Here is a 121896-nt window from a genome sequence, read left to right on the forward strand (position 1 = left end):
TCTTATTACAGAAACTACACTGTCTGGTTCGATTACAGACGCCCCTTTTCAGATGCTGCTGCATTTCGAAGGGGTTGTGGAATTCCTTATTACAGTCCTTACAAAGCCCACAAATGCGTTTATCCTGATGTTGTTGCATCTTTTGAACGGTGCTGAATTCCTTACCGCAATCCTTACAAGCGCGGCTAAGGGGTTTCTTTGTACAAACGCCGCGACGAACGTGGTATTGAAGTCTTTGTTTGGTGCTGAACACCTTCTTACACAACAAGCAGTCCATATATACTTAACAATATCTTAGCCTTCATTTAACATCCTTAACAAAGATTTAACCTAAACGTCAACATTCTGAGACACTCTTTGAAATAGTTTCAAGGCATCCTTAACAAAGATTTAACCTTATTGTCAACATTCTACAGGGGATATCGCATGAAGTCCTTAACGGACTCCTTAGCCCACGTTGCCATCGTTATCAGCGCGCCAAACCGTTCTGCACGCTTCAGACCGCACATTTCATCGTACAACTCCTGCACGCGCTCTTTTAACCGGTCTATCTCCTCCCTTTGCATTTCTATGGTGTCTCTTTTATCTTTTGCGTCGGCGACAATTCTTTGCACTGCTTCCACTGGCTCCATATATATCAGGGAACAAGTTCCCTTCGAAAGAAGGGATATAAATGAACCCAGACCTCATGCCTTGTAACGCTTTGATAGTAGGACCTACCGGCTGCGGAAAGACCCAGTTCGTGGTAGAGCAGCTATTAGGACCCTTTAGATACCGTTTCGACTACATCGTGCTGCTTTGCCCCACCTACGTGAATAACCGCACCTGGACGGGTGTAGGCGCAAAAGATGACGACTTCTTTGTGGATATTTTGGACCCCAATGAGTTATCCAGCCATCTTAAGTTCTGGCACAAGCAATTCCCCAAGAATACTCAGACTTTACTCATACTGGATGACATTGCCTGCGGGGACGACGTAAAAAGGCGCACCTCCGAGTTGGTGAAGCTTGCCTTTAGCGGCAGACACGACAATATCAGCGTTTGGTTGCTCTCGCAGCAGCTTACCAGCGTCTCTAAGCCCTTCAGGGAAAACATAGGTTCACTTGTCGTATTTTATACTCCAAGTAAGTCTGACCTGGAAACCATCTTAAGCGACTACGGCGGTGAGATATCCAAGGAACAGTTACACGAATACATGCGGCATCTAAAGACGCACCAACATTCCAAGATGATCTTCTCTTTGAGGTTTCCGTATTCCATAAAGATCTGCGATCTTTAAAGTCTTTGATTCCTAATGTATATGGATATTGAGCAGCTCTTAGATGAAGTCCCCACGCAGCTAGATGAAAGTAATCTCAAGGAACAACTTAACATCCTTGTGTCATCTGGGAAGTGCAAAGAAATGATAGGCAAGGAACTTACCCATGAGCAGGTTAATAAGTTGTCAGAAGAGGAGGTTAAGAAGTTCCATAAGAGGTACGAGGCCGCCCTTGCAAGTAAGACCACGGACGCCGTAGCAGACTCCGCTATCCGACTTGCGACTAAATTGCTTGGACTTGCGCTGCCCATAGACGACGTGGAGCAACTGCGGAAGGACATAAGCGAGGACTATGTCATCGCCCAAGAACTTAAGATAACCTGCGGGTGGTTGTCTTCGAAGTGCGGTAAGTTAATGGCAGTCGCCTCTGCGGCACTTCACGTAGCTCAGCATGTCGACTTGAAGGAACTTACGACGTCTTGGAAGGACTTTAAGAAGGACAGAGAAGTCGAAAAGGTCTTCCAGGCGGCACTTGCTGAGGTACCTGATCAAGTCGCCTCAAGTCCTTCTTAAGTACTTACTTAAGTTATCCTCAAGTACCTAGTTAAGTCATCCCTAAGTAGCAGCAGTAAGGGGGACTCGCGGTCAATGTCAAAGATTTACGGGTTTTACAGGCGGTTTAAGGAAGGCGCCGGCAGCGGGAATAAGCCGCGCGATAAGTCCTTACTGCTGCTGTGTTGGGAATCAAAGATAAGTGTTTATAAAAATGTACGATATATATACGATGCATGAATGTAAAAAGTTCACCAATGACTTCTGTATAATTTGCCTAAGATCCAAAGTTAACATACCTAAGCCCAAGGGTTTCTGGTGTTGTGGTAAGAAAATGCAAATAGAAGACGACACGTCAGCGCAGTGTTACGAATGTGGTAAGAATATTCGTAATGCCGTACCAAATGCTACCAGAGAGCAGTATTACGCCAATGGAGGTCGTAAGAAAACGCCATATAAGAGAATAAAATACTTCAGGGACTGGATGAGTCATATCCAAGGTTTACATCCGGTATATTTAAGCGACGAAGTAAAGAAGAAAATCATAGACCATTTAGAAGAGCCAACCCCACAAAGCCTACGGAAAGCGTTGAAAAAATTAAAGCTAGGGAAATATTACAAAGCTATTCCCTATCTTTTGTCTGAAATTACCGGTAAGTCTATTCCTGAGGTTTCTGATATGACAAAAGCCGAGTGGATGTTTTGTCGGCTGGATAAGGATATTCCTTATTATCCTGACGTAATTTACGAAATATTTTACAAAATAGACCCCAACCACCCCCTGTTAGGATGGATTCCGAGAAAATAAAAATGCAAAACTGGCGTTTATTTTGCCAGAAACCCCACTGGGGAATGCATCGCGCAGAACACCAAGCTATCCCCAGTGGGGTTTTTTGCATTTTGGGCTTACGGGGCTTATTTCATCCCGCGCCAGAGGCCCTCTAGTACATACACATATATCTTTCTTTCCACCAGAGGGTGAACTCCGGACAGCGTCCCGAGACACCCCCTGACTTTTCCAACTTTTCCTCGCGAAACCCCCCATCGCGGGGTTGAATCGCACTTTCTACCCCTCCCCCCACGGTTGCTGTGAGTGGGGGAGGCTTTTTTTTTCACTCACAGCAACCGGTCCAAATGCGTCTACAGCGAGACTTGAACTCGGGACTTTAGGCCTCCCCAGCTCCAAAGTCCACGATCACAAGCGAACGCCAGACACATCTGGACGCTTATGTATGTGAAACTTATTATATTTAATTTGCATATGAACCAGACAGCCGGCGTTCGATATGTAAATAGAATCCTGTCACGATATTTACTGAGCAAGCCTTCTTTGAAGCTCTTCTTTTGCCTCCTGGTAGATCTTTTTGCGAGATTCCTCGGAAAGATCTTTTACGACTGTTTTTTTATTCCTTATGTCCGACTTTAATTTCTCGTACTTTTCCTCTTCGGTCAGAATAAGCGAGTATTCTACGTCGTCTATCTTTCTGTCACGCAAAGCCTTTGAGACAAGGTCGGTAATAGTATTTACTTTAGCCCTAGACAGAGCTATTGTCGTGTCATGCTTGGATATTTTCGTGGATAGCTTTTTCATAATACCCGTAGCAACAGCCGAAATAATACCACAAGCTGCCCCAACGCCGGCCAAAGGAACTCCAACGATTATTCCCGGCCCAGTAAGCGAAGTAGCAACGCCAGAGCCCGTTAACACAAAAGATATGGATCCTGAAGTTATCGCAATCTTATGTAGCGTACTCCGGGCTCTAACGTACTTTTTTCTAACTTTTTCATAGTGTTTTGCCTGCCCTTCCAAGTAAGCCAGGATTAAGTTCGCTTTATTCAGGCGAAAGTTTTCGGCGTTTAGTTCGTTAGGTGTAGTATAGGGAACATCTGGGTACAACTGAGGTGCTGATGGTATAACATCCATTATATATACTAATGTACGACGCTTTTGGGAATAACGTAGAGGAGCAGCCACATCACGACAACCGGGATTACTGGAACTGGAGGGCCTTTAGGAAGATGTTTCCGCATGCAGACCCTAGTAAGTTCGAAAGTAGACCCGATGGGATTTACTATAACGGCTCTAGGATGTACAGCAACGAGGATTTGAAACCTACGCTGGTCGATCAGATAGACAATCAACTGAAGAATTCTGGTTATATCGAACATAAGCCCGTGCAAGGTTGGTCAAAGGAATTATTGCTTGGTACCGGTACTTATCCGATACCCGCGGTTTCATTTGATGAACATCCAAGTTTGGATTTGACATTGAACATGCGGATCTCTAACAACCATTCCTTTCCGTTAAAGGTGCGAGATATCTTCAAAAACGTGCCCATTAATCATACCACCGCTAAGGAATCTCATTAATGGTTAAGTGGTCCTAACATGCGTTATTGGCCGCAGCAACTAAACTTTGCGGTTTGGTGTGCCACTAGCGGCTGCGGTGTAAGTGCAAACTTGATGAAGAATTCAATATTCATGTTTCACTTCCACTTCACGGTTAGAAGAATACTACATGAAATGGGTGTTATTGCGCTGCCGGGAGATGCTGCGTTTTATCCTAGAGATAACAAATACGACGTTCCAGCCTATGACAGGCTTTGTAAGGAGTTTGGAGTTGTGGGAAAAGACTTTAGATGCACTACCGATGCTAACAATGGCTTGGGGCATATTTGGGCTTATTGGGGGATTGGTGGACATGTGCTAAGCGATAAAGAAGTTCATGCGTTGAATCTACGATGGAACACTGGGTATCACAAAGAAACTCACGACAGTAGCACCTTCTTTGAACCAAATGCTAAGACCACTAAGGAAGTTAGAGACGGACCTCTGTTCAAAGACGAGGGTGGTAAGTATGCAGGGGCCAATCCACTGATTATTAAGATTACCAACGACGAGCAAACGAAGCAATATCTTAATTTCATACCCCCAGAAGGTAAAGGACTAACCAAAGCCGGCCTTGCCCGTTTGAACCGCAGCATAGAAGCTTACGTGTATTCTATCCTTGGAGCCCAAGTAAATACCCGATCAAATATAATTGGAAATACCGGCGCCGCAGAAGAGACGCGAGCCGAAGCCTTGGTCTTATTCGAAAGTTCGATCTTGGAGGACGACATTAGCAAGGGCGTACAGCGTTACCAACTAGCTATACAAAATTCTAAGGCGAGGTTGGACTATGCAGTAGCCCCGGGTTGTTGGTTAATGCCTAGTAATTTATCTATAAATACTGGCTCTGTAGTAGGATACAACAATAAACTGCAGCGAGCTACTACGGACATGAAGTTTGGGGTGAACGACGTGAACTCTGACACTATTAGAAGGCACTTTGTTGAACAGCCTAAAAAAGTGCACCATACGCAACCACCTAAGAAAGTGCAGCTAACAAAAGAAGTATACCGAGCGCCTAAAAAAGAAGAGGAATATGACCATAACTTACTAAAAGCCGGCTTAACAGTCGCAAGCATTGGTCTGAGCTATTATATATGGCGATGAACAACCCCTACGTAGCTGGAGTAGATTGTGTCTATACGACTTACACAGGCGAGAAAAAATACACCCAGGCATCTTGGGTTGATGTCACGGGTATGTCCGTGAATTTGAACTACTCGGGAAAGAAGTTAATCCTTTGTAGTATTTGCATGGGCGCGAGTAGTCACGCCAACGTCGGCTTTAGGTTCCTGGATGAGAATGGCGTACTGCAGCCTATGCGCGCGAAGACAAACAACAGGGAGCCTGTGCATTTCTCCGTAGAGCCGAACACCGACAGCGCTGAGAATTTATCGGTTTGGACTTTTCATATGGTCGCCGATTGCCATGGGAAGGTAAAGCTGCAAATGCGCGTAGATGACACCGGGAGCGTTTGCATAAATAGCATAGAAAATCAGAGAGATGAAAAATATAACCACGCAACCATTTGCACTCTTACGGTAATGAGTCTCTAGAAGCAAATTTATTTGCTGGTATATATGAACCCACATACTAAGGAGGATTCATTCCTTTATTTTCTGGAGGAAGATAGATACTTGCGTAATGCTAATTGGGTTGACACGGAATTGTGGGTGAAGGTTGGTGGGTTGGGATTGATTATGTGCACAATTTGTATTAGCGTAAGGGAGGAATATGGTATTGGATTTAGAGTAGTAGATGAGAATAACGATCCATTGTTACCATACAGAACACTGAAAAATACTAGACGGTCAGCTCATTTTTCATATGAACCGCCAAATAGTCTAGACGATATAGTACCAATAACCTTTCACATGGTAGCTAATTGTCAATACGCAAAGCTTCAGATCAATACTGACGCAACATCTAACGTTAATGTCGAAGTTAAGATAAACGCTGTTATTTCACAATCAGCTGCGCCAAGCGATTCTACTTTTAATCATAAGACCATTTCTACTATGACTGCCATACCGCTAGTTCCGCATTATCAAGGCGGTGCGAATACTATCTTTACTTATCCCCAGTCGAGAACACCCCGTGCACCCGACGACGATTATAAGCCGCCAGTAATACACAAGGATAAGATCAACCCCGCATCTTCTTCAAAAGGACCACGCCGATAGCGACGACCAAGATCCAAATGTTATTCCCCACAAACTTTAGCAGTTCTCCGCCGGCCCTAAGTGCCAGGCCAAGAACGCTACCCAGCAGCCCAGGAAGACCGGCTGCCATCTTTTTTCCCAAGTCCGTTAGTCCATTGCCTAATTTCTTTACGCCCGCGCCCGTAGCCTTAAGCGTGGATAGGATGACTCCTACTACGGTACTAATAGCGACCGCAAATGCCAGTGGAATACCATACTTCACCAGAGCTCTTTTTACCTTTTCCTTGGTGGTAAGCCCCAGCTCTTTTTCCAGGTTTTCCTTTTGAGCCCGCAATTCCGCAAGGCGTATTTCGAGCGTATCTACTTCCTTTTGAGCTGCTTCCCTTTCTTCCTCGGTACGAGTTTGGTCCTCGATTACTTCTTGCTGCCGCTCTATTTGCCCCTCCAGGTCCTCAATGGCCTGATCTCTTTGCCGGATTTGTTCCTCCTTGGTGTTAATTTCAGCCATTAACCGTCGCCGTTCCACTAAAGAGCCGGCTATGGTGGTTTGCAGGTTATTGGTATCGTCTTTAATTAAGTCTAACTCTTGCAGGGCGAGGTTAAGAGCCCTTTGAGTTTGATTTCTTTCGCGTCGAATTTGGGTTCTTTGGTCTACCAGCTCCCTTATTTCTTGATTTTTAAATTCGACTTCCCTCCTATGCGCGTCGGCAAGCCGCTGGTTTTGCTTCATGTATTCCTCCTCCCTTTCTTCCAACGTTTCCCGCAGTGCTTCCACTGAGGCGCCAGAGCTTTGGGCTTCTCCTAAGTCCTCCCGTGCTTTGTCTAATTCGCGCAGGGCCTGATCCACCTGATTTCCTATTTCTTTTATTCTTTCATCTTGATGGGCGGACTTCTTTTCAGCATCGGCAAGTAGCTGACCTTGCTTTGCATATTCTACGTCTTTTTCTCTTAACTCCCTTTGCAGATCCGCGGCACGTTTTTCCGCGTTGGTCCTTTCGGTTAAGTTGTGCAGCCTTTCTAACAGGCTTCTAGTAGCACGCTGAAAGCCTCTTAATCTCAAGACGTCACCCCTAACGTTGCCCTCCTCATCAAAGAGGTTTTGCGGTTTTGTCCAGCGGTCTTTGTCGGGAAATCTTAAGTCTTGGACGCTTATGAGGACTTTGTTTCCCTTTTCCGTGAGCTTTACGTCGTCAGCATCAAAGTTGTCGTAGCGCAGCTCTAGCTCCCGCGCTGCCCACTCTACGGTTTCCCGCGCGGCTGCTTCCGGCTCGCCCATGTTTTGAAGCTCTATGTGCTCACGCGGAAACGTGTACTCGCGTGCTTTGGGATGTCTTAGGGCCTTTGCAATCCTATCCCTTAGGGAATCGTCGACTTGTTGGGTGGGAAGCAGCGGTTCTTCATCACCGTCGTTAATGTCAGCCTGACCTTCCTCAGTGGTGGGATCGAAGTCGGGGTCTGTTCCTTCTACTTCCATTATATATGATAAGCTCAAAGTTAAATCCCAACGTATTACCTAAGCAGGTTGGCGGACTGAAAGCAGAACGCACCTTTCACCGGGTCACCTTTACCCCCAGCAGCGCTAAGCCAGGGGAAACCCTGTACGTAGGCGTGCCCCGCCTAACGGATAACCTAGTCTTAGTTCCTGGCACCTTGGCTTTGAGGTTTGACCTAGCGGTGCAGTCAAGCCCCACAGATGAAAGGATTATCGTTAACAACGTGGGTCGCAACATCGTTTCTAAGATGAGAATCAAGTTTGCTGGGGAATCCTTGCTGGACTTAAATAGGTACGATCTGTATACCACCTATAAGGATCTATGGTTAACGGCATTTGACCGCGCGCAAAGGATAGAACAAGGAATTGGTAGTGTCATTCTACGTAAGGTCCGCACACCTACGAAAACGCAACCTACTGACGGCAGCGGAGAAACCGCAGTGGCAGACGCAAAGCGAATAAAGACCGCCTATGGTAGCAAGTATGTCATACCACTGGACTTTGAAGTAATCACGAATCACGGTGTGTATTACCCAAGACAGTTATCCGAGCTACAGTTTGAAGTAACTTTAGCAGATGCTAATAACATCATTGGTGGGCTAAGCACTGCACTTACCACAACAACCCCATACTCTATTACCAACTTAGAGCTACAGTACGAAACGGTGTACAGCGAAGAGCTGGCCCGTAGCGCTGGCATGGAATACAGCTCCGGGAAGGCATTCTTATACGACCACGTAGTAATGTATAAGACGTTTAGCTTCTTGGATAAGACGGATGAGGTTATCAACCAAAGCATTAACCTCCCCCGAAGAAGTCTCACGGGGCTAATGCTGGTGTTTGCCAAACCCTACGAGGCTGGTAAGCGCGACTCCGAAGCCTTTCACAACCCCAACATTACCAACGTTGGCGTGAATATCAACGGCGTTCCAAACAAGGTCTACTCCCAGGGAATAAAGCCCGCAGACGTGTACAGGGAAGCAAAGCGCAAGTTTGGTGATCAGATATCCCCCGCAGAATTCTTTAATGATAAGTATGCGCTGTGGATCGATATGCGCACCATTAACGACGAAGACCTACATGGCCAGGGTTTGCGGTTGGTAAATACGCAGGACGGCATAACATTGGAGATCAAGCGCACCAAGAACGCCGGTGCGAGTGACGGCGACAAAATAAACTGCTACGTCTTCGTCGTGTCTGACGCGCAACTGAGCGTAGAAATGAACCAACTTAAAAGTGTTGCGTATTAGTGTTAAAATATTTCTTAGATATACGATGCTTCGCGTATTTGAAAACAACGACACCAAACTGCAATGCATAATGCAAGGCGAAACTTTGTACTTCAAAGCAAAGGAGGTGGCCTTGGCGTTGGGTTATGAGCGCCCTAGAGATGCAATTAGAGCACACGTATCTGAGAAATACCAGAAAAAATGGGTTGATCTACAAGGGGCTGCGAATCACCGCTCCTTTACTACGCAACCAAATGCCGTGTTTATATCCGAACCTGGTTTGTACGAACTGATATTTAGCTCCAAACTACCCAAAGCTGTGGAGTTTCGTGATTGGGTCTTTGAGGAAGTCCTACCCGCGCTAAGGAAAACGGGTAAATATGCAATAGAAAGGCGGTTTGGCGGCCCAAACAAGTTAGTATTCAAGATCGAAAATGAAGCCGACCTACATGCGAAGGTCGTCGACTACACACGTAGGTTTTACCCCGATTTCATCATAGCGCCGGGTCTTGGCGAACTTCAAGATTCAGACAGCAAGCGAATAACCTGCTGGCGAAAAGGCTACCAAGCCGGTCAACCCGACCTTTTGATCCTAAATGCGCATAAGAAATACCGCGGGTTGTGTATTGAGTTGAAAACCCCAAAAGGAAACGGCGTCTTATCCGCGAAGCAATCTAAGAAAATCTCACAGCTTGACGTAAATGGTTACCTAACGATGGTTAGCAACGATTACGACATTATCTGCCGTGCCCTGATGGATTACGCGGATGGCATTCGTATTCCCTGTAAGGGCTGTGTAAAGCGGTTTAAGTCCTACGCCACTTTGAAAACGCACCTAAAGATATTCCATAGGTATAATGAAGCTCAGCTTGACTCACTGGCGTGATCTTGTCCACGGTAAAGCATACGAAATAAAAAATTACGTCGTCTTCGAAGACATCGACCGTTTACGGTTAGTCCTCAAAGACTTAGAAGGCAAGGAATATTCCCTTTGGGCGCCGGATTGCGTGCGGTACGTAATTCAGGGTGAGGAATTCACCCACTTACGCAGCCATGGTAAGGTAAATGGCCGATGGAAGTTTGACATTGAAAGAAGAGTCACTCCATCTCCTCTTTGTAGTTAAGCGCGTCTGCTAAAGTCCGCTGCGCTTTAGGATCCGCGGAGCACCAATGCCCCACAAAGGATCCTTCGGAGAATACCCTGTCGCAATGAAGGCAGGTGTATTTTTTACGCGGTTTGGGTATCGGTGGCGTAATGCAGTCGGCAGGTAGTTCGCAAGTAATACAGTCCATATATTGAAAGGGCGATTAGGAATCCTCCTAAGAAGGCGGCTGCGTAGGCTAGCATATACCTTTAAAAGGGGTCCTTATATTTATTAATGTTTCTTCTTTTCTTATTGAGTTCTGCATACCTTCTACAAAAGGGGTCCTTATATTTATTAATGTTTCTTCTTTTCTTCTTAATAAACAATCAAAGAATATTAATAAATATAAGAGTGTGTTTTGAGACTCTTTGGGCAAACTAAGGACGCCTTTTCCTTACCTCCATGTTTTGAGCATGCCAATCATCAAAGCGATCCAAGTACTCCTTAAAACCGCGGGGATGATGCTGTGGGCACAAGCACTGCCAGATATGATCATCTCCTTTCCTTAAGCCGCCACACGCGTCACAGGGCGCACTCCAATACTCTGCGTTCTCCCAGCGCGTACCTTCGGCGCGGTCGAACTCCGTAAAGCGTTGGTCTATTTCTTTCTTACGAAGAGTTAACTTCCTTATGGTTTCCGCTGGGCAACATCTTGCAGCGATATCACCATGCTCCTCGCATACGACGTCCAAATCATAATTACCACGACATCTATGTTGATGCCATGCGTCGGTTAAGAGCTCCCCGCAGCGCGCACACACATCCTTTAAACACACCCTATTTTCTTGGTGGTATTGCAACATTTGGGGCGTGCTAAAGAGCCGATTGCAATCAGCACAGCGTCTTTCCTTAGACTTCAAACACACCCTTCCTTCCACGTGATATCGCAGCGCCTGTTTACTGCTAAACTGCCGGCTGCAAGTGCCACAGGTGGTGACGTTATCCACCTCTTTAAAACATACCTTCTTTTTTTGGTGATATTGCAAAGCCTGTTTGCTACTGAACTCCCTGTCGCAATCCTTACACTTCATTATATAATAAGAATTTATTAACCCTTATAAGGGATACTTAATAAAGTCCTGCACGCTTTCTTTTGCCCAACCGGCCATCGTCAAAAGCGCACCAAACGTTTCCGCACGCTTCAGACCGCACATTTCATCGTACAATTCCTGCACGCGCTCTTTTAACCGATCGATCTCCTCCCTTTGCATTTCTATGGTGTCTCTTTTATCCTTTGCGTCGCCGGCAATCCTTCTTACTGCGTCCACTGGGTCCATCGTATATATAATGGATCCGAACCATATTCCCTGCAATGCTCTGATAGTAGGACCCACCGGCTGCGGAAAGACCCAATTCGTAGTGGAGCAGCTATTAGGACCCTTTAGATACCGTTTCGACTACGTCGTGCTATTATGCCCCACCTACGTGAATAACCGCACCTGGACGGGCATAGGAGTGAAAGATGACGACTTCTTTGTAGATATCTTAGATCCTAACGAGTTATCCGGCCATCTTAAGTTTTGGCACAAACAATTCCCCAAGAATATGCAAACCCTCCTTATACTGGATGACATTGCCTGTGGGGACGACGTAAAAAGACGCACTTCCGAGCTCGTTAAACTCGCCTTCAGCGGTAGACACGACAATATCAGCGTTTGGTTGCTCTCGCAGCAGCTTACCAGCGTCTCTAAGCCCTTCAGGGAAAACATAGGTTCACTTGTCGTATTTTATACTCCGAGCAAGTCTGACCTGGAAACCATCTTAAGCGACTACGGCGGTGAGATATCCAAGGAACAGTTACACGAATACATGCGGCACCTAAAAACGCACCAACATTCCAAGATGATCTTCTCTTTGAGGTTTCCGTATTCCATTAACATATATGGACATTGAGCAGCTCTTAGATGAAGTCCCCACGCAGCTAGATGAAAGCAACCTCAAGGAACAACTTAACATCCTTGTGTCATCTGGGAAGTGCAAAGAAATGATAGGCAAGGAACTTACCCATGAGCAGGTTAATAAGTTGTCAGAAGAGGAGGTTAAGAAGTTCCATAAGAGGTACGAGGCCGCCCTTGCAAGTAAGACCACGGACGCCGTAGCAGACTCAGCCATTAAGCTGGCCACCAAGCTTCTCGGACTTGCGCTGCCCATAGACGACGTGGAGCAACTACGGAAGGACATTAGTGATGACTATGTCATCGCCCAAGAACTTAAGATAACCTGCGGGTGGTTGTCTTTGAAGTGCGGTAAGTTAATGGCAGTCGCCTCTGCGGCACTTCACGTAGCTCAGCACGTTGACTTGAAAGAACTTACGACGTCTTGGAAGGACTTCAAAAAGGACAGAGAAGTCGAAAAGGTCTTCCAGGCAGCACTTGCTGAGGTACCTGATCAAGTCGCCTCAAGTACTTAGTCAAGTCGTCCTTAAGTACTTACTTAAGTCATTCTCAAGTACTTATCAAGTCCTTCAAGTCCTTAGATATAAATGAGTGAACCAGAGTCGAAGGTAGAGCAGCCCCAAGAGGAGCAAAAGATTACCAAGGCTAAATCTCCAGGCAGAGTTGCCGCGGGGAAGAAGCTCGCGGAGATGAATAAAAAGAACAAAGCCAAAAAAGAAGAAAAGGTGGAGGAAAAAGAAGAGGAATCCTTCATTAATCCTGGGTACGTCATTGGCGCGTTAGGAGTTGCTATAGCAGCAGGCAGCCTTTACTTACAATGGCGGGCTACGAAAAAGGTAGAACCACCAACATATCACGCGCCCGTGCACGCACCTGTGGAGCCGGCTGTTAGAAAAAGTAAGATCCCTGAAATGGAGTAATAACCTTCTCGCTCTGTAATATAATGTCAACCGCGTTATTGAAAACTGTTGAAGAAGCAGCTATCATTACTTCCATCGTTGCGGGTATTGGTTGGGTAGGTAAGAAAGTGCTCAAAGAAGACTTTACTGAAGATCCAAGCAAGAGCTTCGCTAATTTTGCTAAAATGACCGCTGCCGTAGGCGGGGCTATCATGGCAAAGAATTACCTACAGAAGGAAAAGTACATTCCTAATGTATAAATGGCTAGCGTGGTCGCAGGTGGAGTTATTGCAGCTTTAGCATTCACTGGAGCTAATTATGGTGGTCAGTATTTGGATAGATTAGTCAGAGGCGACAAAAGCGGAGATTTAGCCGCCGAAAGGAAGAGACACGACTTAGCGCTGGAGAAATATCAGCGAGACGTGGCAGCTTGGAATGAAAAAAGACAAGCTTACAGGGATTGGTTGGATAAGAACTACCAAGACAAGATGCAGGCGGATAAGAACTTCGAAAACACGGACTACGCCTTTAAGCTCTATGCGCAAGCACACCCCGCGGCATTAACGGGGTTAAAAAGGCCTCAGTTTAAGAATTACTATCAGCCTCCTAAGAAACAAAAAGACAATGAGTTGGTCTTCGTAGGAGTCGCAGGGCTGGACGGAGGCGTAGCTTTGGCGTATCTGCTCTAACGAAGGGAACTGCGTTTCCTGAAATATATGATCGTCTTTTTGGAAAGCGACAAGAATGACTTTACCACTTATCTGAATCCCCCCATTAAAGCCCATAAAGTTCGGTTGGTTAGTTGCTCTTTGTACAATTCTTGGTATAATTTAGTCAATGCCTTGGTCACTGAGCATAAAGGCGGCGGCAATTATCAAGGCGTATTGCTGCCCGATGGACATTACACACCAATCACCCTTGCTAAGGAATTAGCAAAACACGGTTATACGCTCACCACAGGATTGCCGCACGAAATGACCTTCAAACATAATATGCCAAACTATTCAGTAACTTTTGGAAAGTCTGACCCATTGGGATCTTTATTATGTGCCTCGGGCAAGACAATTACCGACACAGCCATACCCGTGAAATGGAAAGTCGCATCCTCTTACGAAGTCTATTGCGACTTGGTCCATAGTTACAACAATGGAGAAAAGTCTTCTCTTATGTCCAAGTTTCTGCCCAAAGGTAATCCATTTGACCCAGTAGAATACACCCCCATTTCTTTGAGCTATGACTTGTCTAATTTGGTAGAAAGCATAAACATCACCATTAAAGTGGACGGAGAGACGGTGGATTTCAACGGGCGAAAGATCAATCTCGTCCTGGAATTCATATAATGGGCCGCGTAGAGGACAAACTCAAGAGGATTTACTATGGGCCTGAAGGCTATTGGAAAGGAGCGTCGGCCATCAAGAAACTCGCGACCGCGGCCAGGGTATCAGATGAAACGGCTAAGAACTGGCTAAGAAAACAAACCCTCTGGCAGGTTTATCGTCCCGTGCCCAAGTACATTCCCAGGCCCAGCTTTACCGTAAATACCCCCAATGAAGTTCATCAGGCGGATTTGCTTTTCTTGCCGCACGACAAGGTGAGAAAGAAGACATATAGATACGCTTTGATCGTAGTTGATATCGCAAGCAGATACAAGGACGCCGAACCCATAACCAGCAAGGATTCTGGGGAAGTCGCAGAAGCCCTAGGTAGGATTTATAAACGCGTTTTGAAATGGCCTAAGCTGCTGCAAGTGGATGCGGGGACAGAGTTCATGGGCGTGGTTACTAAGACCCTGAAAGACCACGACACTAAAATTAGGAGAGCCGAAGCTGAGTACCACAGGGGTCAGAGCATCGTCGAAAGATTCAATAAGACCCTGGCCGAGCGTCTCTTTGGGTACCAGTATTGGAAAGAGCTGGAAGATCCCTCCAAACGCAACAGGGAATGGACTCAGAGGCTCCCCCAGGTCATCGCGGCTTTGAATAACGAGGCGGCCAGGGCTACGGGGATGAAACCCAAGGATGCCATAAAAAAGAAACACGTGGAACACAAGTCCTATGTCAGAAGTTCGAGGGCGGTCGGACTGAAGGAAAAAAAGCTACCCCGCGACATAGTGGTCAGATACCTCTATCAGCCGGGGGAACTCGAAGGTGGCAGTAAGAGAGCCACGGATCCTAACTGGTCCCTGGAAACGTATGAGATTTCGAAGTCCGTCACCAAGGAAGGGCAACCCGTGTTGTATTACCTAAATGGCCCAAGTCGCGGATTTGTCATGGAAGAGCTGCTCATAGTCCCCAAAGACTCAGAGTAGCGCAGCACCACGCGCCCGATTGCACTCTAGGCATGTCAGTCTTACATTGCCTCTACAATGGCCGCGTTTATTATTTATGCGATCCACGGAGAACTGCTGATCGTCATTTGGGTCAAACCTCCATAGTAGAGGTATGTTACATTTGGCACACCTTGCCCCTTTCTTATAGACGTCGTCCGCGCATAGGTCGAACGTCATATTTTTTTCTTCGTCGTGCCGCTTGTAGCGAAGGAGTTTCTTAGCAATGTTCTCTTTGGCTACGTCCTCTGGGGTGCGGTCGTAGCGCAGTTGCGGACCCCAGGCTCTTTTTAACTGCTTGGCATATTCTACGCGGCTTACGGCAGTGTAGATAAGGTTGCTCCAACACAGCCGCTGGTCTATGATCCATAAGGTTTCTTTTATGGTAAGCCCTTGCGCGCTGTGGACTGTCATGCAATAGCCTAAGCGCCAATCTGGATGGGAGGTTATTTTTTCCACCTTTTCTATGGGTACCCAGGCTTTGTCATGCGTTACCGCGTTCTGCAGTTGGATGTCGGTACCAGGTACCCAGACGTCTCTTTTTTGCATGCGGGTGTCGTGGGGTTTATAACAAACAGGTACGGGATGCGTAGGGAAGCGCTCTCGGTGTATATTGAGTAAGTCTTTCTGTATGCGAGACTGTGCTGCGCGTTTGCTGCTCAGCACCAGATCCTTTGGATGCCATGCGTAAAGGAAGTCCTCGTATTTCTTCGCTCGTACGCGTTTGCGCAGTGTTTTGCATTGGTCGGCGTCACTAAGGCCCCTTAATTCCGCTTTCAGGTTCCTTACTTGATCCTTGCTGCGGTAGTCGGCGTTAATTTCTTCAGAGTAGTCTACGAACCCCTTTAGCCATTCGTGGGGCATCTCTCCGGCTATTGGAGGAGGCTGGCAGGGATCTCCGGCGAATATTACTTGACACTTTCCACGGAGGAATTCTACGAATTCTTTGAGGATTTCTAAAGGAACGGTGCAAATCTCATCCCAAAGTATCACCGGAGGTATGTCGTGGATGGCTTCTGGTACCCACTTTTGGCCATTCCAACGGAAGAAGCTGTGGTAGGTCTGCGCGTCGTAACCCATTTCGCAGATTTCTCTTTCCAAACGATGCGTTGGCGTTAGCACCTTTATCTTAGGAAAGAGTTCTAACACACGCGTAGTCTTACCGCTGCCTCCTGTACCGTAGAGGTAAGAGAAGCGTTGGTAGGAAATGGGGTCGGCAACCGAAGGCAGTGGCTCCCCGGTTGGTTCCACGCTACCGCAAAGATGTTCTCCGTGATATTCTACACGTTCTCTCCATGCTTTTATCTCCTCATCTTTAACGCGCCATTGACCACTTTCCGCCAACTCATCTTCGGTGTAGAATTCTTTCATCTTCTCTAACACTTCAGGCTTTACGTACAAGGAATCCGTGGCTACGCGCGGAACGTCCTCTTTGTCAAACCGTAGGAGCATCGCAAGTAGGTTAATATGCGCATATGCTAACATACTCGCACGCAGGTGGTAATATTGCGGCCTGTGGTCTTGGTAGTAACAAAGTGCATTCCATTTCTGTTCTTTCTGACCTTCTATGAAGTAGTCCCATTTCTCCACAGACACCATTGTTCCTTGTTCGTGGGCGCGCTTAATAAGGAAGCTTAACTCTCCTTCGTCTGTTATCAGGCGTCGCTGCATGTGTTTCTCGCCCTCCTTAGCGCCCTGCGTGAATTTTCCTATGACAACGCGTGCTGTGGGGTTGTGTTCTGGGAGCCATTGCGTAAAGGCGCCATGACAAAGTATGGCTTCATGCGCCGTGTATTTTAAAAGCTTGCGCTCTTCAAAGAACTTCAATAGAGGTACGGGTATCCATTCTTTCTCTTGTAGATGCTTCCCGTACCACGCGTAAATTATGGGATGTAAGTCTTTAGCCAACTTCCAAGACGTTAATCGTACGAATCCAGTTGCTGGGGCGCCGTAGTGACCGTCTAACGAAACGCGGAAGAATTGGGAGTCTGGATGTCCGTAACGGTCGTAATATTCCTTACAATCCCCTAGACCTTTAAAACTTGCAGGGTAACAGTGTTTCATATCCAGCGACACATACTCATCTTTGTCGTACTCCATGTTCCACAGACCACCGTGACCGTGTTCTACACAGGCTTTGGCTATGTCTCCGAACTCTTTTGGGGCAGGTTTCCATCCATTTCTTTTCTTTGCGGCTAAGAAGTCCAAGCTGCGACTGCTAAGGACCTCGTCAGAGAAGTCTTCCCCTAAGGTCTCACAGGCGCTTTGAATGCGCTGTTGTTCAATTTCGGGTCGATACAAAGTGCCGTCTTGCGTCATAAACTGACTTCCTTCTGAATCCATCAACCAAATGGAATTCTCATGGATTAACTCTGCCAATGGAGAATTCTTATAGACCTTCGTTTCCTTCTTTCTTGGGAATCGCAGTTCGCGCCAGGCGTGCCCATTGTGCTGGTAGATGACTATAGGCGCACCACGGCCCCCATATTTGTGTGTTCCGGAGTAAATAAAGCCGTCGGTGATATCTTTCACATGGATTCGCCTCTCCAGCGCCGTTTCTAACTTCTTGATGTTGTCTATCGACCCTCCGGTCCTATTAGTATTTTTTTCCCATTTCCTGATGGCTTCTCTTCTCTTTAAAGTCAGTTTACCGCCCCGAGAGGAGTCTTCAAAGAACTCTCTTACTAACTTCCCTACGCAATTACCGGGATGTCGCATCGGTTTCAACTTCTTAACGTCTGGCGTCTTTATCTTGTACGCACCGTAAATGACTACGGTAACAGGGTAAGCAACCTCGTAGAACAGCATGTCTATTCCTACCAATGCTCCCGGGCGTGTGTTTTCGTTTAAGACAAACAGGTCCTTCTTACCAGACGCCCTGATAGGATTGCGCCCCTTTTCTATCATCCACTCGCCGTCTAAATACTTTATGAACGTTAGCTCCAACCGGTAGTTACCTTCGGGTATTAAGTTAATTATTCTTTCAGCCCTTTCTTCTGTCATCGTCTCGTCCGTATCTCCCTCCATAAATGTTGTGAAGGCAAAGTCAGCATCCAGGCGATCCAACACCTGAGTTCGCAGTCGGCGCACAGTTTTATTTCGAATGCTTGTGATGGTGTCCATCTATATGTAAAGGATATTTTAACCTCCGTTTGCGGTTCGACAACTAGCAGCAGTAAGGACTTATCGCGCGGCTTATTCCCGCTGCCGGCGCCTTCCTTAAACCGCCTGTAAAACCCGTAAATCTTTGACATTGACCGCGAGTCCCCCTTACTGCTGCTCTAAGTACTTGGTCAGGTCGCGCCCAGGTTATTTCCAAGTCGTCCTTAAGTCATTCTCAAGTCCTTCAAGTCCTTAGATATAAATGAGTGAACCAGAGTCGAAGGTAGAGCAGCCCCAAGAGGAGCAAAAGATTACCAAGGCTAAATCTCCAGGCAGAGTCGCTGCCGGAAAGAAGCTCGCGGAGATGAATAGGAAGAACAAAGCCAAAAAAGAAGAAAAGGTGGAGGAAAGAGAAGAGGAATCCTTTATTAATCCTGGGTACGTCATCGGCGCGTTAGGAGTCATCATAGCTGCAGGCAGCCTTTACTTACAATGGCGGGCAACGAAAAAGGTAGAACCACCAACATATCACGCGCCCGTGCACGCACCTGTGGAGCCGGCTGTTAGAAAAAGTAAGATCCCTGAAATGGAGTAATAACCTTCTCGCTTTGTAATATAATGTCAACCGCGTTATTGAAAACTGTTGAAGAAGCAGCTATCATTACTTCCATCGTTGCGGGTATTGGTTGGGTAGGTAAGAAAGTGCTCAAAGAAGACTTTACTGAAGACCCAAGCAAGAGCTTCGCTAATTTTGCTAAGATGACCGCTGCCGTTGGCGGGGCTATCATGGTAAAGGATTACCTGCGGAAGGAAAAGTACCTGCCAACGACGTAACTCGTGAAAATCTCTGTGATTTTCTAATATATAATGGCCAGCGTGGTCGCAGGTGGAGTCATCGCAGCTTTAGCATTCACTGGAGCTAATTATGGTGGTCAATATTTGGATAGATTAGTCAGAGGCGACAAAAGCGGAGATTTGGCCGCCGAAAGGAAGAGACACGACTTAGCGCTGGAGAAATATCAGCGAGACGTTGCAGCTTGGAATGAAAAAAGACAAGCTTACAGGGATTGGTTGGACAAGAACTACCAAGACAAAATGCAGGCAGACAAGAACTTCGAAAATACAGACTACGCCTTTAAGCTCTATGCGCAGGCGCACCCCGCGGCATCGACGGGGCTAAAAAGGCCTCAGTTCAAGGATTACTACCAGCCTTCTAAGAAACAAAAAGATAGTGAGCTGGTCTTCGTAGGAGTCGCAGGGCTGGCAGGAGGCGTAGCTTTGGCGTATCTGCTCTGAGCTGCGCTCAGATCACTAGAAGGGGACTTGTCCCCTGTAATATATGATCGTCTTTTTGGAAAGCGACAAGAATGACTTTACCACTTATTTAAATCCCCCCATCAAAGCCCATAAGGTTAGGCTGGTTAGTTGTTCTTTGTACAATTCTTGGTATAATTTAGTCAATGCCTTGGTCACCGTACTTAAGGCGCCTGGCAAATATCAAGGTGAAATGCTACCCGATGGACATTACACGCCAATCACCCTTGCCAAGGAGCTCGCCAAGCGCGGTTATACGCTCACCACAGGATTGCCGCACGAAATGACCCTCAAACATAATATGCCAAACTATTCAGTAACTTTTGGAAAGTCTGACCCATTGGGATCTTTATTATGTGCCTCAGGCAAGACAATTACCGACGCGGCCATACCCGTGAAATGGAAAGTCGCATCCTCTTACGAAGTCTATTGCGACTTGGTCCATAGTTACAACAATGGAGAAAAGTCTTCTCTCATGTCCAAGTTTCTGCCCAAAGGTAATCCATTTGACTCAGTAGAATACACTCCCATTTCTTTGAGCTATGACTTGTCTAATTTGGTAGAAAGCATAAACATCACCATTAAAGTGGACGGAAAGACGGTGGATTTCAACGGACGCAAGATCAATCTCGTCCTGGAATTCATATAATGGGCCGCGTAGAGGACAAACTCAAGAGGATTTACTATGGACCCGAAGGCTATTGGAGAGGAGCGTCGGCTATCAAGAAACTCGCGACCGCGGCCAGGGTATCAGAAGAAACGGCTAAGAACTGGCTAAGAAAACAAACCCTCTGGCAGGTTTATCTTCCCGTGCCCAAGTACATTCCCAGGCCTAGCTTCACCGTAAATACCCCCAATGAAGTTCATCAGGCGGATTTGCTTTTCTTACCGCACGACAAGGTGAGAAGAAAGACCTATAGGTACGCTTTGACCGTAGTCGATATCGCAAGCAGATATAAGGACGCCGAACCCATAACCAGCAAGGATTCTGGGGAAGTCGCAGAAGCCCTAGGTAGGATTTATAAGCGCGTTTTGAAATGGCCCAAGCTGCTGCAAGTGGATGCGGGGACAGAGTTCATGGGCGTGGTTACTAAGACCCTGAAAGACCACAGCACTAAAATTAGGAGAGCCGAGGCAGAGTACCACAGGGGTCAAAGCATTGTCGAAAGATTTAATAAGACCCTGGCCGAGCGTCTCTTTGGATACCAGTATTGGAAAGAACTGGAAGATCCATCGAAACGCAACAGGGAATGGACTCAGAGGCTCCCCCAGGTCGTCGCGGCTTTGAACAACGAGGCGGCCAGGGCTACGGGAATGAAACCCAGGGATGCTATGAAGAAGAAACACGTGGAACATAAGTCCTACGTCAGAAGTTCGAGGGCGGTCGGACTGAAGGAAAAAAAGCTCCCCCGCGACATAGTGGTCAGATACCTCTATCAGCCGGGGGAACTCGAAGGTGGCAGTAAGAGAGCCACGGATCCTAACTGGTCCCTGGAAACGTATGAGATTTCGAAGTCCGTCACCAAGGAAGGGCAACCTGTGTTGTATTACCTAGATGGCCCAAGTCGCGGATTTGTCAAGGAAGAGCTGCTCATAGTTCCCAAAGACTCAGAGTAGTGCTGCTCCACGCGCCCGATTGCACTCTAGGCATGTCAGTCTTACGTTGCCTCTGCAATGCGCGCGTTTATTATTTATACGATCCACGGAGAACTGCTGATCGTCATTTGGGTCAAACCTCCATAGTAGAGGTATGTTACACTTGGCACACCGCGCCCCTTTCTTATAGACGTCGTCCACGCATAGGTCGAACGTCATATTTTTTTCTTCGTCGTGCCGCTTGTAGCGAAGGAGTTTCTTAGCAATGTTCTCTTTGGCTACTTCTTCTGGCGTCTTATCGTAACGCAGTTGCGGACCCCAGGCTCTTTTTAACTGTTTGGCATATTCTACGCGGCTTACGGCGGTGTAGATAAGGTTGCTCCAACACAGCCGCTGGTCTATGATCCATAAGGTTTCTTTTATGGTAAGCCCTTGCGCGCTGTGGACTGTCATGCAATAGCCTAAGCGCCAGTCTGGATGGGAGGTTATTTTTTCCACCTTTTCTATGGGTACCCAGGCTTTGTCATGCGTTACCGCGTTCTGCAGTTGGATGTCGGTACCAGGTACCCAGACGTCTCTTTTTTGCATGCGGGTGTCGTGGGGTTTATAACAAACAGGTACGGGATGCGTAGGGAAGCGCTCTCGGTGTATATTTAGCAAATCCTTTTGTATGCGAGACTGTGCTGCGCGTTTACTGCTCAGCACCAGATCTTTAGGATGCCAGGCGTAAAGGAAGTCCTCGTAGGACTTCGCTCGTACGCGTTTGCGCAGTGTTTTGCATTGCTCGGCATCACTGAGGCCCCGAAGTTCTGCTTTCAGGTTTCTTATTTGATCCTTGCTGCGGTAGTCGGTGTTGATTTCCTCCGCATGGTCTACGAACCCCTTTAGCCATTCGTGGGGCATTTCTCCGGATATTGGAGGAGGCTGGCAGGGATCTCCGGCGAATATTACTTGGCACTTTCCGCGGAGGAAGTCTACGAACTCCTGCAGGATTTCCAAAGGCACGGTGCAAATCTCATCCCAAAGTATCACCGGAGGTATGTCGTGGATGGCTTCTGGTACCCACTTTTGACCATTCCAACGGAAGAAGCGGTGGTAGGTCTGCGCGTCGTAACCCATTTCGCAGAGTTCTCTTTCCAAACGATGCGTTGGCGTTAGCACCTTTATCTTAGGAAAGAGTTCTAACACACGCGTCGTCTTACCGCTGCCTCCCGTACCGTAGAGGTAAGAGAAGCGTTGGTAGGAAATGGGGTCGGCAACGGAAGGCAAAGGCTCCTCAGTGGGTGTTACGGCGCCTTTAGTATGCTCGCCGTGATACTCCACGCGTGCTCGCCAGGCTCTTATCTCCTCATCTTTAACGCGCCATTGTCCACTTTCTGCGAGTTCATCGGCAGTGTAGAATTCCTTCATCTCTTCCAACACGTACGGTTTCACGTACAAGGAATCCGTGGCTACGCGCGGCACGTCTTCTTTGTCAAACCGCAGGAGCATTGCAAGAAGGTTAATGTGCGCGTAGGCTAACATGCTGGCACGCAGATGGTAATACTGCGGTCGATGGTCCTGGTAATAACACAGCGCATTCCATTCATGTAGTTTATCGTCTACGAGGTAATCCCATTTCTCCACAGATACCATCGTTCCTTTGTCATGCGCGCGCTTGATGAGGAAGCTTAGCTCACCTTCGTCCGTTATTAGGCGCCGCTGCATATGTTTTTCACCTTCTTTTGCGCCCTGTGTGAACTTTCCTATGACCACCCGCGCCGTAGATTATGGGGTGCAGACCCGCTGCTAATTTCCAGGTGGTCAACCGTACAAACCCCGTTGCTGGGGCGTCGTAGTGACCATCCAACGCAACACGAAAGAACTGTGAATCTGGATGTCCGTAACGGTCGTAATATTCCTTACAATCTCCTAGGCCTTTGAAGCTTGCGGGGTAACAATGTTTCATATCCAGCGACACGTATTCGTCTTCATCGTACTCCATGTTCCACAGACCACCGTGACCGTGTTCTACACAAGCTTTAGCTATATCTTTGAACTCCTCCGGTGTGGATTTCCACCCGTTACTTTTCTTTGCGGCTAAGAAGTCCAAACGGCGACTGCTAAGCACTTCGTCGGAGAAGTCTTCTCCTAAAGTCTCGCAGGCGCTTTGAATGCGCAGCTGTTCCACTTCAGGACGATACAAAGTACCATCTTGGGTCATAAATTGACTTCCCTCCGCGTCCATTAACCAAATGGAATTCTCGTGGATTAGTTCTGCAAGCGGTGACTCCTTGTAAACGCATGTTTCTTTCTTTTTGGGGAACCTTAACTCCCTCCACGCATGTGCGTTATGCTGGTAAATTACGATAGGCGCACCCCGGCCCCCATACTTGTGCGTCCCGGAGTAGATGAAGCCGTCGGTGATGTCTTTCACGTGTATGCGCCTTTCTAAAGCAACCTCTAACTTCTTGATGTTTTCAATGGTGGCTCCTGCCCTACGAGTAGCATGCTCCCATTTCCTGATGGCTTCTCTTCTCTTCAACGTAAGCTTACCTCCCCTAGAGGAATCCTCGAAGAACTCTCTAACTAACTTACGTACGCAGTTACCCGGATGCCGCATTGGTTTGAGCTTCTTAACGTCCGGGTTCTTAATTTCATACGCACCGTAAATAACCACGGTGACCGGGTAAGCAACTTCGTAGAACAACATGTCGATGCCCACCAACGCCCCAGGACGCGTGTCCTTGTTTAAAACGAACAGGTCCTTCTTGCCAGACGCCCGTATTGGATTCCTGCCCTTTTCTATTATCCACTCGCCGTCTAAATACTTTATAAACGTCAACTCCAGGCGGTAATTACCTTCGGGCATCAAGCCAATTATCCTTTCTGCTCTTTCCTCGTCCATCGTCTCGTCTGTATCTCCCTCCATAAATGTCGTGAAGGCAAAGTCGGCCTCTAAGCGGTCCAGCACCTGAGTTCGCAGTCGGCGCACAGTCTTGTTACTAATGCTTTTGATGGTGTCCATCTATATCTAAGGAATATTTTATCCTCCGTTTGCGACCTTGCCCATCGTTTCGGCTACCTTTAATCCCCAACACAGCAGCAGTAAGGGGCTCAGCGCGCAACATATAACGGGACACGGGTAATTCCCGCGGGGGACGCTAGTGCATAAACACGGGTAATTCCCGGGCGATTCCGAATGGTGACCGCGAGTCCCCCTTACTGCTGCTCATTTCAAATATATATTTTGATTTTTAATTTTTGAATTCAAAAATTGAAAATTGACATTGATGAGATAATTTTCGAATTTTGACATGATCGTAAAAAATGAAAATTCAAAAATCCGGCAAATTTCATATGTCCAATTCACGATAACTAAATTGAAAAGCTCTTTGTGGAGTGTTACACGGACCACTCAAGATTTTCAACTATTTTGTCGAATCTTGGGCATTTTCTTTGGTTTCTCGCGCAAGATAATTTATGCCTTGATTCTGTTTTGTGATAAATTATAATTGGCGGGAATTTAACATCACGAAATGCTCATTTTACGTACGTTTTCAAGGGGAAAACATGGCCGAGGCTTATTACTCGCAGTTTTATGTTCAGCCTCCGGCACAGAAAAAAATTAACTTAGGTTTTCTTCGTCAAAATATTCAATGCTTTCAGAGTCAATCTGTATTGTTAAACATTCCTGATGAGCAAGTGCTTCTGAAAGAAAGAAAGATCAATGAGTTAGAGGATAAATTAGGTGATCTAAAAGCTAAAATTTTACGACTTCAAAGAGAAAAAACCCAACTCGAGGTGGAAAAGCGGTTGAGTACGACAACTAAACAAGACGACTTTTTACAAAATAGAAAGCCATTTCAAGAGCTTCTGCCAAGCAGTAGATCACGGAAAAAAAATCAAATAAAAAAGTGGATTATGGCTCAAATGGAGAAGCTACCACAAGAGTGGGTCTTGAAGGAGGTTTGTACAAAATTGCATATTGGTTTGCATGGATCTTTTTTATTGTCATTTATTGTAATAAAAAAACTTGAAGAAAAAAAAACATAACTTTTTGTTCTCATTCAGATGAAGTTCAAAGTTGGGTTGGAAGAAATAACTTTTGATTTTAATGACGCATTGGTGGAGTCTGCCACTCAAAAAGAGATAGTCAGGTGGCTAAGTGGTCAGATCTATACACAGCGGACAAAAGCACCAAAATTGGCATAAATGTAGATTGGAGTATGGTAATCAATGTTAGGACCGGTGCCCATTTCAATCTCTTCGGGATTCCATATTAATTGGATTTTAATTTTCTGAAAAAAGTCAGTTATGGGCTCCCTGTGGTCAATGTCTTAAAAATGTGGTTTTTGGCCGATTTTCTTTTTAAAATTTATATTTTTGATACCAAATAGCTAGTACTGTTTGCTATTATCATTTCCATTAATAAATATATTTCAAACATCGAATAAATGGTGAGATTTCAAATAAATGCTTATCAAGCTCATACCCAGTCCTCAACTCGGTCATCCAAGATAATAGACAAACAAATACCCATTTTCTTCTAAACGTATGGCGATTTGTACATATTTCCCCATTTTCGATACTTTTAAACTTTCATACCTTTAGTTTATACAATTGAATACTATCTTGTATGATATGTACTGTATCTTCAATTCAAGGGAATCTCAAATAGATATTCCTAGATTATACAAATGCCAAATTTCTATCATTAATGTGTGTTACTCCCATTGCATTGACACTTACAAAGAGGAGTGCAGTCTAGGCCAGCCTTCACAAATTTACATCTTGTACACTGCTACTTGCATGCACACTTACGTAATTCTTGGCAAGCCTTTGACACCTCTGAAATGGTCATTTAAACAGGCGTCCACACGTCGTCAATCTTGTGCTAGCCAAATTGATCAGGAGAAGAAATATCCTGGTTGCTTATGTCACTCGTTGTCCAGATACCTTCCTGGAGGATAACTCTCTTAATATGCTGCAATAGTGCATTCTAGAGACAAAACTACAAAACAGATCCATTCTCACATCGTTGATGGAGCTCAAGGGGCTTGACTTATCGTACATGACGACAGTCATTCTTTCAAGCTTATGGAAGTGGGTTGAATTTTTGTCGTTACAAAGTACCCAAGCCTGCATCCCCGCCCTTCAATATATGGGAGTGCCTCCCCCGGGTACCCAAGCCTGCTAGGCAGACCGTTTGTCTTTTCCACAGAATGCAGATGTAGTGTCGCAGCCGGTAATAGCGTAGAAATGCGTCATTCATTGAACACTGAAGATACCGTCACAACTCTTGTCAGAACTGTGGATACAGATGTCGTGGTGATTCTTGTTGGGAAGTTCCATGACATGAAAGCCGTCAATTCAGACGTGGATATCTGGGTAGCCTTTGGAATGGGAAGAAACTTCAAGTTCTTAGCATTAACAGGATTTGTGCTTCCCTTGGTGTACAGAAGTCGCGCTCCCTCCCTGTTTTCCACGCTATTACCGGCTGCGACACTACGTCTTCATTCTGTGGAAGGCAATACGGTCTGCCTGGCAGGCTTGGGTACCCGGACTTGGGTACTTTGTAACGACAATGTGACACCCACTTTGGAGTTCCTTGCTATACATCTATTTCAGCAGCTGACCTCAGATTCAGCCCACTTCCATGAGCTTGAAAGAATGACTGTCGTCATGTACGATAAGTCAAGCCCCTTGAGCTCCATCAACGATGTGAGAATGGATCTGTTTTGTAGACACAACAGAGCAATTGGCAATATTCCTCCTACTCAGGTAAGACAATTGAAAATAGTATAATTAGAAATATAACCGATGTATGTCTCTAGAATGCACTATTGCAGTATATTAAGAGAGCTTCAGTAAGTTATCCTCCATGCAGGTATCTGGACGAGTGACATAAGCAACCAGGATATTCCTTCTCCTGATCAATTTGGCTGCCTATTTACTAAAGTGTGCATGTAAGTAGCAGTGTACAAGATGTAAATGTGTGAAGGCTGGCCTAGACTGCACTCCTCTTTGCAAGTGTCAATGCAATGGGAGTAACACACATTAATGATAGAAATTTGGCATTTGTATAATCTAGGAATATCTATTTGAGATTCCCTTGAATTGAAGATACTACTACATGTCATACAAGATAGTATTCAATTGTATAAACTATAGGTATGAAAGTTTAAAAGTATCGAAAATGGGGAAATATGTACAAATCGCCATACGTTTAGAAGAAAATGGGTATTTGTTTGTCTATTATCTTGGATGACCGAGTTGAGGACTGGGTATGAGCTTGATAAGCATTTATTTGAAATCTCACCCTTTATTCGATGTTTAAAATATATCTATTAATGGAAATGATAATAGCAAACAGTACTAGCTATTTGGTATCAAAAATATGAATTTTAAAAAGAAAATCGGCCAAAAACCACATTTTTAAGATATTGACCACAGGGAGCCCATAACTGACTTTTTTCAGAAAATTAAAATCCAATTAATATGGAATCCTGAAGAGATTGAAATGGGCACCGGTCCTAATATTGATTACCATACTCTAATCTACATTTATGCCAATTTTGGTGCTTTTGTCCGCTGTGTATAGATCTGACCAAAATTTTGCACTTAGCCACCTGACTAAGACGAACATACTCACAATTCAAAAAGCATTGAAAGTATGAAGGCACTTATGAATTATATTTACGTGTACAGCTGAGCGAATTTGCCTAGTTGATACTTACTAGTAATCTAATATATTACATATTTATTCACTAATTCATCAACTTTCACTTTAATGATTATTAACTGAATTATATGGTATATTTATCTTAAATATTTTTTTCAGGCAAAGGATGATGGTGATGTGTCAGATCTGGCTTATCATGAGCTAAAGCAAGTGCCGAACTCAGAGCTACCAAGCTTATGCAGTTTAATAAAAGAAAGAGCCAATCTCAACTCTATAATCAAAATTCAAGAATTCAGTGTAAGTATACATAATTTATTTAAATGATATTGTTTTTTTAATAAAAAGATATAACTAGCTAAAAACTAGTGTGAGCTGCGTCGGTGTTTCTAATGAAACAGTAATGATGAAAAGGTAAATTATACACCGTGAAAAGATGAGTAAGTAAGTTGTTTCATCTTTTCACGGTGTATAATTTACCTTTTCATCATTATTGTTTTTTTAATGTGCATACCATAATCGATTTTATTTCAATTTCAATTCAATTTCATTTAATAAGAAAGCAACTTGGTGCAGTTACAAAATAAACCTTGACCCATGTTTTATATCTAGTGCTAGTCTAGAAAGTCCAGATTTAATCAGTTCATATGTTAAATTTATAGGAGTCTACTGTTAAAGGATGTACAAGGTCCATTAAAGACATCATTACATACCTGGCCAATGACCAACATTTTTTTGAAAAAATATCTCCACAACCAAATCTTCAACTTCGCTTCTCTGGGGATGGTCGAAAATCAACAAAAAAGCTTGGAAGTACAATGACTGCTTTCACTGTACCAATTGAAAACACAGAAACAAGGAGTCCCGATAGAGAATACTGTATTTCGATTTATGATGGTAAGCATGTTTGTAGTTCAAGTGCAAAATGATTTGCTTTGATAATAAAAATATTTTGTTATTGACATGGACACAGAAAACTTGGATGATCTCCAGTGTAATATAATTTATGCCGAACTATTGTTATATCTATTATGACTCGTTCGAATCCCAGCGAGGTCGGAAATTAATTTTTCCGAATTTAATTCCAAGGGCTTTCGCCCGGAATAGCCTCGTTCCCAAGCACTACAACTTACCCATATTATCTTCTACTATTTTCATTAGTGCCACGCGGTCCACATACTCTCGTTCTATAGGTTGTAAAGCTGGTATTGTTTTTTGGTATTGTAATTTTGGTATAAATTATAATACCCCGGAGACAAACTTAAAACATTAGGTCAGGTGTTAGTGATGTAGGTGTTAGTGATGTAAATAAATGTATGAGGGGGGTTGTGGGGAAGGGGAATTTTCAAGTACAGTATTTAAATGCCAAAGTCCCAACCCAAGTGTCATGGCACTATTGATAATACAATAGTACTTCTATCAAGTGGCCACCAAGTAGCCATTTTCTATTTTATGACATGAACCACTTTCTAAAAACAGAATTGTTTAAATTAATGATAGGACTTGCATGTAAGAGCAGCTGGCTATAGTCAGTTATATACTGATAGTTTTAGTAGTTCTAAAATATTGGACCATGGCATTTTGTCTGAACCTCCAATGAAGAAAGTATACTCAGAAATGAAAGAGCTAGGGCAGTCAGGAGTGAATCTTAAAAATAAACTGTTTCCAATCACCTGGTAAAAATGTGATTTAATATTACATATATATAATAGTAGTATTAAGATGTTTACAAATTTATAATAATATTGCACTAGATTAGTCCTAGAGTGTAAACAATTAATCCGTAAAACACTAATTACTAAATAGTACAAAATAGTGCTAATTAAACAATAGAAAACAATTGAATTTGCATGAAATTGTGCTATTTAGTATTACTAAAGTTTCAGTTATATTGTTTGCACTCTACACATACAAAGAAATGATAATTGATAATGTATGTTATATAATAGATCAAGATTGCTAATTATTATTTTTTGTAATTGTATATTTTGATAAGTTTTATTTGATCGAACTTGCTTAATACTGGACTTTTTAAATGCTGTTTATAGGATATTATGTGCTGATTGGAAATTTATGGCAATGTTATTGGGAATTAACAGTCCCTGTTCCAACTATTTTTGCATTTGGTGTGAGTGCTTCAAAGCACTTCTCAAAGATATGTCCAGTAAGTATAATCAATAACAATATGATATTGATGATGATCAATCATAATAATAACACCATTGACTCAAAAAGGCCCTATGGTAAGAGGTTCCAAAACAGGGTCCATGTCATCAAATCTTATCATTTTTGCCCACAAGTTTATTGTCTTTGTCAAATATAATTCGGCAATATCCTGATCTCACCTAAAATGTGTTCCTGACATCCTGCCACAAGTTCACTTTAGAGTAAAAGAATATAAAGCTAATATTTTACTGTACATGTATATAATTGCTGATTATATTTTTAATGTTGACATCTTTGAAAAAAACATTGATTCCAGTTGAAGACTGGCCTATCAAAAGGTCCATAGAAAGATGTTCCGAACTAGCTAACTCTGATGGTGAGAAATTCGATGTTAAACATGAACCTCTGGTGCCGATTGAATTCACAAATGTAGTCCCCGACACCCTCCACCTTATGCTAAGAATAAGAGGAAAACTTCTTAACCAAGTAAGTCAAATGTGAAAGCTGAATTATGTAAAATGAAAACAATAACTCAGTAATAATTTAAAATTTTCATAGGTCGCATGTTGGGCAATCGAACAAAAAAAGAAAGATCAGATGGGAAATAGCTATGCGTGAAATTGGTAAATTTGCTAGTAACTCTCAATAATTATCTTATTTTTGTTTGTTTATTCTTGAATGATTGTTAAGTCAACATTTCGTTTGGGGACAGTCAGAGGTTTATTTCCCTTGTAGTCACGGAATGTTGCATGACGACCCTAAGAACGGCTGCAAAGGAGGCTGGCTAAACAAAATGTTGTATTGTCTTGGTAATTAGGGCATTCATGGGAATTATGTAAATCTCCTTAGATACTTATGATGAAACAAGTTTCAAGCTTAAATTTCACGTTATTTACTAATAATAATTATGACAATGTGCTTACTTATTACATAGGTTTTGAAATTGCTTAAGGGGTATAATTTAATTACTTAGGTAACATATCATAAGAAAAATATTTGTTGTTGTTGTGATGATTTCTTTTTGTTTATATTAATTGTTTTGCTTTCGTACATGTTGTTGTCAGTATAACTATTTCTAGATAAGTGCACACTCATGGTTGTCATTAAGTGGGAACCTATTTTAAATCAATAACTAAAAATCGTTCTTTGCTTAATGCAGGAGTGAAATTTGAGTTTTATGATGTACAAGATGAGGATGGAAAGACCACAACAAAATGGACCTCATTTGACTGTATGTGATATTGTGGTTCTATGCCAATTCCATGCCAATTAATAAATCTAAAATATTTGTTTGTGATCAACTGTATACACGTGTACGCACCTGTAATATTATCTTTTTAATCACTAAAAATATAGGTGATGACCTTGAGAATGTGATCAAAAACCTGGCCATAAGTGATTTTCTTTCTAACATGGCAGACAAATCAAAGACAAGCCTGGATTGTCTGACCAAGCAGCAACTTGTTCTTGTAGCCCAAAAATACAAATTAAGAACTACAGGAACCAAAGATGTTCTGAGGGCCAATTTGAAGCACTACTTCAAAGAGCATGACATACAGTTTCAGGTAATATATTACTTCATTTCTATAAATGTTTCATGCTCATTGCAAATGTCAAGCTAACTGTTAAAGGTGATATTTGTATTGTTTATCAATTAATAGTTATCATCAGTTCAAACAAGCAACACCCCTGTTCTCGATGTGGTACAACTCACTAATGTTTGGAGGGAGTTTGAGGTATTATTTTATGTGATGCTCTCAAAGCTAACATTGGTGAGGAAAAATATCTGGATCCACTTCAATTTAAAGAAAAGGCCAGGAATTGGGTCATATTCTTCCGCAAGGCTACTTTTGATGAGGTACTTCAATAATTTAAAGCTTATAGAAGTTGTTATACAATTCATTAACTATTTTCTAAACGGTACAGTGCATATCATAGTAAAGCTTAGTACTGAGTATATAGTGTCTCTTGAAGATAACCTGAATGAAAAATGAAAAAAAACATTTTAGTTATAAATAACAGTTATTGTGTGCAAAATGTCAATATGATAATGAAATTAGATTAGGGCTCTCATATCCAGAACACTTACAAATCCCACCATCTTGCCAGTTTACTTATCCAACCCTGGCCACAAAAGACTATGCCATATGGCTTGGTATTCTCCATGTTGTGGCCAGATCAAATGAAATGGCAATAAGCAACAATGATCAACACAATTGCAAAAGAGGAATATGCTATGCATCCCACTCCTAGATCCTGCAGACTAATGATTCAGAATTCCTTTATTATTAGTTAAGGGCTTTTACTTTAAATCTGCACTTTCCAGTCTGTATTGCCTTATGAAATTGGTGGTGTGGTGTTTTGATATCCCTAATTTCAACTGAGCATGCGATAAACATTCAAGATGACCATTACAGCATCATTTGTGCATCTATTCTCCAATAACACATGGCTCTTGACCAGTAGATTGAAAGTAGAAGCTGTTATATTTATTTAGTGTTGTGATAGTAACATAAATCTTTATAATTTCAGGATGTAATCCCCTACATGCACGGTAAGAAATTTATTTGTTTGTTTTTTATTCTGTATGCACATGTTCTTATAAAAATCAAACAATATTATTATTGCACAAAATTCCTTCATATGCTTTATCACATTCTTATGAATTGAAAATATTTATCACATTCTTATGAATTGAAAATACTTTTATTGAAAATATTTGTTTTGCAGTTTTAGTTTATCATGTTCCTCAGTTTCTGGACAAGTTTGGCACCATTCACCATATAAACTGTCAGACGGTAGAAAAGAAAAACCACCGACAAAACAGAACATTCCATCGTGGTTCTCAGAAAGGTGGCAAACGTTGCAATTTTCGTCATGCGAGTTCAAAATTTTCAAGCAAGAGAGAAAATTGACTCAGCGCCTCGCGAGAAGTTAAAACATTCGAAATCTACCCGCAAACGGTGAGTTTTCTGCCTTGCGTGCCAGTGAGAAAATTGCTCGCGAGGCAAATTGCTCACCGTGTGCGGCGGCCTTTAGATTCAGTTAGGTTGAAAAGGTCCTAATAAACGGACGAAACTAGTCCCTAAACTACAATTGTGTTGTTGTTAGTGCGTGGGGGATTATAAAAATCACCATAGAGTGTGTATAGATATGAAGATAAGCAAGTCCTTCAATGTCTCGATTGAAAAGTTATCAAGAAAAGCCATTCTAGTCATTTTCTTAACGGGATAAAAGAGTTTTAGAACAAGAAAAAGCTAAATGATTCATCCAAATCCGCGTTGAGACTGCCATTGTTACTAACCTTTCTTCTCAAGTATCCGCCATCTTGAATTTTGCCATAGGCAGGTTTCATGGAATCTTTTTTTGACGTCACATCCGCTCGTGCATTTCGAAGCTGGCCGTCAAATTCGGACTCATACGCGCGGTGGAATTTTTGACGGCTGGGGAAAGCCGTCTCTTGGCTATGGCTAAGGACACTAAGAATTCGTTTTCTTTATATGTAATGGGTATGCCATCAGAAGCAAAAGAACGGTACCGGAAAAAATTAAGTTTTGGTGTATCTGGAACTATTTTACCGGACCCATACATCATAAAAGATAAAAATTGGTCGACCGACCCTACTCTTTGGCCGGACATGGACTTTGGACAGATTCACACGTACCTAGTAGAAACACCGTCTATTTTTGACAAAAAATCAATGAAAGCATACAAGAGCTTAGAGGCATATAGGTAAGTTTATAATACTAAATACTTTTTTGTTGGTATTACTGCAAAAGACTGTTTTACCAGTACATAAGCTTTTAAAGAAAAGACTAGTTGTTTTGTACAAATATCAACCCCATTAACGTACGCCTCTAGTCTATAGATGGCTTTTATACCGAGCATTGAATGAATTTTATGGAGCCGTAAATTAATCAACCTCTATGGCAAACCTAAAAGCTTTATTCAAAATTTATCTCAACTTTTAAAAAGTTTTCAAAATATTGCTTTTCGGTCATTTTTATCGTGAACTTGTCAAGCGACTTGAGCAATATGGCGGTCGCTAATTGGCTGTTTATGACACTTATATTTGATAATATTATTTGCATATGTAAACACAAGATTGTTGTCTTGAAGCTGCTTTACTTTTTACAGCACAAGTCAACTGAACTAGGTTCTTTAAATGAATTACACTGTGTCATGTTTGGAATTTAAAAGATTGCTTTGACTTTCAAAATCCTATGCTTTTCGTGATAAATTTCGCAAAGTTAAGTAACTTACGTACTTTTTATTGCACCCGCTTACCGGTTTGTAGATATGTTGAAAGTGGCCACGTCGAGGAAATCAAAGCGTTCGATGTTAAAGAAGCACCTTACTGTTTTTTAAAAGCCGGAGTTCTTCCCTCCATGAGAACGAAGGAAAAAGCTCATCAGCCGTGGGTCTGTCTACACAAAACCAGTGCAGACATATTTTGTGCCCATTGTACATGTGCTGCAGGGTAAGTAGTAATTTGTAAGTGAATAATATTATAAATGTCTTTTATGCAAATCATGACATGATTTTAATTATATTTCTTCCAGGTTAGGGGAAGCTTGTAGTCATATTGCAGCCCTGCTGCTTAAGGTAGAACTGGGCATTAGATATGGAATCAATAAAACATCTGTGACCAGTGAAGCTTGCAAATGGAATAAAGTTTTCAAAAAAGAGGTATATATGGTATTTACACACACGCAGTTTTGTACAAATCTAATCAAAAATAAGCAAATTGGAGTATCTAATCCATTCAATTTGGAAGGAAGGAAGCTTCTTTATTTTACCACGGTAAAAACATCAGTCGATTGACTAAAATATTTAAAAGTAAAGATTTATGATTAAGCTAGGACACTGTACATGTTGTAAGAATTTTTGTTGTATTTTGTTTTAGATTAAGCCAACCACTGTCGATAACATCCAAGGGTTAGTCAACAGTAACAGAAAGAAAAAAGTGGAATCTTTTACACCATCCAGCAGGGATCCACTTCCAGATAGCACTGCACTTACTTCTTTCCACAAAATCTGCCCTAATGCCGCCTTTTTTAACCTCATTCCTCCATTGCCTGGTATTTGTCAACAAAGTACAACATCTGAGAAACTGTCTGAGAATAATTTTCCTGTCACACTAACAAGCCTTTATAATGAAGAAAACAAGTCCCTTACTGATCATCAACTGTCAAATAAAGTACAAGAAACCTTTCTAGCATATTCTGTTACTGAACATCAAATTGACAATCTTTTTGAATTCACCAAATGTCAGAATGTGAGCCCCTTATGGTTTGATCACCGCAAGGGAAGGATCACAGGTACTAAAGCTCATGATGTATTGGTCCGAAAAGAGACAACACCCCCTGACCACCTCATTACAAGAATAATGAGCTACAAGTCATATGATCTTAGCAGAAAGGATGCTGTGAAATGGGGGCTAGACAATGAAAGCATCGCATTTCATGAATATTTACAAGAAATGCAATCCAGCAACCACAAGAACTTCACATGTAATAAATCTGGGTTCAGAATCAGCACCGCAAATTCATTCATGGGGGCAACAGCAGATGGCGTACTATCTTGTGACTGTTGCGGAGAGGGCACACTTGAAATTAAGTGCCCTTACAAATATAGGGCTCTAACTGTTGAAGAAGCTGCACATCACTCAGATTTTTGTTTAGATGAAAATCTTGAGCTTCCTAGAAATCACAGATACTACACACAAATTCAATTTCAAATGCTTGTATTTAATTGTAATTATTGTGATTTTGTGGTGATGACATTTCCCAGTCCAGATGAAGTTTCTATGGTAATTGTTAGATTGCCTAAGGATATAGATTTTTGTAAATTGTTGCTTGAGCGCTGTTCATTGTTTTTACTTGAACATGTTATTCCAGAGATTCTTACAAGGAACATAATGGACAAACATTTGGAAAACAGACATGACAAGGAGGATGAGACCAAATGGTGTCTGTGTGAGGAACCAGATTATGGAAAGATGATATTTTGTGACAACGAGGAATGTAAGATTGGGTGGTTTCACTATCAATGTGTAAATGTTAAGAGGAAGCCTGTTGGCAAATGGTTCTGTCCTAGTTGTAAGAAGAAAAAGGAATGACATTATAGACATACGATGCTGTGAAGATGAATCTGCAATGATACATACTTTAATAGGTGTTTTGCTTTACAAAAATGTTTTTCTTATCACATGTATCAACATATTCTTGGCTCTAGCTCATAATAACTTTCTTCTATTTATTACATATGGAAAACGTATTATTTGGTTTAGCATTGGCATTGCTCACACATATTATACATACAGTATGTGTAAGAGTAAAAACAGTTAAAGCTGTTTGCAATACTTTCAATATCTAATAAATCATAGAAGACATTATTAGAATTTATATGGTTAAGCAGCATTTAGTACTATGTTGCACACTTATAGAGTACAAACACTTTTAGTGTGTAACATAAATACCACTAAATACTGCTAAATTATGCTAATCCTATTGTTTTCTATTGTTTAATTAGCACTATTTACTACTAAATAGTGCAAAGTGTTGCACACTTTTAGTGTTTGTACTCTAGTGTTTGTACTGTATCATAAGAAATCCACTATACAGCATAACTGTTGTGCTAACAGTTTTCTTATTCAGTTCACTAGTCTTGGATGCATATTCATAATTGCAGCACAAATGGTCATTATACTGTCAGCATGAGGAACCATGTTCAAGCTCATTTTTCCAGATAGAATTCGAAAGTTCTTTAGTCTTTCCATTGCTCTCTCCACATGTATCCTAATGTGAGCAATTTTCCTACTCTTCTCCACCTCTCTTGCACTAAGCTGCTCCTTTCCTTTCTGATATGCAGGAATGACGGGTTTTACCCCTCTAGACAACACTTCATCCACAATCAAAAAACCTCTATCAGCTAAGATAGTGTCTCCATGCTGAATAAAATCTAAATATCCTGACTCTAAACTGATGACTTTATCTGAAGCCCTCCCCCCATATGCACGTGATATGAATGATACACCACCAGATGGTGCAATGCTAACCAAGAACTTTATTGTATTAGCATGCTTATAGTTACTGTAGGTGGCAGATCTTGCATTGAAGTTTGCTGGGCATTCTATAAAAACTTCAGTGCAGTCAACTATAGAAATGCAGCTAGGGTAGGTATCTTTGATACACTGCGGCTGAGATCGTCTTGCTTCCTCTCTTGTTGGCCAGTGAATGAAGAAACGGATTTGCTTCGCAAACACAGGAAGAGCACTGTCTAATAGAGAACTTACCAGAGATGGAGAAATGTCAAAGCGGTAGGATAAATCCCTATGAGGTGCATTTAGCCTAAGTTTCATTAGAACCAAAAGAAGAATATCAGCTGAAGCAAGAATATTTGATGACGGGAAGGAATCTGCAAGGAAACTACTTAACCAGAGAAAGCAATCATGAGATGGTAGGCCAGTATAGAAAAGAGTAGATTCATTTGGATTGGTGGAGAGATTCACGAGTGTTGAGGCCCTCATTTTTGGTGTGTTGTTAGTAGTCAAGGAGTGTATCTGTTCTTGAAGACGTGCCAACTCCCTTAAAATTTCCTTCTTTTCCATATTCAACTCTGCTAATCTTTTCAAGCAAATATTATGTATAAATCGATCTGAAAAAATAAATATAATATATGTAAATAAAAAATATACTATATATTATTTTTACTGAATTTTAATATAAACAACTTTAAAATATATAAAACTTATTACAACTTTTTCTACAAAGAAATTGTATAGAAAAAAAAAGTATTTTAACAATATAAGCTAAGATATCATTTTCCTACCTTTGTTGTTCTCTTTATTTTCTGACAAATCCAATAAAGCGCCTGCTGCCATTTCTGTATCTGTACGTGTCACATCATCATCATGCCGTCGTTTGCTGGCTTCTGTCGATCTTGATCTTTCAGCAAAGAAATCTTCAAGTGACTTTTTATAATTTCGCTTAGAAATTCTAGAAAATCTTCTGCTGGCAGTTTCTGAACCTTTACAATATCCCATGTTCATCGTTGGTTTATAGTCTGGGCTCTCTGGATTATCACTCTTTCCTAGTACACAAAAAAAAATTATTGCAAATTGTTTACATCGATAATGAACGCACTTAGGAGATTTTGAGCGATATTTAAACTAAAATATTTTGAATGTAAATAATTTTTAATCCCTTTTTAAATATTTCCCGAGAGAAGCGTGTTTACCGTACAAAAACAAAAAACAAAACAAAACAAAAACATAACACTTTGTTTTCGTAAACTGTACACGAAATAAATAGACATAGATAGACATTTCTATACTATTTTTGCGTACTCTGTATCACAAATACACGGGGAAAATTACGATTCAAGATCAGCTTACCTTTAACGAAATGTTCACTACAAATTCTGTCGTTGTCTGAAGAAGGAATCCATAAGTTTCCGTTGTTTTCTTCTCGTCTGTTGATAGCTTTTATCCACATGCTTCGCCTGGGCTCCTCTTTTGGTATCCGATAAAAATATTGAAGGATCAGAATAAAATTCTTTCTTCCAGCCACCTTCGAAGTGTAGTCGACACAGACAGGTCCATTGTGAATCTCTCTCTCGCGTATTTCGTGTCAACTTTTTCCACCTTCGTCTTCTTGCCTTGTCTTTGGGTAGTTTGTAAAACTTTAAATACTGATACGAACGGTTATTGGACACGCAACCAGGAACATAACAGTTAACATTTACCATTTGATAAAAAAAATAGCAAAAAAGTGAAAAAATGGAGTACGAGAGACTACTAAAACCAAAACATTATACAAGACAATCCGCCATTTTGTTTGTTTACCCCTAGCGTATCCCATAGTTCCTTGCATAAGACTTTCGTGACGTAAAAGTTTCAGAAGGCTAATAATAGCAATCGTGAATATAATTTTCAGAAAAAAACTTGTAACCTCTTGAACCAATTTCTTTTTTCCCACAGCCCTGAAGATGTTTTCCTATTTGTTTAGTCGAAAATTTCGGCAAACTTCGAAGATTCTTGGTCCAAATGATCTCCGACACCCGAGTGTTTGAAGCCATCTTGGTTTTGAATGCTAGCTGCTCCAAGTCACGTGATCATCGGGAGATTTTACTCATGCACCTGGACTCGCGAAAAGTCTTTTTGTAAAGCACAATATATATGGGGGTATTTAGCAAGGTTCAGTGCACACTCATTTCAGTAGTGTTGATGTCGAGTCTTTTAGAGGGTCTACGGTGAAAAAGGAACAAAATATGATAAACCCAAACGATCTTCTTTTGCTGATGTGTTTATTACAATTGAGGATGTGCGAGACTCTTGTTCTCTACTATTTGTGTGTTGTACTGATGAGTCGTGATGTGGAGGAAAGTGGACATCCTGAAGAGAACGATGAAAGAAAACACACAATCTGAACGAGTAAGTAGAAAGACAACAATCTCTCGTACATTATAAACATATTTTGCCTTATAAAACAAGTCAATAGTACACGTTGGAATTAGATTATTATTTATACTTGTAGGGGTGTGAAAAAAAATTAATATCAAAAATGTAAGGTAAAAGCCGGGGTTAGTGGCTTTAATATTATTTTATTTGAACTTTTGATTTCTTTACAGATCGAGCACAGCTAGCCTGCCATTAGAAAATTAAGCAATAACCAGCCATAGAAATAACATAAAAGATACCATGCAAGTAGCTGTAGAAATTATACTGCTTCCCAAGATTATATCCTGACTACATACAATATAGGCCAAGCCGGTAGATGTAGAAATTATACTGCTTCACAAGATTATATCCTGACAACATACAATATACCAAGTAGATGTAGAGATGCATGTAATACTCACTAAGATTATATCCTTACTCCTGATGATGTATTCACTGGAAAAAGAAAGTATATATGGACCTGACATCCGAGGGAAATACAATAGAACTGTGAAAAAGTTGAAAAAAGTCAGTAGATGCATGCATCTTGATCTTGATTTATCATTCAGGACTCGCATTTTGATTTTTTGTATTTTTAGTGCAAAGCAGTAGTATTTTCATATATTGTAGTTTTAGAATTTTAAGTGCTAAGCCTTTAACACTGTACGTACTCTCGTAGTCTGTAATCCAGACTACTGCTCGGTGGTTGAAGCTGCTGAATTTTTACGACGCTCACTGAACGATTGCTTATAAATATATTACTCTTTTTGTCAAGCAAGGACACATCGTATTTTCAAAATAAAATGATTCACTAAAACTAACATTGTAGTTTTTGAAGTCGAAGTCAAATTAGAAGAAAAAAAGATCCGTGCACGGAATCCATTTCGGTTTCTCTCTGTAAGATCGTCGCGAAGTGAGGACAACGAGCTGCGAAGCCGCGAGCAACGAGAAACAGCTATTTCTTCGTCTGAAATACAACACGGATTCCATTCACCTCTAAATTCGAAACGATTACAAAAATCGTCCTTGTTTTACCAGTCGCTAACAACTCAAATTGGAGTTTAGAAGTTGATTAGTACGGAGGGAGGAAAACCTGAGAACCCAGAGAAACCCCTGCAAGAACAGAGCGAACAGTAAACTAGGTCAAGAATGTTGATTTTTGTGCAAGAAGCAATTCTTCTCCGTCTCGATTTCTGTTCACAAGTCGCACTTCCATCTCGATCCTGCACGAGATACAAGATAAAATCCATTAATCGAGTAAAGACAGCGAATGATTTAACGATCAAAATATTCAAACGTTATATTTGGAAGATTTGACTTGCCTCATAAACGTAGTCGCATAAATTTTCGCTTCCTCAATTCAAGACATACGAGTTGGATCGCGAGGACTAAAATAGAGTCTCATTGCTACGAGGTGGATTGAAAGTCTGTCACTAGATCATATCGCTTGATTCCAAGATGTTTAGTTTAGAAAGTTAACCCGAAAATCCATCATTTTAAGCTTGTTATTCGACTATCATAAACCAATACGTTTTTGTGTGAACGTTGATCATATTTGCATATCGTTTGTGCAGTGCTATGATGTCACAGAATTTTAACCAATAGCTGGATCAGATTCATCTAAGGCTCGTAATTTACTTATTACGCATGTTCTCAATAGCTGGATCGTTTTCCCCTAAAGATGTCAGTATTAATGATATTAGCCCAAATTTCAGCCGCCATTTTGTTTGGAATGCACAGTCTGTGGGTTTTCTGATCAACGTTCTCAGAATTTAGAGGCATTCGATGGAAGAGCTTCAAAGAGGATCAAAACTAGAGACGAAGGACTAGCACATGAGCATATCGACAAGTACATCGTCCTTTTATTTGGAGATAAATCACTCGTCAAAATGTGCCCGAAAGGGAAAAACCTCAAGACATGGTTATCTTTGTTCCTGTTGTATTTAAAATCTAACCAGTAAATTGAGAAAATCTTTCTTTAAGGTGAGAAATTATTCTTTGATGTTTTCATTTTGTTGAATTATAACTTTTAGTTGAAAGCTGATCGTCTAAAATAGGAGGTTGTTTGATAGCCAAATTCGCGTGTAAGCTAATTTTTACTCAAATTCAAAGTCAATTTACTCGAAAGTTTTACTATTCCCCAAGATGGAAATTACCTCTATTAGAATGGCCTTTCTTTTATCTTTACAGGTGTGCAATTTTTTTGTACTGAAAAATTGTGTGGCATATGGTGTTAAAGAAAATGTGAAGACCATCCCAACTACCTCAGCATATCCTCAAATCTTGGGTAATTTTCCTTGTTTAGGTTTACCAAGATCTTCAAGTTGTTGGTTGTTGAAATATCTATATAAGGTAGCTTGAACACCTCAATCTTGTTTATTGTAGTTGTTTTTTAAATTGCTTATCTTTGTCACCAAAAATATTGGCATAGTTCGTAAGACTTTTATTGCTAAAATATCATTAGAGTGAATGCTACCCCGAGTAAGAAAAAGTAAAATTTCTATTTATTTTTGCTTTTCCCCAAATTTCTATTTGTTATCATTTAAGAGCTAATAAGCTATAGAATTAACTGGGCATAGTCATTTGCCTTGAAAAATTGTGCAGGCTTTACACAGTAATTTCAAACAGCTGACCTGTCATGCCTAAATCGGCCATCTTGGCTCACTGTTGTACGCTAATGCAGTAAACTCGTGTTCTTTTCACACTCTAGAAATGACAAGGCAGGTCTAATTTGTATTAAAATCTAAAAGTAAAAACAGAAGTTGTGGCCTTAAACCATTTTTTGAAGATTTTTCACTTTCACTATGTAAATAACTAATATTACACTATGTGCTATGAATGCATGGATAAGAAAGGATATATAAGGTACTAGATAGCTATAGAGGAAGTTTAAAGGGTTACAAACCATAAGAGAAATAAAAACTATCATAGCTCTTAGAGCTACCCAAGGTAGCTAATAATCTAGCTACTTACAGTCTGTAATAAGTGGTTTCCAAAATTGTTGAAACAATTTTCAGTTGATGTGAACTTCCAGAGAAATTTGTTATAAGCTTATAATTATTAGGATTCCAACCTCTCAATGGGGCCTCAGCCATAATCTTTAGGAAGAAATTTCTTTACATACTAATTAGGAAAAGGATAATTAAATGTAATAACAATATAGTTTCTTTGTTCCTGTCTATAGGTAGAGGTGTATGATGAAAAGGTAGTCTGCTGGTCCTGAGAAGAAGGAAGGTGGATAGGAATGAATTATTTTTCAAACTATACAAGGAGTGGATGTTGTTTTGAATTGTTCCTTTCTATATTTTCATTGGAAAGACTAAATTAAAATTAAAATTTAATTAAACCGACAAGCTGCACTGTTGTATTGATGTACTGGTCCAATCCTATGACAATCACTATAGTAAATGAGGCTGCAATATACTATCATTTTTAGTCTAATATATAGATGTCCACAACTGACCAGGTCTGACCAAATTTATTTTTTAATCTTGGGATGACAGCATCATTAGGATTAATTTAGATGGGTATCTCATGACATTTTTTCGTGGATGGTGATACAATTAATTTGATTATATGCTATTCTGTTAATTTTCTGCACAGGTTGTTCATGATCATGGTTATGAAATGAATAACACTAAAGATTTCTTTTACTTCATATGTAAATCCTCTATTAAATTAAGCTGGGAGGGGGGGAGGGCTTATTCATTTCAGGTAGTTTGATAGGGGCTTATTGGCTCATGAGAGGGGGACCTAAGTATTGATTTAGCCCAAATGCAGTAGGCTCTAAGCTGTCAGGTTCGTCATTTCACCACGTTCGATTACTGTACAGACCCATAGAAACCTGACTTCGATTTGTTAAATTCACAAGGAACTAGAGTGCAGAGTGGGAAAAACTGAAGTGGGAAGGTCATGCAACCACAAATAAGGGCCAAATTAGTTTGATTTAACATGTTGGTGAACTATCAAGACTTTAATAAATCACATTTAATCAGTATACATGTTTCTTTAATTGGGAAGGTTTGGATTTGAAAATTATTTCTTTAGAAAGGGGGTTACTTATTAGAAAGGGGGGGTTTATTCGAGAGGGGATGCTTAATAGAGGATTTACGGCAAGTGCATATATACTTTATTGGGCCTTTTCTTTCTCTTATATATTAAGTCAGTCTAACCATGAAACATGAGTAAAAAAGGAAATTTTACCAGTTAGAGAATTTTCTATGATTGTAACCACTTTCAAATATGCTTGCAAGATGAAAACAAGTACAGTACTTGTACAGTGAAATAATAATTATTCACGACTCTACCCCAACGCGGTGATTGTAGGTTAATTTAATTTAGGAATAAACCATCAATCTTGTCATTAAGAAAGAATTAACCGTTACCGTTAAAGTTACCTCCCTTACCTCTATCTATTTTAGCGCCTTTCAACACTAATCTCTCGTTCTCAACGTTGAAATTTCTACATGATTTTATTAAAATAAAGAGTAAAATAACGACCTAGCGACAACCTTTTTCATAAGGCAATAAAATATCCATTCGATAGCGTTTTAAATGGTCTCCAAAGGACACAGAGAACTAGTAAAGAAGCGCTGTTAGACAGAAAATATTCCGCCATCTTGGGCAATCTCTGCAGGCTCAATTCAGCGGTTTTTCTATTAAAACTTATATTTGCACGCATGCGCAGACAAAATGCCTACGTGCTGCACAGCTTAAATAGTGCAAATGCTAATTCAAATATCATTATTGATGCAAACCTTCTTATACTTCTTAATTTGTTCCAGGGTATTCCTAAGTCACTCTTCATGGCAAGACCATCGTCAGCCCCAACCTCGAGCTTTATCCCAGCCTCACGTAAAAGTTGCTGGCGCTTTTCCTTTTCCAACATCTGGATTTCTTTTTGTTGCTGTTTAAAGACATTTTCAGAACCTCCTCCAGTTACTGTTTCTCGACATTCTTGTAACACTTTGGTTCGTCGCTGGATAGTTCTTTTTGAAGCAAAGCTACTACCAATTTTTGAACGCTGTAGGATAGATACTTGTAAGGGCTGCAAAGAATAAAGTTGCGCCCTCTACGAAAATGGTTTTAACTCGTACCATTAAACAAACGCTATCAAACTGATATGCCAACGCTGCAAGTGATTGTTTTCTTTAACCTTTCAAATGATGTTTAAGACTCATGGCCGTTGCAAAGGGAGAGGCTGGGCTGGCAGTGTGGGGAAGGAGGGAGGCTTGGGTGCGTACAGTTTTCGGCCACAAAAAAGTACAATCTATGGAATGTATTTAATCCCCCCCCCCCCCCCCATCATTTTTCGAGGCTTGCTTCATCCACTCACGTCATTGCGTGCAGCAAAACTCGGTGTTTGGCTTTCAAAATCTATCCGCTACTGATATTCTAATCATATACTTTACTATACTTACAGTTCCGCCAGTTCATAAAACAACGTTTCATTAAATGAGTTGTCAGGGACTCTTCTACCTGCGACAATGGAGCCGATAACGGGGTTTTCAGACCTTCGCAAACAAGCGTGGGGCATCGACCAGTCGTGTAAGAGGTGCAGCTAGACTCGTGTTGTGCAAGCTGTTCCAGTTTTACAAGGGACTTACAGATAGCACACTCTAGACAGGATGCTGACAGGAGGTTTAATAGTAGTCTGGGCGGCTTTCGAAGCTCTTGAATCTTAATTATCCTCTTGCATACGGGACACCCAGCACCGTCTCCGACGTAATGAATCCAATTCTCGATGCAAGAGTAACAAAAAAATGGTCGCAACTTGCTTGTAATGGCCTGTCCAGTACTTCACGACAAATAGGGCAGATCAGCTCCTTACTAATATTGGAAAATCTCTCGATGCTTGGCATGGGATTCATAAGTGCCGCCGGAACTATTTCTGAAGGAATATTTATTGTCTTTTGAGAAGGGTTAATGCCATCGCTTCTTAAACCTTGTTTGGGGCGTCCTCTTCCCTTTCTCACCTTGAGTTTTTTGCCTCCCCGGTTTCTTCTTGCAAAACTCTCGCATATTTCAGTCTTCTTTTTCATGCGGGTGCTAAACAACTGGTTGATTGCTGCACTTGTAATTCAAATTTTTGCATGCGTTAAAGCTTTTCACGTAACAGTTGACACAGACATTTTGTGGATGAACATTTTCGTCGTCGTCTTGGACAGATAAACCATATGCGACTTGTAATTTGTCTGCAACATGGGTTGTAGACGTTTTGTAAACATATCCTTGCGAGTTTCCCGCCTTAAATCCACAAACACGACAAGATACCTTCAGTTCACGCAAGTGAAACTCCATTACCAAATGAGAATCGAAAATATGTTTTAGTTGTCGATGTTATTTAGTTTTAGTCCACGTAAGTGAAACTCCATTACTATAAACTTGCTACGCTTTCAGGGAAGCCATTCATCTGTCAATAAAAAAGCTTTTAGACTAAACCAAAAAAAACTTCATTAGCATGTATTCTAAATTTTAAGATGCGTATCAAATGAGAATCGAAAATTTGTTTTAGTTGTCGATGTTGTTTGCTCGTGGAAGCCGTAAACACGTATTGAATATCTTTATTTTTCAGGATTACGTGCTCAGCCACGAAACTTAACTCGGTAGAAAAACCCTGATTTTTGCGAAGAAAAACGTTTTTACTTCCATAAATAAAATGAATTTCGATAAAAGATTAGATTAACTTACCTGTATTTCGTGTTTGGAATCTTAACTTGAAAGAAAAGGTTTATTAAACCGGTTTTAATTTTGCTGAATGAGGAAAACAAAGTTTCAAAATTGCCGCCATTTTTGTTGTCGAGGAAGAGAAGCAGCTTAGCAACGCGATTTGGCCACGCGCGTGCCTGGAACCTAACGTCGTCATTGAAACAGACGTGAAAATTATTAAAATTAAAAACAAAATTATTATAAATAAATAAATAAAACTAAACTTGCTTAAAACAAAACAAAACAAACAAAAAAAAATCAAAACAAAACAAAAAAAATCAAAACAAATAAGCAAAAAATCAACAACAACAACAAAAAAATAAAAAAAATAAAAACAAAAAAAAAACAAAACAAGAACAAAAACAAAAACAAAGTATTATTTGAAACTGAAGTAAAATAGGCATCAAATAACGATGAAATTAAAACAATAATAATAAATAAGTGGATAAAATAAAGAAGACAGTGGAAAAGATGCCCAAAACTGCTATGGCACTGTTAGGCCACCATAGTGGTGTAAAACTATCGTATAGTATTCCATCCCAGGCCAACAGAAAAGCGGTTCTCTCAATATATATAACCTGATACTGAATCGAATAACATTTTAAGAATAGCATTTTACAGTGCTTCTTAATCACACGCGCGAAATCGTAAAATTTTCTTTCGAGACAAAATAGAGTTTTCGTGGACACCAATCAAATGTAAAATCAACCTTTACATTGTCGGAAAATAAGGGCATGTGCCTATGTAATGCAATGGAAAGGCATTGATTGACGTCCACCAAAACCTACTTCGTCACGATGGCAAATTTTATCTTCTCATGCACGCGTGTGAAGAAAACAAGAAAACATTGGGTAAGGGTTAGGGTAAGGGTACGGGTAAGGAAAAAATTTGCAAAAAATATTTTTTAACGGTTAATAATTCCAGCAAATAATCGTTTATTCAAGATGTGCAACTTGTTACGAACTGACACATGAAAACCATGGAAGGCAATCGAAAAATTTAAAGCAAGACCCTAGAAATACAAAAACTGTCAGAACTATAAAAAAATGTGAGTGAAATGGCAACAGAAAAATGTTTATAATTGCAAAAATGCTTGGTTTTAAAAATTCAAAACTTTGAAACTTTACTATCATCAGTGTGGCAAATTTAATCGTAAACTCCTTTTTCCAATTAATCAAATATCTTATAATGTCACGCTATCGTGAGAAGGGTGGACTAAGACTTGACATGACAGATATATATCAGGGAAATGCATGAATGCATGCTAAAAGATAGTTGTCCCGATGACGTCCTTCTGACAGCTGTCCGACATTATTCGTCTGTTGCAGTCACTTTGAAATGCAGCTCAATCTGGGGGACAAAAAATTAGGTTCCACTTCTCAGGAGATTGGAATTCATTTGTTTTGTCTTCCTGATCGAGCTGTTTTGACGTCACATGCAAGGGGTATATTAACTTAAATGATGGTGGTGTGATGTGTCGTTATACCGTTCGATGTCACTCCTTGCTTTCTTTTTACGTTGAGAATTTACATGTTTATTTATTCATTTTTGTGGCTGCTGCCTCGTAGTTGTGTAAGTAAGTCAGTATTAAATTTAAAATGAAATCAAAATTGGTACAAAAATTGCATTTAGATTGCAAATAAAAATAAACTTGGCAAATAAAGTACATGTAGATTTTGTTTTACACTAAAATCCGACGTGAAAATGTAAGTAAAAACAGAATATGCTAAGAAAATATGCATGATAATGATGGGCCACCATACTCCAGACTCGTAATGTCCGACTTCGCTTGTCGAGCTTATGCTGGACTCGAACCTATTCAATCTAGGGTCGTTCTCAATTGCAGCAAACGTCGTACTAGGCTTGAGCCTATTTCAAATGTAATAGGTTCGACTAAATTAATGGTTAGTTTGACGTTTGCCCTGGGCCTTAGACATTTTTGGCATCATATATTTAAATGAATGGCTTTTGCGAGTTCTTGTTTCATTGTTTGGTATTAAATATTCTCTTGAATCAATATCTACTAGATTATGACTTAATTTATACATTAATGACAGTCTGTTTTTCTTTTTTCCTGTTTCTAATGTGTCCCATTTTAACTGTGTAATCATGTCTGTAACGCTTGCTGTTTGGTTGTAGTTCTGGAGGCAGAAACGGGCTGCCTTCCTTTGAACCCTCTCTAAGGTTCACATATCTTTCTTGTAGTGTGGGTCCCATGAGGCGCTTGCATACTCTAATTTAGGTCGTACATTAGAAGTATATGCAGTTTCACGAACGTTCTAAGGCAATTCCAAAGATTCCTTCTGATCAGTCCCAAGGTCTTGCTTGCATTGCTTGAGATTGAAGAAATGTGGTGCGACCATTTCAATTTTACTATTTACGACAACTCCTAAGTACGATATGGAGTTTATGATACGAGTGAAAAAATAATATCCTGTTGTAAAACACATTAATTTCTCCTTACAACGACCCCCCCCCCCCCCCCCCCCTTTCACCCAAAACAATGTTGGTTCTGGCGAGAGGAAGCCGTGTTCCCCACTGGAACCAGCCGTGCTCCCTACTGGAACCAACCGTGCTCCCCACTGGAACCAGCCGTGCTCCCTACTGGAATCAACCGTGCTCCCCACTGGAACCAACCGTGCTCCCCACTGGAACCAACCGTGCTCCCCACTGGAACCAACCGTGCTCCCCACTGGAACCAGCCGTGCTCCCCACTGGAACCAACCGTGCTCCCCACTGGAACCAGCCGTGCTTCCCACTGGAACCAGCCGTGCTCCCCACTGGAACCAGAAGAAAAAAGTGAAAACGTTTACGATACGGGTTTAAGGAAAAAATCTGCAAAACCAATTTTTTTCCCACAGGTCAATAATTCCAGCAAATAATCTTTTATTCAACTGAAAATTACGGTTTCTCGCGACAACGTTAACTTCCCGATGATGTGTTTGTCTGAGTCTTAGCGACCGATAGTTTATTACGTCCCAGGGGGGAACGGTGGTTTCTTCGCAAAAAAATTTGTACCCTCCTCTAGAATCGTTAAATGGAAAACGCACCCCTCCCCCTACAGCACTACTAAATACGTACTCCCCCCCCCCCCCCCCCCAATTCAGCCATTACACAAATTTTTACCAATTTTTACTGGTTTTTAAAAACGTACCCCCCCCCCCCCCCTTCCCCTTGGGACGTAATAAACGATCGGTCCCTTAAAGCTATTTTTAGAACCTGTGCGCTGAGTTGCGTGTTTTTAAACATATAAAAAATTAATGATAGTATCAAGAATATTATCAAGAATTCGCAACTATTTTTATCCAAGAGTATAATTCGGTACGAATCACTTCAATGAGTAGCCCTTGTGAGTTGGACTGAAAAATGCGTTATAAAATTTTTTTAAATTACTAAATAAACAAAATATCTCGAATGACGGACAGCTCCCTTGCGCTTGCTTACACCAGATCTGCCTAGAGGGAAGATTTTCACTTTGTACGCTGACCTATGTCCTCTTTAACCATTTCCACGTGAGACAAAGGAATTTCTACGCTATTATAGTATTATATAGAATATCTATAAAGTATAGAATATAGATTTTTATATTTATGCGAAAGCGGTTATCCAACTTTATCAGACGGCTTCTTGAATTTCCAAAATTATAAGTATAGTACGCAAACTTCGCAAAAATATCAGTCCTGACTGATAGCTGTCAATCAATAGAATGAAAGCAACGTATCAATGTCACGGAGGGGTTGGACCTTTAGAAGTGTTGCAGAAGATGCGTACAGAGTGATCATTCAAATGAGGAAGAATCGCCCTTGGTAAAGTATGAGGACTTATTCAGCCGAGATGTTGTGGTTTGTGTGTTTGTTTCAAGTAATCCAGGCCATTTACGCAATGTTCACAAACGAAGACCAAGAAACTGGAAATCCCGAAGAAAATGACGAGAACGGTGACACTTTAGGTAAAAAATTGTACGCACAAATAATACGGAAAACTAAACAGACGAATTGTTTAATGATTTTTTAGGAAGATCTTTTTTTAAGATTAGAGAACAATTTGCACCAAATGAGTACGTAACTACTTGGATTCTTAAGAAAGAATAAGCTGGTGTAAGCTGGTTTTCAATGATTAATGTTAAAATATTCAACAAAAAATTCCGCGATTCTATAGCGTACATTCCAGAGTAAAAACTTACTGAGATAGATAGCCAAATCACTATAACTAAGACAATAGTCAATAATATTACTATATAGCATCCAAGACAATCGAGTCTTCCAAGTGTTACTCCGTGCTCTGGGGCGCCGTTAAAACACCACTATGGGACTTAGCAATAACGTCACTGTTGAAAAAAAAAAAGTTTTCCAAATGACATTTGCAATTTAATTTTATTCAACAACCTAGATACATATAATATAGTCCATATAATAATATAAGATATATTTTCAGAATTACAACAAAACAATAACTTTATAAATATAACAAATAGAAAATAACTTGTGTCTTCATGTCAATGTGGTAGCAGTGGATTCCCGTCCTTGTGACTTGCAATCCGCTTGACCCTAGAAGTCGAAATTGTCACTTTCTGTTTGTACACATACATACTGACATCTACTGAAATGTGGTTTGTTCATCTTTGGCAACATCAAGTCGAGGCAAACAGACGCCATGTTTAAATTTATGGATAAAAATGAGCCGCAAACACGAAAAGTAAAAATCATTATAAAAAACTTGCGATAATTATTATAAGGAAATAAAATTCAGGGACTGCTTCCATATTTTCAAAGACTTTTTCCCCCAATATTCAAGGACTTTTCAGAAATTTGAATAGGACGTTTGCATGATGGCGTCATTGACCTTGCACCCTTTTTTGTTCAGTTAAATAGCACAATTGTCTTACTATTCTCACGAGGGAAAACAAAATTAGATAAGAAAGAAAATTTCCGAAGGGTTACTGTAGTAGGAGTCAAATGACGTCATCATGCAAAAGTCCTGTTCAAACACTTTCAAGGTTTTTTCAAGGACTTTTCAAGGTAATGCGCATACTCAGTACATGATTCGTACAACCTTACCGTCACCCAGTTGGATCGGTTGAGCATCTGACTTTCGTGCGGGAGGTCGTGGTTCAAGTCCCGGCCGGACCAACACTCAGGGCCTTAAATAACTGAGGAGAAGGTGCTGCCTTTGTAATTACATCTGCAAATGGTTAGACCTTCACGTGGCTAAGATGACCACGTAAAATGGAGGTCCCGTCTCTTTACACTATCTCACCCTGCAACGAAGGGACGTAAAAGAACCACTGAGGGCGTAAAGAAACACTGGCAGTGACAACCCTCAGTGTCTGGCCTTTACTAATGATTTCTTAATGGGTTGATTGTGGGATGGGTATGGGATTTTCCGGAGTTTTGGAAATTGTTGCAATGTACCTCTAAGGGGACCCTATGTCCTTTTGTGCAGCACCAGCCTGCGGGCAAAATCTCAAATAAAAAAGATAAAAATAAAATAAAATAAAATAAAGGGTGTCGTCATGACGTCATGACGAATCAGGCATTACTCATTCAACTCAGGTCAGGTCTGTTCTGATAAACTCTTTCTCTAATTCCAGATTGAGGTCATGAAGAAAAGCGAAGAGCAAGGAAACCGCTTAGAACCCTTTAGAAATTAACAATTATCAACATTTTAGATAACATTTTGGGCTTTAAAAATGACATGGCTGTTTATTTCTAACAAGAAATAAAAGAATTTATTTTTGATTTTCTTATGCAAAAACTTGTTCGTGTAAGTAGAAAGTCAAAGTTAATGTAATGTAAAACAAATAAATGCATGTGTTAATTCTTACTGCGTCTACGATTCTAACTTCTCTGATAGTCTATCACCCATTACTTCCCTCCATCGCCACACCGCCATGGTTTTGTTTTTATTTTATGTTTATGTTAAGGTCCCTATTACTTCGTGCGTAATCGCGTCTTTAGTTGTGAGTAGGAAACGTACGGTACTGACTTGCAGTATGCGACATGTCGTAACACCGAAATGGCTTCCCATGTCAATGGTAAGGGATCAGTTTGCTGTATCGTTTCTCACTCATATAAACCACTCTATATTCGAATTGGTAAAAGGTTCGTATCTTTTTGTCACTAAGGTCGGAAAGAGACGCTGCTTATAATTTCACAAAGTAGTACGCGATTTTCCCGGTGTCCTACAGACTAAACCATGTAAACTGGAGCATTCTCTTCATGAACATCAAAGGAAAAGAATTTCCACAGACTATGTAGTCTTCTTTAATACTTCAATTTTAACAAAATAGTTTTAAATAGATTCTTGAGTAAAATAAAACCAATCTTTTCTGCTTTCATATAGAATGGAAAAACAAGTGACACATTTCAAAACTTTAAAAGCATTTTTGAAATAAACTTCTCTACTTTTTAAACCATTTTTCCTTTTCTTTTCGCTCCTTAATTTTTTTCGCTATTTTTGAAGGCAACAAAATTCCGGCTTTCATGTTATTAATTTTTCATTAAATTTTTCTTATTCAATAATCAAATCTATGAGAAAAGAAAAACGTCTTAATCCCAGAAAGTAGCAAAAGACGAAAGCTCTTCTTTCCATTGTTTGTCTGTTGTCGTTGGGTTTTTTTCTCGCAGTTCCTCGCGAATTAATATTTTCGAACGACAGTTTCGTCATTTATGAGCTAATGGATTCTAGAGTCGGCAATAACCTAAAAAAATGAGGCACTTTTCATGACAATATACATATTTTTATTTCTCGAATCACAATAGCTGAAGCCTCTATGTTTATTCCATCACTATGGCAACACATAATAGGTCCCTTGACAAAGTCCGCATATATTAATATGTTAATCATCAACTTACAGTAGCGACTAAAAGATGGCGAGTTTATCGGCTGCTCTCACTTTTACGATCTTTTTTACGTTTTTAAGCCGTATTTCCCTGGTTGGATCGAAGATCGTGTCTGGAGAGATCAATACGCGAGAGGTAAAGCGTCAATATTTTCCCCGTGCTGTTGTTTCGATACATTGCGTCCAGTTTTGTAAGGCTTTCCGTGAGATACAAAATTCAAACTAACTTTCAATTTTTCTTCTCAAGGATTGGGCTTTTGTCACTCGATTTTGCTTCAAGGACTCAGTCGGACAAATGCAATATTCTTTTGAGTATCCAACGGTAAGAAATAATCTGTTTTTAAAGGCGAGCGAATCTCCTAAGTTAAAGGTTCCGATTCGAAGATCAAACAGATTGTTCTCTATTTGTCGAACAGGATTACGAAGTTCAGAATATTCTACTGTATTTCGATACGCAGTGGCCTAAAGTCTACTCACAACATAGTATGGTAAGTAAAAACAATTTAATTTTGAGATAAAATACTATTTTTTAGACAAGGAAGTAATTTTTCTTTGCCACTGGAAACTTTGACTTTCAAACATAAAAATCCAAATGAAGCTTAGAATTCTTGAAATTACATGAGTTCGAACAAAAATCTTCACTTCAAGAATAGAATTACGTATACATTAGAAATAGAAATTAACACTTTTTATCAAGATTTAGAGGTTTTATGCATTATGATGACGGGTATTTAAAGAGGAAAAGTTTGCATTTGATGTCGAGCAGCTGTTTGATCTTGATGACAGACATACGGTATCTCTCTAATGCTTAATACTCTACTAGTATTTTATACTTTAAAATATTCAGCTATGTTTTAACAAATTTCGACATCCCATCTAAGGCTTTAATTCATTTTTCTCTCTTAAATTTAGTTTCTTTTCAGTCATAGTTCCTTAAAGAAACACGACTGCTAAAAATCTTAGGCTTTTTCTGCAAGCATTTCCACATTACAAGGCACTTACTTACCATTCAGTCAGATTTGTTCCTTCAGGTCTTTTGTTTCGACAATTCTTGATTACAGACACTGAAAAAAGTGATTGATTAATTATCTCAAATGTATTTTTAGATTTTAAATGACAAAACTTATATAAAAAACTTATATATATTTTTGATACCATTAATTCTTAAATTGTTTTACCATGTAACTGTGCCTCGTGCAATGTACTTTACTTTGTGTACATTTTTCTATTAATACCTCTTCCCTTCATCCCCCCCCCAAAAAATATTGAAGCTAATTTGCTGTAAATAGGTAATGAATACTGGTGGTGATGATTGAAATGGTTGATAAGGAAGATTTTTGATTACCAATAATGATGCCAATAAAACTAGCGATAGTGGTAGTGTGATAATGGTAGAGCATTCTTCACACATATTAGGGTAAGCCACAGTTGAACTCACGGCTAACTACATTTAACTATCTGATGTTTTGGTTATCATTGATTACAACGAACGAACAACAACAACAGTGGCAGTAATGATAATGGCAGTAGTAATGATGATGCTAGCCTAGTTTTACAGTTGCTTTCACAAAACTTCGGTTGCTTTAATTCCGAAGTTAGTTCCCAAGTTCTCCAAGTTGGTCCCAAACTTGCAAACTTTTTGTGAAATTGGTTCAATCAACCATGACTTGTTTATGTCTAGAATTCAAATCTTTACTGGAATTAATTGCTTCTTCAAACCATATACTTTCGAAAATTGTATTCCAGACAACATACAGAGTCAAATTCCTTTTGTAACAATAAAATTTACTTTGAAAATTGAATTTGAATGGTAGATTTAATGAGTTTTAAAATAAGCTACTGTATTATCAGTTTGAAAGATCGCTGACAACCGTTGGAACTTCACAGTGAAATTGATTACAAAGTTGTTAACTTGCGAACGAACTTCAGAGACGGAGTAGCTGAAGTTTTATGAAATCAACTGTAATGATAATGGTAATGGTAGTAACGATGGTGATGATGTTGATAAGTGTTTGATGGTGTGTGTAGTGATGGTAAGAAAAATTTAAGAAATATGAAACAGCTTTCTGTCTTAGATACTCTGATCTAAACACACAGGATGCTAATAGAGCATGAGAGAAGCATAGGAAACTGCAACATGTAGCGGATCAGAGCATCTCTTAAATGGAAAATTGTTTTATATTTCCTTTTTAAGAGCTGCATGCTTAAAATTTTGTTTTCAGCTGCCACCAGTCAAGTTTTGATTGATGACAGCCCAAAACTATATATCAGCATGGAGCTTGCAGCTGGCAAGTTTGAATGTTTAAAAAAATATCACGAACAAAAAATACTGTTTTCATTTTCCTATGGAAATTTAAATTCAGAAAGGGGCATGAAAAAAATAACATGACACAGTATTTTAACCAATCAGAGTGTATGAAAGAACTCAGTTATTTAAAAACATGGCAGTAATCCCCTACAGTTATGTGCCATGCATTAATCTTGTTGTCCAGTTTAAGCCCACAAAGCAAATTTAATATTAGGAAAAAAGGAAGTTGATGTGCATACATTTTGTATAAATTCTCCATTAAATCTTCTCTACTTCTGTCACACACGAACAAAACACCACTTGAACAAAAGCCAAACGCATGATTTGTTATGACTATCAGTCTGAAGTAGTTTTATAGAGGACACTTGAACCATGAACAATTTTCTTTCTTTCTGATTATTATTTTCTGAACTTTCCATTTTAAACCGTCTAAAATTAAGCATTGACTTCAAAATATACCGAGAGGTCAAAACAAACCCTATTTCTAATGGATTTATGTTTGAAGGGATGATTTACAGTACACATTAAAAAAAAAAAGTGAAAAAACAGAAAACATGAAGTGTTATATAAATTATGTTATATATGTTTTACTTAAGATTTTGGTACTTAAGGATTTCAAGAACATTGAATGAGCATAAATTCATTTCAAATTCGATTATATTTCTTAATTTTATGTTTAATTTTTTCTCAAACATATTAATGTAAATACAGAAATACAGTTTTGTTATTTAACTCAAACATAACTGAAATTAAAAAAAAAAATTTTAATTGATAAACTGAAAAAATATGGTTTTGCAAACCTCCTGCTGATAAAAATGATTAAAAATTTCACCCTTTGCCTTTTTTCTTAATTACTCAATCCTGGACACAACTAGCTAAAAAAGGCTTTTGGCTCATCTGCCAATCAAAATTATAATGTTTTCAGTTAGTATTATTATAAATGGATTTTTTTTTTAATTATGTGTAGTGATGATTTGAAATGGATTGATCTCATAAGTTTTTTCTAATAGATGGGACTTGATATAGAAGAAGAAAAGGGCATAGGCGAGGGGGCCAATGGCCCCCAACTTCATGGCAACAAAATGGCAGCTTTTCGAAATTTATACCGTAATTTTCATTCTCTTTGCTCAGTTTTACAAAATTAAAATGTGTAATTCCAAAAATTATCCATACCCCCCACAGACGAATTTTTTTAAGACACCCCCCTAACCCTGGAAATTCCAATTTTCTTCAATACAGACTCTGTATTTTTTGTTCTTTCTCTGACCCCCCCCCCCCACCCTTCAGAAATTCCAAATTCCTCTCTGGAGTGGGTATGGATAACTTCTGGTAACACAATGTAAAAACGCATTGTGGGCAGTTTTTTTGTTTTTGTTTCAGCGGTTCGGAGGCTTTAAACAAAATGACAGATTTTTGAATTTTGACACCTCCCCCCTTTGGAAAATAATGGCTACACCTCTAAGAAGCTAAATCGATACTTAATAAAAAATCAATTCTAAAACTTTTTATGGCATACAATGTACTTGTCTTGACAGAGATGTTACCAATGTCAGTTGCTCTAATGAATAGTTTTTCCAAATAAAGGACAAACACAAACTTAGAAAGCAAAGAAAATAAATAATATTTAAGGAACTCACCCATACAGAAGATTCCATAGTTTGCAGTTTCTCACATCACCAGGGTATTGATCAATCGTTGTATGATATTAGATCTGATTATTCCTCCTATTTTTTTTAAAGAAAAACACTTCAGTCATTTGATTAAATACAATGGAAAATAAAAATGTCAAGTATTAGGTTAAAAGTTATACCCTTCTAGTAGCGAAAAGTACCGGCTTTGAAAACCAAAACAATAAATTTAATATACTGTAAATCCTCTATTTAGTCCCCCGGGGGGCTTATTTATTTCAGGCACGTTTGAGGGAGGGCTTATTGGAGAGGGGGGCTTAATTGAGAGGGGGGGGCTTATTGATTTAGTTGAAACACAGTATGTAATATGATTGTAACTCAGGATTAAACGGAAGCATTACTATTGACCGTCTCGCATAATCTATAGTGATGTACATGGCATTTTTTTTATTTGATTCACCTGTGTTTGTCTCTCAAGTATAATTTATGTCTATTGTGAATAGCAAAACTAAAACACGGTAAAATTAGCAAAACAAGCTAAAAAGAAATGTTCTGAACAACCAAGACTTTAATAAATCACCTTTAATCAGTACACGTGATTCTTTAGTTGTGAAAGGGGGAGGGAGGGGGGGACTAATTGCTAAATAGACAATATATACTAAGACAATATACTAAGGATTTTCTATGTTGTCCTTGTCATTTGTCAACATAACAAATAGAATATAAGTCATCAACATCATCATTGTCAATGTTGTCATTGTTTACATCCATGTTGTCATAAATGTTGTCATTCTATAGACATGATTAACATCATCATGGTCATCAACATCATCATGGTCGTCAACATCATCATCTTTGTCATCAACAACATTATGGTTGTCAACATTTAACATTTTTAAATCAACATCACCATGGTCATCAACATAATAATAATCATTGTCATCAACATCATCACCATCATTCTCATCATTATTTTCATTCTATTAATTCATTTTGTTTTTTTGGTGTTATTTGCTCAGGAATGCGAAGCTAGAGAAGATAAACTTTACAGAGGAAACAACCAGGTCATCAATTTAACACTTAGTTACATTTGGTCTGGATGTGTTCAAGAGAGCAAGAATAATGTTAAAACACTTACTTGTAAAGGTATGTTGGTTAGTTCAGTTTCTAGTTCATTGGGTAGTTCCAGAAATGACTTAAATTTTTTTGGAATGGACTGAATCTGAAACATATAGCAAGGAATGAATTCTTAGGTTTTCGATTCAAGTTTACGATGTGATTGAAAGACTACAATGTGATTGAAACTACGAAGTCCAGTTGGTTTGTCCGCTCTTATCACATTCTTGCCTCTCTTTTCTCAATTCTCACCCCTCGCCTTTCTTTTCACATTCTTGCCCCTCACCCCTCTTTTCACATTTTCACCCTTCACCCCTCTTTAAATTCTTGCCCCTTGCCCCTCTTCACATTCTCACCCCTCGCCTCTCTTTTCACATTCTCGCCCCTCGCCCCTCTTTTCACATTCTCGCCCTTCACCTCTGTTTTCACAATTCTCACCCCTCGCCCTTCTTTTCACTATTCTCGCCCCTCGCCCCTCTTTTCACATTCTCGCCCCTCGCCTCTGTTTTCACAATTCTCACCCCTTGCCCTTCTTTTCACTATTCTCGCCCCTCGCCCCTCGCCCCTCTTTTCACATTCTCACCCCTCGCCTTTCTTTTCACAATTCTCGCCCCTCGCCTTTTGAAATTTCAGACCAAGATGCCCCCCTCTCCTTTGGAATTCTTGATCTAAAAACTCTCCTTCTGATTTTGAAAATGGCACCTGTGGTAGGGGTATGGGTATTTCCTGGAGCTACCCATTCAAGACAATATTCCTTACTACCCACCCCTAGTTTTCTGGAATTACACAATATACCCTCCTCAGACCTTCCCAACCCCTTGCAAATTCCAATCCCACACCATGGTGCAAGTATGGATATTTTCTCGAACACAAAAAATACCCTCCTCAGATCCTCCACACCCCTTCCAATCCCACTCCGTGGTGGAAGTCTTATAGTGGATATTTTCTCCAATGATATATATTACAATACTATATTATAAACTGTAAAACCAGTACTTACCCTAATGAAGAATGATATTTCTTAGAGCCTAAACCGCCCTTTGCGTCATGGATTAATGACAGTGTTTTCCTTTGTGTGATATATAGGTGATAGAAGATTTTTATCCATCAGAGCCAGGTGGTGGTATATTGCTGTTAGCAACTGCAAGACAACAAAGGTATTTTAGCAACTACTGAGATAGACTTGAGGGAAAACTGGGTCCAGGTGGAGTTGCAGTGCATTGTGGGACTGTTTAAGGGGATGAAATAGATGCCATCTTGGAAATATGTCCCAGGTAACAATTCTAGAATGCACCGAATGCCAACCTGACACAGTTATTTCCTCAACTTCTGAATGGCCAATCATATATTTCATTACTGTACGTATTAAATAGCTTTTCAATATTTCAATTGACGTGTTTAAAAAAAATTACATTAATATTACTGGGCCGGGATGTTCAAAGCTGGATTAGCGCTAATCCAGAATTAACTCTATAGGTCTTATTAAGAGTTAACCCAGGATTAGCACTAATTGGGCTTTGAACAATTGGGCCCTGTACAGTATGATACTCAAAATCCCTTGAGATATGAATAACGATGAAACAGCTGCCATCTTGGTTGATCTAGCAAGAGAAGCTATGGGGAATGCTTTGTTATTGTCAACCAAGATGGCGGCAATGATGTAACGTGCACCTGCTCTATATAGTTTGTGTTTCTTTAATTTAAATGGTTTAAAAAATATCTGATATTTTTCTTTTACCAAATTCAAAATACTGCAGGTCAATAATGTTAACCTCTATAATATTATTTTTCCAAAGGGAATGAAGTTAAAGTATTTTCTGAATCTCACAAATGGGAACAGCTTTTGGACCATGCACTTTTCTGCCGATGAACGAGGTAACAAAACTGTAGACTACCATAAAACTTAAAAGTAGAGTGCATGTATTGCTTCAAAGTATTTAGTTATCAACAATTTAGTTGAACTACAAACAAAGACATTCCCTGTCAGTGCAACTGCAATTCACTTTGCAACAAAATTGCACAAGACAATTGTAGCATTCGTAGTGCAACGTCTCCTGTTGGTGCAACTGCAATGCACTTTGCAACAAAATTGCACGAGATAAGTTGTAACATTCCTAGTGCAACATCTCCTGTTGGTTCAACTGCATGAACTTTGCAACAAAATTGCACAAGACAATTGTAACATTCCTAGTGCAACATCTCCTGTTGGTGCAACTGCAATGCACTTTGCAACAAAATTGCACAAAACAATTGTAACATTCTTAGTGCAACATCTCCTGTTGGTGCAACTGCAATGCACTTTGCAACAAAATTGCACGAGATAAGTTGTAACATTCCTAGTGCAACATCTCCTGTTGGTTCAACTGCATGAACTTTGCAACAAAATTGCACAAGACAATTGTAACATTCCTAGTGCAACATCTCCTGTTGGTGCAACTGCAATGCACTTTGCAACAAAATTGCACAAGACAATTGTAACATCCTAGCTCAACATCTCCTGTTGGTGCAACTGCAATGCACTTTGCAACAAAATTGCACAAGACGAGTTGCAAGGTACAATTTCCTAGTGCAACATCCCCTTGTCAGTGCAATTGCATTGCACAACAAAATCATAAGGCAGGTTTCAAGGGATAATGCCTAGAGTAGAAATGCCTTTTAACCCATGCATTAAATCTGATGAAAGCCTAGAGATTGTTGTAATATTATTGTGTTAATACTGTCGCCTCTATCTGCTAAATAATGCTATTATTCTTATATTAAGAACTTGTTCAATTTTCTTTACAGAAATCATCAAAACAGACATATTTTTTCTTATTGTATTTATCATTGTGATGGTATTGGCAATGCACTTGACATGTAAGTACAGACAAACCTATTTAGCCTTGTAAGTTCCCTAAATGGGGGTTTACTGTATAGCACATACATGGTATAGTCGGCTGTAAAGTTGTTAATGGTTTCCCAAGAGAATGCTTATCATATGAGTGACAATGTATGATAATGACAAATAGAAAATATGAGGCACAGTATCCTGTAACATCGCAATGGTTCCCCATAAGAATGGTTATTATATGAGAAAAATTTATAGTACTTACGTACAGCACATACATGGAAGGACATGCTGTAACATTGAAATGGCTTTCCATTGTTTTCAAGTAAACCATCAAATCAGAATGCAGTTTCAGTAAAATAATTGGGACAATTTCAGTATGACCACAAAATTGATGTGCCATAAACCCCATTTTAATCAATGGACATTTAGACTTTGAATATTAATTATCTCAAATACTGGTTTTGGAACTGTGCAACTGAATACTACATTTTACAGTTCCATTTAGTTTATTACCATGAATAATAGTTCCTAGCCGAGGCTGGAGTTTCCGCACATAGCAAAACTACAGTTTATCATGCGCAGAACTCCAGCCTTGCCTAGAAACTATTATTCATGGTCACTGAATGGAACTGTAAAATTAAGTATTGTACTTGCATTGTTTTTGAGTTACTTCTTATTTACTTGAATGTGTAGTCTATATTTTAATTAGTACTCTAACTAACCATAATGATATAATGTTGTGTCGTAGATGTATTAATAGGTCGCAGGCTGTTCCATTATACATATAAACTCTTCCTGGGATCTTTAGTTTTAGAAGGTAAGAAGAGTTATTTTCATCCTGATTTGTCATGATAATAGACCTTTACAGCTTGGGCGTAATATCAATGATTTTTCATTTTAAACCTTATATAATTCCCTTGAAAATAAGCTTCTTTGTTGTTAAAGGGTTAGTGGATGGGGGGTGAGGGAATTCCTGGAAAGCGGTCTGAAACATCTATTAAAGCATTCCTTTCATACATTTTTGAAAATAAGTTGGTAGGATGTTAGTGTAAGAATGTATCAGTAGGATGTCAGTTGCTAACATTAGAATGAAAGTAATTGCCATGTTCCTTGTAAAGTTGGTTAAATTTACAATCCCTTCAAAAATAAACACATACTCTATGAGACCAAAGGCTAATGTTTGTTTTGTCTGTGTTGCAGTTATAAGTTTAATCACACATATCAGTTACTATGTGAATTATGGGAATACAGGAAGATCTAAATATGGAATTAAAGTCCTAGGTATGTTAAATTCAGATCAAATTCAGGGAAGGTACACTTTTATTGGATTGGGGTGGGGAGGGTTGGGGCTTTTAGAGGGGAGGGTTATCAGGAATAATATTATTGAAGAAATAGAAAACGTGCTCGCTTGCTGTGTGCTGTCATAAAGTACGCAGGGGTTGGCAGAACACGAGAGAAGTGTAAGGAGAAGCACAACGTGTAGCAGAGTGCTTGTGGACACTTCTCGAGTGTTCTGCCAATCCCAAGTGCTTTATGACTGCACGCAGCACAGCAAGCAAGTTTTTTATTTCTTTTATAAAATACAAATTACAATTATAATAGATAGGAATGAAGCAACGGAAAGTGCGCGCACGTGCAGTGTGCTCTCATAAAGTACGAGCTCCAAACCAAACATTCATAACAGTTATTTTATAAGAAATTTTTGAAGGGCCAAACCTTATTTTGACGAAAGTGGTTTCCTTGTAGGGCTGTAGCAACAATGAGGCAAACAAGGAAGTTGCATCTGTAAAATGTCACAAATGCCCGCCTTCAACACTTTCTTTGCTAGTTTCCCTGAGCCGTTTTAGTCTTGTTTCATTCCCCATGCCGTTCCATTTCCTCCGTAAACAATTTGGTCTGGCTAAGGCACTGTTTTATTGATTAGAATTAATAGGAGAGTCAGGAATTTCTTACTGAGTAGCAGGGCTATAACTAGGTTACTGCGAATCCCCCAGCCCTCCCTTCCATAAAAAATGTACCTTTCCTTAGTAGCTGTATTATTTGAAAAGCAACTAACATTAAAACCAAATTTCCTTACTTTTACAGTGGATTTCACATAACTTTTGACAAAGGGGTTCTGAAGTTTGTTCACAAGTTCTAAATTTGCCAACAAACTTCGTATAATTCGTTATGAAGTTTGAACCAAATTACTGAAAGCAAAAAAACAAAGTTCTGAAAGTTCATTCCAAGATTGGGAACTTAACTGATGCTAATTTCATAAACATGCAAACTTTGTTGACACTAGCTGTACGTTGGTATTTGGTTTTTCACTTCCGCACAAACTTCGGAACCCGATTGTCAGAAGTTATGTAAAATCCACTGTAAAAATTAAACCCTGAAACATATGTTTGCTCTGTAGGTAATGTCTTTCATTACACTGCACATATTACATTTGTTTTGCTGTTAATATTATTGGGCAAAGGATGGACAGTTACAAGGTAAACTTATGAGATCATCTGCATGGCACTTAATTCAGTATGGAGTTACTTTATTAGTGTAATGTAAAGTCAAGATAGTCTTTGAAAAATAAAAATAAAATAATTATTAGTCTAGTCATTCTAACTTTCATACTAATTGGGGACGCTTCTTAACTCACAAACACTACCACTGTATTCAATGTTCTATGCACACAACACTCAACTTACATGTTGATTCTTATGAAGAGAGGAAAACCAGAGAATCCAGAGAGAACCCTTGTAGCATAGGAGAGAACCACACATCAAACAAACTCAGCTCACATACTAGCTTGGGCAAGGGAACTTGGACATGGGTCTCCTAACAAACATCTAGTATTGGTGAGAGGTTGACGCATTAGTAATATAGACTACCCATGCTACCCATAGTGGAAGTGCAAGTGAGGTAGCCAACCAGGGTTTCTTATTTGTACCAAGTGCAGTAGTTTGAAACCCCATTTCAAAGTTCTAGTACTTTGAAATATTTCCAAGTCCTACTACTCGGACTTGGAAATATTCCAAAGTACTAGGACTTTGAAATAAAAACAAACATAACAAAAAGAGTATAAGATGTTGTGTCAAATACTCATCACTGTATTCTATTGGGGTTTCAAAATCCGAGTGGAATTTCGGCTACTCGTTGGCATTTGAAATTCCACTCGGATTTTGAAACCCCAATAGAATACAGCAACTTGTATTTTGAAACATTACATCTGATACAAGTTAAAATAATTTAATGAAGTAACCCATGGCAATCTGATACAAGTTAAAGTATACTCAATCCAATCAGATGTCATTAATTCCATTACTGACAAATCTTGTTGTGTTTCAGAGGGCGAATCAGCAGTTCTGGTCAAGTCAAGCTAAGTGCGTTCTGCACACTATATGGTGTATGTGTTGCTGTGTTGTTCATTTTTGAGGCTATTGTGAGTATTAACTTCCTTTACTTCTACCTTATTTTATTGTTAGGGCTCGAAATCATGGCCGGTCAACATACTAACATGCAATAATATTTCAATTCTCTAAAAATGACTAAAAACTAAGAAATTACTTTAATTTTCATTAATATTTATCTGTATTGGGATTTAGAGATAATTATAATTAAAGAACTTTGAACTTTTGATCACAACACAAGAAAAAATTGTTATCTGTGATTTTTATCCTACCCATTAGTCTTCTTCGGTATATCTTTGATGTTACTTCAGCCCACTAGCAAATTTCTTCCATATATATGTGAGTGCAAATAAGTTTTGAGGATATGTCAGGGGAATGTGTAGTGCCCCCCATCTTGGTTGAGACTGGGCTGGTAGGCATAGTTGTGAATAGTCTTTTTTGCCCTATGCTCGAAGTACACCAGCTCTGTTGCAAAGAACAAGAAAGCAGGGCCGTAGCCACTATGAGGCAAGTGAGGCAGTTGCCTCGTGGGGTGGGATGTCGCAAATACCACTCAAAACTCTGGAAATCGCATTTCTGAGGGTCTTAATTTCAAAATGTTCTGCGGCCGTATGCCCCAACCCCCTATTTGCTCCCACCTTTGCTGCTTGTTTGCCTTGGTAAACATTAAGAACTGGCTACGACACTGCAAAGAAATCAATATCCTTGCAACAAGGTCAAGAGGTCAAGATCCTTGCTACAAGATAAGAGGTCGCCTGAGATTCTTGCTTGTTTGCTAATCTAGTAAATATGGTTGACTTGTGTCTTAGGTTTTTGACCCAGGTCAAGTGCTGTATATCTATGAAAGCCCTGCTGGTATTGGGATCTGTGTGCTAAGAGTAATTGTAAGTAAACAACATGTGCTTCAATCTGTTAAAATTCGATGATAATCGTAATGACTGTGATGATGACGACTGTGATGGTGAAAGTGATGATACTTTTGTTGTGGTAATTATCATAATGATGACAACTGAGATGATGGTGGTGTTGATGATAATGACTATGATGATGATGACAATGACTATGGTGGAGGTGATGATGATGACTATGATGGTGAAGGTGATGATAATGGCTGTGATGATAGTGATGTGATGATGATAATGGCTGTGATGGAGACAATGACAATGTATGATGATGATGACTCTAATGGTGAAGGCGATGATGATAATAATAATGACTGTGATGGTGTTGATGATGACTATGATGACGGTGATGACAATGATGACTCATATGGTACTGATAATGATGATGACAGTACTGATGAAAATGATGATGATGGTACTGATGATATTATGATGATGATACTGACAGGGCACCAAATAAACACATACAAACTAGCAAAATGTGGGTGAAATTTTGTATTTAGCGAGAGACAAAAAATTTAACAGCTAAGTTTTACAAACTGGTATTGCCACAGTCCAGAAATCGAAGGTCTGAAAAATTTAGAACCTGCATCAAGTAACATTTGTTATTCGCCATATCCTATCACTAGTGCCTTTGAAATTTTTGCTAATAAGAACAAAACTTACTAGCAAGGTTTTGCTAGAAGTGGGTTTAAAATTAAATTTTGTGAGCTGACTTATGATAATGATGACAGCGGTGATGGTGATGCTGATGATAATGATTATTCTTATGATTTTAGGCATGGTTGTGGTTCTGCTATGGCACATTCTTTACCCTTAAACACTACCCAAGCAAGTCTGCATTCTATTACCCATTTTGGTTCTTCTATACTGCATGGTAAGTCATAATTATCATCACACTTAAATGATTGATTGTTATATAGTTATTTTAGTTTATAGAATGTACCACAGCAACCATACAAACATAACAGCTTGGTGAGAAACACCTTACTCTGATTTTCATAAACATGTGAACTCTGTGTCTCCAAGTTGCCCACTGAAATTTGTTATGTTTTTTTGCCGCCAGCCAAAAATATGAAAGGTACTGACTGATTAGGTTTGATTGATGGCAGCAAGAAACTAAATTTCAGCATGCAACTCGAAGACACACAGTTCGCATGTTTATGAAAATTACAGTAATATATAGGACCATAAATATCTAATATCTTAGTACTTTCATGCATTTATATTTTGCTGACACATACACCCTATAATATACATATAAATACTTGTAAATAACGTTAATAAATTGTGTTTAGGTTTTTGGCCGGTCCAATAATAGTTGTAGTATCAACATTTGTAATTTCAACATGGGCAAGGTTAGTTCTACGTTATTTTTATGAGGTAGTAGTAGAGGCATGTTGCAGCAGTATTGCACTCATTCTTTTTCGCAGCATATTAGGGTAGCAAGTATTTTCTTTGAGGCTTTAATCAGTATCATTGAAACCAAGTGTCTGTTTGACTCTATCTATTTATCACCTCTGTGGTGTGAGGTTTAAAGGGGGACTAGCATGAAAATCATCCAAATTTTAATTCAGCTGAAAGTTTTAATAGTCGCTGGTTAAAGTTTTTTCCTGATATTCCAATGGGAAGTATTATATTTTTGCGAATTTTTATAGGAGTCTGTGACATCATACACTCAACACTAAACATTGCTCCATACATTTCTTTGTAAATAACATTATGTTTTACTTTCATTCTATTAAACCCAAAGGGCCGCTTAGGGACTTAACATACATAACTTGCGGTTAGAATCATTTTATGGTATCTTTTCTTCAATACTGAGCATAAAACTAGAAGATATTTTGATTACAAAATACAAAGAAATGTATGGAGCAATGTTTAGTGTTGAGTGTATGACGTCACATAAAAATTTGTTAAAATTCGTTACTTCCCATCTGAATATCAGGAAAAAACTTTAACCAGTGATTATTATACCTTTAAGGGTTATTCCAGCAAAGTTTCAGCTGAATTAAAATTTGGACGATTTTCGTGCTAGTCCCCCTTTGATTTCTGGACTTGGTGTCACATGTGAATAGGGGTCTCACCCTTGGTTTGAGAGTTCTTCTCAGGGTTCTCTGGTTTTTCTCTTCCACCACAGCAGATTCCATATTATAATATGACCATTTGGAATTAATAGTTACTTCCTAATCATGTAATATAAAATTTAAAATTTTTGTTAACAGAGAGCAAGTGGTCAATGGTATAGAATGGGGAGTATCATTCCTGGCACATGTATTTTTCTTGGTAAGAACTTGTGAAGGATATTTAAGAGTAGTTCTAATAGAGCATAGGACTTTGTTTGATGATTTTGAACACAGTCATAGCATACCATGCATCATGGGATACCTTGGGTAAGATTTTAATAATAATAATAATAATAATAATAATAGTTTATTTATCCACATAACGCCTAGGAGCATTTCACATACTCGTTTAAAATATGCACGTGCACTAGTCCTTAAGAAATATATAAAACTAATATAAAATATAATATAATATGTATATGTATATATATATATATATATATATATATATATACCTAACAGTTACAAACTCTATATTTCAGGTTATCACAAGGCCATCAGCAGCAAACAAAAACTTTCCTTTCCACATAAGAACAAATCAGGTAATTTTATTCATAAAAATATTTATGATCATGATCATATCTTATTATATGTGGAAAGCATAGTGGTGAGAGCTCTCGCCTCTCAGCAATGCAACCCGAGTTTGATTCCCCCTGGGCTAGGTGTCATATTTGAGTAGGGTTGTTTGTTGGTTTTATCCTGTGCTTCAGGGGTTTTTCTCTGGGTTTTCCGGTTTTCCTCCCTCCGCAAAAATCAAATTTTAATTCTAATAGGTGTATTTTTTTGATTGTTTTATATGGAATGCGCTACTTTCATAAAATCTTGTGCTCTGATTGGTTTCTTGGCAGGCCGAATTTTCCTGTGTTTGCCCTTGGGCGATGACAGATTTTCTGCTCCCAACCCACCTCCTTTATTTTATTATATGATAAAATTTTTATTAACCTTGCTTGCTTGGTCTTTACAGAAAAATATTAGAACACATTCTTTAATGTGCAGCCCTTGTGTAACAGCTTGGTTAATGCTGTCAAGACCTTGCTCTGATATTTTCCTGTAAAGACCTTGCACTTGGTTTATAATGAGTGTTTAAATTTTTTTTGCTGGACTATTATCCTCTTAACGCTATAAATTTATAATCCACCATTTGTATTAAATCAAGCTGTATCAAAACTCACATACATGTACAGTATAATGACCAATACCCAGTCAATATACTTTAATGTGATGGGTGTTTGTAAGTAAGTTGTCCTTTGGATTTAAATTTGATTTGGGAGCTACCCAGCTACCCGTTCAGCGTAGAAGTTGTTTCAGGGTTTAACATTAATGTTTTAAAATCTGTGATTCTCTAATAAGGTATTTTTGATAATATTTTAGATTGGTATTATAAACAACCTGTCTGGACCAGTACATGGGCCACCTGGTATCCAGTCAGCAATACCATCCTTCAGTTCTTACTCCCCAGCCCACCCCCCAGAATACTCCCAAAACACTGGCAATTTCACAGATATTGCCTCAATGTTCACAGCAAGCAGTTTAACAAAGCCGGTATGTAACGAACACAGAATTTAAAGAATATTTTTTTGTCAAGGCTTTAATGTTTTTACAGACCGACTTTATACACCAACCAAGGCCACGGGCCCTGACAATTTTTCGTACAAATTAGCCAATTACGATTGAGTACTTAAACAATAGACTGTGTACAAATTTTCTTTTTTTTAATCATACCTTTTACATTATATGATTGTTTGTAAGATCAGGTTGAGAAAAAAATTTAAACTCCAGGATTCATGAATTCATCTGTTATTCAGCAACAAACTGTGATTTGTGAATTTGATTGAAAATAATTTCCAGTTATCTCTATCTATAGAACTTTTGATGTACAGTATTTATATTTGATTGCCATTATGTATATATGGTTAACTTTTGTTAATGACACCAGCAGTGTGTGTGTCGAAAAAGTTAACTTGTCTCCATGAACTTTATAAACAAAATAATACACTCAACAATATTACTTGATTCTGACTGGACGAGAGGAGTAAAATTAAATGTTAATTGTACTCTGTAGAGTCCAAATTAAGTTGATCAAGTTTGTGAAGTGTATTATCAACAAAAATTATATCACAGAACCTTCTTGTATGGTTCAGAATTGATAGATACAGTACTCTTGATGTTTTTATCTTATTTATTTTGTTATTTATATTATTATTACTACTCATACATTAAAAAATTTTCCATAGTTAGCTCAATAACTTATAACAATAAGTTTTTGCTCACAAAATAAAATGTAGGACTGATGTAGATGTAGATGTTTTGGAAGTTTTCTTATTTCAATTCCAATTTTGAAGACTTTCACAAATATAACTTGACCTATTGATTCCAAATTGCACTTGAGATCATGTGTTTTCTTTTGCTAATTATCGTTATTATTGGTTGGTTATCTTACCTTGATCCCTTGCATTGTTTGTGATCATTCTAATCCAGGCAGTTTATAGAAATATTTTCTCTGATTATCCAGGCTGCACCAACTCCCCTTGGTATATACAGAAATGGCGTCAACAGCACCAGCAATAATAATGGAGGAAGCTATCCAATGAGGTTGGTTCCATCAGCATCAGACCAGCAATACACTGCATAGGAAAATAATAATTTATCTTCATGTATAGTCTACCTGCAGTCACATATGATTTATGACATTTGAAGACTTCTTTAAACTGTACAGCTCAGTTTTATAACATAAAATAAGGTAAAATTATATACAGGATATTTGTAAAAATATTGATCATATAATTTATCAGTTTGGAATTGTCTTATGACATGCCAGGTCAGCAGTCATCAATTAACTATCATTTGCATAAACCTTTTTGAGGATTTGCCTTATGCCAACATAAACAATTGGTGTAATTCTGAACATCTGTATGTTTTTGGTTTTTCAATTTTAAGGTATTTTGGCAGGAAAATGATGACATGGTGTGACAGTTAAAAAAAAATGATTTCTCATAAGTGACAATTTTTATGGTGGTTTGTGAAAGCACATTACTAGATTACTTGAATGATAAAAAATTAATCTTATACCTTTTTTCAATCAAAATATTTTGAATCTCGAAGTTTGAATTTTCTGACATTTCATTACTATTTTTAGAAAATCTAAAAAAATCTTAAAGAGCGATATCCCTTCGAGAATTAAGGGGATATTGATAGCTCTTTCAGTTTTCAAACTGGCTCGCCATCTTCTATCTGGTAAGACTCTTATAATTATGAAATATGTAAAATATTTTTTGACCATTATCTTGTGACGTCACTTTTCTGCCAAAAATCGAAATCTAAAAAACCAAAAACAAACAATAGACCCCTTCACGGTTCCCTGTGCCATCTTGAAAGGTAGCCGTGCCTTTGCATCAAAGCAAGACAAACGATGAGCTTGCAATGATAGGGACCTGCGAATAATTGTCCAAGGTGTTAAAAAAAGGTCTCTATCATTGCAAGCTCACCGTTCGTCTTGCTTCGATGCAAAGGCCCGGCTACTTTTCAAGATGGCGCAGGGAACTGTGAAGGAGTCTATTGTTAAGAAACAAAAGATGTATTATCCTGGGAAGTTTGATTAGGATCAGAAAGATCGTCATAACGTTTATTGAAGATGACTATATTTTGCAAATGGACTGTCATCTGGTTACTGTTCTTGTCATAAATACTTGTTAATCACATGTTAATCAAGAAAATTAAGGACAATTAAGGTGATTGACTTAATCAACTGATACAGTACCTTTAAATTATATATAACAGCACAACATGTGAAAGAATGACACTCATTAATGAATGTGCATACTTCTATGCACAGGCTTTTATCATAATGTTAAACTGACACATTTTTTTCTCATTTTAATGAATAAAGTAAAATGCATTAATAATTAAATAATCCATAAATTGTATTTTTGAAAGCATTCATTATTTAATTTTTTAAATATAATAAATTAAATTACATAAAAGTTAATGAATATAAATAATGTACAAGAGTAGAGCCATGTGCTGTTCTCACAGCATCAAGACGAGTTACCCAGAAATGAAAGGTTTAGATATGATAGGCCACTCTGTGAGGAGCAGGGAGGGGAGGAGAAAGGCAGGCTAACTGAGTACAGCTCCATGCTGCTCTATTTCCTCAATTTATTTCCTCGAGTATTTTTTTGCTTAAGACCTAATTTATTATCAGGAGTGCAAAAGTATGACCAGCGATAATATGAATTATGCACCAGCAAAATTAACTGGTTTTACCAAATATACCAACTGTGTGCAAAAGCTTGTTTGGCAGCAAAAAGCATGTGGTCATACTTTCATACTTAACGCAGCTGTAAAATAGAGTAACTTGATTCTTTTTTAAAAATTTTTCATTTGAATGGAATTTTCCTAAAAGATGGTAACTATCTTATAAGTTACTTTGTAAATAGTTTTGAAAGACAGAAAATGGGTTTAGTCTCCTTCGCAGCCATTAATGTTGATCCCAGATACTCCTGGGTCCATTGTTATTGGCTGAGACAATAGTAACATTTGTATTGGCTGACGCAAAACAATAGGGAAAAGAATGTCATAATTGAGTGCATTTGAGCAGCCATTAATAGCAGGCTCTGAAAAGTTCGACACCCATGCGAGGGAGACTATTCCTAGCCTGATCGTTGAAATCTGCATTAATATTTATGAGCGCAAGCTTGACATAATTTAATTGTAGTTCGATGTCTTGAGAACATAACTCCCAAAATTTGAAATGTAAGTTGTCCTAGCTTGAATAGCCATATTGTACTGTACTTAACGCTGTTCATGCCCCAAGGAATTATGGTGTAGAATGGCAGTAAAATGTACATACATGTATATAGTTGTTATCTTGTAAATAGTAGCCCAACCTCAAACTGTTCCCAGATGTGTGAAATAGATTGTGAAAGATTTTGAAATAAAGAATTTTAGTTTACAGCCTGTCTAGCAATAACTTTCTTTAACACTTTTATCCATTTTTGTGAGGAAACATGGGATACCATTGGGAATAGAGAAAAAATTCACAGACACTGGGTTAATTGTCTAGCAATATTTTCCAGCAGCATTTGTATTTTATTCCTTGATTGGATACCATATGGTTAGAATCATGGTAGAAAAATATACAAGATGTGCCCTTTCCCAGTGTAAATAAAGGCTTTCATTGTCCAAATATGGTTTAGTTTTAACTTCCAGTGCACTTTAAAATTTAGATCATGCCATTCCCTTCCCTGTACTATTTCTGAACGCTCGTGTTGTTGGTATTGTTTCATAATTTTCTTGTCAGCCTTTTAAAAAATTCGGAATATACAAAAAAGCTCGCTTGCTGTCCACACCTTTCTGTCAGTTTAAATTTAGACTACTCACCTTTCGTTCTGGTTCTCTAAAAGCATAATTTTTCAGCTAAAAGGGCTAAATTCAGCGAAAAATTAATAGCGAAACATAAGCTCAAGATGGCGGTCACTTCTTCTGGATGTGATCTTGTCGCGCGCGTCGCTCAAATTATTGAACTTCCCGCCTAAAGTACTAAAGAGAATCTACGAAACGATCACCCATAATACGGATTTTAAAATCTCTTACTTTAAAATTTCTGAAAGAAAAACTCAAAAGTCAATTGCATATTAATATCGAAACAACTTTGTAGAGTTTACATTATTTTTACTCATAAAATATTAATTTTAATTTTCGTTTTATAATTTTGAGGGAGATCTTAGTTTAATTCTCCTAAGCTATATTTGTGATGGTCACAGCTGACCGCATTGGACTTCAGCTTCAAACCGCGCAAAAATCAAAGTGAAACTAAAAAAAGTAACACCAAAAAACGTCAAAATTTTATCCTTTGAAATTAATTTTTAAAACCCAGACTTTAAATAAGGTAACGATAATAATTAAGAAAGCCTTTGTGGTTGCTTTCTAAGCGTTAAATTTTCGAAATCTGGATATTTTTTACCACGAAGATCGATAAGGTTAATTGAACCACATCTGGGTGAAGAAGAGAGGTTTGTGGTGAAAAAATATGCCGCTTAATGTCAAGCAGATATCTTATTCTGAGAAATATTTTGATGATAAGTACGAATACAGGTAAGAAAAATACACTTAAGGAAGAATATTTATTCATAGAAGAAGATGTCAGAGTCTACAAATCTTTCAGCCATCCGCCATGTTGGATGTTTACCGAGATTTTAAAGCTTAGCATTTCAAAATTAAGTTTGTTTTTTTACTATTAAAATTTATGTTTCAAGATTAAAAATCTGAAATAGTGGTTAAGTTGAATTAATTTTAGGGAATTTTTCAGGCACAACGTAGAATAATCTATCATTTTTGTCCCCTTTCACTCTCTCTCCCTCCCTCCCCCCTCCCTTGGGGAAGATTTTGAGAAGTGGGATGGAGATTGCGGTTAGACTCATATTAAATTTTCCCCAGTCCAGATCCTTAGTAATAGTGCACTCATCTCTGAGGTCTTGAGTTTGGTTTCCAGCCATTGCATTGAGTTAACTCTCAGTATTTTTGATAATTCTTCAATTTCAGGCATGTGATGTTACCCAGAGACCTAGCGCACCTCGTACCCAATACCCACCTAATGACTGAAAGTGAATGGAGGAATTTAGGAGTGCAACAGTCTCCAGGATGGATACATTATTTGATACATGAACCAGGTACTCAAAAACATCTTTGAACCAAGGAAGTGTTTCATATGGTGACCCTAGCTGGTGTCAGAGGTTCTCTCCCTCCTCCATCTCCCCCCCCCCCCCCCCCCCCCTTCCCAATGGATGCTGATAATGTGATAACGAAACCTGTAACTGAGAAATACCTGAAGCAAGAGAGGATATTGAGTGTACCTTTTTTATCAGTATTTATAAGGTACAAGAATTAAAGGGTCAGGGCAGGAACCAAGGTTGGTGGGGGTGGTGGGGGGGGGGGGGGGGGGGGGGGGAGGAGATGACTAGCCATTTTTTACCATTCAATTGCTGCCTTTAATGGGTTTCCTGTGGTATTAACACGAGGTACCCTGTAACAAAATGCCCTTTTAAAAATTCTGAATGCATCTCTGGGAGTACCATTGTTAGCAGAACAATATGAAAATGTGGTGGTTCAAAGTAATCAAACAGGCAAAATGCAATAGGGAAATTTGAAACTACTCTTAAAAAGTGGTAAGGGGGCTCCAAAACTCTTATATGGGAGCTTTAGACCCCGTGAGTCTGATGTCTCTGAGTATAGGGTGTGAAGTAATATTTCAAAGCCGACAATGAGGACTGGACAGGATTTCAAGTCAAAGCAATTAGTTCCAGTGCAAGGCACAGCCGAGGACTGGAACTAATTATGCGGACTTGAAGTCCCGTCCAGTCCAATATTGGAGGCTTTGAAATGACTTCTCATCTCATTAATTATTCGACTTAGAGTAACTGGAACAAAATTAATTCAGTCCTAGGACTGAATTAATTTTGTTCCAGTTACTAGGACTGAATTAATTTTGTTCCAGTTACTCCAGACTGAATGCATTCCACAGCACTTTACCAGGTTTTAAGTAACATCATGTGACCCAAAAATAGCCCATTGATTGGCTGGTTTACTCATGAATTATTAATGAGCTATGAGAAAGGAGTTTCAGTGAAAAATATGTGACTAACTTTGAAACTGAAAAGAAAATATTCACATTTTCTTTATATTCATTCATTCATTTCAGAACCCCACATACTACTCTTCCGAAGACCTCGTCAAACTACCACAGCTTGATGTTGTCTTGTCGCAATTCCTAGTAATACTATAAAGCTTTGAAACATTTGTACTATTTTTATGCTATTTTATAAAGCATCGAGTGTTTTAAGAAGTTTTAAAGAAAATTGTCTATGCATAATATTTATATGTACAAAATTCAGAGAGAAATAAATGATATTTAGAGTTTTCTAACAGTTGTTACACACTGGATTCAACCTTTGTGGCTAAGCACCAAAGTCAACCAACGAGATGTAAAAGGGTACAAAATGTATAATCTTGGACCCACAATTGATCTTCCCACCCGTAGCCTCACATTCAAGTGCTGAAGAATATATTTAAGTGTGTTAAGAGATTTATTCTCATGAGAATAAATAGCATGGCTGCCGCAAAAAAGTACTCTAAATTAATTTCTGAGGAAATAGCTGTCAATCAAATAGATTGTGTCAGTATGACATAAAGTAAAGAGACTCAGTGGTGTATCGAGGAATTATTTAAAAGAGGTGACTATTACAGGTCTTACCAGGAGTACAAGGAAAAGGAGGGTGGCTTACTAAGCCAATAATACTGAGAAATTGGAGCAAAAGGGGAGGTGGGTAGACCCCTGTAGACTAGAGATCTGGGGCTTTTGTTGGATCAAAAAAAAGGGTAAAATCTGAAATATATACATTTCTTTTATTTTTAAGCGATTCAAAGAACATGCTAATATATTGATGCAATATTCTTAATATTACTTGGACATGGGAAACAACATAGGCTAAAAACATTAATTAGTAATCCACTACAGTACAGTTGAAAAAACCGGTTACTGGGAAGCTATGCCCTTCGAGTACCTCGAAGAAAGCCAATTCGATCAGTGTATGATAGAAAGATGGAAATCTTGAAGCCCATGCACTTCAGTCTTAAGAAACCAAACCATGTAAAACTTTGTCTTTTATAAAGATAACTCCGTTTTTCTGATTATGACGTCACAACCGTGCGACACAAACGCTCCTTTGATGTTTTCAAAGGCGAACTTTGTCAGAAATGTCGAATTTTGAATTACAGACGCACAGTATCTAAAGCTTTTTAAAAAAATTTCATTCCATCTTAAAATCATATATGCTAAATTGCGTTATATATATATATCAATGTATTTTTATTATTATCTCCAGGGCCCGGTTGTACGAAACTTGGATAGCGCTATCCGGCGGATAAATCCTTATCCAGTGGATAAGTCGATGCTGTTATCCAATAAATTTATTCGTTGGATAGCGCTATCCAGGGCCCTGATGATCTGAAATAGTGACGTAGAGATGACGTCACTGCAAAACTTGGGTGTCATGTAGACTTTGAAAAATGACAGGTGAAAAATAAAAACCCGCCCACCATTCAATAAAAATGTAAAACTCATTAGTCATTATGTTGCTGTAATCAAACTATTATTGATGGGTTGCAAGCATTCCCAAGAGAGTGAAAAGACAAAAGCATGGCGGCCATTGTGGTGCCGTTAACAATGGATGCTAACGAGAAATCTTTTGTAAAATGGCACCAACATGGCCGCGATGACGTAACGTGCAATCGAAGAATTAGCAACACGTTATCACTTTTTTCATTTTGTGGCCTGGAAATCTATAATGTTAAGAGGAAAAGTGACATCTCAGTTTTGCAAATTTTCTCAATTCTGATTGTGTAACATTTTCCCTAGGATCAGCTGTCTATTCATAGTCAACTTGAATATGTAAATTATATCCCAGAGGAATTGACGTATTCTCACGGGCTTTATACTAATACAAAAGGGGAAGGACGCCATGAATTAATCACTCTCATTAAACCACCGACGAAGGAGTGTACATCATTTTTTGGTTCGTGAAGCCTTCAACCCAGCTTGCTCAAGTGATGGCTGACAAAGATAATGAGAATTTGATCCGTTCAGCCTTGGAAAAAGTAGCCAATGGAAACCCGGGTGATGCCGCCGGCATCTTTTCTTATCATGACGTCACGATAACGATAGCGCATCACTTAAGCGCTCGATCTCATGACGTCTAGTATCTTTTGATATCATGACGTCACAATAACGACAGCGCGTCACGTAAGTGCTCATATGACGTCATAAACAGTGCTCTAATTATTTAGAAATGGAATGTGACGACAGCAGATGATGAGCGCGGAGGACACCAAGCTGTCCAAAAAGCGCTCCAGGAGCAAACGATCCAAGTCTATCTCCCTGATAGACTATGCTCCCGTCCCTACTGTACCACGTGACCTCAAGGCCAGGGTGTTGTCTCCGACCAGACGACACAATCCACAACCACTGGGACTTCGCTTTCAACCTGGTTTCCATTCTATCACACAGGTGAGCAAGTGGATTCTTTTTGGTTGGGAAAAGTATGGCCTGTATATAGTTCAATGGGAAGCACGTGGCTAATTGCGCTGCTATAGACTTGCCCCAAGTCGACCTCTCTTGTTTCCTGAGGTTTTTTAGATTCGAGCGAAGCGAGAATCTTGCGAGCGCAAAAAAGGGGGCGGCGGACTTTGCGAAAGTCTAGCGCTGCTAATGCGTCGCCTCTCGCCAATGCGGCCCTGTCGGTCTCATTTCGTAAGTGAGTTGAGATGTTTGTTGGTTCAATTCTCTCATGTGCTTCGAGTGTTTTTCTCTGGTTTTCTCCCTCCTCAAAAATCATGATCAACTTCTAAGTTCCAATTTGATTTTCGGGCAGTTTCACGTAGTTGAAGGGAAGTCCTTGGTGTCAGCCCTACGTGCCACACAGTCAAAGATAATGATGATGACGCGTAGTTTCGTGTGATTGTCTTACACTGTGATACAACACATAAAGCTTAATAGATTATATTAGATAGTGTAGATGGCTGTGAAAGTATCAATAAAATTTTTCAACCAATCCCGCGGCAAGAGAGATCACTTGTACGTTATTCAGAAACGATCATAGCACGTTACCGGCTGCAAGTCCATATATTGCAGTTTTCGTATAATTGTGAAAAGTTCACGGCACGCTAACACGGTCGTGACACAGCAAGGGATACGCCAGACAAATCACATTGCACGAGAATTTACTCTCCATCCAATCAAATACCTGGAACACGGCATAAACACGGCGCGGACACAGTCACGCCAAGATCACGGCACTTTTAGACCAATCATATTGCGTGTGAAAAAAATCAGCCAATTAAAATTCTAGAAAGCATCACAGTAACGGCACGTCACGCTTACGGCACTGAGCTTTTCACAGTCATACGAAAACCGCACTAGTACTTTAGTCAAATATTCATATACCAAAGCTCTATGTGCGTGTACATGGTACGACTTACCGTAACATTCTATAAAATAATGGCTTTCCATTGATACCATGAAAATAATCCATTCATGCACTTCTTGGCGTTACCAGCTTATTTTTTTAATTGACCTACATATAACTATTTACTTTTCTATTGCCAGAGTCTTATAATAAAATGTATTTTTTAGCCATATGCCATCTGGAACCCCAACTTCTGCAACACGAGGGCACGCTTTCCAGATCTTCTAGGTCACCTAGGTAAGAAAAATACCCAGACAAGGCAGATCCATTATTTTTAAAAAGGGAGGTTTCAAAATGGCCGCCACCCAGAAAAAGCTTAAAGATTGGCTAGCTTCACGAGAGGGGCTCCAATGTCATTCTACTGAGCGTACAAAATATGATTGATCGACCTATGATAGCCTGCGCTGCATCCGGAATTTTCTGTCGACGGACTTTACGAGTAAACGTTTGGAGGCACGAAGGCTAACCCATGATTGCCATTACAAGATCTTACAAAAGGGGGGCTCGATGGAATCCACGGCACCATCCCTGGATCCGCCACGGATACTTTTTATACCTAAAGGGGAAAAAATGACGGTATTCTAAATAACCTTTGTAATTTTCCACCACAGAACTTACAAATTTTTCCTGTAAATCTCCTCCAATCAGTTTATCGCCATGGGAAGCTGACAGAGGTAGGATCGGAAGGTTTTTCTTAATTATTTTCTTATTCCTTTTGGAATTAGCCCTCTAAAGCTGTCTTTGGTTTCGGGAAACTAGGATTTAGTAAGGCTTACTCCATTTTCATAAATACGCATGCGCAACTGACACATTCGTTTAGCCCCATACGTCTAGCCTTTTGGCTTCCGTACGTCAATTAAGCACGTAAAAACTATTTAAGCAAAACCTTTTGATAGGCTAGTTTGTAATTATAGTAAATAGAAGAAACCATTAGAGTGTCAGTGACGTTGTCGTTATATGAACTCAGCTTTTTTCTTCAATGGTGGAAATTTCCCAAGATTATCATCCATGTATATATTATATAATGGTTCTCCTATTTTTACAGAGGGTCCGCCAACCATACACTACAGTTTAGAATCAACTTCACGCTCCAGTTTCCAAGACCCGAACTCGTTTCCAATGAAAGCAAAATTGGGTAAGCGAAGGCTACCGACGCGCTTCAATAACCGACCAGACGAAGGCCTTACTATTGGATTAGGTAGGTATTATTGCTTAAACACATTATTTTTTTTACTAACGTCTCAAAAATAAAGATTAGAAGCTTAGGATTAAATTCATATTTTTATTTTACAGTGCCCCGTGCACTGCCAAGGGTTCCCGTACGGAGCAATGTAATACATATCAAGCAAGGAATCCGGGTAAAAATGCTTTAAACTATATGCGATAAGATTCCCCCGAGGTGCCTTCTCCCTGAGGTGTGACATCCTTCTACCTGAGGTGTGTCATCCTTCTCCCTGAGGTGTGTCATCCTTCTCCCTGAGGTGTGGCATCCTTCTCCCTGAGGTGTGGCATCCTTCTCCCTGAGGTGTGGCATCCTTCTCCCTGAGGTGTGGCATCCTTCTCCCTGAGGTGTGGCATCCTTCTCCCTGAGGTGTGCCATTCTTCTCCCTGAGGTGTGTCATCCTTCTCCCTGAGGTGTGACATCCTTCTCCCTGAGGTTTGTCATCCTTCTCCCTGAGGTGTGACATCCTTCTCCCTGAGGTGTGTCATCCTTCTCCCTGAGGTGTGTCATCCTTCTCACTGAGGTGTGTCATCCTTCTCCCTGAGGTGTGGCATCCTTCTCCCTGAGGTGTGGCATCCTTCTCCCTGAGGTGTGTCATCCTTCTCCCTGAGGTGTGTCATCCTTCTCCCTGAGGTTTGTCATCCTTCTCCCTGAGGTGTGACATCCTTCTCCCTGAGGTTTGTCATCCTTCTCCCTGAGGTGTGACATCCTTCTCCCTGAGGTGTGTCACCCTTCTCACTGAGGTTTGTCATCCTTCTCCCTGAGGTGTGACATCCTTCTCCCTGAGGTGTGTCACCCTTCTTCCTGAGTTGTGTCATCCTTCTTCCTGAGTTGTGTCATCCTTCTCACTGAGGTGTGTCACCCTTCTCCCCAAGGTGTGTCATCCTTCTCCCTGAGGTGTGTCATCCTTCTCACTGAGGTGTGTCACCCTTCTCCCGGAGGTGTGTCATCCTTCTCCCTGAGGTGTGACATCCTTCTCCCTGAGGTTTGTCATCCTTCTCCCTGAGGTGTGACATCCTTCTCCCTGAGGTGTGTCATCCTTCTCCCTGAGGTGTGTCATCCTTCTCCCTGAGGTGTGACATCCTTCTCCCTGAGGTTTGTCATCCTTCTCCCTGAGGTGTGACATCCTTCTCCCTGAGGTTTGTCATCCTTCTCCCTGAGGTGTGACATCCTTCTCCCTGAGGTGTGTCACCCTTCTCACTGAGGTTTGTCATCCTTCTCCCTGAGGTGTGACATCCTTCTCCCTGAGGTGTGTCACCCTTCTTCCTGAGTTGTGTCATCCTTCTTCCTGAGTTGTGTCATCCTTCTCACTGAGGTGTGTCACCCTTCTCCCCGAGGTGTGTCATCCTTCTCCCTGAGGTGTGTCATCCTTCTCACTGAGGTGTGTCACCCTTCTCCCCGAGGTGTGTCATCCTTCTCCCTGTGGTGTGACATCCTTCTCCCTGAGGTTTGTCATCCTTCTCCCTGAGGTGTGACATCCTTCTCCCTGAGGTGTGTCACCCTTCTCCCTGAGGTGTGTCATCCTTCTCACTGAGGTGTGTCACCCTTCTCCCCGAGGTGTGTCATCCTTCTCCCTGAGGTGTGACATCCTTCTCCCTGAGGTTTGTCATCCTTCTCCCTGAGGTGTGACATCCTTCTCCCTGAGGTGTGTCACCCTTCTCACCGAGGTTTGTCATCCTTCTCCCTGAGGTGTGACATCCTTCTCCCTGAGGTGTGTCACCCTTCTCACTGAGGTGTGTCATCCTTCTCCCTGAGGTGTGACATCCTTCTCCCTGAGGTGTGTCATCCTTCTCCCTGAGGTGTGTCATCCTTCTCCCTGAGGTGTGACATCCTTCTCCGTGAGGTGTGTCATCCTTCTCCCTGAGGTGTGACATCCTTCTCCCTGAGGTGTGTCACCCTTCTCCCTGAGGTTTGTCATCCTTCTCCCTGAGGTGTGACATCCTTCTCCCTGAGGTGTGTCACCCTTCTTCCTGAGTTGTGTCATCCTTCTCCCTGATGTGTGACATCCTTCTCCCCGAGGTGTGTCACCCTTCTCCCCGAGGTTTGTCATCTTTCTCACTGAGTAGCAGCAGTAAGGGGGACTCGCGATCGATGCCAAAGATATACGGGTTTAACTCGCGGATTTACGAAGACGGGTACAGCAGATTTACGGGATTTCCCGCGGTGTGTCCTTACTGCTGCTAGTTGTCGAACCGCAAACGGAGGTTAAAATATTCCTTAGATATACATGGCCACCATCAACGACATTCAAAACAAAACTGTGCGCAGGCTCGGAAATCAGGTGATGGATAACTCAGACGCTGACTTTGTCTTCGCTACATTTATGGAGGGAAAGACAGACAAAACTATGAATCACAAAATGGCTGAAAAGATAATCAACAGAATGCCGGCCGGTGACTACCGTTTGGAGTTGACATTCGTAAAGTACTTAGACGGTGAGTGGATAATAGAAAAGGGTCGTAATCCTATCAGAGCGTCTGGTAAGCAGAACCTGTTCGTTTTGAATAAGCACACACGACCGGGAGCACTTGAGGGAATAGACATGCTCTTCTACGAGGTCGCTTACCCGGTTACCGTGGTCATCTACGGTGCATACGAAATTAAGAAGCCGGACGTTAAGAAGTTGCGACCAATGCGACATCCTGGTAACTGCGTTGGGAAGCTGGTTAGGGAGTTTTTCGAGGATTCCTCTCGGGGTGGTAAGCTTACGCCAAAAAGAAGAGAAGCCATCAGGAAATGGGAGCATTCTACACGTAAAACTGGAGGCTCCATCGAAAACATCAAAAAGTTAGAAACTGCCTTAGAACGCCGCATACACGTGAAGGACATCACCGACGGTTTCATTTACGAAGGGACGAAAAAGTATGGAGGCCGGGGAGCGCCTATTGTTATCTATCAACACAACGCGCACGCATGGAGAGAACTTAGGTTTCCAAGAAAGAAGGAGACAAAGGTCTACAAGGGGTCACCACTCATAGATTTGATCCACGAGAATTCCATATGGCTAATGGATTCGGAAGGAAATCAATTCATGACGCAAGACGGCACTCTTTACCGGCCCGAGAGCGAACACCAGCGCATCCAAAGCGCCTGCGAAACCCTTGGTGAGGACTTTTCAGATGAGGTCCTTAGCTCCCGCAGTTTGGACTTCCTGGCCGCAAAGAAAAGAAACGGCTGGAAACCCACCCCAAAAGAATTCGGAGACATAGCCAAAGCCTGTGTAGAACACGGCCATGGAGGTCTGTGGAACATGGAGTACGACGAAGATCAATACGTATCCCTGGATATGAAACATTGCTACCCTGCCAGTTTTAAAGGCCTTGGGGATTGTAAGGAGTATTACGATAGATACGGGCATCCCGACTCACAATTCTTTCGTGTCGCGTTAGACTGTAAATACGACGCACCAGCAACAGGATTCGTCAGACTAACCACATGGGAGTTGGCAGAAGACTTACATCCAATAATTTACGCGTGGTACGGGAAACATCTACAGGAGAAAGAATGGATCCCCGTGCCCCTGCTGAAGTTTCTCGAAGAGCGTAAACTCCTCACATACACAGCGCATGAAGCCATACTTTGCCATAGCGCCTTCACACAATGGCTCCCAGAGCACAACCCCACAGCGCGGGTTGTCATAGGAAAGTTCACACAGGGCGCTAAGGAAGGAGAAAAACACATGCAACGGCGTTTGATAACAGACGACGGTGAGTTGAGCTTCTTGATAAAACGCGCGCATGAGCAAGGAACCATGGTGTCCGTAGAGAAGTGGAATTATTTCATAGAAGGCCAAGGGGAACGGCAATGGAATGCGCTGTGTTATTACCAAGATCATCGCCCGCAATATTACCATCTTCGGGCCAGCATGTTAGCATATGCGCACATTAATCTATTGTCAATGCTGCTGCGGTTTGACAAAGAGGATATCCCACGCGTGGCCACGGATTCTTTGTATGTAAAGCCAGAAGTGTTAGAAAAGATGCAGGAATTCTATACAGAGGACGAACTTGCAGAAAGTGGTCAATGGCGTGTCAAAGACGAAGAAATAAAGGCCTGGAGAGAACGTGTGGAATATCATGGTGGACACACAAAAGGCGCCATTACCCCCACAGAAGAGCCATTACCGTTAGTTACGGACCCCATTTCCTACAAACGCTTCTCTTACCTCTACGGAACCGGTGGCAGTGGTAAAACTACGCGTGTCTTGAAACTATTTCCAAAGATAAAGGTGTTAACACCAACGCATCGTCTGGAGCGAGAATTAACGGAGATGGGTTACGATGCGCAGACGTACCACAGCTTCTTCCGCTGGAATGGTCAAAAGTGGGTGCCGGAAGCAATCCACGACATACCCCCGGTGATACTTTGGGATGAGATTTGCACCGTTCCTTTAGAAATCCTGCAGGAGTTCGTAGAATTCCTCCGTGGGAAATGCCAGGTGATATTTGCTGGGGATCCATGCCAACCTCCTCCAATAGCCGGAGAAATGCCCCACGAATGGTTAAAAGAAATGGTAGACCACTCCGAAGAAATTAACACCGACTACCGCAGTAAGGATCAAATAAGAAACCTGAAAGCAGAACTTCGGGGCCTTAGTGACGCGGAACAAAACAAGATACTGCGCAAACGTGTACGAGCGAAGTCCTACGAGGACTTCCTTCACGCGTGGCATCCAAAGGATTTGGTGTTGAGCAGCAAGCGCGCAGCACAATCACGCATACAGAAAGACCTGCTGAATATACACCGCGAGCGATTCCCTACATATCCCGTGCCCGTTTGTTATAAACCCCACGACACCCGCATGCAAAAAAGAGACGTCTGGGTACCTGGTACCGACATCCAACTGCAGAATGCCGTAACTCACGATAAAGCCTGGGTGCCCATAGAAAAAGTAGAAAGAATTACCTCCCATCCAGATTGGCGCTTGGGCTATTGCATGACAGTCCACAGCGCGCAAGGGCTTACCATAAAAGAAACCTTATGGGTCATAGACCAGCGGCTGTGTTGGAGCAACCTTATCTACACCGCCGTAAGTCGTGTGGAGTATGCCAAACAGTTAAAAAGAGCCTGGGGGCCACAAATGCGTTACGACCGCACCCCAGAAGACGTAGCCAAAGAGAACATTGCTAAGAAACTCCTTCGCTACAAGCGCCACGACGAAGAAAAGAGCAAAGATCCCCGCTATGCGGGGATAAAGTTTGACCTATGCGTGGACGACGTCTATAAGAAAGGCGCCCGCTGCGCAAAGTGTAACATACCTCTACTATGGAGGTTTGACCCGAATGACGATCAACAGTTCTCCGTGGATCGTATCAACAACAAGCGCGGCCATTGCAGAGGTAACGTAAGACTGACATGCCTAGAGTGCAATCGGGCGCGTGGTGCTGCGCTACTTTGAAGGGCAGCTAGCACTACTCTGAGTCTTTGGGGACTATGAGCAGCTCTTCCTTGACAAATCCACGACTTGGGCCATTTAGGTAATACAACACGGGTTGCCCTTCCTTGGTGACGGACTTCGAAATCTCATACGTTTCCAAAGACCAGTTAGGATCCGTGGCTCTCTTACTGCCACCTTCGAGTTCCCCCGGCTGATAGAGGTATCTGACCACTATGTCGCGGGGTAGCTTTTTTTCCTTCAGTCCGACCGCCCTCGAACTTCTGACGTAGGACTTGTGTTCCACGTGTTTCTTTTTTATGGCATCCTTGGGTTTCATTCCCGTAGCCCTGGCCGCCTCGTTATTTAAAGCCGCGACGACCTGGGGGAGCCTCTGAGTCCATTCCCTGTTGCGCTTGGAGGGATCTTCCAGCTCTTTCCAATACTGATACCCAAAGAGGCGCTCGGCCAAGGTCTTATTGAATCTTTCGACGATGCTCTGACCCCTGTGATACTCAGCTTCAGCTCTCCTAATCTTAGTGTCGTGGTCTTTCAATGTTTTGGTAACCACGCCCATGAACTCCGTCCCCGCATCCACTTGCAGCAGCTTGGGCCATTTCAAGACGCGCTTATAAATCCTACCTAGGGCTTCTGCGACTTCCCCAGAATCCTTGCTGGTTATGGGTTCGGCGTCCTTGTATCTGCTTGCGATATCAACTACGGTCAAAGCGTACCTATAGGTCTTTCTTCTCACCTTGTCGTGCGGTAAGAAAAGCAAATCCACCTGATGAACTTCATTAGGGGTATTTACGGTAAAGCTGGGCCTGGGAATGTACTTAGGCACGGGAAGATAAATCTGCCAGATGGTTTGCTTTTTCAACCAGTTTTTAGCCGTTTCTTCTGATACCCTGGCCGCGGTCGCGAGTTTCTTAATAGCCGACGCTCCTTTCCAATAGCCTTCAGGCCCATAGTAAATTCTCTTGAGTTTGTCCTCTACGCGGCCCATTATATGAATTCCAAAACAAGATTGATCTTTCGCCCGTTGAAATCCACCTTCTTTCCGTCCACTTTAATGGTGATGTTTAAGCTTTCTACCAAATTAGACAAGTCATAGCTTAAAGAAATGGGAGTGTATTCTACCAGGTCAAATGGATTACCTTTGGGCAGAAACTTGGACATAAGAGAAGACTTTTCTCCATTGTTGTAACTATGGACCAAGTCGCAATAGACTTCGTAAGAGGATGCGACTTTCCATTTCACAGGTATGGCTGTGTCGGTAATTGTCTTGCCCGAGGCACATAATAAAGATCCCAATGGGTCAGACTTTCCAAAAGTTACTGAATAGTTTGGCATATTATGTTTGAAGGTCATTTCGTGCGGCAATCCTGTGGTGAGCGTATAACCGTGTTTTGCTAATTCCTTAGCAAGGGTGATTGGCGTGTAATGTCCATCGGGCAGCAATACGCCTTGATAATTGCCGCCGCCTTTATGCTCAGTGATCAAGGCATTGACTAAATTATACCAAGAATTGTACAAAGAACAACTAACCAGCCTAACCTTATGGGCTTTGATGGGGGGATTCAGATAAGTGGTAAAGTTATTCTTGTCGCTTTCCAAAAAGACGATCATTATATTAGATACGCCAAAGCTACGCCTCCCGCCAGCCCTGCGACTCCTACAAAGACCAATTCATTGTCTTTTTGTTTCCTAGAAGGCTGGTAGTAATTCTTGAACTGAGGCTTTCTTAACCCCGTTAATGCCGCGGGGTGCGCCTGCGCATAAAGCTTAAAGGCGTAGTCTGTATTTTCGAAGTTCTTATCCGCCTGCATCTTGTCTTGGTAGTTCTTGTCCAACCAATCCCTGTAAGCTTGTCTTTTTTCATTCCAAGCCGCCACGTCTCGCTGATATTTCTCCAGCGCTAAGTCGTGTCTCTTCCTTTCGGCGGCTAAATCTCCGCTGCGATCACCTCTGACTAATCTATCCAAATACTGACCACCATAATTAGCTCCAGTGAATGCTAAAGCTGCAATAACTCCACCTGCGACCACGCTAGCCATTATATATTAGAAAATCACAGGGATTTTCACGAGTTACGTCGTTGGCAGGTACTTTTCCTTCTGTAGGTAATTCTTTGCCATGATAGCCCCGCCTACGGCAGCGGTCATCTTAGCAAAATTAGCGAAGCTCTTGCTTGGGTCTTCAGTAAAGTCTTCTTTGAGCACTTTCTTACCTACCCAACCAATACCCGCAACGATGGAAGTAATGATAGCTGCTTCTTCAACAGTTTTCAATAACGCGGTTGACATTATATTACAAAGCGAGAAGGAAAATCTAGGTCGCCGCGGGTGATAAATTTACTCCATTTCAGGGATCTTACTTTTTCTAACAGCCGGCTCCACAGGTGCGTGATATGTTGGTGGTTCTACTTTTGGCTTTGCTGCCCGCCATTGTAAGTAAAGGCTGCCTGCTGCTATAGCGACTCCTAACGCGCCGATGACGTACCCAGGATTCCAAAAGGATTCCTCTTCTTTTTCCTCCACCTTTTCCTCCTTTTTTTGCCTTGTTCTTTTTATTCATCTCCGCGAGCTTCTTTCCGGCAGCGACTCTGCCTGGAGATTTAGCCTTGGTAATCTTGGTATCTTCTACGGGTGGTTGTTCTTCGGTGCCACTCATCTTATATTAAGGGACTTGAAGGACTTGACAAGTAACTTGATGACGACTTGACAATGACTTGGCAATGACTTGACAACGACTTGACTAAGTACTTGAGGTGACTTGACAACGACTTGACAATGACTTGGCAATGACTTGACAACGACTTGACTAAGTACTTGAGGCGACTTGATCAGGTACCTCAGCAAGTGCTGCCTGGAAGACCTTTTCGACTTCTCTATCCTTCTTGAAGTCCTTCCAAGATGTTCCAAAGGAACCTAGTACCTCCTTCAAGTCGACATGCTGAGCTACGTGAAGTGCCGCAGAGGCGACTGCCATTAACTTACCGCACTTCAAAGACAACCACCCGCAGGTTATCTTAAGTTCTTGGGATATGACATAGTCCTCGCTTATGTCCTTCCGCAGTTGTTCCACGTCGTCTATGGGCAGCGCAAGTCCGAGAAGCTTGGTGGCCAGCTTAATGGCTGAGTCTGCTACGGCGTCCGTGGTCTTACTTGCAAGGGCGGCCTCGTACCTCTTATGGAACTTCTTGACTTCCTCTTCCGACAACTTATTAACTTGCTCATGGGTAAGTTCCTTGCCTATCATTTCTTTACACTTCCCCGAAGACACAAGGATGTTGAGTTGTTCCTTAAGGTTACTTTCGTCTAACTGCGTGGGGACTTCATCTAAGAGCTGCTCAATGTCCATATACATTAGGAATCATAGATTCCAACCGTGTAGGGAAACCTCAAAGAGAAGATCATCTTGGAATGTTGGTGCGTTTTTAAATGCCGCATGTATTCGTGTAACTGTTCCTTGGATATCTCACCGCCGTAGTCGCTTAAGATGGTTTCCAGGTCAGACTTACTTGGAGTATAAAATACTACGAGAGAGCCTATGTTTTCCCTGAAGGGCTTAGAGACACTGGTAAGCTGCTGGGAAAGCAACCAAACGCTGATATTGTCATGCCTACCGCTGAAGGCGAGTTTAACGAGCTCGGAGGTGCGTCTTTTTACGTCGTCCCCGCAGGCAATGTCATCCAATATGAGGAGCGTCTGCGTATCTTTAGGGAATTGCTTATGCCAGAACTTCAAATGGCTGGATAACTCGTTAGGGTCTAAGATATCTACGAAGAAGTCGTCATCTTTCACTCCTATGCCTTCCCAGGTGCGGTTATTCACGTAGGTGGGGCATAATAGCACGATGTAGTCGAAGCGGTATCTAAAGGGTCCTAATAGCTGCTCCACGACGAACTGGGTCTTTCCGCAGCCGGTGGGTCCTACTATCAGAGCGTTACAAGGCATGTGATCTGGGTTCATTTATATCCCTTCTTTCGAAGGGAACTTGTTCCCTGATATATATGGAGCCAGTGGAAGCAGTGCAAAGAATTGTCGCCGACGCAAAAGATAAAAGAGACACCATAGAAATGCAAAGGGAGGAGATAGACCGGTTAAAAGAGCGCGTGCAGGAGTTGTACGATGAAATGTGTGGTCTGAAGCGCGCGGAAAGGTTTGGTGCCCTGCTGACGATGGCAACGTGGGCTAAGGAGTCCGTTAAGGACTTCATGCGATATCCCCCGTAGAATGTTAACAATAAGGTTAAATCTTTGTTAAGGATGCCCGGAAACTATTTCAAAGAGTGTCTCAGAATGTTGACGTTTAGGTTAAATCTTTGTTAAGGATGCCTGGAAACTATTCCAAAGAGTGTCTTAGCTTTACTATTTTGAATCCTGCAAGCGCCCTTTAAAGGGGGTCCTTATTTTTATTTATTATTATTAAATATCCTTAATTATTCTTAATAATAATAAATATAAATAAGAATGGGATTTGAGACTCTTTGCGCAAACCCTACTTTACTATTTTAAGCCGCCTACTAACCATTACGGGCTTTCCAGGCATCCTTAACAAAGATTTAACCTTATTGTCAACATTCTGAGACACTCTTTGAAATAGTTTCTGGCCGTTAAGGACTTCATGCGGTATCCCATATAAGGGCTATTAAATCCTTATTATATATGGAGTGCGTGCACTGCAACAAGGAGTTCAGCTCGAAGCAAATGTTAAAATACCACGTTGAAAAAAAGGTGTGCGCTAAGAAGGCACGCGAAAGGCGTTGTAAGGAGTGTAATCGACTCTTTAGCAGCGCGCAAATGTTGGATTACCACGTTGATAACCGCGTTTGCCTAAAGAACGTATGTGAGCGATGCGAGGAGGACAAGAACGATGAATGGCATCGACATCGGTGCCGCGGTAATTACGACCTACTGAGCGTAGCCTGTGAGGAGCACGGCGACGTTGCCGCACGATGTTGCCCAAAGGAAACCCAAAGGAAGTTAACGCGCCGGAAGAAGGAAATTGACCAGCGCTTTGCGGAGTTTGACTGCGTCGAAGGCGTAAGGTGGGAGGATAGAGAATATTGGGAGGCAACTTGTGAGCGCTGCGGCTGTCAAAGAAGTGACCAACATGTTTGGCAGTGCCTCTACGACGGCCAAGGCGGTTTCAAGGAGTACTTAGATCGCTTTGAGGCCTGGCATGCCGGCAATGAGGCGGCAAGGAAAGCCCGTAGAAGTTAGAAAGGACCTAAGATAGTAAGATAGGGTTTGTGCAAAGAGTCTCAAATCCCATTCTTATTTTTATTTATTATTATTAAGGATATTCGATAATAATGAATTAAGGATATTTAATAATAATAAATAAAAATAAAGACCCCTTTTAAGGGCGCTTGCATAATCTAATAATAATAAATAAAGATAAGAACCCCTCTCAAAGGTATATGCTAGCCTACGCAGCTGCCTTTCTGGGAGGCATTCTAATTACCCTTTCAATATATGGACTGTATTACTTGCGAACTACCTGCCGACTGCATTACCCCTCGTAAGCCGCGTAAAAAATACACCTGCCTTCATTGCGACAGGGTATTCTCCGAAGGATCCTTTGTGGGGCATTGGTGCTCCGCGGATCCTAAAGCGCAGCGGGCGCTTAACTACAAAGAGGAGATGGAGTGACTCTTCTTTCAATGTCAAACTTCCATCGGCCATTTACCTTACCATAGCTGCGTAAGTGGGTGAATTCCTCGCCCTGAATTACGTACCGCACGCAATCCGGCGCCCAAAGGGAATATTCCTTGCCTTCTAAGTCTTTGAGGACTAACCGTAAACGGTCGATGTCTTCGAAGACGACGTAATTTTTTATTTCGTATGCTTTACCGTGGACAAGATCACGCCAGTGAGTCAAGCTGAGCTTCATTATACCTATGGAATATCTTTAGGTGCGTTTTCAAAGTGTCGTAGGATTTGAACCGCTTTACACAGCCCTTACAGGGAATACGAATGCCGTCCGCATAATCCATGAGGGCACGACAGATGACGTCGTAATCGTTGCTAACCATCGTTAGGTAACCATTTACATCAAGCTGCGAGATTTTCTTAGATTGCTTCGCGGATAAGACGCCGTTTCCTTTTGGGGTTTTCAACTCAATACACAACCCGCGGTATTTCTTGTGGGCGTTAAGGATTAAAAGGTCTGGCTGGCCGGCTTGGTAGCCTTTTCGCCAGCATGTTATGCGCTTGCTGTCAGAATCCTGCAGCTCGCCAAGACCCGGCGCTATGATGAATTCAGGGTAAAACCTACGCATGTAATCGACTACCTTTGCATGCAGGTCAGCTTCATTTTCTATCTTAAAAACTAATTTATTCGGGCTGTCGAAGCGTTTGTCCATCGCATATTTACCCGTCTTTCTCAACGCGGGTAGGACTTCTTCGAGGACCCAATCTTGGAATTCTTCTGCCTTTGCCATCTTCGAGGAGAATATCAACTGATACAATCCGGATTCGTTCACATACAGGGAATGTGGGTGTGAATTGGAAGGGAGGCGATTCACCTCCATTCTAAGTTCGCTAAGCCTTACCTTGTATTTATCGCGAACGTGCACCTTAATTGCATCTTTTGGGCGTTCGTAGCCCAATGCGGCCGCTACTTCCTTTGCTTTGAAGTACAATTTATCGCCTTGCACGACTTGCAGTTTCGTACCGTTGCTTTCAAATACGCGAAGCATTGTATATTCAAGAAATATTTTAACATTGACGACTTCATTCCTCAGCCGTCCTAGTAGGCAACGCTTTTCAATTGGTTCATTTCTACGCTTAACTGCGCGTCAGACACGACGAAGACGTAGCAGTTTATTTTATCACCGTCGCCCGCGGAGGCATTCTTGGTGCGTTTGATCTCCAATGTTATGCCATCCTGCGTATTTACTAGACGGAGGCCTTGACCATGTAGGTCTTCGTCGTTAATGGTGCGCATATCAATCCACAGCGCATATTTATCCTTAAAGAATTCCTCGGGGCTAATTTGGTCGCCAAACTTGCGCATGGCCTCTCTGTACACGTCTGCGGGCTTTATCCCCTGGGAGTAGACCTTGTTTGGAACGCCGTTTATGTTGACCCCCACGTTAGTAATGTTGGGGTTGTGAAAGGCCTCGGAGTCGCGCTTACCGGCCTCGTAGGGTTTGGCAAACACCAGCATTAACCCCGTGAGACTTCTTCGCGGGAGGTTAATGCTTTGGTTGATAACCTCATCCGTCTTATCCAGGAAGCTGAACGTCTTATACATCACTACGTGGTCGTAAAGGAATGCCTTGCCAGAGCTGTACTCCATGCCAGCGCTACGGGCCAGCTCTTCGCTGTACACCGTTTCGTACTGTAATTCTAAGTTGGTAATAGAGTATGGGGTTGTTGTGGTAAGTGCAGTGCTTAGCCCACCAATAATGTTATTAGCATCTGCTAAAGTTACTTCAAACTGTAGCTCGGATAACTGTCTTGGGTAATACACACCGTGATTCGTGATTACTTCAAAGTCCAGTGGTATGACATACTTGCTACCATAGGCGGTCTTTATTCGCTTTGCGTCTGCCACTGCGGTTTCTCCGCTGCCGTCAGTAGGTTGCGTTTTCGTAGGTGTGCGAACCTTACGTAGAATGACACTACCAATTCCTTGTTCTATCCTTTGCGCGCGGTCAAATGCTGTTAACCATAAGTCTTTGTACGTGGTATACAGATCGTACCTATTTAAGTCCAGCAAGGATTCCCCGGCGAACTTTACGCGCATCTTAGAAACGATGTTGCGGCCCACGTTGTTAACGATAATCCTTTCATCTGTGGGGCTTGACTGCACCGCTAGGTCAAACCTCAAAGCCAAGGTGCCAGGAACTAAGACTAGGTTATCCGTTAGGCGGGGCACGCCTACGTACAGGGTTTCCCCTGGCTTAGCGCTAGAAGGTGTGAATGTGACCCGGTGAAAGGTGCGTTCCGCTTTCAGCCCGCCAACCTGCTTAGGTAATACGTTGGGATTTAACTTTGAGCTTATCATATATAATGGAAGTAGAAGGAACGGATTTTGACCCCCTTACCGAAGAAGGCCAAGTCGATATTAACGATGAAGAATTTGATGAATGGACTAAAAACGCGGGGGCAAAGCCTTTGCTTTACGACATGGCCTTGATAAGCAAGTATGGCAATAGGTGGAAAAGCTTCAAGGCAGCCTTGAATCGCATGTGGCAATCAAGGAACCGCGGCAGCCCCGTCCCCGAGTACTTGGAACTTCAAAACACAGACGAAGCAGCCGCGCGGGAAACCGTAGAGTGGGCAATGCAAGAGCTAACGCAGCGCTACGACAACTTTGATGCTGACGACGTAAAGCTTACGGAAAAGGGAAACAAAGTCCTCATAAGCGTCCAAGACTTAAGATTTCCCGACAAAGACCGCTGGACAAAACCGCAAAACCTCTTTGATGAGGAGGGCAACGTTAGGGGCGACGTCTCAAGATTAAAAGGCTTTCAGCAGGCTACTAGGGGCATGTTAGAAAGGTTGCAAACCCTGAATGAAAAGGTTGCGCTAGAAAGGCGCGCTATCGAACTGCAAAAGGCGCTGGAAGAAAAAGAGGCGGCGTACGAAAAGCAAAGTCGACTACTTGCTAATGCTGAGAAGAAGTTTAGTCAACGAGACGTAAGAATGGAAGAAATGACGAAACACTTAGATCAGGCTTTACGTGATCGGGATAAAGCAGAAAGGGAGTTGGAGGAGGCTAAGAAATCACATGCTCCGACGGCGGCGTTAGAAAAAACGCTAAAGGAAAGGGAGTCAAGCTATAAAAAACAATTGTTGCGGCTGGGTCAAAGTAAAGACGAAAGCATACTGCAAATTAAACGAGAAGCCGAAAAGGCTTTAGATGAAAGGGATACAGCTCGACAGGCTTTTCGCCTTGCTCTGCAGGACCTAAACATGAGTCAGGAGGAAGTTAGGAAATTACAAACCACCATAGAGGGTTCTTTGGTGGAGCGGCGGCAGTTAGTTGCTGAAATCAACATTAAAGAAGAGCAAATCCAGCAAAAAACTCAGGCCATCGAAGACCTGGAAAAAAACATATCCGAAAAGCAGGAAATAATTGCGGACCTAACTCGTACCGAAGAAGAAAGGGAGGCTGCCCAAAGGGAATCAGAAACCCTTCAGGAGAGAGTTGCGGAATTGCGAGCGCAAAAGGAAAACCTGGAAAAAGAGTTGGGGCTTACCACCAAGGAAAAGGTAAAAAGAGCCCTTTTGAAGTATGGTATTCCGCTGGCATTTGCGGTTGCTATTTCGAGCGTAGTAGGAGTCATCCTATCCGCGCTTAAGGCTACAGGCGCGGGCGTAAAGAAATTAGGCAATGGGCTGACGGACTTGGGAAAAAAGATGGCAGCCGGTCTTCCTGGGCTGCTGGGTTCGGTCGTTTCCTTGGCACTTAGGGCCGGCGGCGAACTGTTAAAGTTCGTGGGGAATAACATTTGGATCTTGGTCGTCGCTATTGGAGTGGTACTCCTGAAGAAGATGAAGAGGTAACTCCTATCCGACAGGCGCCGCCTTCTTAGATGGTTTCTTGTCCTTCTCATTGGGGGCCCTGGGCATTCTCGGCTGGGGATAAGTAAATATGGTATTAGCCCCGGGCTGATAATTTGGTGTTAAAGGTAAGACGCTCATGGTGCTAATGGCCTTATGACACCAAGCAGCGTCTACAGCCGTTTCAAGCTTACCATTTATTCGGAGGTTACCGGGGTTGGCGCCAGAGTTGGCGGCATCGCTGGGGCGAACCTGAAGCTTTGCATATTGACAATTAGCTATCATATGAAAAGTTATGGGCGTTAGATCTTCTTCGCTAAATGGATTGGGTTCCGACGAAAAATGGACTGAATGCCTATTACCTTTTGTCCTATAAGGCGCCAATGGGGTATTGGTCTCGTCTACGATTCTAAAGCCGGCATTACAACTCCACCCCGTGTTAATGCTAATAGTACATATTATCATTCCTAAGCCCCCAACCTTTACCCACAATCCGGCGTCGTACCAATTATCATTTTTGTACTTTCTCTCCTCTAAGTCATGAAGAAACCAATATTCCTTTATGTGTGGGTTCATATATTCTAGGCATAAAAGGCGTCATCTTAGAGGCTTAACACCGTAAGAGTGCTAATGGTTGCGTGATTATAAGGCTGATCCCTCTGATCTTCTATGCTATTTACCGTAGCCGACGCCGTGTCATCTACGCGTATTTGCAACTTTACCTTCCCGTGGCAATCGGTAACCATGTGTAAAGTCCAAACCGAGAGATTTTCGGTGCTGGTGTCGGTCGGTTCTACTGAGAAATGTACGGGCTCTCTGTTGTTTGTCTTCGTGCGCATGGGCTGTAATACTCCATTATCGTCACAGAAACGAAATCCTACGTTTGCATCACTCGCCGTACCAATGCAAATACTGCATATTATCAACTTCTTTCCTGAGTAGTTTAAATTCACTGACATACCCTCAACGTCCACCCAAGACGCCTGGGTGTATTTTTTCTCGCCTGTGTAAGTCGTATAAACACAATCTACTCCAGCTACGTAGGGGTTGTTCATCGCCATATATAATAACTCAGACCAACACCCGCGGCGGCTAAGCCGGCTTTTAGTAAGTTATGGTCGTATTCCTCAGGTATCGTAGGCAGGACCTTCTTTGATGGTTTCTTAACTACGGGTAGCTTCGCTTCGTGTGACTTTTTTGGCTTCTCTACGAAGTGAGGAATGTTCCTAAGAGTGTCAGAGTTCACGTCATTCACCCCAAACTTCATATCCTTAGTAGCTCGCTGCAGCTTGTTGTTATAACCCACAACGGAATGGGCGTTGATGACTAAATTACTCGGCATTAACCAACAACCAGGCGATAAAGCGTAATCCAGTCGCACTTTAGACTGCTGCACCGCTAATTGATATCTCTGCACCGACTTGGATATGTCGTTCTCTATTATTGCTGACTCAAATAAAGTTAGGAATTCTTCTTGCGTTTCCCGCGAAGCACCTTGGGATCCAACGATGGGGCTGCGGGTATTTACCTGCGCTCCTAAGATGCAGTACACGAATGCTTCAATGCTGCGGTTAATCCTGGCTAGGTTCCTTAAACCTTTTCCTTTCATCAACACGAATGGATCCCAAGTGCCGAGGTAGTTCGATTGGATTCTGGTAATTAATGAATTATTGCTCTTATCACCACCCATATCACCGAACTCTAACTCATTACTTGGGTATTCCTGATGCCCATAATCGGCCGGCTTCTCACCGTTGGCACCCCAAACGTAAACGATGCCAAGGCCATGCGTCTTACCCTCTTTGTAACGAAAGTCTCTTTGCTGTGGTTTGAACTCATTAATTAACCTTTCTAGGGCTGCGGCGTTATATCGATTATTCATTGGATTAAATGCCTTATCTCCCGGTAAAGGTACGTTAAGCTCCTTCAACAACCTCCTTACCGTAAAGGCAACGTGAAACCGCATGATCGGAACGTGAAACATATCCGCGGCAACGCCACAACCTTTAGTGGCGGCCCAGACAGCAAAGTTTAACTGCTGCGGCCAATATCGCATATTGGGTCCTGCTAACCATTCCCTGGCCTCTTTACCCGACGTATGCTTTAACATCGTATCCCCATAGATATTCCTTACTACTACGTCAAATGATTGCCTACCCACTGAAATCTTCAGGAACGTTACCATCGTTTCAAAGTCGTTTACACCACCTTCAGCATCGTAAAATGGGTAATCTTCCGTGGTTAACAATAAGTTTCTAGGAAAATTGGGCGCTTTATGCACGGGTGCCTCCTTCGTTATTGGCAAATGCTGTGCCTTTTTCCTCTCCTCATGCGGCTCCAAGTCCGTATTGCTGTACATTCTTTCGCCGTTATAGTAAATCCCATCGGGTCTTCTTTCGAACTTACTAGGGTCTGCATGCGGAAACATCTTCCTAAATGCTCTCCAGTTGGCATAATCCCTGTTGTCGTGATGTGGCTGCTCCTCTACGTTATTCCCAAAAGCGTCGTACATTAGTATATATAATGGATGTTATACCATCAGCACCTCCACTTTATCCTGATTTACCTAAGGAGGGACCTAACGAATTAAACGCTGAAAACTTTAGGCTCAACAAAGCAAACTTAATCCTGGCTTACTTGGAAGGACAAGCAAAACACTACGAAAAAGTTAGGAAGAAATACGTCAGAGCCCGGAGTACGCTACATAAGATTGCGATAACTTCAGGATCCATATCCGTTGTGTTAACGGGCTCTGGCGTTGCTACTTCGCTTACTGGGCCGGGAATAATCGTTGGAGTTCCTTTGGCCGGCGTTGGGGCAACCTGTGGTATTATTTCTGCTGTTGCTACGGGTATTATGAAAAAGCTATCCACGAAAATATCCAAGCATGACACGACAATAGCTCTGTCTAGGGCTAAAGTAAATACTATTACCGACCTTGTCTCAAAGGCTTTGCGTGACAGAAAGATAGACGACGTAGAATTCTCGCTTATTCTGACCGAAGAAGACAAATACGAGAAATTAAAGTCGGACATAAGGAACAAAAAAACAGTCGTAAAAGATCTTTCCGAGGAATCTCGCAAAAAGATCTACCAAGAAGCGAAAGAAGAGCTTCAAAGAAAGCTTGCTCAGTAAATATCGTGACGGGATTCTATTTACATATCGAACGTCAGTCTAGAAATTACGCGTAATATAAATTCAGTGAATTATTTGGCGAATTATTACGCGTAATATGAATTATTTGGCGAATTATTACGCGTAATATGAATTCAGTGAATTATTACGCGTAATATGTTATTGTCGCCTCGGAATCCATCCTAACAGGGGGTGGTTGGGGTCAATTTTGTAAAATATTTCGTAAATTACGTCAGGATAATAAGGAATATCCTTATCCAGCCGACAAAACATCCACTCGGCTTTTGTCATATCAGAAACCTCAGGAATAGACTTACCGGTAATTTCAGACAAAATGTAAGAGATGTCTTTGTAATATTTCCCTAGTCTTAATTTTTTCAGCGTTTTCCGTAGGCTTTGTGGCGTTGGTTCTTCTAAATGGTCTATGATTTTCTTCTTTACTTCGTTGTTTAAATATACCGGTCGATAACCTTGGATATGACTCATCCAGTCCCTAAAGTATTTTATTCTCTTATATGGGGTCTTCTTACGACCTCCATTGGCGTAATACTGCTCTCTGGTAGCATTTGGTACGGCATTACGAATATTCTTACCACACTCGTAACACTGTGCTGACGTGTCGTCTTCTATTTGCATTTTTTTACCACAACACCAGAAACCCTTGGGCTTAGGTATGTTAACTTTGGATCTTAGGCAAATTATACAGAAGTCATTGGTGAACTTTTTACATTCATGCATCGTATATATATCGTACATTTTTTATAAACACTTATCTTTGATTCCCAACACAGCAGCAGTAAGGACACACCGCGGGAAATCCCGTAAATCTGCTGTACCCGTCTTCGTAAATCCGCGAGTTAAACCCGTATATCTTTGGCATCGATCGCGAGTCCCCCTTACTGCTGCTCTGAGTTGTGTCATTCTTCTCCCTGAGGTGTGACAATCTTCTCCCTGAGGTGACTATCCTTCTCTAATGGGTATGGCAATTCTTCTCTCTAACATTTCATCACCTGCATGGTTTATTGCAAATTCTACAATAGGTACGACCCAGTGTAAAGAAAACTGTTTTATCAAACAGTGCACTGAGAGCAATATGGAATGAAAGTGGGATGAGACCGTTAAGCGGATCATTGGTCTCTTAAACAAAGGTAAAAGGTGCTGCAACCATCGCAACCTACGAGGGCATGACGTCATAGCGACATCATCCACCAACTATGACGTCACAATACCTTTAAAAAATGCATAATGTAGAAGAAAAAGTCGTCAGCGATGTAAAGTAAACGATTTTTATTATTCTGGATATATTATAAAAATATGCTACATTACATGACAAACTGAGAGAAAAATAAAATGAGGAAAATCTCAGTAGTCTACAAATGATAACTTACAAGAATAACTTATTTCATAAAAAAAGATATGAAGGTTGTTAAGGCTTCAAAAGTAGATAGAAGTTAAATAATCAAATTTTGAATTTCAAATGTATATACAAAAAGATTTTAAAAATAGCTAATTATATATGATTTAAAACACTCATTAATAATTCATAAGCTTATGGTCCAATTGGAGCCACCATACACGTCACTTGCATGAACCTTTATACCCGATAAAGTCCTCTTCATTAGTATTCAAGTGATTTTATATAAAGACACATGTGTCTTCATATAAAGACACATGTGATCTTTATATAAAGACCACTTGAATACTATGAGGATGACTTCATCAGGGATGAAGTATGCATCCAAGTTTAGATGAAGATATAGAGCTTCATCAAGGTCATAGTCAACCCTAATGATCTTTGACTAACGTTCCTGTCTTTGCCTTGGCACGCAATACCCAATGTGTGGGAGCTTCTATTTAATCTAGTTGCACATGCCCGTGACGTCAAATCTCTATGTTCGTGACGTGTATGGTGACTCCAGTTGAACCAAAATCTTATAAATTGTTCATGGGTGTTTTAAGCAGTTCAAAAAACGCGTAGATCGTGTTTTATCAGGTATAAGAGCACTTGGCTACGCCTCGTGCTTTTATACCTGATAAAACACTCCTACTCGTTTTTTAAACACTACATACAAATTATATAGACAGTCCAGCTTTAATGACTGAATTTGAAAATAATCAGTGGCTCTTGGAGCCAGCCAGTTGTTGGTTATATTAATGGCTTCACATTGTTGAGATCCAAGTCCAATGTAGTTTATAAAAATAGCTAATTATATAAGATAAATACAAATCATATAGACAGTCCAGCCCTAACGACTGAATTAAGAAATAATCAGAGGCTCTTGGAGCCCGTCAGTTGTTGATAATATTCATGAATGGCTTCCCATTGTCGAGATCCAAGTCGGATGTGAGGTCTCTTGGCCTGAATGTAGGAATGTGCTTGCATTGGCGTCATTGACATTTTCTAGAGCACAAGAAAATATATAGAGCAAAGGATAAGACAATGATTGAAACAATTTAATTAGCTTTCATTTATATCTGTGGAGTAATCTCAAGAAAAGCCAATCTGGTTTCTATCTTCATGAAAGCTAAAAAGGGCAATAGACCTTAAATCCCATTTCAGACCATGCATCTCCCTATAGTATCTTTTCATGGATAGAGACATTGGGTTTTCCAAGGTGTTAAAAGAGGTCTTTTTCATTGCAACCTCACCCGGAAGCACCGGTGGTGTGCGCTGCTGATGTGCCGCCTCTCACCAATGCGGCCCAATCTCGATGTTGTATGTGAGTAGAGTTGTTTGTTGGTTCTCTTTTGTGCTTCGAGGGTTTTTCTCCGGGTTCTCCGGTTTTCCTCCCTCCTCAAAATTCAACTTCTAAATTCTAATTCGACCTCTGGGCTTTCACTTCACTTGGAGCCTACAGTAGCTCTTTTGTGATTGTCTCACGCTGTGATACAACAGTGAAAAGCTTTGTAGATTTAGATTTAGATTCATCTTGCTTCAATGCAAATGCACAACTACCTTTCAAGATGGTGCAGGAAACTGTGAAAGGAACCAATGAACTGCCCTTAAATTTATTATATTTTATAAAGTCCTACTTTGACATGGAGCCATGGTTATGCCATAAAGAAATCAACCTACCTTCATAAGATAACAAGCTACTAGTGTTGTACTTCTTCCACGTCCAGCTTTGCAATGCACATACACCGTGTTTCCCTTTGACGTCATATCCTCTAGAAACTCAACTCCTTTCTTTAACATCTCCTGTGGTGGTGCATTATTGAAATCAACTGTCTCAAGGCGCAACTGCGTTACTCCCCAAGCTGACCACTCCTGAATCAAAATAAATTAATTTTCTAAAATTTATTTTTCCTATTATCACTGATGAAGAACGAGCATACAGTAACATTGTGATCACATATTATCATTGATGCGATTTAACAAACTGTTGATGGTTTAGCATGGTATGTTCTTATATTTACCCCAATATCATGTCAACAGTTGGACAAAATGTTACTCTCTTACCTCAGCACTGTTCGAAAAGTATTTTGTCTCATATTCTTCATTTAATGTGACAACTGCCTTCACTTTTTCTTCTTTGACAAGCTGCAAGAAAATCATAAAATCAATTTGTCACAGTTTAAATTTTTATAGTGAGAGACAGTTTGAGGAGGGAATATTGTGTAAATTATTCAAGAAAATATCCATACCTCCCCCATATGGAGGGGGATTGCAATTTCCAAGGGGTGGGGAGGGTCTGAGAAAGGTACATTGTGTAGTTACAATATCCATTCCTTCCCCGTTGAGGGATAGGGGAGGGTCTGAGTCTCGGGGAGGGTACTACCCTATATTCGCTATACGGGTACGTGTCGCCAAACAGGGTATGGTTTTCAGCGTTTTCTCTGGAACAAGGTATACAAAACTGTGCTCGCTCTGGGACAGGGTATATGAAATCACACTCTCTCTTCGTAATACTGGAACAGGGTATGATTTTCAGCGATCTTGCTCTGGACCAGGGTATCAATTTCAGCGATTTTACTCTGGAACAGGGTCAGGGTTCATTGGGCTCAGTGGCACATCCCTACCCTAAACAGGCAAGAGTACCCCCCAGGGTCTGAGTAGCATATATTGTGTAGTCCAAGAAAATATCCATACTTCCTTCATAGAGTGGGATTGGAATTTCCAAGGGGTGAGGAGGACATGAAATGAAATGGAAAAACTTTCTTGTCATGCCTGTAAAGCTGAAACAGTCTTTTGATTTCATTTTTTAAAACAACAAGTTACGCATTTTCTTAATTTAGTAACAGGGGAGTTTTTTTCCGCAACAACCTTCACTTTCAAATAAAAGTCCCAGTAGAAGGAAGCTAACGTGAATTTGATGAAGATCTAATTTCTCCTCGCCATAATACTTATAATATCATAATCCTTAAGGGAGAATATAAATATCTATCTTAAATGGCGAATTGTTTTGTTGACACAAATATAGCAATATCTTATAATAAACACTATATATTTGTGTTAAAATATTTTTATATTAATAAACTTAAACTTAATCATCATTTTATGAAAATTATAATCTAATAAAATAGGAAAAAAATATAAGTTTTTACATGTGTAGGAAAAAGCTTTAATACATTAATTTATGAATATTTCGAGTTTTGTAGCTTTGTAACTAAATATCTGCCAAAATAAGTTTATGTTGATAATATTTACCTGTTTGGTTTGGCTTTTAAAAGGTAAAGCTCCTAAGATAAGAGTAGAATCAATTCTGTCGTACCATCTTCGTGAACTACTCTCCATGACCACGTTCCACAAGAGAGTTGGATAAAATAAAATCCTTGCTGAAAACGCCGACGACATCATGAAGTTATTTGACACTGTAATCCAACTAAAAACAGATTCACTCTCTACTTTAGCGTCTCGCATTGGCAAGAAAGCAAGATGTGGAAATATAGAGTAACAAACGAAGTGGAATTTCAAGAGGTTTCGAGTGTTTTGTTTCAGTGAAACTTGAAACTGAAACTGAATAAAGGTAGTAATGGGTATCCTGTGTTATTTGTGACCTAGAGAAACTGAGAACTAGTCATCAAAAGTATCTCGTGCTCTCTTGTGCTATAGAAACAGGAACCCCACATAAGAGAAACTTATCTCTTTTCCCCCCGTAAACGACTTAAATTTAATGCCATTTCCCCTAAAGTCAACAGCTGAGATTTTGTTTTATTACTTTTTTCGTTTGTGTAGGTCATTTTGAACAATTTTGAATAATCACGACTGCTCGATTTAGGGAGGGGGAGGGTCACGTGATAAAGTAGTAAGAATTACAGTTTATAGTAAAAGTAAAAATAACTAAAAAGCTAATCGAGCTGAGTAACTACAAAATGTTCTTTAAACATTAAAACGGTCCGCAATAAATTATTCGTCAGATTTTTAAATAAATGAAATTTTAAATGAATCTGTGGGGAAGGGGAGGGGGGCAAGAAAAAGAGAAAATAATGGTTTTAAAAAACCGATCGCAATGCGTACTGCAAGGAAAAATGGAGGGAGGGAGGGAGGGAGCAAGGAAGGAAGGAAGGAAGGAAGGAAGGAAGGAAGGAAGGAAGGAAGGAAGGAAGGAAGGAAGGAAGGAAGGAAAGATAAAAGGAACTGTTGTAAATTTGTTTGGGTTGCCTGTCTTAAAATGTCCATAAAGACTCAAATCCAGTCACCAGTCCTGCGCTTATTTCTACCCAAAGCTAACCCAGCGAAGCAAATTCTTTGATAATTTCTCCAAAATCAATTAATAAGTTTCACTAATGAAAAGATACGATTTTGTTTAAAGGGCCACTTGGACGAAAATTCGGACAAATTTCAAAACCCCTCTATGCGACTACAAACGGTTCCAAAACAATCAATAGAACTAATTAAACAATATCCGAACCTTAAATTTACCTTTTGTGTGAATATTGGTTCAAAAAAATAGGTCTTAAAAGTGTCCGCCATTGATTTATTCGTTCACGGCCAAAAGTCAATTCGGCCAGCGGTCTTCCGTAGGAAACCTCCTTGTGACGTCATTTACTCAACCCGTTTGTAGAAGCAGCGTTTACACCATACATTTCTTCTTGTATCTGCTTAGGTTTTTTTTGCTTTTTTGTAAGCGCAATCTTAAGAATAATAGTCGTTTTGTGAAATTTGGTATTCGAAAACCATGGAAGGTCATGGATTTGATGAATTTAACTATTCTGAGGAGCTAGAGCCGATTGCTACCGAAGAAGAGTATGTTGTTTACCAGAGGGAACTCGAGATAGAACTGGAAGAAGAAGAAATGCTAAAGAAACGATTTGCAAAGGAAATACAACTTAATCACTGGTAAGATATATAAACATTAACCTGGCTATACCAGTTATCAAATCGTGCAATGCTTTTAATCAAGACTCAAACTATTCTTCTTATATTTGTACTGTAGGTGCAGTTGCTCCGCTTGTTCACTGACTTTGATCACCAATCAAGCAGAGTGTTTTTGTTGTCAAGACATTGACCGTTGTAGGGAGAAATTGGAAGATTTTGAAGAAGAACTTCCTTGTATAACCGAACATCCTGGATTTAGGTCCGTATGCCTTGACAAGTGGGTTTTAGAGACGGCTGCAATTGGTCTCAAGACGCGTAAACGACGAAGTTACGTCGTTATGAGAGAGCAAGGGCTAGTACCAGAAGCACGGTAAGTGCGTGAATTACTACGTATATACTTATATATATAATATATAGTGAACAATCTTTAATGAATATTACAGTAATTGATATCCTAATTTGTAGATTTTTCAGATCAGTTGCGTACCGTCAATTTTATCGCCTCATATGGGAATACGACGGTAATCTAAGAAGACTGCCTTTGCCCTGTTGCGTATATAATGCCATACGATCAGAATTTCCCTCAGAACATGGGACATATAAAGGGTTTATAGAGGAAGATGAAGAAGAGGAAGAAACAAATACCGATTCAGAATTTGAGGACGAAGAGTTACAGTTCGATGAAGAAACTGAATAAAATCAAATGTCGTAAGTGATAAATATATTATGTAAAAGATGAAATGAAAATTGCTCCTGTAATGAGTGCAAACACCAATAAACATGTGGCTCATTTGTTGCTTATCCCAAGTGTGCAACTTAGATAGTGCTGTTGTTAAATCAGTGCTGTTTTCACTTTTAGTGTTTGTACTCTATAACAGAATTGTAAGAAAGACAAATTTCAATGCAATATATAAATGCATAGAGTAATAGATCAGCTAGAGCTGGAACACTGCCCTCTCTTGTGGCCCTTCATTGGATTGCCACAATTTTTGCAGCTAGGTGCTTTTCTGGCTGATTGTCTTGGCTGGAGCAATGCTTGCAATTCTTCATCTAAACAAATAAATAAAGCTTGATAATCTTGTGCAATCAAAAATTAATACAAATGTTAGATTTCACTAATTACCTGTGCACGTAGGTGGACAAATCTGTGTTTCTTTCTCTTTCCTTTGTCTATATCTGTTTAACGCTGCTTCCTTGTCCTCTTTGTCTAACATTGAATGCAATGGCTGAGGGACACTTTCTTCAAGTTCGTCTCTGACTTGTTTTAACTCCGCTTTTGGTGTTTCTATCAACGTCCTGTAGATATCACTTATGTAGTCTAGAAATTAATGTGTTGATTCATTAATGCCATCACATAATCAAAAAAATATTTACTAACAGCAATAGACTAGTTTCATGTTCAATAGACACTGCTGTATTTTATGTCTCCAGATTTATTTCCAGAGGCTTAGCCTGGTTATAATAAGTAAGCTGTTCACAGAGACCATAATAATTTTTGGTATTTGAAACATTGGTAATGTACATTCTTCATAATTATATGCTCAGGCTAAGCCTGTGCAATAAATCTGGGATCATAAAACACAGCAGCATTTATTAAACATAAAACTGGTCTCTTTACAGATGTGTCTTTCCTGAGTGATGCCTACCATAATTTTGTGGTACTTTTGATTCCTTCACTGTTCCCTCGCCATATTTGTATTTTATGTACTTGACCTTGAGTTTTGGATTTCCGTGATCATCCTTTTTTGAATCACGTTGAAGATTGTAATTGAAATGCAGTGCAGCTAGTATTGTCCTTCAAAGAAAGTGGAAAATATGCTTGATTCTTTTTTTTTTCCTTTTGTTTCAGGCAAAGGTTAGCAAGATGAACTCTTTAACAGGAATAATTGAGTAGGACATTTTTGAAAAGAGGTTTTCATTCTTTATACATTGTTTTTTCTTATATGTTGGTAACTATAGTAGGAAGGAGAAAAGTAACTCCTTTGAATAATCCTGAATAGATAAAAACACTTTTCAGGCTTGGAAAAATTTGAAGACTCCATTTTCACTCATCCCCCTCCAATAAATAATGAATAGTCCCTAAAGGTTTATCAAAGGAAGTATTTCTTGTATCATACCTGCTATACATGCCAAGATAAGAAAATGCATACATCTTTGGAGCAAAATGATTAATGACACTGTGATAGCCCTCAAGGCAGCTTGTTTGAGCATTAGTTGATACTTGCTTGATTGCTTTGCATAAACTGTCTTTTGTAAGAGCATCATAGAGCTTTTCATATGCTTCTGACCCTGGAAGTAGCATCAATTAGTTTTCGTCAATTTCCATTTTTTTAGTCTCATCTATTTTGCAAGGATTATATTTACATTATACTTTATACTATATACCTTTTAACATCCATGCTTTGGGAACTGTGATGATTCCATGTTTGCACTTATTGTAAATTTTGTTTGGAAGATCCTTGTGTTTATTTATAATATGGAATAAAAAGCTTTGAAATTTAGCCAGTTTAACTTCTCCCAGAAGGACTGGTGTGGAAATGGCAGACCAGTAGAAGTGGGAGATGCAGGCCTTGTACCAGCGACCAATAATCTCACAACCACGTTCTTTACTTAACTTCAGCATTTTCTTCTTTATTTCTAAAATTATAGAGCATGATTATTATATAAGAGCAATGATATCATTCTCAATGATTCACATACATAATGGCTATGAAGAAATTTTTAATTCTTGTCACAACAGACCTTTAACATGTCTGTGTTATTTTCCCACTTATTTTTTCTCTTCTGCATAATTAGTTGAAAAAATCTTTCTTTTCATTTCATCCATTTATTCATTCATTTCATTGGTTTGTTTGTTTGTTTGTTTATTATTTGTATGTTTTCATAGACATTCTACTTACTTTTTGCAACATGCCAAAGATCAAAAAAGTGATTAATCTTAGGCTTGCCCATTTGCTGACATATCTTTGGGCATTCCTCTTTCATCCACTTCGTGATGGATGTGTGCCTGTCAGTGATATATTGCTTTATTATCATGCCTTTAGTTAGCAAATATAAGATAGACCGTCGGTGGCCAAGAAATTCCATTGCTGCACTGCTACCAGCTTCATTTGCCTTTTAAGATAAAAACAAATAAAAATAATGAGAAATATCAGAAATTTGACATTTTTGGTATACACATTTATCCACCTTTTTTCTTCAGTACTATACTTTATTTTCATATTTACTGCCCTCATTGCTTTGCATAATTTTGACTACCGGTACTTTCTTTTGTTTTAGCTTGGTTACTTTTTGTCATGTAACATTTTTTTATATTTGTGTGATTCACAATAGAGAGAATGCATTAAAACCATGAAAGAAATACAAAACTGTTAATAGTCACTATAACTCAACCAGAACATTCATTACACAAAGAATAAAGTGGTCTATCACATGTCTTTGTGTAATGAACAATGACTTCGGTGACATAGAACTAACCTGAACTAGAACTATATTTATTATCAGACCAATTGTGCAGCAGAAGATGGTGTATGTTCCATACTTTGCAGAATGACCCATACTGTCATGCCGCCCGTCCCCGGCTAACTCAACTGGAACACCATCTAATTGATTAAAAATATTTCTTTGGTAACTCCTCCAGAAGGTGACTATTGATGGAAGTAGCAGGTGCTTCTGATGATAGTAGTATGTGGACTCATTATAAATCAAAATATTTATATGTCTCAGCACTTGTAGAACTTTCTTCACTGAAGCACCTGCTGTGAGTATTGCAAAACTCAGCAGTATGTTGCCAGCAGGGAACTTTCCAATCAATAAAGGTTGACTTGACCATACATTAGTCTTTTCGCAGCTTTTACACTTGGTCTCTACAGTTACCATTGTGCCTGACTGAATCGTAGAGACAGATGGGTTTGGGGACTTGCAAAGATGGCAGATTTGGAAAAGCATCAATAGATGTGATAGGAAAACAATAGCCTTGGGTTGTTGGCGGCAGTCTTTTCCATCAGTACGCAATCTAACAAAGAAATCAAAATGAATAACTAGCCCAGCAGTACAATATGGCAAATGAAAATCTATCATTTCTTACCTATCATTTACGTTTTCTTTGTCAGAGTCTGAATCATCATCTATCTCAATTCCATCTGCTGGTTCATCCTCTATGGGGGCATCATCAGTACATTCCATGACTTTCTTCACCTCATCCTCTATTTCCTCCTTCATTTCTTCATCATACTCATCAGACATGTCCTCTTGATCATCAGATAACATTTCCTGATCACTTTCTTCATCCTCAGCTATATACACATCTTCAGTCTGACAGTCTGTAATAAAAAGAATGGAAAAAATTTGAAACACAAGAACAGTAACATTTGAAACTGATAGTCTATGAAAGCATAGTATACCTATAGTCCTTGTAGCACAAGATTTAGTTGCTTTTGCCAGTGCCTCAGTAATTAGGGAATTTGTAGTTTCCAACCTGTTTAACCTGAGTTTTAGTGCTCTAACGTTTGGTTTTAGTTCAAGACATTGCTTGCAATATGTCTTCTCCAATTGTGTCTCCTATGAAATATACATATGGAAAAAATCAATCCAACAATATTGTTTTATTTACTCCTATTGGCAGTTTAAACTTAAAAAGACAAGAAATGTCAGCAAAACACAAAACAATCCAGTAATTCATAATAAATTTTGAGCATTTACATTGCAATGGTTAATTGCAGATTATGTCATAAAAAGCAATTGATAATTATTGATGAAAATTCTTGAATAACATAAACTGAATAATTTAGTTCAAAAGTGAGGATCTCAATGTGTAAGTGTTACCCTTTGTGTATTCCCCGAGTCATCAGAGGGTTGTGCTGGCTGTAGGTGACTAGTGTCTAGCTGTCCTTCAGGAACATTGCTCATTTCTTGATCTGGAATTTCTGTTTGCTCAACAGAAGACATTTCAATATGTTTTTCAAGTTCTCCTGAATTTTCAGTGGTGTTTGTTGCCTGTTCACTCAACTCTGCTGGCTGTAGGTGACTAGTGTCTAGCTGTCCTTCAGGAACATTGCTCATTTCCTGATCTGGAATTTCTGTTTGCTCAACAGAAGCCATTTCAATATGTTTTTCAAGTTCTCCTGAATTTTCAGTGGTGTTTGTTGCCTGTTCACTCAACTCTGCTGGCTGTAGGTGACTAGTGTCTAGCTGTCCTTCAGGAACATTGCTCATTTCTTGATCTGGAATTTCTGTTTGCTCAACAGAAGCCATTTCAATATGTTTTTCAAGTTCTCCTGAATTTTCAGTGGCGTTTGTTGCCTGTTCACTCAACTCTGCGACGGTAGGTTGGTCGGTAGGCTCACTATCTGTTTTCAAGTCTGAACTTGAAGTCTGAACTTGATCGTACTCATGAAGAATTTTTTTGAGTGACTGTAAGGGAGAACCCCGCATTAGTTATGAATAGGGTGACATCGAATTTTACTCCAACGCTCTCCAAAAGAATCACAAAATAATTCACAAACAAACAAGAAAACGGATATTTATCTCGGGTTGTTTTCTTCGAAATATTTTCAACACGGATATCATAATTTATTCGCAAATTTGCTCAGCTCATGAGGTGCGAAAACTATCGCATGGCGACATCCACGACCTGCTTTGACTGAATTTCAGGGATTTTATCAGCATTTTAGTTGCTATATAAGGCAAACAAATGTGATTCTTGAAAAATAAGTTTGTCCTAATGTATATCGTTTGGCTGATCGTTCAGTATTTTTCTGCGCAAGATCTTATATTGCGGTTTGGGGGAATTGTACTCACCTGACGGCGGCTTCTGTCACTAACAGCTTCTTCTTTGGAAGTTTCACGAACCCAGATGGTCGGAATTGCTCCTTTTTCCAGCTGGCGCCGACTTCCATCCTGGTGAAAAGCTCTCGAAAAACAGCTGTCTTTAAAATGATCGGAACAAATGACAAATCGTGTAGTAGGATTGAAGTTCACGCGATGGGTGCGCACGAACCGCTTCCATCGGTCACACTCTGGTTTACTGATCGGTGAGTAATGGACTGATATTCCCGATTTTTTATCAGAAACATTGCTGCAACCGTATACAACGCAACGGGCAGATGGCATACTTCAATTTGAGAAGCAGCGGCTAATAAATTTTCGATTTTGAATACCTTAAGATAGAGTTTTTCCCTAGTTGTCAAATTTTCCATATACATTAGCCACGAGTGTTTTGATTTTGGTTGAGTAAATGACGTCACAACTCCGACTCGACCCATTCTCCCTGAGCCGATTGCTTGATACAACGATTTTAATGGCGGACGGAAAAAAAGCGTCAAATTTTCGATCTTCCCCTTGGAATACGAAGAAATCATTTACACCTGTTATTAATGAGGTCACAAGGATTCCTTATTGAAAGTTTCAACTTGTTTTGAAATTTGTTCGATTTTCGTCCAAGTGGCCCTTTAAGCTCACAAATAAAGAAATGGCTATTTTAAAAAGATTATGTAATGTCACGTTTGTGATTTCGTGATGAAGCGTGACGTGTCACTCACTTGCAAACGAGGTTTGCTGTTGTTTTGATCAAAGGTTCTTCTTTATCGAATATATTGTTTTTGTCTTCGTTCGTGTGATCTTTAAGGATATTGCGTTCTCTTCGCCTCAGCTCTCTAGTTGTAGATGATTTGAGTCATGGAGAAGCAAGAATACGAAGAAATCTCGCTAAAGGAAGCTTTACTAGCAAAATACAATGATGATCAGTTCGAAGTCACTAACTTGGCCCACATTAGTTTTTCTCCCAAAAGAAAAGGTAAAACCATTACGTGTCCTTCATTGAAAACCGTTCGTGACTTCTTCATAAAAAAACTGATGTCGTATTGTTCTTGAACGATGCTTCCCTTTTCCTTCACTTTCAGCAAACGCACACAAAAAAAAATTCAGACATTTTAGTTTGATGAAAAATTTCTGATTTTAAATTCAGCTTTACTGTCAGTTGTATTCACAGCGTATTTCAAAGACGTTTTCTTTAAATTAGCTCAGCTTTTTAACAAAGAAGTCTATTCTTTGTTAATAAATGTCGAATATACTAATAATTTTGTTTTATTTAAACGAAATGTTTAACAATCATTTCAAAAATGAACGCATTTTTTGTTCAAAACCGTTGAGAGTAATTCCAACTGTTGTCGAACAAAATTTCACTATTTCTTTACCTTCTCTTTGCAAATAAAAATGGTTTTTCATATTATCAAATTCTTGTTAGATTTAGAAGTGTGAAAGTCAACACTTCAAGAAAACGCTGCTGATTGGTATTCCAATTTTTTACAAAATTTATTCCAAGTTTCATAAATTGTTTTGAAATTTAATCCAACATTTTTCTTAAAATTCAATTTTTAGCAATGTTTTGTCATTAAGGAGCTCAAGTTACGAAATTACAAGCTAACTTAAAATTATAAAGTAAAAAAATTCGGTGCAAAGAGAATTAAAAGAAAAAACACAAGTTTGGTGCTTAAGGTGATTTGAAAATGTTCATGGAAATATTTTAAATTCAAAAACTATTTACCACTAAGGTGAGGTGAGCATTGAAAATTAAAATAGGCAAAATTGGAAAAATGTGCAATGTTTATTCCATTCTTAATTTCTGTTTTATCAGCGGCATTGCTCAAAGCCATGGATTACTCCAAGAGAACTGTTATAGCCCTAGATGACTGTGGTGTAACCTGCGCAGGGCCACCACAAGAGGTGGCAGAGTTATGTCCAAACATAGAGGAACTAGACCTTGGGAATAATAACATCACACAATGGAGTGAGGTGAGGGACTATCATCTTTGAAAATCTTGGAACCAAAATAATACCCTCTATTTTGCCTTCCTCTGATAACTTACAGCTGTTTCTCATAATCATAGTGAAGATACATTTCCCTCTGTTAGAGTGCAAATAATATAGGATGAAATAGGAGATGGTTAGCGCTTAATTAGACAAGACATAGGAATTCAGTGAGGCATGACAAGGGCATGGGCATTTACTAGAGTGACAACTCAATACACGAATGAATAGATATGAAAATGTGAACGTCAAATATACAAAGGAAAAGCATTTACAACAAAATATTGTTTCAGTTTTTGTAAGTGTGTTTAAAAATAAAAAAATGCGTGCCCTTGAGTAGCACACATGCACTAGTTTACCTGTCACGGCTCGCCTATTTTAACTAATTAGACTTAGGCAACCAAAGGTTAGTAATTAGTTAGCTTGAGCTATCTATTTCATGGGTATATTATTTGCACTCTAACTTATGATAATGCTGGCCTTATAACTCAGCTTTTAAAACAAAGCTAAACTTGTATATTCAATTTACTTGGTTTAGACTTTTTTGATAGTTTAAGTTCCTCATTTACCCATTTGATTGATTTTGCCTCAATTAAACCCCATCAATATTTGCCATTTTGTATGTACCTTTGTTACTTTATCTTTGTATGTACGGAGATATACAACAACAAACTAGTTAGACCTTATAGCTAGTGTGACTACGTACTATAACCAGGGCCACTTAGACAGAGAGAACCAATAAAATTGTAGAATGAAAACAATATTCCAACTTTGGGGAGTGGAGCCAATCAGAAAGCAGCAAAAAACCTTTCAATATAATCTTTTTTATTCTCATGAGAAAATGAGGATAGCTATGGGGTTCAGAGAAAGAACGAAAATTACAGAATAGACCAGTTTCGAATTCCAAATTACCCCTGTGTTCCTTTGTGTTTTTGAGTATTTTCTAACAGATTACAGACTCATTTGCACAGGGTTAGCCTCGTATCAGTGTTTAAATATTCACAAATACCGATTGTAAAGTAAAGAATGCACAACTTCAACAATACGAACACTTTGAAACTCGACGGACCTTGACTGGAACACGTGAATATTCTGCACAAACTCTAGGCTAACCCTGTGCAAATGAGTCTGTAATCAAGAAACACAGCGGTAATTTGGAATTCAAAACGGGTCTATTCGTATGGAAAAAAAATTGGAATTTCTGGGGTTGGGTGGGGGGGAGGTGAAAAAAATCCTCTGTAAGGGGTACAGATAATTTCTGGAACCACACATTGCTTATTGAGTATTTTCACCTATTGATTGTCATAGGGTATCACAGTACATATTAATTGTACCTAAATATGAATTCTGGATAAAGAAACCTGTCAGTGAATAAACAGCACAATTAATGCCTTGTATTGCCTAATATCATTTTTTTTACTTTTTTGCCAGGTTTTTTCCATCATTTCTCAACTGAAAAATCTCTCCATTTTAAACTTGAGTGGAAATCCTTTAACAGATGATAAGACTGAGATAGCTCACCAAGCTGCTGAACTCGACCTTCCCAGCAAACCCTTGCCTCTTAAACAACTCGCGCTCAATAATACTGGAATATCGTTTGATGCAGTCTATGCTCTTCTTGACTGTTTCACCTCGTAAGTTAAAAGTGACAATTTTTTTTATCTGGTGAATGCCACTGTTTTCCTTGACTACAGACTCATTTAATATACACTTGCCTCTCTCCTTGCTCAACACTTGGCCGATAATTGGCCAAGTATTACACAGTCAAGACATGGCCGATAGTCAGCCAATGCTCGGTCAACACATGGCTGATAGCCAATGCTCGGTCAACACATGGCTGATATTCAGCCAACAGTCCAAAAAATTGCAGGCTTACCCTCTTCCTTGATTACCGGTTTTTTTCCAGGTTTACTGGTGCAATTAACCCAGAAGTTTGACTGTTTCAAGGTTCAATAAAATTTGAAGATTTAGCCTTGTTTAAGAATGACTTGTGTTTTTTCTTGTTCTAGGTTAGAGGAAATATACCTCAGTCTCAACGAATACTCCCACATTCCGTCCTTAGACAAACAATTCCCCAAAGTCAAACGCCTGTACCTCAACGAACACAACCTCACTGAGTGGACCGAAGTGAAGAATCTTGGCAAAATGTTTCCATGTATGGAACACCTCATAATGACGGACAGTTCTCTGGAGAACATCCTTGAGGATGATGCTCAAAATCTCTTCCCTGCTCTTAGGGTGCTGAGCCTGAATAAGACTGGAATCTGTTCCTGGGAAAGCATTGATGCTCTGAGAAGGTTCCCCTCGCTGAAAGATATTAGATTACTGGGGATTCCTTTAATGGACGAAATAACTGATGACAAGGAAAAGAGGCAGCATCTAATCGCAAGGTTGCCTAATGTCGTAAAGATCAATGGGACAAAAGTGGGAACAGAAGAAAGAGAAGATGCTGAGAGATTTTTTATTCGATGCTACATGGACGATCAAAACCCTCCCAAGCGGTTACAAGAATTGATAGAAGTTTACGGCGTCTTAGACAAACTGGTTGACATAAACTTAGCCCCAAAGATTTTTGCAAAGCTTTCTATAATTTGCGAAGGGCACTCAACTTTAACCAGGGATGTTGACTTGCGACAGACAACCAAAGACTTTAAGAGTTACATCAGTAATGAACTAGGTATTCCTAAAGGGAAGCTAGCATTGTTTTTTAATGACGTCGAGAGTCCATTTGGAATGCAGGAGATGAATTATGTGTTGCGGCCACTGCATGGATACACTATGCACGATGGAGATGAAATTCATGTCTTCCTGAAAGGATTGTAATGCAGGAATTGGTTAACTTTTTGTTTTTGTACTTGGAATACACATGATAAAGTCCTATATATCTTAGGATATCTGACTAGTATAAAAGTGATCTTTATAACAGTCCATGTCTTTATATAAAGAATACTAATGAGGATGACTGTATTATAGCTGAAGATGCATCCAAGTTTGTATGAAGACTAAAATAATGTATAAAGTGTTATCACAGTGTGTATGTTATAATGGTGATTTGTATATGTAATGTTTTTCTATTTATATCAATTTCAAGTTATAATGTAAATAGCAGAGGATGTAATGATAACTATTCAGCTTCCATTCCTTTGATTTCTATTTTCGGTACCTTTGTTCTTTTGAAAATATATTTAGTGTAATAATTTCATTTCATGTGTCAGCTGACGTCTTCCATAACAACCTAAAATAAAAAAAACGGAAAGTGGGAAGGTTTTACTTTCTGTGAAGTCACAAGCAGCATCACAGGGAAGGAAAGTTATGATTGTGATGTGTTAGTACTTCATTCTACAGACCCCTTGCAGCATGTCAGAATGCAGGACATAACAATAGGTTTCCAATTTTCAGTAGACTGAAGTTCTTTGAGCTGCTTTGAGGTCACATGCAAGCTAGGGGTCCATTGCAAGCCATATCTTGTCAACATCATATCACCTAACGTGAGTCAATTTACCACTGCCAGTTTTCATTGCTATTCACTGATCAAGACAACAGTTGAGTCAAATAAATTAGGCTATAGACTGCCGTCAATCAAGGAACCCTCTGTTATGCACCTTCTCTTGGCTCCCATGTACTCTGGGAATACATTGATCCCACATTTATTGCTCTACTTCCCTAGTTACTGTTGCTATGTTGGACAAGCTAAACTGTGTTTAATGATATACAACACACACCGATTGCTGAAGATTGTAAGTGTCTGTCCTAGAATCGATGCATTCTAAAGGTACATTAAAAAAACAATCCATATTAACTAAAAAATCATATGAATTTGAGTTTGTTGGTCAGACATTCTGTATTCCATTGGGAAAACTACCCACTGTTTGGGTTGACGATCAAACATAGCCGAGACCCATCAGTGTATTTATCTATCTATTTCTATTTATTTTATTGATTGGCCACCATCAATAGTGTACGTAATGCCTAATTCCTCTGTTACAACTGTTGTCTTGATCAGCACAGCAATGAAAGCAGTGGTAAGATATAAAACAACATTTTCCGTTCAATAACATAGCACGCGAGTGGTTCTCTTCACACCTTTTTTTGCACTCTACTAATATAATGATGGCATAGAGTTTATTTTTCGATTGCACGAATTAACGGCATTGCGGCCATGATGGCACCATTTAACAAAAGATTTCTCATTAGCATCCATTGTTAACGGCACCACAATGGCCGTCATGTTTTTGTCTTTTGACTCTCTGGAAATGCTTTCAACCCATCAATAGGAAAGGAGAGTGAAAGACGGGTCCAACAGACGTACCTCAGTAGATGGAATGGGTGGTTTGGACATTCCTTGTTTCTTTTTATTCTTCCCTTTACCATGTCCTTTGGGTGCGCTGCCTCTTTGAAAACCACGGCTTGATCCTCTACCAAAACATATAGCCCTGGGAAGTCTATGGTAATGATTAAAGAGAACATAATATGCTAAATATGTCACTGGTCAAGAACCATGCGATAGACCTCTTTAGCTTCGTTGTTTGTTGTCCACATTCCAGACCATGTGATGCCACTCTTGGGAGTTGATTCTTTCATGTGTAAATATTTTAACATGTTCGTCATAAAAGAATAATTCTCAAGGGAATGTCATGCGATCTGAAATGGGCGATTTTGCATACAAGAGTTCTATTGACCACACCATATTCAATCTGTGAGTTACTTAGACTTCACAAAAGCAGAGATTGTTGCAAGGATAAAAACACTATCAACTTCTATATAATGAAAAATCGTGAAGGAGTCAGCAAAAATTGTTACTGAACATTGTTACAGTAATGCATTGTTTTGTATAGGAATTTTCACAAGCTGAAAAATCCCTACAAAGCTGTTGAGACTTCCCTCATTATTTCCTACGCTTCATTTGCATTCCTTTCAATAAATGGATTCCTACTTAGTCTTATCAACCCCCCCCCCCCCCCCTTTCAGTTCAATGTTGTTTCTGTACAAGGTACTCCCCTCACTCAAATCACAAGCTGATCATCTCAACATTGAAGGGGGAGAGGGAAAGTGATAGAGTTTGTGTTTTGTGTTTTGATGGGAAGGGGAAGATTAGTTTGAGTCTCAACTTGCTTTGGACTGGTTTGTAGTCTACAGCCCTGGCCTCAGGCTGGGAGAGCTTGATACAGTATAGTGTGACAACCCTATTGTGTGACAACCCTATAGTGTGACAACCCTATCGGTGACAACCCTATCGGTGACAAACCTATAGCGCAACAAACCTATAGTGTAACAACCCTATAGTGTGACAATCCCATTGTGTGTTAAGGTTCCCTATTGTGTGACACCCCTATTGTGAGACAACCCTAACAAGGTTCCCTATTGTGTGACTTCCCTATTGTGTGACAACCCTATTTAGAAGTAGCTTAAATTACCAACCTCTGTTTTTGAGAGGCACTGTTGTTATTTTCTCCTGTAGTAGGTTTTCCATTCTTAGAAGTGTTATCAAAAATGGAGAGAAAACAAGTTGTTAGTAACAGCTTCCACAACAAAATATTGCCACACAACATCATTGTTGATTACCTGGTCATGCTGTGTTGTGCTGTCTGTGTCCATGGGTAGATCTGTGGGAGATTTCTGTGCTGAATCAGCAATGCTTGTAGTGCTCTCAGCCTGTTTTCTTAATTACAATAAAATACCTAGTTTATTTTGGAAGATGACTGTATTGCTGAGGTGTGGCAGTACATCATCCTCCTCCATTACCATCAGTAAATATTACAGTATGATCATCCTTTCCACTAAATAATCCCTTCCAGAATTATCACCATCATCATTGTCACTATCTTTATCATCATCATCTCCATCACCAGCAGCAGCAGCAGCAGCAGCACCAACATCACCCCCATCATTATCAGCATGTACCACCACCATCATGAATAATATGATCATGAACATCACCATCACTATCTATCATCAACATCATCACCATCATCATCATCACCACCACCATCACCTCCACCATCATCACCACCATCATCAACAGGAGCTCCTGACCATCATCATTACCAACATCATCATCACCACCATCATCACCACCCATCATCACCATCATCTCATCATCACCACCATCATCATCATCACCATCATCATCACCATCATCATGACTATTATCATCACCATCATCATCACTATTACTACCACCACCATCATCATTACCATCATCTACATCACCACCATCATTACCACCCATCATCACCATCACCATCACCATTATCATCACCATCATCATCACCATTACTACCACCCCCATCATCACCATCACCACCACCCCCATCATCACCCCCATCATCACCATCATCATCATCACCACCACCACCATCACCATTATCATCACCATCATCATCACCATTACTACCACCCCCATCATCACCATCACCACCACCCCCATCATCACCCCCATCATCACCATCATCATCATCACCACCACCACCATCACCACCATCATCACCCTACCTTTTCATCTTTCTTTGTAATCTGCTTGTTCTATTGAATCTGAAGTCTGATGGGTACTGATGCAACTCCACCAGGTGTTTCTACAAATAACCAAAGCAAATGAATACTTATCTCCATTCATAATATGAATCATGGGCTTCCTGTGTGACTACCACAGGGAACCCAAATGATCAATTAGGTCTTTACCTTCCTCTCCTCTTCTCCATTGAATTTATCAGGGCAACTCTCTACCAGACATCTGTACTGGATGAGGAAATGTCAGAAATTATTGGTACCTAGACTAGAACTATATATACCCTCCATAGACCCTCCCCACCCATTGGAAATTCCAATCCCCCTCCAAGAGGCAGGTATGGAAATTTTCTGATAAATACTACAAGGTATGTCCTCAGACTGTCACTGTAAAAGTTTTATTTGACAACTATGAAAAATTGTAATATATTTTTCGTAGCTTGTCGCAAAAGAAAAATTGAAGGGTTGGTACATTAAATAAACGATATAAGACAAAAAACGTCTCAAACAATGCCAAGGTAAGAGAATAAAGGATGTCATAAATATGTAATGTGTAGTTGCATTTATAAATTATCCATAACCCCCCCACAGAAGAAAAAAACCCCTCCTGTACCCCCAGAAATGACTAAGTTTCTTACATACAAACTCTGTAACTTTATTCTTTCTCTGGCCCCTCAGAAATCTGTGGGGGAGGGGGGTATGGATCATTTCTGGAACTACACCTAATTGAAAAAACGTAGTCGGGTTCGAGAAGGTCATATCATCGAAGCTAAGACCGAAATGGATTTTGGGTACCCCGAGATGGTATTATATTTGCATATAGACATGTAAAAATGCACAGTACAGCAAAGTCGGACGACCTAGATTAACAACATGCCAAAGCCATGATGCATAAAATGTGCACAGGAAGGGAAAACTGCAATACGCATGAAATTAGCATAATTATTTGTCTTCCCATGCTCCCCTTCGGTCTTAGCTTTGATGATATGACCTCTTTTTGAACCCGACAACATTTTTTCAATTAGGTGTAGACACAATCCATCAAGTACCATATGTTTTTTTCTTGCGATCATCTGAAAGAGTGTGTCATGGTTCTCCAGAATGTGCAGGTCCAACAGAAAACTCGTTTGGAAGGTCTTCTTGCAGAACCGACATCTGTTCCAATGGCAGCTTCTGTAATGTGCTTCATACCTTGAACAATATTCAAAAAATAGAAATTATTTAGGATATCAAAGGACTGCATGACATATAGAGTGGACTTTAAAAAGGGTCTAAAGGTTAGAATATTTTCTGGAATAACTAAAAAAAATCTCTAATTCTTAATAAATACTATTATCATTGAAAACCCCTTCCCCAAGGTTATTTTCATTGGCCAAGTTGGAACTAAGTACTAGCAGAAATATCATGATTTGTTAGTATCTCCCTTAGGCATCGGCAAATAATGTTTTTAGCTAATCACTAACAAATTGCAATATTTTGCTTAACCTTGTACAATTATTGCTTTATAATATATCCTTACCTTACAGTACTGGTAAAACATTCATGGCAGCCATGGACTGAACATTCAAACTCTGGCTCAGCACTGAAGAACAAATTCCATACACTTGTAAATAAATCCCAAACAAGTGAGCATAAATTACCAGTGGGGTGGGGTGGGGTGGATTAGAGTTCCAGATAGTTTTGAAGGCAAGGAATGAAACTGAGAATTGATGGAAATCGTTTTGAAAATCTTCAAACAGGATTGAGAGTAGAAGAAACGTTACGTTAAACCCTGCACAGCCAAGTAAGGAGAGAATATTCCCTTTTTGGTTATTGTCAGCACCATGATTCTTTTACTAATGCAGCATATATAGTAATTGACCAATCAGAGACCGCATGCATAGTGCTCAAGGTGACTATATAATAATAGTGAAAAGATCATACTGCTAATTCTGTTCACACGTATGCAGTCTGCTTTGCGAATACACTCAATGTACCATACACTTAACATATAGATCTTTACTGAGTGACAAAAACACATTTCATAAATATATAAGTTAGTGTAATATATGCAAGTGTAAATTATAGGTAATAAAACAATAAACAAGTAAAACAGCTTTTATGTGCTCTGTTTAGTAATACAGCACTTGGGATGTGCCAACAGCACTCAAAAATCATGAGAACACTTCTTCTTATCCTATGCTCATTCTTTTCTTCACAGTCACTTCTTTCGTGCTATCATTACTTCATGCATGCAGTGTTAACAAAAATACAGCACTGTTTTTGACAAATGAGAGCATATGTATAGTAATGAAGAAATAGAAAATGTGTGCTGTGTGCATGCAGTACTTAATGAAGCACGCAGGGGTTGGCAGAACATGGGAGAAGTGCTACTAGGAGCGTGATGCTTAGAAAAGTGCTTCTCACCACTTCTAAAGTTTTCTGCCAAGTGCTTTATAACTCCACGCAGCACAGCAAGCAAGTTGTTTATTTCTTTTATAAAATACAATTTACAATAACAGTTATTTTGGATAGGAATGATGTAACTGAAAGTGTGGGCACATGCTGTGTGATCTCATAAAGCATGGGCTCCCAACCAATCAGAAGGCAAGATTTATTACAGTTGTTTCATAAATAGATTGTTTGCCAGAAAAGTCAAATGCTGTTTCAAAACAACAGCATTACATTGTATTTAACTGCACTTTGTATTCACAAACCTCTCGATAATTTCTTCCAAATCTTCACCAAGATTGACTTGTTTCCGAAGAATATTACAAAATATATCGCCTTCCTAAAGCAAATAAGTCAAAGTTAAGATATTTCATTGACTAATAGGTTTAAAATAGCACAAATTTGAGCTCTAGAACAAGTTAAAATAGTACAAAGTTCTTACACTTTACCTCAAAGAATGGATGCCCCGGGGGAAGCAGACGTTTAAACGGACGATAAGACCAAACTAAAGCCATACTGTCTTCTTCTTCTCATGCTAGAAACATTTAAGTTATAATAAATAAACAAATGAAAGATAAGATGAAAAACCTGTTTCTAGAAAAGCCAGCAAAAGCAAGCAAAAGACAAAGGTAAATTTAATCTAATAACTAACATTTTCAGAACGATCGTTTGATAAAAAAAACATGCTGAATCTATTGACTTTGCTCTTTTAATTATTGTCCTTACCTTTGGTGTTTTTTAAACCAAATAAATAAATAACAAGAGGAAAGACTTTTCCTCTTATTTTTTGATCTTGACAAGTTTTTTGCTTGAGAGCCCGCTGACCGCATAATATTATTGCAAAATGGGCTCAGGTAGTGACGTAACATTGTCAACACGAGGTCCACACATATCCGGATATTTTTGAATCCACAACTTTTTTTTGACGAATACGGTAGACGAATCCGCAACTTTTCTCTGACGGTCTAAAGAGTGGAAATTTTTGAATACCGTGTGAATCCGACGTCGTGTGAACGTAACCTCGTCTCGATCCAGTCTTTTCCGCGCTAATCTTTAGCGCGGGCCTCCTGTTCATGCTCAAGTGCGCATGCTCTGTTGACCTAAGATTTTGATATCCGGATACGTATCGCTTACGTGTGGAAGGTCTAAAACG

General features: G+C 40.1%; 12 protein-coding genes, 3 long non-coding RNA genes and 1 pseudogene across 24 annotated transcripts; 9 read left to right on the forward strand and 7 right to left on the reverse strand.

The window, feature by feature from the left end:
- Window positions 1-26891: 26891 nt before the first annotated feature.
- Window positions 26892-33281, forward strand: LOC116291481 (uncharacterized; annotated as a pseudogene). Its single transcript, XR_016119701.1, has 13 exons — window positions 26892-27121; window positions 28182-28319; window positions 28682-28924; window positions 29140-29179; window positions 29626-29695; window positions 30068-30183; window positions 30502-30671; window positions 30744-30786; window positions 31324-31416; window positions 31542-31750; window positions 31847-32043; window positions 32718-32739; window positions 32916-33281. The product of XR_016119701.1 is annotated as an uncharacterized LOC116291481 (transcript).
- On the reverse strand, window positions 31502-33525 carry LOC148913421 (uncharacterized). The gene is made up of 2 exons (XR_016119703.1): window positions 33490-33525; window positions 31502-32164 (listed from the first exon to the last, which is right to left on the reverse strand). It is a non-coding gene; the product is annotated as an uncharacterized LOC148913421 (long non-coding RNA).
- Window positions 33526-33849: 324 nt separating this feature from the next.
- On the forward strand, window positions 33850-36306 carry LOC148913422 (uncharacterized). The gene is made up of 4 exons (XM_089029506.1): window positions 33850-33917; window positions 34483-34665; window positions 34748-34874; window positions 35092-36306. The coding sequence occupies exons 1-4, from the start codon at window positions 33886-33888 to the stop codon at window positions 36304-36306; spliced, it is 1557 nt and encodes a 518-aa protein (XP_088885632.1). The 5' UTR covers window positions 33850-33885.
- Window positions 36307-36339: 33 nt separating this feature from the next.
- LOC116292186 (uncharacterized) lies at window positions 36340-38957 on the reverse strand. The gene is made up of 3 exons (XM_089029510.1): window positions 38584-38957; window positions 38019-38279; window positions 36340-37844 (listed from the first exon to the last, which is right to left on the reverse strand). Exons 1-3 carry the CDS (start codon window positions 38681-38683, stop codon window positions 36841-36843), a joined length of 1365 nt encoding a protein of 454 aa, XP_088885636.1. The 5' UTR covers window positions 38684-38957; the 3' UTR covers window positions 36340-36840.
- A 294-nt stretch (window positions 38958-39251) lies between these two features.
- Window positions 39252-44748, forward strand: LOC148913423 (uncharacterized). Of its 5 annotated transcripts, none has more exons than XR_016119708.1 (3): window positions 41284-41610; window positions 41818-41914; window positions 44412-44748. XR_016119708.1 is itself a non-coding variant. In XM_089029513.1 (2 exons), exons 1-2 carry the CDS (start codon window positions 39562-39564, stop codon window positions 44685-44687), a joined length of 336 nt encoding a protein of 111 aa, XP_088885639.1. In that variant the 5' UTR covers window positions 39252-39561; the 3' UTR covers window positions 44688-44748. The 5 variants fall into 5 exon arrangements, 1 of the variants encoding a protein (XP_088885639.1); XR_016119707.1 differs by lacking the exon at window positions 44412-44748 and adding an exon at window positions 42812-42980; XR_016119706.1 differs by lacking the exon at window positions 44412-44748 and adding an exon at window positions 42812-42980 and having other exon boundaries at window positions 41289-41610; window positions 41818-41979.
- A 5331-nt stretch (window positions 44749-50079) lies between these two features.
- LOC148913424 (uncharacterized) lies at window positions 50080-52158 on the forward strand. The gene is made up of 2 exons (XR_016119723.1): window positions 50080-50284; window positions 51926-52158. It is a non-coding gene; the product is annotated as an uncharacterized LOC148913424 (long non-coding RNA).
- On the reverse strand, window positions 50670-73032 carry LOC116295975 (uncharacterized). 3 transcript variants are annotated; one of them, XR_016119719.1, is made up of 10 exons: window positions 72852-73032; window positions 69913-70096; window positions 67434-67532; window positions 63743-63883; window positions 59229-59369; window positions 58251-58334; window positions 57122-57208; window positions 54183-54240; window positions 51393-51592; window positions 50670-50882 (listed from the first exon to the last, which is right to left on the reverse strand). It is a non-coding gene; the product is annotated as an uncharacterized LOC116295975 (long non-coding RNA). The 3 variants fall into 3 exon arrangements; XR_016119720.1 differs by lacking the exons at window positions 63743-63883; window positions 67434-67532 and adding an exon at window positions 62775-62966; XR_016119716.1 differs by lacking the exons at window positions 63743-63883; window positions 67434-67532 and having other exon boundaries at window positions 72852-73026.
- Window positions 53188-72425, forward strand: LOC116295974 (transmembrane protein 145). The gene is made up of 18 exons (XM_031703937.2): window positions 53188-53312; window positions 53424-53498; window positions 53593-53664; window positions 58132-58258; window positions 59315-59385; window positions 60025-60103; window positions 61013-61084; window positions 61807-61875; window positions 62259-62339; window positions 63457-63535; window positions 64383-64476; window positions 65254-65328; window positions 66126-66223; window positions 66645-66704; window positions 67572-67632; window positions 67955-68014; window positions 68844-69014; window positions 69985-72425. The coding sequence occupies exons 1-18, from the start codon at window positions 53205-53207 to the stop codon at window positions 70102-70104; spliced, it is 1572 nt and encodes a 523-aa protein (XP_031559797.2). The 5' UTR covers window positions 53188-53204; the 3' UTR covers window positions 70105-72425.
- Window positions 73033-73278: 246 nt separating the features above from the next.
- On the forward strand, window positions 73279-75392 carry LOC116295978 (cyclin-dependent kinases regulatory subunit). The gene is made up of 3 exons (XM_031703939.1): window positions 73279-73565; window positions 74013-74140; window positions 75169-75392. Exons 1-3 carry the CDS (start codon window positions 73501-73503, stop codon window positions 75216-75218), a joined length of 243 nt encoding a protein of 80 aa, XP_031559799.1. The 5' UTR covers window positions 73279-73500; the 3' UTR covers window positions 75219-75392.
- Window positions 75393-77337: 1945 nt separating this feature from the next.
- Window positions 77338-79863, forward strand: LOC116295970 (uncharacterized). Its single transcript, XM_031703932.2, has 5 exons — window positions 77338-77532; window positions 78658-78727; window positions 79102-79164; window positions 79536-79688; window positions 79784-79863. Exons 1-5 carry the CDS (start codon window positions 77338-77340, stop codon window positions 79861-79863), a joined length of 561 nt encoding a protein of 186 aa, XP_031559792.2.
- A 14624-nt stretch (window positions 79864-94487) lies between these two features.
- LOC148913425 (uncharacterized) lies at window positions 94488-97632 on the reverse strand. The gene is made up of 2 exons (XM_089029539.1): window positions 95332-97632; window positions 94488-94684 (listed from the first exon to the last, which is right to left on the reverse strand). The coding sequence occupies exon 1, from the start codon at window positions 97119-97121 to the stop codon at window positions 95661-95663; it is 1461 nt and encodes a 486-aa protein (XP_088885665.1). The 5' UTR covers window positions 97122-97632; the 3' UTR covers window positions 94488-94684; window positions 95332-95660.
- A 1411-nt stretch (window positions 97633-99043) lies between these two features.
- On the reverse strand, window positions 99044-102688 carry LOC116295960 (phosphatidylglycerophosphatase and protein-tyrosine phosphatase 1). The gene is made up of 4 exons (XM_031703918.2): window positions 102393-102688; window positions 101205-101285; window positions 100821-101012; window positions 99044-100145 (listed from the first exon to the last, which is right to left on the reverse strand). Exons 1-4 carry the CDS (start codon window positions 102603-102605, stop codon window positions 100014-100016), a joined length of 618 nt encoding a protein of 205 aa, XP_031559778.2. The 5' UTR covers window positions 102606-102688; the 3' UTR covers window positions 99044-100013.
- Window positions 102689-103512: 824 nt separating this feature from the next.
- On the forward strand, window positions 103513-106504 carry LOC148913426 (uncharacterized). 2 transcript variants are annotated; one of them, XM_089029573.1, is made up of 4 exons: window positions 103513-104024; window positions 104122-104373; window positions 104469-104711; window positions 105859-106504. In XM_089029573.1, the coding sequence occupies exons 1-3, from the start codon at window positions 103864-103866 to the stop codon at window positions 104698-104700; spliced, it is 645 nt and encodes a 214-aa protein (XP_088885699.1). In that variant the 5' UTR covers window positions 103513-103863; the 3' UTR covers window positions 104701-104711; window positions 105859-106504. The 2 variants fall into 2 exon arrangements, with proteins under 2 accessions (XP_088885699.1, XP_088885690.1); XM_089029564.1 differs by having other exon boundaries at window positions 103519-104024; window positions 105853-106504.
- On the reverse strand, window positions 104059-110442 carry LOC148913427 (uncharacterized). 2 transcript variants are annotated; one of them, XM_089029554.1, is made up of 11 exons: window positions 109803-110442; window positions 108828-109415; window positions 108407-108563; window positions 108091-108325; window positions 107481-108018; window positions 106904-107117; window positions 106389-106640; window positions 106121-106292; window positions 105650-105798; window positions 105127-105321; window positions 104059-105053 (listed from the first exon to the last, which is right to left on the reverse strand). In XM_089029554.1, exons 1-11 carry the CDS (start codon window positions 110112-110114, stop codon window positions 104935-104937), a joined length of 2931 nt encoding a protein of 976 aa, XP_088885680.1. In that variant the 5' UTR covers window positions 110115-110442; the 3' UTR covers window positions 104059-104934. The 2 variants fall into 2 exon arrangements, with proteins under 2 accessions (XP_088885680.1, XP_088885683.1); XM_089029557.1 differs by having other exon boundaries at window positions 108828-109081; window positions 109803-109904.
- A 117-nt stretch (window positions 110443-110559) lies between these two features.
- LOC116295979 (tubulin-specific chaperone cofactor E-like protein) lies at window positions 110560-114933 on the forward strand. The gene is made up of 4 exons (XM_031703941.2): window positions 110560-110796; window positions 111637-111794; window positions 113241-113443; window positions 113819-114933. The coding sequence occupies exons 1-4, from the start codon at window positions 110679-110681 to the stop codon at window positions 114630-114632; spliced, it is 1293 nt and encodes a 430-aa protein (XP_031559801.1). The 5' UTR covers window positions 110560-110678; the 3' UTR covers window positions 114633-114933.
- On the reverse strand, window positions 114257-121583 carry LOC116295980 (zinc finger protein 511). Its single transcript, XM_031703942.1, has 12 exons — window positions 121470-121583; window positions 121193-121278; window positions 121010-121083; window positions 119833-119895; window positions 119363-119504; window positions 118488-118544; window positions 118302-118381; window positions 117372-117468; window positions 117228-117280; window positions 116119-116251; window positions 114973-115044; window positions 114257-114617 (listed from the first exon to the last, which is right to left on the reverse strand). Exons 2-11 carry the CDS (start codon window positions 121256-121258, stop codon window positions 115021-115023), a joined length of 789 nt encoding a protein of 262 aa, XP_031559802.1. The 5' UTR covers window positions 121259-121278; window positions 121470-121583; the 3' UTR covers window positions 114257-114617; window positions 114973-115020.
- Window positions 121584-121896: the final 313 nt, after the last annotated feature.

The sequence above is a fragment of the Actinia tenebrosa genome, unplaced genomic scaffold (genome assembly GCF_029948245.1).
Source record: "Actinia tenebrosa isolate PJP-AT-01 unplaced genomic scaffold, QUT_ActTen_1.0 PGA_scaffold0__85_contigs__length_37466705, whole genome shotgun sequence".
In the NCBI taxonomy this organism is placed as follows: domain Eukaryota; kingdom Metazoa; phylum Cnidaria; class Anthozoa; order Actiniaria; family Actiniidae; genus Actinia; species Actinia tenebrosa.

Excerpts from the sequence above, each read along its gene's own strand:
- LOC116295979 (XM_031703941.2), top strand. The coding sequence starts at position 110,679 with ATGGAGAAGCAAGAATACGAAGAAATCTCGCTAAAGGAAGCTTTACTA. Across the intron at positions 110,797-111,636 it reads TTTTTCTCCCAAAAGAAAAG|CGGCATTGCTCAAAGCCATG; the intron begins GTAAAACCATTA and ends CTGTTTTATCAG. Across the intron at positions 113,444-113,818 it reads CTTCTTGACTGTTTCACCTC|GTTAGAGGAAATATACCTCA; the intron begins GTAAGTTAAAAG and ends TTCTTGTTCTAG.
- LOC116295978 (XM_031703939.1), top strand. The coding sequence starts at position 73,501 with ATGCCGCTTAATGTCAAGCAGATATCTTATTCTGAGAAATATTTTGAT. Across the intron at positions 73,566-74,012 it reads GATGATAAGTACGAATACAG|GCATGTGATGTTACCCAGAG; the intron begins GTAAGAAAAATA and ends CTTCAATTTCAG. Across the intron at positions 74,141-75,168 it reads TTATTTGATACATGAACCAG|AACCCCACATACTACTCTTC; the intron begins GTACTCAAAAAC and ends CATTCATTTCAG.
- LOC116295974 (XM_031703937.2), top strand. The coding sequence starts at position 53,205 with ATGGCGAGTTTATCGGCTGCTCTCACTTTTACGATCTTTTTTACGTTT. Across the intron at positions 64,477-65,253 it reads TGTTCATTTTTGAGGCTATT|GTTTTTGACCCAGGTCAAGT; the intron begins GTGAGTATTAAC and ends CTTGTGTCTTAG. Across the intron at positions 67,633-67,954 it reads TGGCACATGTATTTTTCTTG|GTTATCACAAGGCCATCAGC; the intron begins GTAAGAACTTGT and ends TCTATATTTCAG.
- LOC116295970 (XM_031703932.2), top strand. The coding sequence starts at position 77,338 with ATGAGCGCGGAGGACACCAAGCTGTCCAAAAAGCGCTCCAGGAGCAAA. Across the intron at positions 79,165-79,535 it reads GCCATGGGAAGCTGACAGAG|AGGGTCCGCCAACCATACAC; the intron begins GTAGGATCGGAA and ends CTATTTTTACAG. Across the intron at positions 79,689-79,783 it reads AGGCCTTACTATTGGATTAG|TGCCCCGTGCACTGCCAAGG; the intron begins GTAGGTATTATT and ends TTTATTTTACAG.
- LOC148913426 (XM_089029573.1), top strand. The coding sequence starts at position 103,864 with ATGGAAGGTCATGGATTTGATGAATTTAACTATTCTGAGGAGCTAGAG. Across the intron at positions 104,025-104,121 it reads GAAATACAACTTAATCACTG|GTGCAGTTGCTCCGCTTGTT; the intron begins GTAAGATATATA and ends TTTGTACTGTAG. Across the intron at positions 104,374-104,468 it reads GGGCTAGTACCAGAAGCACG|ATTTTTCAGATCAGTTGCGT; the intron begins GTAAGTGCGTGA and ends CCTAATTTGTAG.
- LOC148913427 (XM_089029554.1), bottom strand. The coding sequence starts at position 110,114 with ATGCCATCTGCCCGTTGCGTTGTATACGGTTGCAGCAATGTTTCTGAT. Across the intron at positions 108,019-108,090 it reads AAAGAAAACGTAAATGATAG|ATTGCGTACTGATGGAAAAG; the intron begins GTAAGAAATGAT and ends TTTCTTTGTTAG. Across the intron at positions 106,293-106,388 it reads CAAAGCATGGATGTTAAAAG|GGTCAGAAGCATATGAAAAG; the intron begins GTATATAGTATA and ends TGCTACTTCCAG.
- LOC116295980 (XM_031703942.1), bottom strand. The coding sequence starts at position 121,258 with ATGGCTTTAGTTTGGTCTTATCGTCCGTTTAAACGTCTGCTTCCCCCG. Across the intron at positions 118,382-118,487 it reads ATGGAGAAGAGGAGAGGAAG|AAACACCTGGTGGAGTTGCA; the intron begins GTAAAGACCTAA and ends GGTTATTTGTAG. Across the intron at positions 117,281-117,371 it reads GCACAACACAGCATGACCAG|AATGGAAAACCTACTACAGG; the intron begins GTAATCAACAAT and ends AACACTTCTAAG.
- LOC116292186 (XM_089029510.1), bottom strand. The coding sequence starts at position 38,683 with ATGTGGATAAAAGCTATCAACAGACGAGAAGAAAACAACGGAAACTTA. Across the intron at positions 38,280-38,583 it reads TAGTGAACATTTCGTTAAAG|GAAAGAGTGATAATCCAGAG; the intron begins GTAAGCTGATCT and ends TTTGTGTACTAG. Across the intron at positions 37,845-38,018 it reads AAATAAAGAGAACAACAAAG|ATCGATTTATACATAATATT; the intron begins GTAGGAAAATGA and ends TTATTTTTTCAG.
- LOC148913423 (XM_089029513.1), top strand. The coding sequence starts at position 39,562 with ATGTGGAGGAAAGTGGACATCCTGAAGAGAACGATGAAAGAAAACACA. Across the intron at positions 39,622-44,411 it reads AAAACACACAATCTGAACGA|GGTATTCCTAAGTCACTCTT; the intron begins GTAAGTAGAAAG and ends AATTTGTTCCAG.
- LOC148913422 (XM_089029506.1), top strand. The coding sequence starts at position 33,886 with ATGAAAGCATACAAGAGCTTAGAGGCATATAG. Across the intron at positions 34,666-34,747 it reads CATTGTACATGTGCTGCAGG|GTTAGGGGAAGCTTGTAGTC; the intron begins GTAAGTAGTAAT and ends TATTTCTTCCAG. Across the intron at positions 34,875-35,091 it reads ATAAAGTTTTCAAAAAAGAG|ATTAAGCCAACCACTGTCGA; the intron begins GTATATATGGTA and ends ATTTTGTTTTAG.
- LOC148913425 (XM_089029539.1), bottom strand. The coding sequence starts at position 97,121 with ATGTACGACGCTTTTGGGAATAACGTAGAGGAGCAGCCACATCACGAC.
- LOC116295960 (XM_031703918.2), bottom strand. The coding sequence starts at position 102,605 with ATGCGAGACGCTAAAGTAGAGAGTGAATCTGTTTTTAGTTGGATTACA. Across the intron at positions 101,013-101,204 it reads ACTTTTCGAACAGTGCTGAG|GAGTGGTCAGCTTGGGGAGT; the intron begins GTAAGAGAGTAA and ends ATTTTGATTCAG. Across the intron at positions 100,146-100,820 it reads TAGCTTGTTATCTTATGAAG|AAAATGTCAATGACGCCAAT; the intron begins GTAGGTTGATTT and ends CTTGTGCTCTAG.